Below are 103350 nucleotides of genomic sequence, written 5' to 3'. Positions count from 1 at the left end.
ACAAACCTACAATTTGGAGCTAGTTATACAACCTGGCAACCCTGCCAAGTTATTTTTTCAGAAAGACTTATATATCCTTTAAACATTGCTTTTGGTTTGATTAAAATCGGTCCAGTAGTTTCCGTGATATTCCACTTTTAAATAATCCCAATTTATCGTAGATTTTTTGAAGATGGCAACCCTGGAACTAACTGCGTTCAGCACCATCTATTGTGGACATGATTACCTTAATCGTTAACTTGGGTTCTATTAAAATCGTATCAGATATTGGGTACTTATAGCCCATGAAATATTTTCACTAATTTTGTTGCTGTATTTTATATAAGAGAAACTTGGCAACTCTGGCAAAATTAATTTTTAAAAACCTCAAATCTTGCTACTTCCCTGGATCTAAAATAAATATTTATAGGTGCAGTATTCTTGAAGTTATTACAATGTTTTGTTAAGTGTTAAAAATCTTGAATATTTTAAGTATTTATAGAACCTGGCAACCCTGCATAATAAAATTTTAAAGTTGAGCACTTTCGCTAAACATAGCCTTTGGTTCCAGCAAAATCGGTCTATTGGATCGTAAGATATTTCAGTTTAAAAAATGGTTTGTCCATCTCATGACAAACATACAATTTTGACCTATTTAGGCAACCTGGCAACCCTGCCAAATTAATTTTTCAGATAGCCTTGTAGTTCCTTTATACATAGCATTTGGTTTCATTAAAATCGGTCTACTAATTACCGAGATATTCCACTTTTTAAGAATCCCACTTTTTCTTTGATTTCTGAGAGTTGGCAACCCTGTAACGACCTGTGGTCAGCGCCATCTATTGAGCGACATGATTTTTTAATGGCAAAACAAAAATTGAGCCACCAATAGATGGCGCTAAATTTAGGCTGAAAACCAGCATTGCCAACATCAAAAAATAAGCATTTCTTTAGCAGCATTGCCAGATCAAAATTTGCTAATTTACTGCATTTATAACGACTATTTGTAATTCAAGTTGAATTTTAAAGTATTTAACTGTTATTTCAGTGATTTTAATGGGATTTTTGGGTGGTTTTGAAAGAATTTAAAGGGTATTTTGATATATTGTAGGAATTAGCTTGAAAATATCCCTATTTGTGGTATAAAATAGATAAATAAAACACTTGTTTTTAGGAATTTTAAAGTAAATTTCTATTGTATTTATTTGAATTTTACAAGATTTGCATAATTTTTAATAAGTTAATGGATATTTTTAATGTTAAATCATCTTGTGCTGCCTAGCTAGTGCTAACGATATCTTTCCGGAACATTCCAGTCCATGCAAAAGTGATCTCAACTTTGTTTAGCCAAAATAAATACGGGAAGCCTTGTAGATGTTATGGGCCAAACAACCTTCACATATTTTTAGGCCTAAATCATAAAAATCATTAGCAATCTCCCACTGGATACTGGCCGTCCGATGTTGTCTAGAAATTAAAGCATTTATACAGTAGAACTTGTAAACACTTGTTTTAATAAAAACATTTCGATTTTTTCATATTTTTATTTATTGAAACTTGAAAATATTCATACTTTTCATATATGGCAATTCATTTGAGAATAATTACAAAAATAACTAGAATTTATATGGTCATCGTTTTTAACATTTTGCATGATTTTTTTTATATATATATATTCTTTTTATATATGTAGTTACAAACTTTACAACATTTACACACACATTTTACAACAAATATAATTATTATATGAAACTAAACTTAAAAAATACAAGCAAAATTTGATGAACATTTGTTTTGTTGAAACATTGCAATGTAATTTTTTTTTTTTTATTTTTTTAATAAACTATTATAACATACTTATAGAAGATTTTATTTAAATTACAATACAAACATTTTTTTTATTATTTTTATGTGAAAATATTTCTAATAATTACATACATTTAGTAGATTTGTTATGCATGTATGTTTACTACAAATATTTAATTGTTTTTCTTTTAATTTATTTATTTAATTTTAAACATTTCCTAAATAGATGATTTAAAAATTACAATGATAGTTTTCTTATAAAGTAAAATTTGTGTTTTTTTTTATTATTTAAAACTAGAAAACAATAATGTATACATGTAGACTATTTATACACATATACGCAGAAAGTTTTAGGTTGAAATATACTGTAAAATAAAACTTGTGATCTGAGCAGGCTATTCGCTTTATAAAAATTTTTAGGTTTTATTTTTAAATGCATTTTAAAATTAATTAATAATTATGGATAATCAAGTTTAAATTTTTTTACTTTCAAAGTTTCTTTCTATTTTTAAATAATTTTTTCATGAAAAGCTTTTTAACTAAATTAAAGAGAGCTTTTTTCTAAAGCGTATTTTTTTCGAAAAATATTAGTTTGCAGAAGATTTTCTATAAAAAAGAGCTTTTCTAAAATATTTTTTTTTTAAATTAAAGATTTTTAAGTTTATTTTTTCAAAAAAGCTTTTTTAACTGATTTTTTTAAACAAACCGATTTAACTGATTTTTTTTAACATATCATTCCATAATAGTTTTTTTTTCAAACAGATTTTGCTTTTTCCAAAAAGAGCTTTTTCGAAAATGAGCTTTTTGTTAAAGATAAAATTGTTCAAAGTTTTACTCTTCTAAAACTAAAATACACAAAAAGCTTTTCTTTCCAAAGAGAAACTTTAGTTTAAACAAAAGTTTTTCTTCAAAAAAACTCCTTCTGTTTCAAAATAAGCTTTTTAAATGAAATTTGGGTTAAATTTAAAGTTGCCTTTTAAGACTATTTTAAAATTTTCGTATAATAAGAAAAAAGTTTTATAGTTTTCATTAACCAATTTAAAATTTCTAAAAGAGCTTAACAGAGAAATAAAGAATTTGTCTGCCTTAGCCTGCCAAGATCACAAACTTTTCAACGGTATATATAACAACATTATTATTATTATTATAATAAACATAATTATTATTTTGACTAAACTAAACAAACATACAATTACTCTCACAGATAACAACAATACATATATACACGTACACATACACAATTTCTATTTTACAAAAGCATACACAACATTTTTGATTATCTAACTAAACGTTATAATTCATACTTATTAAATATTATTAACAACTAACCACAATATTATAATTTTCTAACAACAATTTGTTTTTTTTTTTTTAATTGCGCGATTAATTTATATTTGTTAAAGGTTTTTTTTTTTGTCTAAAGAAAGAAAATTCTTTATAGTCAATCAAAATCATCAATTGAAAGGAATTTATATGAAAATAACAATTTAATCAATATCACTTGAAATTGATTGACTTGTTTGATGGTTTAAAAAAAAAACTTATAAGGAATTTTATTTAATTAGCTTGTTTTCTCTTATCAATTAAACACACAATCTTAAAGTTATTTATAATATGTATATAATTTATAGGTATGTACAAAGGCCTAAAAATTGTGGATTTATAATTGAAGACAAAAAAAAAAAAAAGAAATACAACTAAATAATAGTAATAAAGCTAAAATTAAAATAATTACAATTATATTAAATAAACAAGAAAAACAAAATAAAAATATTTTATCTGAATGGCTAAATTTTTACTAAAATTAAATATTTTATTGACTTGTAGTTTTTTTTTTGTTTGTTTAATGAATGTGAAGATTTAAAATTTTCTTATAATAATCAAAAAAACAATTGTTTGTTTTACAAATTGTGTATGTACGTATATTTTTTTAATTTTTATCTATAAATTAATGAAAAAATAATAAACTAAAAAATAAAGAAAATGTTATATAAAAAATACATTTATCTTTGTTTGGTGGAAAAGTCTTATAATTTCGCATTATTTGAAATATTGTTATAAACCCTTATAAACAGTTTTAAAACCAAACAAATTTTATAAAGAAAATGTTTTATAAAATTGTTTAGTTTAAAAACTGTTTATTTAAAATTAAAATAAAAATCCTAATTTTTTTTTAGAATTTTTTTACAAGTGCAATTTTAACGCTTAAATTGTAATAAAATTTAAATTTAAAATTATTTAAATTATATAGCTAAAACATTTAAAAATGTTACGCCTTATGTGTGTGCTTTTTAAATCAGTTTCTTTTTTTTTTTTTTTTTTTGGAAGGGATACTTTTTTTTGGATGATGAGGAGAAAAAAATTAGCATATAAATAATTATATTAATAAAAAAATAATAAACTAGTCTAGAGACTGTGACTAGACACAATTCTACAAAACGAAAAATGTTTCCATTCTTAAATTAAAAACAAACATACTCTTACAATACGTATTATGAATTTTGTTTCCTTTAACTAAACTATGCTCTCTCGGTCTCTTGAAGAACCGCTGATGTCACTAAAACCGGGCACCCCTCTAACAGCACTTGGTAGTATACCCACTCGTCTGAGGGAAGCTTCACTGGACTTTTTTCCATTCCCATGGAAAATACTTACTAAACGATCTAAAATTGACGATGAATTGCCAGAATCGCCGCCGCTGGTGTTATTGCGAGAAGATTTCTTGCCATGCGTTTTATTGGAACTACTGCTGGCTTGACGGCCATCAATGTCTTCAGCATAGCTGACACTGTTGCCCGCATGATGTTCTATATTCTCCAAGGAGTGCCATCGTTTGGCTTTCTCCATGCTAGTGGGTGTCGTCAGAGAAGCTTGTCGTTGCAGTAGAGGTGATTGCACGTCTTCCTCAATGGTCATGCCGCCATTACAATTGTTATTTAGGTGCTTGTAGGGCAGCATGGATACTCCAGTACCACTACTAACCCCACCTATGGAATAACCACCACCACTGCGTCGCCTGTTGAGCAGGGAGGAGCCTACCGGTACAATTGTAGCTGAACTACGCGCATTTATATCGCCATTGTCTCTTAACATCAGTAAGCCCACATCATCGCCCTCATATTCCTCTAAAGCAGGTACATTGTTCGTTTCATTTGTAGCTTCGTTGTATCTCTGATCCTGAGCCGTCTCTTCGTCCGTTTCACCGTTGGGATTATCGTTTATCAGTGAGACCCCGGTGTCCAAAGATCTCGAGTTGTTTTTGCTCAACTTTGAGGGCGGCAGTATCTTTGGCTCGTGCCGTTTGCGCAGTTGAAATGGTATGGGATCAAGGGATATGGCTTCACGTAAATTATGGTGAGCAATCACAGTACTTCCTAAAATAATACCACTTCCATACATATCCTGAGTAGAGTTGAGAGAATTGACAATTCGATGCGGGCGCACCATGGCCAAAGGTTTGTGCGAGGGACTAGATAGGCGCGATGAGCTAAAGGCCGATCCAATACCGCCATTTACACCCACGCCGTTATTATCACAGTTTATTTCGGAATGCTCCAGAGTGCTGTGCGATGCCAGTGAAGCCTCCGCTATATTATCGGAGTTAACAACACCGCCACTACCATTTAAACCTCCACTGCCGGTAGCTCCACTGCCACCGTAGCCACCCATGTATTCTGGTATGCTATTGCCTTGGAAATTCCCCACTCCATTGGCCGCTGGACGTTCGTAGCGTTTTGTAGACAAGCGCGGCGATTCCCGTGCCATCTGATACGTTGAACCCTGAAGACTATAATTGGACTCTACATCGGCACGCGGTACACTAGACTGGCGCCTTGAGCCGGCACCAGCATAATGCATACCCACTATACTGGGCTGTCGGGAGTCAGAAAATTTCGGACTCTTGCGTGGACGGCAAAACAAAGGTGGTGGCAAATCTGTCATATCGATCTCTTTCTTTTGAATGGCTTTCTCGGTGGCTCCCACTAACCAATAAGTGACTACTTCTCCCTTGCCCTTCATATTGACCAGGCCACGTTTTTCGGTAACATAACCCTCCAACTTATCTAAGGCATCTTTACACTTGCTAGATATGTGTATTTTCAAAGCCTCTCCATTTGACTCCATGCGAGAGGCGGTGTTAACCGTGTCACCAAAAAGACAGTAGCGAGGCATTGTTAGACCCACTACACCAGCCACCACCGGGCCCGTATGCATGCCAATACGAAGTTTTAAGACCTCATTTGGTCGATGGGCAATTCTATGTTGTTTCACAGCCTGTAAAAGTTCCAAAGACATGGAAGCAATTTCGCCAGCATGTCGATCGCCATTTTTAATGGGTAAACCTGATACCACCATGTAGGCGTCACCAATTGTTTCCACTTTATAGACATCGTAGCCACGTATGATACGATCGAATACCGTGTAGAGATCATTAAGAAAGTTTACCACCTGCAGAGGAGTGCTCTCGGCTGACATAGCCGTAAAGCCAACAATGTCACTGAAATAGATGGTGACCTGAAAAAATCAATTAAATGTTAAGTAAAATAGCTATGCTAATATTAAATTTAAGAAGAACCAACCAAATCATAGGATACCGGCTCCACACCCAAGCCCATGGTTAACTTTTCGGCTACAGATTGTGGCAACATACGATGCAAAAGATCTTCAGTTTTACGCTTTTCTTCACACAACAAACGCGTACGTTCGGTAACAATATCCTCCAAATTATTGGCATATTTCTCCATCATTTCCATCATTTGATCCATAATATTTTTCGTTTTACCACCACGCATTTTCTTCAGGCGGGTTCTATTTGAGAATTTTGATATACTATTGTTTTTTAGATGATTGTTGTTAAAGTTATTTACCTTATAGTGGGAAAATCAGGTCTCACATCTGGATCTTCATGCCAGCAATCTGTTATACAACTTAAAACATAATCAGGACACAGCTCACCCTCTATAATGCACTCCAATTCGGGACGAAAAGGCACATCGCCCTTAATGGGTTTCTTCTTAACCAAATCCACAATTTCCTTGGGCTCAAACAGTGTTTGACCAAAGGGACCCTTACGACTAAATATTTCATACATTATTATGGCAAAAGCATAAACATCTCCCTTTTGAGAGCCATATACATGAGGATTTCTAAGAATTTCGGGAGCTTTCCAAAATTGATCTATAGGAAAATTATGTGAATTAGCTTATTTTTAATGTTATGCTCCCTAAAGTTACACTTACTTCTATAGTGCTGATGTTCGCCTATAGACTCACTTTCGGCACAGTGTCTTAGATCATGCAAACCAAAGTCTGTCACCTGCAGCATCCATCTTGAAGTGACCACACAATTTGAAGACTTGAGATTACCATGATAAACCAAAGACGAATCATGTAAATAAATCATACCCTAAAAGGTGATTAGAAGAAGTCCATTCAGATTGATATATCTAGTTAAATGAGTGTTAAGAAATTTTACCTTAATGAGATCATGTATGAGAGAAGCTATAAACAGATCATCCAATTTGATATCTTCATTCTCGATGATGTCATACAAACTGCCCTTGGCACAATAATCAGTGACTAGTAATATACGCATGGGCTCCACACAGGCTCCAATGAAACTGTTGACGTTATCGTGTCTTAATTCACGCAACAAACGCATTTCTTTCATAATTTCCCTTGACATATCCTTTTTGCGGGGAAATTTCAGCTCTTTTATACGCACCACAGCGCCGCGCAAACGTGCCGTGGATGTAAACACTTGATTTGAGCAGCGGGAGCCAAATGATTGGGCACTAACCAAACTTAGCTAAAGTTAGTGTAAGAAATCATAATTTAAGGTTATAAAACTCAAAGAAATTTTTCATTCCTTCTTACCTTACTGGGCGATGAGACAATATCATTGCCTGAATAACCCTTTATTTCGGATATATCAATTTTCCATAGAAGACCTTCAATTTCCAATTCGATCTTCCATTTACGATAGATACTCATGGTCACAACACCGGCACAAAAGAGTAATAAACCCAAAATACCAGCTGCCACCAAAGAGGTAATATGACGATCATCCTTTTTACACAATTCATTGGCAAAACCACACATGGGTTCATCAAACGGCCGATCACCACCCGAAGGCCAATCCACACGCATAGAACCATTGATAAGTTTGTATTCCTAGACAATTATAAACAAATTTTATATTTGAAATAATTTTACAACTAAAACATTTATATATTTAATAATGTTAAGATGATTTCAACAAAAAAAAGATGAGTTTTTAAAAATATGTGAAAAAATTAAAACAAGAACAAAAAAATGACGACTCACTCACTGGAATATCAGATCCTTGTTGAAAATGTGCCACAGGTACCATATGAAAATTACATGATAGATTCTCACGATACGAATACTTAAACGGTTTATAGGCTAAGACAGAGAAATTGCCCTCGGAATCACCATTATTATCGATTTTAATGGTGGCGCCAGTAACACCTTTTTTTTTTGGAATAGTAATGGGATGTTAAGTAATTTATATATTTTAGAAAATTTCAATAAACTTACTTTTATAGGTTCCATTTTTGATAATAGTTTCAATTATTTTACTGCCATCTCTGGCTATATTATAGACTTCTTCATCCGTTAAAGTTTGCGTTTTCGAGGCATTACGCAGTAGTTCATCCAAAGCCCAGGCATACAATTTGGCAGAATCATAGAGGTAGGCGGCATATATAGAAACAAACTATGGAATTATTTTACATCCATTTTAAACAGCATTACATGCGTAATTTGCCAAGGCGAAGTAGAATATAAAGAAAAAGATTGTAATATTAATTATAAAAATATCTACATACATTTAGTTTAGAATGAAAAGATGTTAAGTTTAATTGTGAATTAATAACTAAAGTTTTTAATTCCCTTCAAAACTTATTTATTGAACTAAGAAGTTCGTTTAAAATAATTTACTTTCTTAGCTCTTTTGTAAATATTGTTAAAAAAAAGACTTAACCCTTTTGCCTTCTAAGGTCCATGATTTGCATTTCCTTGTAATGAACTACAAATAAAACTTATTTTTTCAACTCAATGTAATTGTCAGTAGAGGCAAAGATACGGAAATAAAGAAAAAGTATTATAAAACAAAAAAACACACCTTATTTTTTGCAATTAAAGAAAGAAAGACAGAGATATGAAAAAAAGTAAACTTTGAGCCATGTCTCCTTGAAAATCATAACGTTGTCTGTCTGGCATTTTACAAATAAAATATGTTCTACCTGTATTTATGGCCAGTAAGCAATTATGATATTTGCTTAAAACTGACATTTCGACAAAAAACAAAAAAAAACTTAACAATGTTTGTACAAGAAATGCAAATTCATTAACATTTACTAGCTTTCACTACTTTATCTGTTAAGCTAATATTTACCTTAAATAAATATTTTATGTTTTATTAATTAAACAGAAAATTGAAGTAATTAAAAATGTTTAGAAATATGTATGTAGTAGTTACCTTAATAAAATTATTGTTTAAAAATATGTTTGGCAATGTGAAATTAAACGGTTCCATTAAATTGTACTCTCTCACTTTGGCGGTGAAGTCCTCATAGCTGTCAGTGGGTGGGGTGGAGGCAACCACTAGAAGACTTCTGGCACGTTGTATTAGATTATCGGTTTCGCCACAACTTTTCATATGCTCGATGTGTTCCGGTTTACGCAAATATTTTTCGGCTTCTCTAATGTGAAGTGATGTTTGTATGACTAAATTACAACAATATAATTTCTTAACTTTGCAAGCAGAGCAAGGCACAGTGATCTTGCAATCAATTAAATTCAAGATAACTGGCGCTGATTTGTTTGCAAATAAAATACACACACACACTTGGTGTAATACTACTTACTTTGGTGTGTAGGTCATCATATCAACAAATATCACCATGTATTCACCTTTGGAGAAAAGATTTGCCGTGTCCATGGAGGCCATAAATTCCACTAAAGCATTAGCACTGCCCAAGAAAACATAGATGCGTGTACGATTCATGGTGTTTTGTACAATCTGCATAAAATAATGTTTTTTGAATTAAACAAATAGTATTAAAATGAAAATGTTAATACACTACCTGATACCAGAAACCCGTACGACAGCAGGCCAACATTTCCTCACAACATTTGGCCATATTATCAATAAACGATTCCTTGTGATTAATGGTCATGTTCTTTTTCTGGGCCTCTTGTTTCAGCAAATCGGCTACCATGCTCCAACTTTCCTCGTGCAATATGGAAAACTTTTTCCAGCCATAATAACGCAATAACGATATGACCGATTTAATTACCTACAAACAAACAGCATTATAAACCAAATTAAAACATTGTGTTCTTGGAGTAAAACAAAATGAAAATTAATAAACATGTTACCTGTGTATCTGGAGGTTCTGTACGTGCAAATGTGGGTATGGAGGAGGCTCGGTTTTCAGGACATTTCTGCAAAGTAAGAAAACAAAATTACTCTCACATGATTAACAATTAAAGTGAAATGTTGAAAACCAATGAATTTGTGGCAGCAATCCAGATTCCTTTGATTCATTGGTTATCAAATTGCAAAAAAAGATTAAATGCAAGCCTTACAACAAGTTGCAGTTCATTTCAAGGGATTATTTTTTTACATAAACAAGAAAATTAATTGAGTAATGAGTATGTATTTTTGCCTACAACTTATCATTTTATAAATGTTTAAAAAGAAAAGGAATTCCCATAATACATATTTGCGATAAAAAAACTAAAACAAATTTTAGGTTGGAATGATATTTTGGAATTTGTATTCTTCATCGAGTGCAATCTTTTATACATTTTGAAAACTAATGAAAAAATGTTTAAGTTCGAATTGCAATACTTAACTCAAATTAATAATGAAAGTTTTAAAAGTTTTAATATTTTTTTGAACATAACTTTAAGCTATTTTTAAGATTCCACAATATGTGCAATTTTTTTTTCCAAAATAAGCAACATTATTTCAAGTTAAATTGAAACATGACTTTGTAAAACCTAACCTTCAATTACATATGAATGCAAGAAATCTTAAGTACTTTTTCCTAAAACTCTACGTAACACTGTTCTTTATGCATTTAAAAACTATTTAACAAGTAATATTCATTCTTTCAAAAAACGTTTCCTTAAATTGTTGAGAATTTTCCAACAACATATGGAAGCTGTGACTTAATACAGCTTACTGACATGCATACATGTTCTATTCATTCTTGTTTTACTTGGAAAATGAAATAAATTCATTTTCTTTTCCCAAAGAAAATTGAAAATATTAAGATTTGTTTACATACCTACCAACACTTGCAAAAGTACCTACATATGTATATTTTTGTGAAAGAATTTGTTGATTTCATGTTTTGTTCAAGTTAACAGGACTTATGAATATACACATTTACATATGTAAATATGCATGTACACAATACATGAAAATTTTTTACACAAAATAATTGAAGCTTAAGAAAGGATTTGTCTATTGTCAAATACCACATATTTATAAACAAAATTTTAAAGCATTACTTACTTTTAAATTAAAAACTTATATAATAAATAATGTTTTTCTAAGAAAAAACTTACATAGGATATCATTGGAATGTTACGACTCTGAGTGACAATTGCTTCTACATAACAGTGACCCTCAGGACCAAATATCATGGCAATGCCGTCACAAATCATTTCCGTTATGGCTTTGGTGGCTAAAACGGTATCGCCTTTGGTATCGTTCCAGCGTAGATTTAACGAGACATTGGGCAGTAAGTTGGTATCACTATTGATCTGTTTTAGAAAAAAAAATCAAATAAAAAAACATTTTCATAAAGAAAAGTAACCATCAACTTACCTCATCCAAGGCCATGGTTAGAGCTCCGGATATAGCGAGACCCTGCTTATCTTTGAGCTCACCCGTTAAGGCGGTTAGATAGCCGACATTGATAATAGTGCGATTGTTCTCATCGCGCTCTACATTAAGACCCGGAACCAGTATTACTGCCACCGAGAGCAATTGTAAGATGATAAAGGGCCACCGCGTCATGGCCCCTTAGGCCGGGGCCGATCAGCGCGACACCTATGAGTAGCAATGTTTTTTACTGCAAATAGAAAAATAAAAAAAAAATTATTATTTGTTTAAGACGTATGAGTAATTTGTATTAAATGGTAAACAAATGTATATAAATCATACGTTCTGTTGTGCTCAAAATAAATTGTCTGTAAGCTAAAGTTGAGGGCGTATGATTAATTTTTTTGTTTTTTTAATAAGAAATAAATGTTACTCATGATACTGATTGTGTTAAGCATATGTTTAGTTTATAAAATCTAAAAAATTTTATTAATTCAGCAAAATTATTTGAAATTCAAGTTTATTATTTAAATAATTGTTTTTCACAAAAAGGATTTATTGCTATATAGGCGTTTCCAGATTTGGCGCATCAGCTCTGGTTGTAAGAAATGATATTTCATAAACCGAAGGACGACTTTTGTACACCTTCTGCAGCATGTTAACAAACCAAACACACAATTCAGGTAAATTATCTATGGAAGCTTGAGCCACCACTGCACCAGCTCTTTGACCATGTTGATGTGAATCAAAGAATGACACCATATTTTGAGGAAATTCAAATACAAATACAGTAGTACGACTGTCAGCTATTAAGGCAGCAAATAAATTTCTAGCTCGGCTATTGCTGGAAGGTTGTTTAAAGAGTTGCACGCCCAATTTTAAAACTTGAGTTATACGATTGGGCACTGAGTATTGATAGGACTCTTTTTGAGGATTTGCTGTTAGGTGAGTATAAAACCATTCACGTAAATCAAATGACATATTTCTTTGGCCGCCCAAAGCTGTTAAAGCTTCTGGTATATTAAGATTAGGAGTTTTTCTTTTGCTGCCTCCTCTACTAGTATTAAACATTCTACCATAAACTATATTACCCTCATTCATGGCATCACCAAATATTTCTATGGCACGTTTGGGTAAAGTTTTGCCAGGCTTATGAAATACCTCTTCTTTGGCCATTTTATCGGCCAATATTAGAGATATCAAGGTACAGGAATTGGTGCCACTTTCATAATATGCACCATAACGTGATTGACAAAAATCTTGTGGAAACCACCAGACATTGACGTTATGATGTTTTTCTAATACCGCCATTGGAAGTTTAAGAAACTGCACCGAATTTTCCTTGTTTACAACGGATGTAGTTAGAATTTTAAATATTTTTTTTTTTACATATTATTTAGTTTAGTTGGGAATTAACGGTTAATTTGAATGATTTTGAAACATTTGTTGGCAAGAAATTATTTATAAAACGGGAGGAAATTTTGAAAAGTTTGTAATAAATTTGTTTTGTTTTCTTTAATAATTTATTTTATTTATTCATTATAAAATGATAGTTTGGTAGGGTTGTATTACTTCAAAATTTGAGTTTGAAATTTTGAGGACAATACTCAATTTCTTGAGAGTTTTTATATATTTTAAACAAATTTTCAAAAAAATGCATTAATTTACTATTTACTTTACAGATATAATTTAAACCAATACTTTTCATTTATTTTTTTTTTATTAATTTCATTGTAAAGATTATTCACACATTCAGTGACCATTTAAATATTGTTATTTTTTTATATACATACATTTTAAATACAAATTAATTTGTTTATTTTTGTTTTTTTTTTTTTATATGGACCAGCATTTTTTTAAAATGCATGCGTTGCAGACATGTGAATTTCTATAATAAACAAACAAACACACAGCAACCATTTACATACAACAAAAACAATCATTACAAACTTTTTAAAAGACATTTACTCAGATAAATAATTGTATACACATGCATGCAAATACACACGTATGTAAGTAAAAATATATACGGACATGACAAAAAGTTACAGTTTTCACACATACAGTAAAACATACATATTTATGATACAAACAGTCAGCCATCATTCATTTGTTTCTATATTTGTATGTATGTATGTCTGCATGATTTGTATGAGTTTTCTCTCTCGTGTAGTACACGTATAACAAAAATAAACATGTGAATGAAAATTGTTTTCAATTAAAATCGAAAAAAAAACATACGCATGCATGAATATTTATTTACTCCCATACACTTCATTACACATTCTCTCACAAACATTTAAACACATACAATAAGATCAATCAAATGTCTGTTTTGTGTGTGTGTTGTGTTTTCCTGTATAAGAAAAATGTTTTGTGAAAAGATCTTGGCAATGAAATTATTTAAATTGTGTTAAAATATTTGACATACATCCTTAAGAGAAACTTTTTAAATATCATCAACTTCACATCAAAGTTGAATTATTTAAAATTGTATGTGCTAACAGTGTGAGGAATATTAAAAGATACAGAATTAATTGAATTAACACCGAAGTACGTATCTATCTAATAAGCCGAGACTTTGTTCTTACTCGCAGTGACACACTGTGGTAGCTCTGATATGAACGGAGTCTACTCTGAACATATCTGGACAAGAAAGGAAAATTCCATGGTATCAATTGTATAAGGTACCTTTCTCATTTATCCGACACACTCATAAAACAACATACCACAGACTCACTCTAGGTATACGGACGGATGAGTTCTAGAGCGCACAATGGAACAAGTACCTTTAATATCCAAAATACCCAACTTAAACACATTTTACTAAGAACTTTATATTTTGTTAGAATTTAGTTATCCCCACCGTACCACATACATACATATGTATGTATTAGAATCTTGTGAAACCAAACGGTATTTGTTTATTAATTCTTTAGAATTATTTTTAACCAAATAAGAAAATGTATGTTTTTAATAAGTTTATTTCTCTATAAATATTTAGAGTACATGTTAGCAATTCTGGGAAATTTTAAATTTCCCCCCCATTTTAATACTAAATAGACCGATTAAACATTGATTAGTTTACTGCCTTAATACATATTACAAACGATAAGACCAATGAACGATAAAGACTTAACATAGAACCAGCAGGAGAGGAAGAGGAAATGTAGAAGGGAAAATAGAAAATTAAGTAAATATTGAAACTATAAAAGGAAACCTATAATACAAATAAAATTTTAACAGTTTAGAAATAATTTTATAATAAAATTTTCATTTAATAGAATTTGATTTAAATTTCTTAAATTTATTTGTGGATGGGTGTGTATGTGTGTGTATTTATGCATATTTACTTTAGAGAGTAACTAAACTTAGCAAAAGTATTAGGTTACTCTTAGTTTAAGAGTAAAGCTTTTATATGTTACTTTTGTTATTTTCTTAGTGTTTGTTGTTGTTGTATTTCTTTTGTATTTGTATGATTATCATTACGTATTAAGAATATTGTACGTGACAAGCAATGGGACTAATAAAAACAAACATACCCTCACATTCGTACCCAGTAGTTCTGAGACACTGGTTTGAAATTAAGACAATCTCAATAAAATTATTAAATTACTGTAAAAAATTGTATAAATTGGAATCAGTGGAGTTAGACATTTAAAAAAAGTAATTATTCTTTAAAGCGGATGTAGTAGGGTGATCGACTCGATTTTTCAACCGGTCTTAAAACCGGTTTTTTCTGCTTTACCAGTGTCGGTTTTTTCTTAATGCTGATTTTTCGAATATCGAATAACCCGGTTTTTTCACTTTTTAAAAACCGGTTTCGAATACTTTTATTTGCTTTGTATTCAAAGATTATTTAAATGAAATTTTTAAGTAAATCATAATACAGCCCGTCTAAATTTTGAAAATATTCGAGTCGAGCAACTAGCGTATATTTTTCTAAAGCTCCTTTGGTTAAACTTTTTTGATTTTCCTAATTAATTAAAAAAAATTATTTGTAAAATTAATAACTGTTTGATAAAATTTTATCAATCTTAAAATTATATTCCAATTACAATAATTCATTTACGGCTGAAATTTCATGGAAGTGTTGGAATGCCTAAGCAAATTTTCTAAACAGGGCTTTTATAATAAGCTAGGATTACATAGTACCTTATGTTTAACAGAAGTGTCCCACTTTTTTCCTAATTTTTTTTATACTTTTTTTTACTGTTAAAAATCATTTCGGGCCATGTTTTATTAATCAAATTTAAACATAAACACTAATTTTTTCAAATTAAAATATATTTTTTTATTTATAATGAAAAACCGGTTAACCGGTTTTTTCTGAATTTAAAAAATATCAACCGGTTTTTTTTAAATGTCAAATATTCGAACTATTCGAAAACCGGTTTTTGGAAAATGTCGAATAATCGATCACCCTAGGATGTAGTGACTGCTGATAAAACTGCAGGGTTTGACTTAATATGTGCATAAATGCACGAGTACAATGTACATTCAACCAAGCAACTGCAGTGCAGAGCAAACAAAAAACAAAGTAATAAACAATATTAAAAGAAAAAACAAGAAAACAATAACAAAAAGAAAACATATTTTAAAATTTGAAAAAGACGTGACAAAAACCCTAAACTACACGAGGTGTTAGTGAACACTGAAGTGCTCTACAACAGCAGTAATTGTGTAAAAGAAATATTAATTAGAAAACATTTTTATGACAAATAAAAAAACTTCTATAATATTCCTTAAATAAAACGCAAAAGTAGCGCTGTACTTTTAAAAATTATGAAAAAAATCTAGGTGTGAATATTTTAAAAATAATTTCTAGCAACAAATTTAAGCTCTACTTATTTACACTTATTATTATTCTGAAAAAAAAATCTATTACTATTGCCTTTAAAAATTAGCAAATTGCAAACTTTTTCCCCCTCTTTATATACATTTTATTAAAAAATCATGCCTTTTATATATGTTTAATCAACAATTCCACGAAATCTCTAGCAACCAACATCGATAATTGATCATAATCAGTTGTCAAAAAAAAAGCAAAATAAATTTGTATAAATTATTAGCTAAAAATAAAAAAACGTTATGTACTAGTGAGTACCATATATTGAACAAATTTTTATACTGAAACTAAAAAAAAAACAAATACAAAAATCTAAGAAAAGAATCTGTAGCTGGAAAATATTTAAATAATATAACAACAACTTACAGCTATAGATACATGCATATAAAAAATACTAATAAATGTAAATTTTGTAGATACATTTGTATAAATATCTGTCTACTAAGAGTGGCATTTGTATGTGTAAATGTAAGTATTTACTATTTACTGCCATAACGTGCTTACAAAGCAATAGTTTTACTTATTTTTTTTTTTGCTGTTGTTGTTGGCACTAGTATTATTGCTGCCTTTGTTGTTGTTGTTTTTGCAGTCTATAAATAAATAACAGAAAAACCAGCTATAAAATAAAAATAAACTTCAAAATCTAAAAATAGATTTAACCAACGGAGTGCGATCGTTACAAAGTTGTGTAACTACTTCTACAATAACAGCAATAACAACAACAACGACAGCAGCAGCAACAACCATAGCTGCAGCAGCAGTAGACAACAGCAGCATAAGTACTATTAGTAGCAGCAGCAAAAACTTAACCAGCACAAATAAAGATTTTGATTTGTATTAACAAATGAAAAAAATACTACACTTAAAGAAAAAATTTGGTTGCAGCAATCATTGTTAAATTATTACTAAAAATCCAATAATATTATGGTCACAGCAAACGTAGCTGTAGTTGTCACAAACATATATTTCTTTGCTGTAATCATATTGATTATGGCAGGCAATTGAAAATCAGTTTAAGATCTCTTCATTCAGATTACTTAGAGACTTATAAGAAAACATAAACTTGTCTTAACTAACTGAGAATTATATTGATCTGTACAACCAATAAGCCTAATCTAATGCCGTTTTCCATAAAGCAATCATTGCAAAAAAAGTTTATATATGATTTATGCTAACAACTTAAATTATTATTATTACTCCTGCCGCATTGATTAAACGTCAGCTGGATAATAAATTGGCTTTATTGTAAATATTAATTTTATTGTTAAATTTATCCTTTTTTGTGTGAAGTTTGTTAAGAAAAATTCACATGAAGCATTTCCCTTGGAAAAATATATCAACATTTTTTCAGCTTCAATGATTTTTTTGTGTAACAGTTGGTTTTTTACATTTTCCCTATTTTTTTCATTTTCAAATATTGACGCATATATTTATGCAAATTAGAATAGCCTCCAAAAATTTTCTAAAAAATATTTTGAATTATTTGTGAAACTCAGAATATTTTAACTTTTCCAGAAATCTGAATAAATTCGTTTTAATGGGTATTGCTGGAAACCGTTTCAAGGGACCATTTTTAGCTCTATATAACTAAAGTCACCCTAATATATGATTGTATATAAGAAGATATAAATGTTAATCTCCGGAAAGAATTTTCAGTAGTCACGCCCTTAAAATGTTCATAGATTCGTGCCATAAACAAAATAACATGCATATCAACAGAAGCTGAAACAGTTAAAAGAAGAATTTGTTTTAAAGGATTTTTTTTTCACTTTAATAAAATCTGTATAAAATTAATGAAAAATCAAACGCTCAAACTAAAAACAGAAATTTAACTCCTTTTTAGCGGTTTTTTACGTTTTTTTTTTTTTTTTTTTTTTTTTTTTTTGAATAATATGCTAGAGGCTTTTCCAACACCATACGACAAATATATTTGCATATTTCCAATAATTTTTCTTTACGTGCACAATAAAAAAGAAATATTTTTAAAATATACTGAACTCTCCTTTTCCCCAACAGTTGTGTGCATATTGTTAAAGAACGAGCGAGTTTGAGAGTTTGTATATTTATAAATAAACATAAGAAGTCATATGAAAAATATATAATAAATAATACAGTTTAGTGAGTCGCATTTAATACACAGACTTAATGCTTATGTCTGCAAAAATATTTGAAAAAAAATTTGTTCAAATATTTCTAAAGGTGGATTTAAATTGGAGCAGAAAATTCGTTTGATTTTGATAGCAAATATGAGTAGAATGCTACGTTGTAGCTTAAAATAATAGAACCTTTCTTAACGTTTTGTTTCAGGAACCAGTTATTTTCTGTCCTTATTAATAGCAAAGTTAAGATCCCAGGAACTTTTTAGCTGAAAATAAATTCAGTTTACTTTTAGTTCAGTTAAGTTACGAGTTATTTTCTGTAGCCATTTCAAAATTCATCTATTTAACAACTTCAAATAAATGGTTTTCTCTTATACCTAAATTAAGGGACCAGTTCTTTTTCCTTTCCAGTTAAAAGTTATTAAAACATTTGTATTTATTTAAGTTTATAATGCCTTTTCATTAATGCTGTAAATATATATATATATATATATATATAATGACAGATTTATGTATAGCTGGATGCTAAAGTTATACACTTTTGTATATAAATAACTACATATAAGTTTAATATCCTTAGCCACGGCTAAAACCAGTTCATCAGCTTTTATGCAGCCACATATAAATTATATTGAATCATAAAAACTCTTCTTTTTTTTCCATTTCAATTGCCATAAAAATCAATCTATTTTTAAACATAAAAAAGTTATAAATAAAATATAACAAAAAGACTATTACTTTTTGTAAAGTCCTCTTCGGTTTGGCTGAATAATTCAGCTTCCTGTCAACTTTAGCAATGCCGTTTATGTTGCACGTTTTGTTTGTTTTTTTCGCTTTTTACAATGTAATTTTTTTGCTGTTGCTGTTGGTATCATTGATTTTCCCTACATGGTTAATCAGGACAACTTTTAATATGTTGCACATGACGATGATGATGATGATGACGATGCTGGTTGCTACAAATCGTTGATGAAATGAAAGTGAAATTGCAAAATTTCAATGCACATCGTCAATGTCTCCTTTTTTTTTTTTGTAGTAGCAGTACGTTTCAAAAGTGGAAATGTGTTATGACCAGAATAAGTATGGTCTGCTGCAACAATGGACACATGGCCATGGATATGGCAAACGAAATAAACTTGTACCATGTTTATAAGGAAACTAAACTGAAATCAACAGCTATTGCCTTTTATGGTTATTGTCATAGTAGCAAGGTTGAAAACGCAAAAAAAAAACATGTAGCAGCATTTATGTACATTTGTTGGTGCCACTTAAATAAAGGGTTAGTTAATTCAACTTTTACAAGTTAACGTGTATTAATTGTTTTGCTGGGATGCATGTTTTATATAGACGAAACTTCCGTACTACGTTTAATATATCCACATATGTATGTACATTTAGCTATGTCCGGTTTATCTTTTTTATTTTAAATTAAGTTGTATTTTAAAACTACAATCAATCCACAATAGAAGAAACATAAAGCAAACATCCTTTTTTAAAGATTCAATTAGACTTGATATAGTTTGATCCATACAATATCCAAAGCCTTTGAAAATTTGATTATTTCGATTTACAATCGTGTAACTAAGTAATTGTGGAATGGCAAACCCTTTTAAGATTTCTTTCACATTTTGCTGGGTTATTCCATACCATAGAAAAAGTTTCTGTTCTAATAATACTATGTAAATCAATTCCTTTTGTTTTTCATTAGAAAAGGAAGTCGCATTAATTATACAATCATATAATGCTAACAAAATGAAATTGTTTAAAATCTAAGAATTTTCACAAATCACACACACACTCTTGAAAAAGCTACATAAGTCTTCTTCAGACAAATGCTACAAACAACTTATGTAATGCAACTAGAGGTCCATTCATTACTTAACACATCACAAGTAATTTCATGAGTAGTCAATTGTCACTTTATTGTACACAAATGAAATAATTTCGTAATCGATGTTGACAACAAACATTTTTCATGTAAATAATGACTTTATTAATAGAGTTTAATGACTTTACAAAATGTTCTTTATAAAGAAGAAGAAGACACTTCAAATGATAAAAAAGAAATAATGCATATTTGCTGCTAATTGTTTAATATCAAAGTATTATTAATAATATTCAGCATTTAATTAAAATAAAATGCATTAGAATTCATAACATGTGAATTAATTAAAACATTTAATAAATTTTAGTTAGTTAGTACATTAAACATTAATTAAGAGGTAATTAAAAACTACATATGGTATACACCCTAGCAAGGTGAATCTTATTAGGGAAAAATTATAATTAAATTAAATCATTATTTTAAGCTATATAATAATGAATAAAAATTCAATTTAATATGCTTAGATTAACAAGCTTTATTTTTCTCCTGCATAATGGAACCACCCATAAATATGTTCCTATTTTATAGCAACTTTTCATAAACCCTTAAGGATTACTTCAAATGCTCTTAATTTATTTATTTTTGTATATGCAAGTAAGTAGTTTGTTTCAAACTGAAAATACAGTTTAACTACCGCTCTCATCTCAAGTTATTATTCTGAAAATTTAAATAGTAACAATGGTTATTGAAAAGTTTTTTTTTGAATCTTCATATATGCACTTTAAACAATATTAATTTATACAATTCTGTTTCATATTGTCTATGAATGTAAATAAAAGATTTGTTTTTGTTGTTATTCCAGCACATCCAAATGTTTACACACAACAAATGTCATACCGAGCACGTGTCTGATTAACTTTAGTGACATTATTATTGTTGTGAGTTGAGAGAGAGAGAGAAAGAGGGTCGTGCGTTCAGGCATACAAATGTCCATTTCATATTACATATTCCTCATACTTTCTGTTGGGAAAATTCAAATCGAATTTATCTCATTAAAATAAAACTTTTTACAAAGGCATGTTGACATTACGTAGTGTTTACTTGGTAGTATTATTAAATGGAAAAAAAGAAGTTACAAAGTAAATACACTAGAAAATCTGCATTTTAAGGTCATAGGAATATTTACATAGAAATAGAAATAGGTGACTGACTTATTGAAATATTTAAATACATATTCTTTTTGAGTTTTTGTAATAACTTTATTTTTGTGAGTGTAATATTCAAGAAATTGAGGAAATACCTGCAGTTTGCGGAACTACATTTTTGAATTTAACTAGAACATAAAGTAGCCAATAGAATAGTCAAATGACTAGTTCATAGACTAGTCAATAGCCCAGTCCATAGACTAGTCAAGGGATTAGTAGTCCATAAACTAGTCAATAGTCTTGACTATTTTAAAATATAGACTTGTCCATAGACTAGTCCATGGACTAGTTATAAGGCTAGTATATATACCTGTCAATATGCTATTCCATAAACTAATGGACTATAGACTTGTCCATAGACTAGTCCATGGACTAGTTATTAGGCTAGTATATATACTTGTCAATATGCTATTCCATAAACTAATGGACTAGCTATTCCATAGAGTAGTCAATTGGCTAGTCAATACAGACTATTCTAAAAGATATACTTGTCCATAGAGTCAATAGAGTCTATAGAGACTATTCCAAAGGATAGACTTGTCCATAGACTAGTCAATATGATATTCCTTAGTCTAGGCAATAGGATAGTCTATAGACTAGGCAATAGGATAGTCCATAGACTAGTCACTAAGCTAACCAGTCTAGTCAATAGACAAGTCAATAAAGACTATTGCGAAGGATATATTTATCAATAGACTACTCAATACGTTAGGCCATAGACTAGTCCATAGACTAGTCAATAGGCTAGTCTATAGACTAGGCAATAGGATAGTCAATAGACTAGGCAATAGTCTAGTCAATAGTGTAGTCCATAGACTAGGCAATAGTCTAGTCCATAGACTAGGCAATAATCTAGTCCATAGACTAGTCAGCTAGCTGGCCTATAGAGTAGTCGATAAGCTAGCCCATAGACTAGTCTAGGCAATAGGATGGTCTATAGACTAGTCAATAGTCTAGTCCATAGACTAGTCAATAGGCTAGTCCATAGACTAGTCAATAGTCTAGTTAACAGACTTGGCAATAAAATAGTCCATAGACTAGTCAGCTCGCTAGACTATAGAGCAGTCGATAAGCTAGTCTAGGCAATAGTATGGTCCATAGACTAGGCAATAGGATGGTCCATAGTCTATAGACTAGGCAATAGTATAGTCCATAGACTAGAAAACAGGACAGTCCATGGACTTGTCAGTAAGTTATCTTATAGAGTAGTATATAAGCGAGCCCATAGACTAGTCTAGGCAATTGAATAGTCCATAGACTAGTCAGTAAGCTAGCCCACAGACTAGTCTATAGACGAATCAATAGGCTAGTCCACAGACTATTCTATAGGTTATTGATTTCAGGCAGTTATATTGAAATCTAAATGGCAGGTTCGAGAACAGTCAAAAGAATTGTCGGGTATATTTGCACACTTCCTCAGACATGTGCGTGTAGGTGTAGAATAGGAAAAATAGGATTATTTTACATTTTCATTGTTGGCTTTAATAAGCAACAATAAATGTAAATATACCAAGTTTAACGTAACGTTTGAAACACTTTTTAGTTTTTGCTACTGTGATTATTTTCTAAATTTCTGGGAATATGTGGAATGAAAAATAGAACAACTAGTTTTATGAGTGTTCTCTCTTCTCCCAATTTTTTTTTTTTTTTTTTGATACGTAAACTTTTCTAGCCAAATATAAACATCATCAGGTGTGGGCTTGCTTTAGAGTTCTTAAAGTTCGTAGTTTTTTTTCACATGAATCAAAAAAAACATAATTTCTACATGTTTTAATTTTGCCACACACACACACGCACACAACAAATCTCTGTAGACAGTGACCATAATATAATCAAATGACTTGCAACATTGTAGTTTAAATTGCTTAGTGTTGAAAACTTGTGATGTGAAGAAATGTCTGACAGAAATTGTATGTGTTTGCCATTTAAAATATGTATGAATTTAACAAGCCCCAACAACTGGACAGAGAGATGTTAGTTAATTTTAGTTTAAAAACTTAAGAAAAGGAAGTACCAAGAATATACCTACATAGAATTAATTTAATAAGAAAAAAATTTAAAAATAAGAAAAAATTATAAATTTATGTAAACGTTGCAGAAAAAGGTAGACAATTAAATTTTAAAAATATTTTTTAAGAAAATTTTAATACAGGTATAGGTTTGCAAGTAAATAATTAAATTTTTCTTAGAAGCTTAAAAAAATACTAAGAAATGTTTTAAGGTCATAAATAGTTTTTAATTTTTAGTGAGGATTTATAATTTAAGACAACTGCAATTTAAAGTTAATACAATTTTTTGTTAAATTTCAATAGAAATTTAAATTTTGCATTTTGAGCATAAACTATAAAGCTATTTTCTTTAACAAAATAGAGTAAATACTAGGGTGATCGACTCGATTTTTCAACCGGTTTTAAAACCGGTTTTTTCTGCTTTACCGGTGTCGGTTTTTTCTTAATGTTGATTTTTCGAATATCGAATAGCCCGTTTTTTTCACTTTTTAAACACCGGTTTCGAATACCTTTATTTGCTTTGTATTCAAAGATTATTTAAATGAAATTTTTAAGTAAATAATAATACAGCCCGTCTAAATTTTAAAAATATTCGAGTCGAGGAACTAGCGTATATTTTTCTACAGCTCCTTTGGTTAAACTTTTTTGATTTTCCTAATTAATTAAAAAAAATTATTTGTAAAATTAATATCTATTTGATAAAATTTTATCAATTTTAAGATTATATTCCAATTACAATAATTAATTTACGGCTGAAATTTTACGGAAGTGTTGGAATGTCTATACAAATTTCCTAAACAGGGCTTTTAAAATAAGCTATGATTACATAGTACCTTATGTTTAACAGAAGTGTCCCACTTTTTTCCTAATTTTTTCATATTAAAGAAATAATGTAAATCAGACGACTAGATCTAAAGTTATAATCTTTTAAACCAGCGGTTCCCACCGTTTTTTACTTCGCGGACCCCTTGAGGAATTTATTTAGTTTCACGGACCCCCATACATATTTTGATATCTTATTGTTATAAATAATTGTTCATCCGAAAATTGTCTTAGTCCAGGTCCATAAACCCTATAAAATATTCCCGTACATTGAGAATATTTAGTATTTCGGAGATGTTTTCAATTGCATGGTTTTAAATATTGAATGACTTCTAACATGATGTTTAATTTTATGATCGTGAGAGCTTTCATGTTCATTTCTCGTCAAGGTAGCGAAAAGATTTCTTTATCAAGTATTGTCGACATGTGCTTAAAGAGTCATGTTTCTAAATTTTTTGCGATTGCATAGGAGTGAGCTGAGTATGTAAGCTAAGTTTTCGGGAAAATATGTGTAAGTTAGACTTCTTCGATGTTGTTGCGGAATGCGTTACCCACATAAAATATGACCTGAACTCTTTGCGAATGTACTATGAATTTGGATCTTAAATTTGAATTTAAAATACCTACGAATTATTTTACTGCGTGGTTTTGACTATTTACGCAAAACGCTATGAATTTTCTGATGTTGATTTAATAATATTGGACAACAAAATGAAGTTAAAATCTGTGTATCACGTCGGAATGGAATATTTATATTTAAAATTAACTTAATTAATTTATGAAAAATTTGGAGATATTTTTAATATTTTTTAATATATAGAGAATATTTTTTATTCATGATTTTTTTCGTTCGTCTTCGCGGACCCCCTAGGATTTTGCTACGGACCACTGGGGGTCCGCGGACCCCCTTTTGGGAACCGTTGTTTTAAACTGTTAAAAATCATTTCGGGCCATGTTTTATTAATCAAATTTAAACATAAACATTAAGTTTTTCAAATTAAAATATATTTTTTTATTTATAATGAAAACCCGGTTAACCGGTTTTTTCTGAATTTGAAAAATATCAACCGGTTTTTTTAAAATGTCAACTATTCGAACTATTCCAAAACCGGTCTTTGGAAAATGTCGAATAATCGATCACCCTAGTAAATACTCAAATATGATTTAATCTCTTTGTTCTTATTTGCATTATCAGTAACAGTGTTTTTTTCACAAAAAAAGTGCAAAAGAGATGTGTAAACAAAGCAAAACCAAACCCAGCAATAGAGAACAACAGCAGCAATAGCAACGACTAGTTAAGAAGTATTGCATTTTTACTACAGTTTAGTTTATTGCCAGTTTCATTTAACATGTCTGTATGTTAAAGTATGCATTTTAAAGTATGACTATATACGTATGTGAATGTCTGAGCTTATGCAAGTTTGTAACTGTGTGAATGTATAGTATAATAGTAAAAATGTTTATTTGTCTGCATGATTACTTTAAGTGTGGCGCACATGTGGGGCGCATATTCAAGTATTTCCCCACGGTCTATTTTTAGAAAATCCAGTTTTTGGCAAACAAATTAAAACAAACAACAAAAACCTTTGAACAAAATCATTGCATACAACAACGACGACAACTACACAACACACTGCATCACACTAGCGAACGAAACAATTTAAATAAAACAGCAACAACAACTGCAACTATAACAACCATAAGGAACGTATGCAATTTACTATAGCAGCAGCAGCAGCAACATTCCAACACGTTTTGTCTTCAAAATTTGTTTACGTCTGTCTTCATGCTGTAAACAAACTGTAGAAAGAAAATAAACAAAACAAACAATCTCTTGCATCTGTCTGAGTTTTTGATTTTATTTCAGTTTCAATGGGGTTTCTATGAGTAGATGAGAGAATGAGAGAGCTTTTTTTTTGGAGTAAATAGGGTAAATATAAAATTAATATTTCAATTTAAATACCACAGCTATAGTTATTTTTAAATGCAAATGCAATTTATACATTTATTTAAAGATTTAACATTTGTAAATGTTTAAATTTAAAGAAAAATCCCAAGAAATTATTAAAAATGCACTATACTACGAACAAAATAAAAAAGAAAAAAACTTTATAAATAAATATAAAACATTATGATAATAAACACCTGCAAAAAACCAGATCAACAACTTCAGTCAGCAGACATCGTTGTTTGATGACCAACCAACAAGACCATTCACATACGTACAAACACATATGGTTAATAAACACATGAGAAATTAGAGTCTTTAATTATTCGAATATGCATAAGAGCATAAAATCGTTTCATTTTAAATTTAAAATTTTAAAACTTTTTTGCCAAAAATCATTCAAATCGCCTAATCGATAATTTTGTTATAAAAAATTTGAAGAATTCGTAAATTTTCTCCTCCGTAGGTTCCCGATCACTGTGCGGGATATGTGTCATTTTCTTTATCTGAAGAGTCAAAAGAGAATTATATCCGATAAAGTTACTAGGTTTGATTAAGTTGCAACATTTGTTCGGAATTAGAGCACACAAGGGTAATAGACTAGTCCATAATTTAGCCAATAGAAGAGTTCTTGGAATTAGCATATATCCACAAATTAATCAATAGACTATTCAAAAACTAGTTAATAGATTAGACAATAAACAAATACATATACTTGTCAATAGAGTAGTCCATAGACTAGTCATTACAATTTATTACAATCATTAGTGTCACATACCTTATATAGTCTAAAATAATAAAAAATCTTGTATCCAGATATTTGAGTACATATAATGATCAAGACCCCTAAGAGTAATAATAACCACCCTCTGTAATAAACTATTTAAATATTCTACTAAATTCTATTAAATTTAAAATGAAATTGTCAGTTTAATTTCCTAAACATCCGGATATATTTAAGAGAAGAAAAAAAGTTATATGTATTAAATATCTATCACTGGTTTAATTTAATCATATATATTCATCTATGTATATTTAGCAGTTGTACATCTGTAACATCAACTGTATAGTTGGAAGCAACCAGTTTTCGTATTATTTCTCTAGTTGTATGTTTGCTGATGTTAATAATGTTGATGACGATGATGATGCTGGTGGGGTACTTTGATGGTGGCAACAAGACTTTTGCATTTTTTTTGTAAATTTTATTTTTTAAGAGAGAGACAACAAGGCGCAACCAAAACTTTATATAGTGTCAATATGACTGAAACTTGTTAGATGTTTAAATTAAACTAAAAAAAATCTACAAAAAAAATACAAATCAAAATAAAATTGATTAGATAGCCTAGCTGGTCAAACCGCTTAGAAAACCAGCTAAAGTCATTTATCTATTACATACAACATCAACTAGCTGATCACACAGCCAATCAAGCAAACAGCCAACCAAACCTAACTAAGTAAATCAACCAAGCCATTCAAGCCAAAATAATTACCCTGTCACCCGCTTAAAACACATATAAACACGTATAAATTAAATATCGTGTAATGAACACTACACAACACACCATATCTAACCATTCATACAATGAACGCTGCCCCAACTACACAGCACACAACCCCTGTTTCTGCTCCAGCTTTAGTTGCTGCTCTTTAGTTTATACTATATTAAACATTAATAAATATAAAATACCGCCTTTTTTCAAAACAGCAAATTGTTCAATCAATTAAAAATGATTCATTAACTAACAAATTGTTGCAAATGGCCTTCATATGAATTCCCAGAAATTTTGCAATTTATTTATATAGAAAAATTGCTGAGAGACCAAGAGAAAAATGTCATATAATAAAATATAAAAACATTTTAAGATGTACCAAGGGTCCTTTATTTCCTGAAGTGGAAAGCATACAAACATACATCCATAAATTTTAATTGTATAAGTAAATTGGTAACTACTATCTCTCTGACTCTGACTACTTGTACTAATACTATTTGATAAATGTTATTTTATTTAAGAAGTAATACAGTCCATGTACAAACACTTTGCTGAAGTTCTCGAGCTTTCTAATCTCTTACCATAGTAGCCCCGTTGCGGAATGACAGGCAGCATGGGATCAATCCCCATACAAACCCCGAGGAAGGGAAAAGCAATCACCGGTCTAAAGTCAATAGAAGGGGATACAATCCTTTCGGTATAACGGAAGATGACCACCCTTTTGATGTCACGAAAGATTACGTTATTTAAAATGCAATCCCCATCAACTAATGACCCATTCCAGTACATTCCTTAACCTTTTAAAGCCCACGCAACCACACTACTGAGACGGCCCTGTTGATTTGGCAACAGCACCTAGTAGTCCGAATTACATAGCCAATAAAACAGGATCCCTCTGTATGTCAGCTAATGTGCCAAAGGATGTAGGAACTTCCAAAGTCAATGGACCTCAACCATAAGTCGCGTAGTATGAAATAATATGCATCCTGTTGAGATGGCAACAGCACCGAGATATTCCCTGAAGTAAAAGGTCTACTAAATCAGTACCAATCTCCTAACGGGCAGAGGAGCCTTTCTCGACGGTTCACCAATTACATCAGTTCCATTCTCAGACTATAAAAAACGATCTACGGAATGACAGGTAACTACCAATTGTCAACCTGAGAATTTCCCAACTTTTACTGGCGCCCTACTACTCGAAGAGTAAGGAATACTCAACGGGTTCAGGAATCCAGAATATGTTGCTCTGTCACATCACTTAGTGGCATCTGTTGAGATGGCAACAGCGCAGGAGAGAGAATCCAGACATATATCAGTCCTTAAACCAACATTCTCTCCCTGCGAATTTGGGTTTAAACCACAGCCACTACGTGGATCTGGTTCGACCCCATGTGAAATCATTCTAATGAAAGGCCGAGGATACATATGATCATCACCAGTTTATAATCCCAGCAGACTAGAGGTATTGATAGCACCACTTTCCCCCGGGATATTGAAATAACACCAAGATGGTGATTTCACAGAGGTAACATGCTCCCGGGGAACTTATAGCGTAAAAAAAATTCACCTTAAAACTGTACATATAATTTCATTTGAAAAATCCTTCAAAAAATTGATTTGAAATTTTACATTTGACGCCATTGTTGTATATGTATGTCAAAATAACATCTGTCAATTGTTGACATTTCTGGGTAAAATAAATAAATATGTATTTATGGTAATTTCTAAAGGTGACTAACAACTTTTTTTTAGAATTTTTCTAAAAATTTTGTTAGAACAAATGCAAAACTGCAACAAAATTAAAATTGTTACGAAAGACTACGGAAAAGTGATTAGAAAAAATAAGAAATTTAAAAAATAAGTTCTACATAATGATTTATATATTAACTATATTAGTTGTCTAAAGACATTTTTTTCAACTACTGCCTAATAAGGCAAAATTATTTAAATGAATACATTATTTACATAGTACATGTATGTATGTATGAACATATGTATGTATGAATGTATATTAAAATATTTTGAATGCTAGTTGCTAAACAATTTAGTTTTGTATTTTTTTATTTTCTTGTCAATTGGCCATTGACTGGCGCTGAAAATTTTCTACGACATTATTTTAAATACTAAATACTACAATTTTGTACATATTTACGAAAAATAAAAAATAAAAACATTAAATGCTTAACTATTATCATCATGTTGTTTTTATTAGTATCTATGTGTATGTGTGTATCTGTGAGTATCTAAGTGTCTGTATTTTGTATTCAATTTGTCGTACTTTTAGATGGCGCTCAAGTTTTTTTTATTTTCTTCGTTTTTACAACGAAATGAAGAAAAATAACAAAACACAGACAAGATCATTGTTTGGTTATTTCAAGATTATCATTTTGGTTATTTTCAAATTCACGCTCACTCGTACACGATCCAAGGCCATTTAAAAATACGTTAAGCTAAAAATATACTTTTTTTTAGTTTTGTTTTGTTTTTTTTTTCAGCCGCGACACTGTGTGGCACATAAATAATATACATACAAATAACAAAAACATTATAAACTCATTTCTTATATGTGTAGAAGAATACAGAAACAACAGCAACAAGAAAACAAAAACTTTTGTTATTGTAGTTGTTGTGGCACCCACCAAACAACAATAATAACAACAATCTCAGGAGATTGCAGTCAACAAAACAAACAAAATATAAATACGATACAATACCTACTAGTTACCACAATTAAGGTGACCAGCGTTTGTTATAAAGTTATTTTGAAAACTACAAAATGTTTATTAAAAACTAGGAGAACCCCCGGCCGCTTTATTGGTTCTGAAATTGGCTTATAAGACGCTTATAAGGAGTAATTGAAAAATTTTTAAAATACGACGCCATCTATCGGACTAATTTTACAACTTTACAGGAGCATTGAAATATTTGAATTTATTGATTTTTTAGACAATTTTGTTTTAAAACTTTGAATAAAGTTTTGATTTCCAGTAAATACTAGTTTTGGTTTGTAGGATTTTTTTTATAAAACTTCGATATAATTTCAAATTGTACGTAAAATTAGTTTTTTACATGAATTTTCAAATAATTTCAAAGATAAATTGCTATTTAATAAAATATGTACTTAAACAGCTGGTCACCTAAAACAAAAATTTGTTATTGAATTTATAACTGTGTGTCTGCATTTACGAGTTTGCACAAAAATAAATAATTATAAAAACACTACGTAAAAATATTATATAGTCTAAGCAAATACATACATACATACACATGCATAAATAAACTTTTATATATGCATACATATGGCTGTGTGTATATGAATACTAAACAAAAAACATAGATTGCTAGATAACAAAATAATAGAAAAGAAACGAAATCATATTTATTATATTGTTTGTTCATTTGTTCAAAAATATAATAATAATAATCAAAAACAACAATAGAAGTGTTACATGGAGGAAAAAAAAAATACACAAACACCAATTCATAATTTTCACACATTTTCATACAACTGCGTGTAAAAGCAACAAATAAAATAATTAATTAATAAAAACTTTAATAAACAACAAAATATAACTTTTATAAATCTATAAATACATTTGTAACAATTATACATAACAAAGTTCTTTATAAAGGTGGGTGTGTAAACCGGAAATTTAAATTTAAATACAAATGTAAACGAATCGAAGTGAAATAGTTAAAAGAAGTTTTTTTTTACACAACAACACACTATAAACTATATTGATAAAAAATATGGCAAATAATGAAACATACACAAACATTTTACTGTGTAATAAATGTATTACTTTACATTATTTACGTACATACATACATATAAATGAAATGAAAATTTATAGCTTAATAACTGAACTTGACACCAAACAACAATAATAAAAATAACCACATGAGTGTATGTTTATAACGAGACACATACATTCATATGTATATGTATGTGTATTTTTTCTGCGTTTTTCACTAACACCAACAAATGAGCAAGAGTTTTTCCTTTTTGCTTTTCTCAAACTATACTACAATGTATAGCATTTCGTTTTGAAAAATAAACCACTAATCAACCTGGAGATTTTGCGTAGTCTACTTGTTATTGATACTTTTAATAAAAAAGATTAATTAATAAAAATATTTTATTTGTTGTTTAAAGTTAGGTGAGAATTTAATTAAATTTTAAACATCATACCAAACCAAGCATCAATCGTTGACAATTCAGGCGTAATAGTTTAATGACGTCTTTTGTTTGTTTCTTAAGCGCTTTATTTAAAAGAAATTTATCATTTACTAAGAAATTGAAAGGGGAAATTTTGTTTAAGATAAACATGATTTAATAAGAGCTTAAACTTTTTTTTAAATTTTTGATGTTAAAATACAATACAGTTTTAAAAACAGTTTGTCACTTCGACATCGTTTTGAGATTGAATTTATTAAAATGCAAAAAAAAAAAATTGTATAATTTCATAGCAATATTGTGTGTCTATAGACCAGACTAGAGTCTTGTCTATAGACCAGACTAGAGTCTTGTCTTGTCTATATAGAATAGAATTTTGCCTATAGAGCAGACTAGAGCGTTGTCTATAGACCATTCTAGAGTCTTGTCTATAGACCAGACTAGAGTATTGTCTATAAACCAAACTAAAGTTTGTCTACAGACCAGACTAGAGTATTGTCCACAAAGTCTTGTCTATAGACCAGACTAGAGTCTTGTCTATAGACCAAACTAGAGTATTGACTATAGACCAGACCAGAGTCTTGTCTATAGAGCAGGCTAGAGTCTTGTCTATAGACCAGACTAGAGTATTGTCTATAGACCAGACTAGAGTCTTGTCTATATACTAGAATAGAAACTTGTCTATAGAGCAGACTATAGACCAGGCTGTAGTCTTGTCTATAGACCAGACTGGAGTCTTGTCTATAGACCAGACTAGAGTCTTGTCTATAGACCAGACTAGAGTCTTGTCTATAGACCAGACTAGAGTATTGTCTATAGAGTCTTGTCTATAAACCAAACTAAAGTTTGTCTACAGACCAGACTAGAGTATTGTCCACAAAGTCTTGTCTATAGACCAGACTAGAGTCTTGTCTATAGACCAAACTAGAGTATTGACTATAGACCAGACCAGAGTCTTGTCTATAGACCAGGCTAGAGTCTCGTCTATAGACCAGACTAGAGTATTGTCTATAGACCAGACTAGAGTCTTGTCTATATACTAGAATAGAAACTTGTCTATAGAGCAGACTATAGACCAGACTAGAGTCTCATCTATAGACCAGAATAGAGTCTCATCTATAGACCAAGCTAGAGTCTTATCTATAGACCAGACTAGAGTCTCATCTATTGACCAGACTAGAGTCTCGTCTATAAACCAGACTAGAGTCTCGTCTACAAACCAGACTAGAGTATCGTCTATAGACCAGGCTAGAGTCTCATCTATACACCAGACTAGAGTCTCATCTATAGACCAGACTAGAGACTTGTCTATAGATCAGACTAGAGTGTCGTCTAAAGAACTAACTAGAGTCTCGTCTGTAGAGCAGACTAAAGTCTCGTTTGTATGTAAACCAGCCTTGAGTCTCGTCTAAAGTCTCGTCTTCAAGTCAGACTTAAATCTAGTCCACATACAAAACTTTAGTCTAGACTACTGTTTATTTACTATTTGATTCAAGCGAATAAACAAAATCTTTAAACTTCGACTTTATTATCAAAAGTAAATAAATAACCATAAAGTATTTGTCAACTCAAGTGTAAATTCCATTATAATTAATTTTCACATAGAAATTTATACATACAAAATATGTCATTAATTATGGCAATATGTTCTAACTAATTAAATGAACATATGTTTAATACTAATACACAGAAGAGTGATAAAATCTAAATACATACATACACACATATGTCTGAAATATGTAAATAATGTTTATCTAATAAAATCTAATGAAAACCTGTTGTAAAGGAAATTTAATCCTTTTCCTGCACGCTGTACTTAAAATATTATCATACTGAGAAATTAATTTATTTTATACCAATAAAAGGACCAAAAACCACATGTAGATATGTTTTTGTGATATATTTGTTAATAAAATTAAACATAAAACATTGGAAAATAATTTTATTTAATAAATATAAATATAATAACAAATAAATAATGTAATTGGTACAATTTGTATTAAAAACATAAATTAATTAATATTTATTAATAAAATTGTTCAACAATTAACAAAAACTGTTTAACATAACAATTATTATATTTAAAATCATAACAAATATTTAATGGTTATTTTTTTCCTTGTATGTTCATACACATATATGTATGTATGTATGTATATTTTTTTCATTTATTTGTTTATTTTTATTTATAAAAAAAAGAACTGTACAGCTGTCTATGACAAATGACTTTCAATTTGTAAAGTTAATAATAGAAAAAAATATGGCGAAAAAAAAATTTATTATTACTAATAATAAAAAAGTAATAATACACAAGTGATTGTATAATTAAAACAAAACATTTATTAATTGACCATTGAAAGCTTTAAATAATTAAAACTAACAAAATACGTGTGATAATACAAACACATTTTTTATATACAAATGTATTCAATAAAAGACATTTTAACTATTAAAAATAAAACTATTAAAATTGTCTGGTAGCGGCTTAAATGTGTAATTATGGTAATTTTTTTAAATAAATTCTATTATCAAGATAGATTACAATTTAATATGCAGATGTTATTTTTTTAAAAAAACAATTTAAATAGAATATTTAAGCTATAGTTTTACTACATTACTCTTTCAAATAGTTAGTTAAATTTATGCAAATAATACTAATTATGGAAAATGCTTTAAATTTGTCAAACTTTTAACAAGAAATATTTTATTTGATGTTCATATTAAACAAAACTTTTCTTTGGTTACGTTAAGTATATTTGTTTAAAAACAATTAATTAAAACTAATCATATCATCGATGATCAATTGTGTTTGATTAAATCATTAATAAATTAGTTTTAAACATTGTTTCGAATAAAACTAATTTCAATAACAATATCAGCGATAAACTTAAATACATAAACGATCATTAATTAACATAAACCACCGTTTTGTAAAAGTTTATTTAAACTTGTTATATGTATATTTGTTGTTTTGACATTTATAATATCTACATATTTGAGAGGAATATTTAATATATGTATGTTACACAGAGGGAAAAAAAGACATTTTAATATTATACACGCCTGGTACCAAATTGACACCAAAGTGTTTAAAATTTTTTAATAAAAATCCGTTGTAAAAGTATGTACGGATAGTTGTCAAATCAACATCAGAAAAATAAAAAATACGCGACAACAAACAAATAATAATGTGATACCAAAGTGACAACGATTCGTTGTCGAAATCACAACGATGCATTGCCGAAATGACACAAAGCGTAATCGAAATGACAACAATGCGTTGTTGCAATGACAACAATTCGTAGTTGCAATGACAACTATGCGTTGTTAAAATTATAATGGTCGTTGTCAAAATGATGTTATTTAAATTTTTTATGGCAAGCTCACTTTTGACAACGGATTTTATCAATTTCAGTACTTTTCTACCGGTTTTTTCCTCTGTGTATTTATTAACTTTAACTAGCTAATTATTTTATAACAAATTAAATAGAAGTGTTGATTTTCAAATTAAATTTTTGCGCAAATAATTTCAAATTCAGACATTTTTATTATGTATTTAAATAAATAAAATAAATAATTTTCCAAATAATAAACATTCAAATAATTTATTATTATTTGATTATATTCAAACATTTTCCTAAAATATGTATTTAAGCACAAATGTTATATTTATGCATAATTCCAATAAATTTAAATATTTTTTTAAAATTTTTTTCAATGCTTCTATCTGTGCAGTTTTTGTGCCAAAAATCAACAACAAAATCTCATTTAAATTAACAATATCAAATTTATATATATTTTCTTCTATATTGACTAAACTGTTTTTGTATATGTTAACGAAAATGACATTTTGTGTGGTAGTGATAAAAAAATTATCCTGGTTTTTATTTACTTACATGGTGTTATTGTGATGATTGAAGCGTTTGTCGTGTTTTTAATTTTGTAAAAAACCAATATACCACTACTGATTTCATTTATCCATAACTGAAAATAGACAAAAAAAAAATGAGATATATTAAATAAATATAATAAAAAAAGACAATTTTTTATAGGAAAAATTGAAAAGCTATTGTTGTCGTTAAAAAAATTGTAATTAACTTATAAAAATAAATTAATTAATATGAAATATTTGGTAAACTTATAAGTAGATTTTTAAGGGTATTCTTTGGAAACCATATAAATAAAGTTTTTATAAAAGGTTCTTTTTATGTTTATGATACTATTTTTTTAACAAATATTTTAAATCTTTGTTAAATTTATAATAGTATTTATTTAATATGAACTACTATTTTCAAAAAACGTAGTTTAATAATATTCTTATATAATTTTTAAAAATTTTAATTTTGAATAAAAGTAAATTAGATACAAAATTTTCAGAAAGTGGTGAAAGAACTCGATGATGACATTGGAGGTAAGTATTTGTCACTTTCGCTTACAAGTAGGGAGTTAGGTAAGTACTTACTGCTATTGACTGCAGATAAGAAATGAAGTAGTTTCGATGTTGAGAAAAAATAAAGTATCATACCCTTTAGCAGAATTTATTAGAATAAAATGTGATTCATTTCTTTAATTTTTGGATGAAATATGAATTTTTTGAAAGTTGCTTTATATAGAGGCTGTGGGGAAATATGGATCGATTCTTTATCTTTAATCTTTTCTTTCCAAGTAATTTCTCATCAGTAAATAAACATTAGTTTTTATAATTAAAATTTAAATTTATTCTATCATACCAAAATAAACCTACAAATGACCTTTAACACTTATATTTATGTAAATATATGCATAAAGTTTTCATTAAATTTCATTGTAAATGCCACTCATACGGAAGTTCTTCAAATAAATTTATTTAATGTTAATATTTACTATTAATTCTGATTAACTCCATATCATCAGCATTATCATAATGATCAGATTGTACAACAGAATAAGTTATTATTACAATATGATAAATTATCCTAGTATTAAACTGATTTTTGGACACAGACAGGTCATAACTTAAGATTTTGAACAAAACAGATATTCATATGTCTAGGAATTTTATGGTCTACTAACATACATATATGCAAAGAAATTCCATATAAAGTAATGTGAATCCTTAATAAATATGTGCAGTAGTATCAATGTATAAATATTTTTATACTGATAACAAAACCCAGCAGCACATGAATGTAACTCAAACCTAACACAGCAAATTGGATTTTAGATTGGAAATATATATTTGACTTAAAATTTCTCTTTAAAACTACAGGGTAACTACCACAAAATGCACAAAGCTATGGCAATCGTCATATATATTCATTTTTCATTTACTTGCTGGAACTTTTAATGACATGAAACCAAAGTCATTGTTACTCCATCAATCATTAAAAGTGAAAATGAATTTTATATAAAAGGAACAAAACATAGATTGAATATTTCCGACATACAAAAAGAGCATAATAAAAGGATTCTATAACCAGTTTAATACTGTTGAGAAAATAATTGAAATTTTCAACTAGAAAAAATCTTAAATTTGAATTGAAATCTTAATTAAATTTATTTAAATAAATCTTAAATTTCATAGAATTTTCCTTTTTCATGCAATTTGTAGGTGTAATAGTAAGATGTAGTTAGAAACAGGCATAAGTAAATATTTTAAGTGTTAATAGAATGTTCATGATTGTTATAAACACACTCTTGTCGTCCGTAGTAAGTATACTTGAGTACAATATGTATTCATATTATACATATTTATTCCATTGTTTGTATATCAGTCACAGCACACAAAAGATTATAAACTAATTCACGTAGAGCCACTAATAAAGGCATTTTGTTTTTTGTTCTAAAAATAGATTTATATTTTTTTATTATTATTTTTATTATTAAATATTTTTGTAAAATAATTTTCAAGATTATTTCATATGTTTTCTCTCTCTCTCTTTGATCCGCTCTACCTCTTTAGAGCATTTTTAATTTATAATTGTAATAAATTATAATTTAATATAGTACTGTTTAATGCAAGTAAATAATAAAATTAAATTTAATAAATTGCTTTAACATCCTGTTGAAACAATAAAAACATAATTATTATTTAAAAAGTAATGCATTCTTTCATAGGAAAATGTTAATTATGTTATTATTGTAATAATAGTTAAGTAGAGTTATTAAAATGTATCGTATTATTCAAATTCACATATTGAACATTTATATTTCGGCAATGTAATAATAGTACAAAAAATACTACTTTTTGAGAAAAGTAGTATAGTGATGACATTGGAGGCAAGTACTTACTACGATCGTTTACTAATAGGCAGTTAGACAAGTACTTATAATGATTGCCTGCAAGTAAGGTGTTAAATAGTCAGTTAATTAGTAAGTTAGTTAGTTTAGTTAGTTAGTTAGTTAGTAAGTTAGTTAGTAAGTTAGTTAGTAAGTTAGTTCGTTAGTTAGTTAGTTAGTTAGTTAGTTAGTTTGTTAGTCAGTTAGTTAGTTAGTTAGTTAGTTAGTTAGTTAGTTAGTTAGTTAGTTAGTTAGTTAGTTAGTTAGTTAGTTAGTTAGTTAGTTAGTTAGTTAGTTAGTTAGTTAGTTAGTTAGTTAGTAGTTAGTTAGTTAGTTAGTTAGTTAGTTAGTTAGTTAGTTAGTTAAGTTAGTTAGTTAGTTAGTTAGTTAGTTAGTTAGTTAGTTAGTTAGTTAGTTAGTTAGTTAGTTAGTTAGTTAGTTAGTTAGTTAGTTAGTTAGTTAGTTAGTTAGTTAGTTAGTTAGTTAGTTAGTTAGTTAGTTAGTTAGTTAGTTAGTTAGTTAGTTAGTTAGTTAGTTAGTTAGTTAGTTAGTTAGTTAGTTAGTTAGTTAGTTAGTTAGTTAGTTAGTTAGTTAGTTAGTTAGTTAGTAGTTAGTTAGTTAGTTAGTTAGTTAGTTAGTTAGTTAGTTAGTTAGTTAGTTAGTTAGTTAGTTAGTTAGTTAGTTAGTAGTTAGTTAGTTAGTTAGTTAGTTAGTTAGTTAGTTAGTTAGTTAGTTAGTTAGTTAGTTAGTTAGTTAGTTAGTTAGTTAGTTAGTTAGTTAGTTAGTTAGTTAGTTAGTTAGTTAGTTAGTTAGTTAGTTAGTTAGTTAGTTAGTTAGTTAGTTAGTTAGTTAGTTAGTTAGTTAGTTAGTTAGTTAGTTAGTTAGTTAGTTAGTTAGTTAGTTAGTTAGTTAGTTAGAAAGAAAGAAAGGAGGATGGATATACCAGTACCTCAGGTGGGAATTGAACCCTTTATCTCCGGTCTACCACACTAAAACACTAACCTATCTCAGCCCACAAGGCCTTCGCCTACGAGGATACGTTTACTACATACAAGTTTCCATAAAAAATTAAAATTTAAAATTAATGTTTCTATATAAAACAATATCCGAAACAATATACATATATGTAAGGCTAAAAGGTAAGTTTTTAAGTCATTATTACACTCCTTCTAAGTAATGCAGACGGTTTGTAGTAGTCATTGAAAAGTAGGTTTGCGAATAAGTACCTACAAGTCATTATCATGTTTTTGCTGGGTATGGCTAATACAGCTGAAAATTATAAAAGCTTTTAAATTAAAGTGAAATATTGCAAAAATTTTCAAATTTTCTTTACCACAAAAACATAAAATTTATACGCAACGTACACATTCTTAACACATTCACAAGCTAACCCCCAAAAAAGGCATAACTTCTTAATTACCATTACAATAAAATTGCGTTAAAATATGCACGTTCCCATAAATTTTCTCAACAATTAAGGCAACAACAAAACTGTTAATGGAAAATTGCAAGGTAAACAGTTTTCGAACATTAAAACAAACAACGAACTAACTGTTGTAAAATACAAAGAAAATATCGAGCAATATAAAATATATACATATATATACTTATACACACAAGGCATAAATAAACATGCTTATAAAGTCCTTTAAGTGAAAAAGAGAAAAACAAATAAATATTCAGCAAAGAATGAAAACAATTTGCTGAAAAACAATAGAATACGAAAAAAAAACGATTCATAATGTCAAGTAATAGTCTCGAGTGTTTAATATAAAGAAAATTTTTATATATAAAATACAAACATATTTCTACAACTCTAGTAGGGCCTTTAGTAAAACTTATGGCAACTAACAGGGGATAAAAGCTTTAAGGGAATACTTTCGAAATTTTTATTTACTTGACAAACAGCAGTAAACTATAAATGAAGACAAGCCCAAATTCTTACGATATCTTTTTCATTAAATACTTTACCTACAAAATAGTTTGATAATAAACTAACTAATAACAACAATTGTTATAAATTATAAGAAATGTCCCTGAAAAAAACCCAACAAATAAAGAAGTGAAATAAAAAAGTATAAAACAAAAACTTAAACCCACTTAAGAGAAAACCCTCTAATAGTTTTATAGTTCAATATCAAATAAAAATTTAGTTTTTCTTAAACACAAAAGAAAAACAATAGAATGAGAAAAAAAAATTATTATGCACAAGTTTTGAAATAAAACTTTCTTAGAATAAATTAAAATATATTTAATTTAGTTTTCAATAGACAAACATTTTGTTCAAAAATGAAAAAAAAACTCAACTTACAACTAAAACAACAATTGAATTTCTTACCAAGTAAATTTAAGACAAACATATGCATTACTACCAGTTTAAAACAGGAACATCAAAATGCGTAGCAAGATAAAGTGTATAAATTGCACAAATTAAAGTCATTTAACTTACAATACAGTCACAGTGTAAAAACTATTTCATAAACTTCCTACACTAACACATAGATACAAGCTCACAAAGAACTACACATGTGAGCTCAGAGGAAAGAGTGAGTGTTTGCAAAACTAAAAACCTGTATGCTTAACTACACTTCCGGTGTAATTCCCACTAAATATTCTAAGCAACGTTCTCAATTTTCCATTAACACTTATTTAAAGGTACACATTCATAACGAGACGAAACAGCTTATAATTTTATTAGCTAACCCAGCGAATAATTACTTAATAACATACTATGAATTCAGGCATAGAATTCCATAATTATAAACCAAAAGCTACCATAACACTGTAATGACTTTGACTTCAGTTACCCGCATACAACACTTATATAAGACATTACCTTAAAATCACTTAAATAACTAGTTACAAGTAAGGATTATCACGAAAAGTCTGATTATGGCATGTTAAAAGGCCTCAGAAGTCGAAAAAAAATGTATTCCTTAGGACATCAGTAAACTATTTATGAATTCTATTTTTAGTCGAACATTTTGTAAACCTAACATTTTGGTGTAAATAAATTCATTAACAACTAAAACTATCTGCTGGGTTACATCAGGTAATATCGACCTACATACATGTTAAACTTTTTACTATTTTCACGTTAAATTTCTTGTGGTTTCAAAGAGTAATTTTAAGTTTTTGTTTATAATAAAACAGGATAAATTACAAGTAATAAAAAGTGATTAAACATTTAATACATCAAAGTGTATACTCATCAAGAATTCAGAGTAATTCATTACGTTCACGAATGTTAATGTAATGTAAGATAGAGTAGAGTAAATACACTAATGTACTAGTCTACTGTAAGTTGGACTACAGTACATTACTCAGTAATTGAAAGAACTGATTAGAGTAAAGTAATAGAGTTTAGCGAATTCTCATCAAGAATTCAAAGGAATTCATTTCGTTCACGAACGTTACTAAAATAGAGTAGAGTAGAGTTGGACTAGAAAACATTAATCTGTAATTGGAGGAAGTGAAGAGTATTTGGAAGTAGAGAAGAGTACAGTTAGAATTCAACGAATTCTCATCAAGAATTAAAAGGAATTCATTACTTTCGCGAACGTTACTCTAATGTAAGATAGAGTAGAGTAAACAACACTAATATACTTATCTACTGTGTACAGTACATTACTCTGTAATTAAAAGAAGTGAATAAACTTGATTAGTGAAGAGCAGGCAAGAGTACAATTAGAGTTCAGCGAATTCTCCTCAAGAATTGAACGGAATTCATTACGTTCACAAAAGTTGCTGTAATGTAAGATAGAGTAGAGTAAAGTACACTTAAATACTTCTCTGCTGTAAGTTGAACTAAAGTACATTACACTGTAATTGAAATAACTGAAAAGAATAGAGTTCAGCGAATTATCATCAAGAATTCAAAGGAATTCATTATGTTCGCGAACGTTACTGTTAGAGTAAAGTACACTAATATACTTCTCTACTATAAGTTAAACTAAAGTATATTGTTCTGTAATTGAAATAACTGATTAGAATTGAGTAGTAGTAGAGAAGAGTAGAGTAGAGTTGAGTAGAGTAAAGCAGATTCCAATTGAGATGATTTTTAAGAGTACGCTAAACTAATTCTAAGTTAGTGTAAAGTTAGTTTAGAGTTCAAAAAAATAGCATATTGATCGGTTTGCTGATTTGGTAGGAAATTGTTCATGAGTATTTCCTAAGTTTTTCTTTTCATAAACTTGGCTGTCATTTCTATGCAAGTTGTCTATATAATTTTAGTTTATAAACAATATTGCATCCATAATAAGTACATTAGATGCCTTACCCGTTACTTTTTAATCCTTACAGAGTAGAAAAACTAAAACAAAACACATTTATGACAGACTGAAAAACTATCACTTAATGTAAATACGCAGTTCTGCTATAATTATGAAATCACTTTCGTTTTAATATTTAAGAGCATTTAAAATATGTTTTTAAGTTGTGTTGCATAAACAATTGTATAATGCAAATGTAACAAATCGGATTTATTTAAAAATAAATTATTGTCATTGAAGGCATTAAATTTTTTTATTTTGGAATGTATTCAAGTTTTATTTGTTTACATTTACAGATAAATAAACTAAAAAAGTAGATTTAACTTCTAGTTGCATTTTCCATGAATACTTTATTGTTTTAGATATTTACTTTAAAAATTTCAAACATGCATTTAAAAAGTTTTTCTTCCGTTCAATATAACTTAGAAAAGTTTTAGAAAATTAGTTTCAATGTAAATATTGGCAATAAAATATGTGTGTATTTTTATTAACTCAGCCATAAAGTAAATTATGTTTAAAATTACTTTTTTTCTTTTAATATTACTTATCAAGGAAATTTACATATTTATACCGGTTGTCTTAAGACTTGGTCAAAACTGCTTGACAAGCAGCTTTACTTGTGTGGGTGATATGTTGTTTGCACTTTACTTTATGAGACGTGTGTGACGCATTTATAAAAAGAATATATAGCGAGTACAGAGTACTGCCCTTCAGGGAGCTAATTTCAACTTGATATAAGGTTTGACACTAAACACCAACACCTATTTACTCAACAAAAAATTTTGCTCCAAAGAGGGCAAAAAATGCAACATTTTTGCCCTTAATGGATATTTTGCACTTTTATATGCACATTACATTTATTTGCTAAGAAAATTATGTTTCCGTTGCTCTCTCTTGCTTTGATTTTAGTCTATGGCCTTTCAAAGTTCAACACTTTTTTCTGTTTTCAAATTATGTATAATGAAAGACTGCATTATTAAAGCAAACAAATATAAAATAATAAAAATTTTCCACTCGGAATTATATAAATAAAACTTTATTTTTTGTACCGCTTAGACGCTCTATAAAACTTTTATTTTTTCGGTGTTTTTAGCAATTTGTTTATCAACTTTTTTTCTTGTGTATATTAAGGTGTAGCACTATTATATTTTTATAACTTTTGCTATTTATTGCTAAATAACATTAAGCAAAATTTAAAAAATTTAAACTGAAAACAATATTATAAAACTTGGTTAAAAATAAACTTCAATGTTATTTCGAAAAAATTTTTTTATATAAAAATTATAACGATTACGAAGTGTTTGTCTAAATTTAGACAAAGTTTAAATTTAATTTATCTAGACAGATCTTAAAAAAACACAAGTTGATACTAGCAGGTGCGTGCTGCTACATTTTAACCTGCAAAATCATTATGTTCCGATTATCTCGTTTGTTATCTCTTCTAGTACTCGGGTAGTACAAGTATTTGTGTTCAAGATAATTTTCTTATTTAATTTTTGCTTCATACTTTATAATTAAATATACTTGTTTAAATGGGGCTCTGTAATTTAATTTATGTTTTAAATTTAGTTAAAAATTTACTTTGAGGGTGTGAAGTAAATATCTAGAGGAAATAAATTTTGGCAGTTTTATAAATTTATACCTTTGGTAGAGGAGTAATTTATTTGCTGACATTGGTTGAGCTTTATCAGTATCAATAAATTGTTTTTTTTTTTTTTTGTTTTTAGGAGTCCCGCCTTTAATTGAATAACTATAATTGTATATACAAACACATACACCAAAAAATACTAACACTCAAACTGCTATAAATAATATTATGTTAATGTGTAGCTGTGTGTGAATTATTGGTTAGGAAAATGAGAAAATAATAAGCAATCTATGTACAATATGTGTATCTATCTACTCGTATGCAATATTTGTTTTTCACCAACATCATCATCGTTGTCATAAATAAATACCCACATAACGATATCTAACGCTTTAAAGAGGAAGCAACTAGGCCAGTTAAGCAAAAGGCCTTATTTCTAAAAGGTTTCTCAAAACAGCAAAAGTTAAAGTGAAAAGAAAAAAGATTAGATCTTCTTAAAAAACTCTTTCTTAAAACTACTTTAAATATATACGGCTGTATTTATAAAAACTTATTTTAGGTTTATTAAACAATTTTAGGCAAAATTCAGGAAAATCGTATTTATAAACGTGAAATAGCTTAAAACACCTTCAATAAACCATTGACAATTAGAAGAATTTTATTGTAGGCTCGACCCTTCTTTAAGCCAACAATAAGTTGATTTTTAACAATTTTTTTCTCAGATAAAGATTTTTCCGGTAATTTTAGGTTGATTGCGAAAACTAATTATGGTTTCTTTTAAAATAAAATCTAAAAATTCTAATTTTAACGTTTACAAATTTGTAAATAAAATCCCAGAAAAATTTTAAACGATTATATTTTGAGGAAAAAACTCAAATCTAGGCATTATTGGATTAATGCATGAATATTTGACAATATTCCAATTGTCCAGCACTATTTTTAGGCAATTTGGAAGTGCCCGTCTGTCAACCAAATGATGGACAAAATCATTTGATTTGGCTTTTTCAAAGTTTGTTGGTTAAATATAATGCCATAAAGTAATTAACCATGTAAATTATATTGATTAGTGTTATACTAATGCAAAATATATTCGCCGGCATTAAAATTAGTCAAATATCAAAGAAATTTATCAATATTTGCAAAAATTTATCAAAAATTACAAGGAAAATAAGTAAAAATAAGAAAATGTGTCATAGTGATGTATATTTTGTCGCAAAATATCCGTTATTCGGATACTTTTAATAATAATTAGAAATTATATGTTATATTTATACATCTGAACTAAATAGACATTTATTAAAGCCATATATATATATTTATTTTTCTTAAAAGTTTGTTTTTATTGTCAAAAATCTATTATAAACAAAAATATGAAATTAAGAAAACCGAATCAACGAATATTTTATCCTAATTGTACGCAACACTAACACATAAAATGACAGCCATATTGTACAGTGCTGCCAACTTAAACATAAATCAGCACAATAGTTAATATACGTTTATTATTTGTTTATGAATATCACAATTTTATAATTGGTTTTTAAGGCTAAAGTGTGCTTTAACTATTGAGTGCATTAAAAGCAAAAAAAGATTTTTTTATAAATACAAGCGATAAACTTTTCTTAAAAGGCCTTTAAACTCCAAGGCCTTAAAAATTCTACCTTAATTTGCAGATTCCTATATGTGTGTATAACGTCAGTAAATTATTTGATAAGTCAGAATTTATTTTATTTATGTGAAAATATACAAAAAAAGAATCCTTATCTATAACGCGAATTTAATGTGTTTTAAGATAAGAATCATTTTTGTTTTATCTTGTTTTAATACAATTCTCTTGTATCTCTACGAAACCAAAAATAAAATACAAAAAATGAACATAATACAAGAATTGACTATAGATAAATGGTTTTAGCAAATGTTTCTATATAATTATTTATGTATGAGATATTAACTACTTTAACAGTTAATTATGATTAAATGTGACTATTTCTAGTGGTATGCCATTAAAAATCTAATTGGACATTTTGTGAACTTAAGTTATGTAGATATTACTTGCGTAAGTAGTTCTTATTAGTGACGACAACAAAGTTATTTTGCACTAAATTTTATTTTTTATTGATTAAATTTTATTGTTGTGTAATTTATGTAGCAATAAACTTAACGAACAGAGTTATCTTTCAACGAGAAACTTGTTTTTAATATCCTTTTATTGAGTTCCCAGTACAGAACAAATTGTCAATTAATAGAGAATATATCCAGCACTTTCTATATGTTTTACAAATTAAACTTTTAAACAATTATGCTATAGAGTAATTACAATTTGAATATTTTTATAAGGTCGCATATTTTTCCAAATGAGTACGAAAATTTTATTCAAAATATCTCATATCTCTTTAACTAATCTTATCAGTATCATATAATCGAAATAAAATGACTTAGCAACTGTTCTAAATTTATTTTGTTACCTTGATCAGTTCTACAATCTGCTATAAAACTTCTTGAACAGAGTATTCAACATTAAACATTATTTTCTTTAACTAATATTTAGGTACAACTAGACTATAGACTAGACTATAGAGTAGACTATAGACTATACTATAGACTAGACTATAGACTAGACTATAGACTAGACTATGGACTAGACTATAGACTAGACTATAGACTAGACTATAGACTAGACTATAGACTAGACTATAGACTAGACTATAGACTAGACTATAGACTAGACTATAGACTAGACTATAGACTAGACTATAGACTAGACTATAGACTAGACTATAGACTAGACTATAGACTAGACTATAGACTAGACTATAGACTAGACTATAGACTAGACTATAGACTAGACTATAGACTAGACTATAGACTAGACTATAGACTAGACTATAGACTAGACTATAGACTAGACTATAGACTAGACTATAGACTAGACTATAGACTAGACTATAGACTAGACTATGGACTAGACTATAGACTAGACTATAGACTAGACTATAGACTAGACTATACCCTAGACTATAGACTAGACTATAGACCAGACTATAGACTAGACTATAGACTAGACTGTAGACTAAACTATAGACTAGACTAGACTAGACTATAGACTAGACTATAGACTAGACTATAGACTAGACTATAGACTAGACTATAGACTAGACTATAGGCTAGACTATAGACTAGACTATATACTAGACTATATACTAGACTAGACTATAGACTAGACTATAGACTAGACTATATACTAGACTATAGAATAGACTATATACTAGACTATAGAATAGACTATAGACTAGACTATAGACTAGACTATAGACTAGACTATAGACTAGACTATAGACTAGACTATAGACTAGACTATAGACTAGACTATAGACTAGACTATAGACTAGACTATAGACGAGACTATAGACTAGACTATAGACTAGACTATAGACTAGACTATAGACTAGACTATATACTAGACTATAGACTAGACTATATACTAGACTATAGACTAAACTATAAACCAGACTATAGACTAGACTATATACTAGACTATATACTAGACTATAGACTAAACTATAGACTAGATTATAGACTAGACTAGAGACTAGACTATAGACCAGACTATAGACTAGACTATAGACCAGACTATAGACTAGACTATAAACTAGACTATAGACTAGACTATACACTAGACTATAGACTACCCTACAGACTAGACTGGACTATATATTTGACTTTAGATTATAATAGAGACTAGGCTATACACTCGCAATTTTTTCCAGTGTAAATATCGCTGAGTATTTAATTTTAAATTCTAAATAATTGTGAAATTTAAAAATATAATTTCATGTATATAAAAATATATAAATAAACATAATTCGTAACCATGCTGCGATAACAGTTTAGTGTGTATATTTAATTATTATTTTATTTTATAATTATACATGTGTGTATGAGAATATTATTGAAATGCTATACTTAGCGCATTAAATACTACAAATGCAATTGCCACAAAATAAAGAATTATTAAACAAAAAATAAATAAATAAAAACAAACAAATCACCAGCATCACTGGTTGGCCTTTAATAAGTATCACAACAACACTAGTACCCATCGGTTTTATAAGGAGTCAAAGTATAACTACTAGGATACCATTTTTACCAAATATCGATGTATCTACATATACATATGTAGCATGTATTTATAAATGTCTTGCCATATTTGTACCCTTTGTAATTTAGAGTCCTTTCATTCATTTTCATCATTCTAGTGACCCTAAGTAATGTATAAAGTAATCAAGAGAGCAGACAATTGCAGTTTAAAGCTTTCTGTTTCTTACCATTTATCGTTTTAAGAGTCAACTGTTGACAAACCATGAATTGCAGGGCAATAATCAATAATAAGAAAAACGAACGAAAACAATAATAAATGGACAGAATAACGAGAACAGAAGCACCTTGTCGTCTGTAATCTGACATGAAGGCTAATCAAGTTCATCGTGTTTATACAACTCTTTATACTACAACTACTCATACTCGGATTGCAACTAGCCAACCAACTAACATTCAAGAGTTTCCATAAAAAAGATGATGGAGCAGCAAAAGACTTGTGTGTCTGGTAATTCAAAATTCAAAAGTTTCGAATCATAAAAGAAGTCTTTCTGTACAAATATTTCAAGGATTTTGACAATTAAATTGGAAAATTTTAATTAATCAACAAAAGTTTTCTAAAACCATTAAATAATTTTTGAAATGTCTGCTAAAGTCGCAGTAATAGAAAATGTTCTATTTTCTAGGCTTTTGCAGTAATGGAGGAATTAATAAAAATAAACGTAAAAATGTTACATTTTGTAAAGGGTTAATTGACAGTTAAGTTTAAAGCAATAAATTTAAGTTAAAGGCCTATAAATATGACACGTTTTTATGTCGTCATAAATTTGTGTTTTTATTTAAATATATATTTTTTTCAAGTCAAAACCTGTATGCTATAAAGATACTAACAATTCCTTTGAATTTTGAAATCATGTTCAACAAATCGTCATAACAGTTAATTACAATTAACAGGTGAAGGTTTTGTGGGTTAACTAAACTTTAATGAAAATCAGTTACTTCTTAAATTTATGATATTTTGTACTTTAATTATTTTGTCTTTATTTTCTTTTCAATTTTCTGTAAAATATTTATTTCATTTGATCTTTTCATTATTTTTTTTTTTTTTGTGAAATTATTTTACTTTGAAATACTGCATGTTGCAACTTGCTTGAAATTAAAAGGAATGCATTTTTCTTTTAAATAGAATCAGTAAATTGGATTTTATTACATTTATTAAATAAATTAGTTTTATTTCAATATAAATACTTATTGAATTTCGTTTGAGAAAAAAACCAAAATCTGAAAGCTTTTTAAAAAATTAAGTCTAAAGCTTTTGAAAAGTTCTCTATGGAAAACCATAGTGGACTATGTTCTTGAAAAAATTGAAGTATATATATATATATCGAATATATAAAGAATTAGTTTAAAATTGTATAGAAAATGTTTTTAGTACTTAAAAACATTTTGCAATAATTTTCCTTTAATATAATTTAAATTAGAAAAACTTCCATGCCATGGAAATTTTACTAAAATTTAAAAAATATTTACTTTTCAAATGCAGTTATTCACAAGAAAGTGTTAATTAGAAAATTTATTAAATATAGTAAATATTATTAAACTAAAATGATATATTTGTTCTTTGACCCCATTTTTTTTTGCCAACTTTAGTTAGTTATTATTTAGTAGCTAGTTATACATTTTTTCACGTTAGCTAAAATTTAAATTAGAAAAACAATGTGGCTTTTATGTTCCCATAAATATTTTAAACAAGTTATTTTAATTTTAATGCGTTTTTTTTTTCAAGAATTTCAACAAAAATTTATGGTAATTTAAAAAGTGCTATTTAAGTGCTACTGGGGTTTTAGCCATATACTTTTAGTTAAATAAGAAAATATTTGCTCAAAAGCAAACGGCAACAAAATAACAACAAAACAAACAAAAATATATAAAGAAATGTTTTTCCATTAAAAACATTTATTCATTAAAAATTACTGCAACTTTAATTAAGTATAAAAAAAAAGATACAAACTAAGTTCTTCAAAGCAAAATTTCTTCATTCTCTCTTTGGTTAATTCACAGTTCTGGGTACTTAAATTAAAGGCCAAAGATTATGGGACAGATTTCAACAGGAAACCCCAACTAAGGATAAACAGCCAGCTAATAAAAGTTAAAATAAAGATATAATATAAAGTCATTAGCTAAAAAGTTCAACTAAAGTTTTGTTAAGTAGTTATTACTAATAATGGCAACTAAGAAGTTGTATAAGGGTAAATCTACAATTAGAAATTATTGGATTATAAAGTCATCAGTTAGTGATATTTGTTACATTTTTTGTTATTATAACAAATTTTTACTTTTAGATTAACAATTCCCTAAAAGTTAATTATAAAATGAAAACACCAACTAATTAGCACCAGGCATAGGAAACTGCGTCAGCATTTAATAACACAAAAAACAGGCAAATTGAGATTAGATAAATGTTAGATATAAATACACATCCATATTTGTTCACACACACACACATAGCAAAATGCCAACATTTTATTTAACATGTCTAGGAAAAAACTAAATAAAATTCATGTTTTAAGTAGAACTTAATTTCAAATAGCCTTGATTATTGACAATTTCAACATTTATTGTTCGAAAAATACATACGATTTAGTATTACCTAAGCAACCATAAACCACAATAGACTATTAGTTTTTGTACTATTATTTGCAATTACAGCCGAAACATTTCAATTTCGTATTTTGTTGTTAAATCCTTTTTAATATCACATAAAATCATTCACATGCCCAGCACCAGCATTTAGATTTTGTTTTTCAAAAAATTTTTGTTAGTTATGCATAACTACTATCAACCACGAAATGCAATTTAAATACATTTAAAAATATAACATTTTTCATTTTTATTATCAGTTAGAAATCTTAAATGCTTGTTAAACAGTTAAAATTAAATGAATTCCATTTTTAATGCTATTTAAATACAATTTTCATTTTTAAAGTTATCATTTACTTATTTGAATAAATTTCAAAAATTTAAGCCTTATTTTTTATAACAAGCTTTATCATATCCTTTCCAAGGTCCTAACCATTATATTCACTAACCTTAAGTGTAAAAATAGTAAATCTCAAATGACAAATAATTATCGTGCATTAATTAAAAGTTAATTAAACAACTAAATTATTTTGTTTTTGAAGGTTGTTTGAAGTCGAAAGTTTCCTTTTGAAAACTTTAATCGAAAAGTTTTCTTTAAAAATCTCTAGTCCAAATGTTTCGAATGGGAAACTTTGGTTGAAAAGTATTATTTTTTTATCTTCCTTTAAAAGGCTTTAGTTGAAAAGCTTTATTTAGACAACTAATGTCCATGAAAAACTAAAGTCAAAAAGCTTTTTTTCTATTGAGAACTATAGTCGAAAAGTTTTCTGTGAAAAACTTTAGTCAAAAAGCTTTTTTTTATAAAAAGCTCTAACCGAAAATGTTGCTATTGTAAGCAGTATTAAAAACGTTTACTTTTTCCCCCGAAAAGTAACTCTAAAAGCTTTGAATAGAAAACAATTGTCTTAAAGCTTCCTATAAAAAACAATAATCAAAGTGCTTTCTATAGAGAATTTTAGATTTTCTTAAAACACAATAGAAAACTTTAGTCCAAACGTTTTTTTTTATAGCAAACAATAGTTCAAATGTTTTCTAAAGAATGTTCCAGTTCCATTTTCCTATAGAAAAGTTTTCTTTAGACTAATATAGCCTAAAGCTTTCTTTCGAAAGTTCTAGTCAAAAAACTTTCTTTCAAAAGCTCTAGTCTAAAATGTTTCATTAGAAATCTCTAGCCAAAAATTGTTTTTATAAAAAACTATAGTTAAAAAGTGTGGCCTACGGTAGGTTAGTGTTCTTGTCTGGTGGACCAAAGGTGGTGGGTTCGATTCCCACCTGGTAAAGGAGTCGAGGCGTAGGTGTATTTCCTTCTTTCAAGCTATATTTAGAAAGCTCTAGTGAAAAATATTTTTTAAAAACGCGAGACGAAAAGATTTCTATGGAAATTTCTAATTAAGAAAATTCAAGTTCAAGTCTATTGAAACTTTAAGTGAATAATTCTTATGTAAATGAGTCATTACAATCAAAACGACATAAGCACAAATCAAAAGTGCTATAAATAGCACTTATGGGATCACATTTGCCACCTTTCAAACTTAATCATCATTATACAGACATTGTTAAACCACAAAACTGACAAGACCCTTTATTCCAGTTATCAAAATTCCCATGAAGTCAAAATGTTAAGATATACCCACCCAACTATACAAAAAATTTAATTTAACTTCACACAAATTCTTTCATACAGATTTATGGTATTTTCTGATTTCTTTAGCTCATAATCCATTTAATTTGATTTGTATTGATTAGAAGCTAGATGTTAAATGGACCAAAGCAAAGCGTTATATACAATATTTTTTTTGCCCTCTAACAAACACACACACACATAAATGAAATTCACATGTTATATTTTCTTTTAATTACTCTCAAACAGTTGCTTGTAGATATATCTAGTATCTTTAGATACTGTCGTATATAAGTATTAAGTGTGCTTGTTTAAATGTCTTACTAATTAATATTTCACATTTAGTGTATTAATTATTTTTTCTAGAGACAACAAAATAAATATTTTTTCTCTCCCCCTTTTAAATGACGGTTTATTGTTTGACAGTCGAAAATCAATCATCACATGTTTCGTTTTTTTTTCTGTGAGGAATTTGTTGACAATATATTGACAGCGTAAATTTTGCAAAAAAAAAAAAAATAAAAGTAACAAAACCAAGTTTACTTTATGTTTTAGGTGTGTAAGTATATGTACTACATATACAGTTACATGTAGATACTTATATAGATAGTTAGTTTGATATTTAGCTATAGATATGTAGATTTATTTGGACTTTTATATGTGTACATTGGTGTAGTTTTTAAATGTGTACAATGTACATATTCATAGTTTGATGAAATTGTTGTCAAAAAGCAATCAAAACACGAGTTTTCTCCTTTTTAAGTAAACAATTTCACACACACACATTCTTATAGACATGTACTGTTATATTGACAGAGGTTAGCCACCTTTATGTGGATAATATTGTGTTGGTTTTAATATCCTTTTTCATATTTGTTTTGTCCTTATATTTGCAAAACATTGACTTATTAAATGTTGATTGTGTAGACAACAGTAGGTGTAAAAAGCATGTTTACAACAAATGTGTAGAAAGCAAGATACTAGCAATAATTTTTAGAAAGAAATCTAGTTTTAAGAAAAAAGAAATAGTCTATTTTATAGTCTATTCTATAGTCTAGTCTATAGTCTAGTCTATAGTCTAGTCTATAGTCTAGTCTATAGTCTAGTCTATAGCCTAGTCTATAGTCTAGTCTATAGTCTAGTCTATAGTCTAGTCTATAGTCTAGTCTATAGTCTAGTCTATAGTCTAGTCTATAGTCTAGTCTATAGTCTAGTCTATAGTCTAGTCTATAGTCTAGTCTATAGTCTAGTCTATAGTCTAGTCTATAGTCTAGTCTATAGTCTAGTCTATAGTCTAGTCTATAGTCTAGTCTATAGTCTAGTCTATATAGTCTATAGTCTAGTCTATAGTCTAGTCTATAGTCTAGTCTATAGTCTAGTCTATAGTCTAGTCTATAGTCTAGTCTATAGTCTAGTCTATAGTCTAGTCTATAGTCTAGTCTATAGTCTAGTCTATAGTCTAGTCTATAGTCTAGTCTATAGTCTAGTCTATAGTCTAGTCTATAGTCTAGTCTATAGTCTAGTCTATAGTCTAGTCTATAGTCTAGTCTATAGTCTAGTCTATAGTCTAGTCTATAGTCTAGTCTATAGTCTAGTCTATAGTCTAGTCTATAGTCTAGTCTATAGTCTAGTCTATAGTCTAGTCTATAGTCTAGTCTATAGTCTAGTCTATAGTCTAGTCTATAGTCTAGTCTATAGTCTAGTCTATAGTCTAGTCTACAGTCTAGTCTATAGTCTAGTCTATAGTCTAGTCTATAGTCTATCGTCTAGTCTATAGTCTAGTCTATAGTCTAGTCTATAGTCTAGTCTATAGTCTAGTCTATAGTCTAGTCTATAGTCTAGTCTATAGTCTAGTCTATAGTCTAGTCTATAAGTCTAGTCTATAGTCTAGTCTATAGTCTAGTCTATAGTCTAGTCTATAGTCTAGTCTATAGTCTAGTCTATAGTCTAGTCTATAGTCTAGTCTATAGTCTAGTCTATAGTCTAGTCTATAGTCTAGTCTATAGTCTAGTCTATAGTCTAGTCTATAGTCTAGTCTATAGTCTAGTCTATAGTCTAGTCTATAGTCTAGTCTATAGTCTAGTCTATAGTCTAGTCTATAGTCTAGTCTATAGTCTAGTCTATAGTCTAGTCTATAGTCTAGTCTATAGTCTAGTCTATAGTCTAGTCTATAGTCTAGTCTATAGTCTAGTCTATAGTCTAGTCTATAGTCTAGTCTATAGTCTAGTCTATAGTCTAGTCTATAGTCTAGTCTATAGTCTAGTCTATAGTCTAGTCTATAGTCTAGTCTATAGTCTGTCTATAGTCTAGTCTATAGTCTAGTCTATAATCTAGTCTATAGTCCAGTTTATAGTCTAGTCTATAGTCTAGTCTATAGTATAGTCTATAGTCTAGTCTATAGTCTAGTCTATAGTGTAGTCTATAGTCTAGTCTATAGTCTAGTCTATAGTCTAGTCTATAGTCTAGTCTATAGTTCTATAGTCTAGTCTATAGTCTAGTCTATAGTCTAGTCTATAGTCTAGTCTATAGTAGTCTATAGTCTAGTCTATAGTCTAGTCTATAGTCTAGTCTATAGTCTAGTCTATAGTCTAGTCTATAGTCTAGTCTATAGTCTAGTCTATAGTCTAGTCTATAGTCTAGTCTATAGTCTAGTCTATAGTCTAGTCTATAGTCTAGTCTATAGTCTAGTCTATAGTCTAGTCTATAGTCTAGTCTATAGTCTAGTCTATAGTCTAGTCTATAGTCTAGTCTATAGTCTAGTCTATAGTCCAGTCTATAGTCTAGTCTATAGTCTAGTCTATAGTGTAGTCTATAGTCTAGTCTATAGTCTAGTCTATAGTCTAGTCTATAGTCTAGTCTATAGTCTAGTCTATAGTCTAGTCTATAGTTTAGTCTACAGTATAGTCTATAGTCAAGTCTATGGTTTAGTCTATAGACTATTATAGTCTATAATTTATAGTCTAGTCTATAGTTTAATGGTTTTCAATATTCCAAATAAATAGTTAAAAAATATTTTGCTTTCTTACTTTTCAATTTATTTCCATTCATTCCTTTATAGATACACGTTTATTCACAGTTTAACCTCTCTATTTGAACAAAAAAAAACGCTACAGAACAGAAAAAATAATAATATGAATCTATTTGTCTGCTATAAAATCATAACAATTTACGATATTTCTTATATCTCCTGTACCATGGAAAATTTCCACAAATATTTTGTTTGCATTTATAAAAAAAAATGTGTTATTTATTATAAACACATATTAAGAAAACAAAGATTGAGAGAGCGAAAAAAAGGAACTGATTCGATCGAATTCAGTGACTGTCGTGTAAGTCTATATACAATAATTTTCGAAAAAAATATTTATAAAAAAAAACTGTAGATTTAACTTGTTATCACTATAGTGTAGAGTTTTATTAAGTTTTGAGGGATAAAATAAATAACGATGATTTGCGAAATAAATACACTCGAAAATTTTATGATCGCAATAATGATTCACAAAAAATTTTGTTTAACATATGCAAAAAATATAGTACAAAGTTTTTAAGCGATAACAAACTGAATTGGGAAGGTAATATCAGACCCAGGAATGGGGTTCCAAAAGTTAGTAAATAGCTTTTATATTTTCCTTTTTGTCATAATTTTAGTTAAACTTTTTTTAAAGATTTCTATTTTCGACTATGTAACAAATTTCTTTGAGTGTATTACAAACAAAATATTAAAAAAAACTGTTAAGCCAAAAACCAGTTAATAAAATCAAAACAAATAAATACGAACTGTATAAATTGTTAAATCTATAATATGGAACTAAGTACACCTTCGTCGCGATATGCCAAATTACGTTATCAATTAAATGAACAAATAGACAAACAAAAATTTAGTTCCCCCCAAAAAAATAAACCCATATTACAGCTTAAAAAACGTCTGCCAGAAAAAAAACTATAATGGAAAATAATTACATTAAGTTTGTTTATATTTTCAATTAAGAAATAGTTTAAATATTTAAGATCGAATACCATGACAAAGAAAACAGCAACCAAAAATACCAATTTAAACAAATATTACTAAATCTTAAAAACCCGACATTCAACACGTTTTCATTAGAAGAAAAAAAACTTTGTATTATAAAAAAACAAAATTTCCCAGTGACAAAAAAAACTATAATTTGGCGAACTAGTCGTAAACACGTTTAAAAGTAAATTTTACTTGGACTCATGCAAAAACTCTAATTAGCATTGACCAATGTGCTAAATGATCACACGATTTTTAATAATTAACATTTATTAATTTATTAAACACTGAGACATCTACTGATTTTTATTTTTTTTTTCGGTTTTGCGGCAGTAATTTCAGTGTGAGTGTGTGTGATTGTATATGGTATATAATTTATCACACTTTCCTATCTGTAGTCTATGAATAAAAATATATCCACTACTGCTGCAGATCTCTAGATCTTGAGAAAACAACAAGTGGCGTTAAAATTGAAAATAACAGCATCTTAATTAGCGCTTTTTTCAGTCGTTCATACAGCTAAAAGTGGCTTTTATAATGGTGAGACGAAATAATTGAAGATTTGCATTAAAAAGTGTGTGTTAAATAGGAATTTAAATTTATTACCAGTACCGCAAAAATATTTCAAAAATTTTAAGCCAAAGAAAGTCGATTTTCATATAAGAAACACAGATTTAGTTGACAGCTTGAGAAATTAAACAATAAATTTTAATTTCGGTTAAAAAAAACAAATGTAAAACGGGGACTGAAGGCAAATATAGCTTTAAGCTCCTAATAATATACCTAGTAGTAGAAGACTATAGACTAGACTATAGACTAGACTATAGACTAGACTATAGACTAGACTATAGACTAGACTATAGACTAGACTATAGACTAGACTATAGACTAGACTATAGACTAGACTATAGACTAGACTATAGACTAGACTATAGACTAGACTATAGACTAGACTATAGACTAGACTATAGACTAGACTATAGACTAGACTATAGACTAGACTATAGACTAGACTATAGACTAGACTATAGACTAGACTATAGACTAGACTATAGACTAGACTATAGACTAGACTATAGACTAGACTATAGACTAGACTAGACTAGACTATAGACTAGACTATAGACTAGACTATAGACTAGACTATAGACTAGACTATAGACTAGACTATAGACTAGACTATAGACTAGACTATAGACTAGACTATAGACTAGACTATAGACTAGACTATAGACTAGACTATAGACTAGACTATAGACTAGACTATAGACTAGACTATAGACTAGACTATAGACTAGACTATAGACTAGACTATAGACTAGACTATAGACTAGACTATAGACTAGACTATAGACTAGACTATAGACTAGACTATAGACTAGACTATAGACTAGACTATAGACTAGACTATAGACTAGACTATAGACTAGACTATAGACTAGACTATAGACTAGACTATAGACTAGACTATAGACTAGACTATAGACTAGACTATAGACTAGACTATAGACTAGACTATAGACTAGACTATAGACTAGACTATAGACTAGACTATAGACTAGACTATAGACTAGACTATAGACTAGACTATAGACTAGACTATAGACTAGACTATAGACTAGACTATAGACTAGACTATAGACTAGACTATAGACTAGACTATAGACTAGACTATAGACTAGACTATAGACTAGACTATAGACTAGAATAGACTAGACTATAGACTAGACTATAGACTAGACTATAGACTAGACTATAGACTAGACTATAGACTAGACTATAGACTAGACTATAGACTAGACTATAGACTAGACTATAGACTAGACTATAGACTAGACTATAGACTAGACTATAGACTAGACTATAGACTAGACTATAGACTAGACTATAGACTAGACTATAGACGACTATAGACTAGACTATAGACTAGACTATAGACTAGACTATAGACTAGACTATAGACTAGACTATAGACTAGACTATAGACTAGACTATAGACTAGACTATAGACTAGACTATAGACTAGACTATAGACTAGACTATAGACTAGACTATAGACTAGACTATAGACTAGACTATAGACTAGACTATAGACTAGACTATAGACTAGACTATAGACTAGACTATAGACTAGACTATAGACTAGACTATAGACTAGATAGACTAGACTATAGACTAGACTATAGACTAGACTATAGACTAGACTATAGACTAGACTATAGACTAGACTATAGACTAGACTATAGACTAGACTATAGACTAGACTATAGACTAGACTATAGATAGACTATAGACTAGACTATAGACTAGACTATAGACTAGACTATAGACTAGACTATAGACTAGACTATAGACTAGACTATAGACTAGACTATAGACTAGACTATAGACTAGACTATAGACTAGACTATAGACTAGGACTATAGACTAGACTATAGACTAGACTATAGACTAGACTATAGACTAGACTATAGACTAGACTATAGACTAGACTATAGACTAGACTATAGACTAGACTATAGACTAGACTATAGACTAGACTATAGACTAGACTATAGACTAGACTATAGACTAGACTATAGACTAGACTATAGACTAGACTAGGACTATAGACTAGACTATAGACTAGACTATAGACTAGACTATAGACTAGACTATAGACTAGATATAGACTAGACTATAGACTAGACTATAGACTAGACTATAGACTAGACTATAGACTAGACTATAGACTAGACTATAGACTAGACTATAGACTAGACTATAGACTAGACTATAGACTAGACTATAGACTAGACTATAGACTAGACTATAGACTAGACTATAGACTAGACTATAGACTAGACTATAGACTAGACTATAGACTAGACTATAGACTAGACTATAGACTAGACTAGACTATAGACTAGACTATAGACTAGACTATAGACTAGACTAGACTAGACTATAGACTAGACTAGACTAGACTATAGACTAGACTATAGACTAGACTATAGACTAGACTATAGACTAGACTATAGACTAGACTATAGACTAGACTATAGACTAGACTATAGACTAGACTATAGACTAGACTATAGACTAGACTATAGACTAGACTATAGACTAGACTATAGACTAGACTATAGACTAGACTATAGACTAGACTATAGACATTTTAAAATGCCGTTAACGAACAATTGAAATAGTTTTAATAACCTTGTTTAGCAAAAATAACTAAAAAACATATAAATATTAATGATTTTAAACTTTTTTCTTTAACAACATGGCCCAAAAAACACACTCAAACACTTTAATACATACATACTTGCTATATAAACATATTGAAACTGAAAATAATAATAATAAAAAACTTAATATAAATCTATTATACACCTTGCTAATTATGCAAACTACGTTTATAGTTTATAAATATTTTTTTTTGCAGAACATTTAATAAATATTCTTTGCACATCAATGAAATAATATTTTTTTATTATTTTTGGCAAAAACTGCAAAACAAACTTTTAATACTGGCAAATACAGTTTATTTATTTTACGTTTTTGGGATATTTTTAAACATTGTTTTTTTTTTTAAACAACAACTAAAATTATAATAAAAAAACGAAACAAAAATTTACAACCGGCAAAACTAGAGAAGAAAAAAAAATAAAACAAAAAGTTATAGAAATGAATTGAACTGAAATGTAAACAAATGTTTAAATCATGCCAAACAATAAGTAAAAAAATAAGTAGCGAAATAAACAAAAGAAAAATCAAAAGAAGCAAAAGTTTTTTTTTTTTTTTCTTAGTTAAATTTTTGAAAAGTGTGGATGCAGCCTCTTAATTAAATCATGAGCGCCTGTATTTTAGCTGTTATATACAAATATGTATCTATGTAGATACATATGTATATATTTATGTAGTTATACTTTGATAATTAATTAATGAAAATAAATTGCCAATTTCCTAAACAAAATCTAAAAATAACTTTATAAAAATTGTGTTGAAATAAAATTGAAAGTTTAAATTAAAAGTTTGTATTTCTTATTTAACTTATCGAGTATTACTAGCGTACTAATGAGTTTGTTTCTTTGCTGTCTCCAGGCAAAAAAAATCAAAATTCTTTAATTTCTTTCCTTAGGTTTTTATTTTTTCAGTTTTTATACTTGTGTGCCAGAGTACTAAAAGCACGTTGAAGCCATAAATAAAGTAAATAATTGTAGTTTTATCTGAAAAAAATACAAAAAAATAATGTTTGCCACATTATGAAATAAACAAAGTTATAAAATTTCAATTGTTTAAAAATTCTGCCAATAAATAGTGTCTATTTTTTTATAACTTTCTTTAAATAAAACAAGATTATTTTAAACGAAGGTCATAAGGCCGTTATTTGAGAATAATTTAATAGCTTTTCTATAGCTAAATAGGTAATATATGCAAGTTGTGCAAATATTTAAGATTTTAAAGAAAAGCATGTGATTGAAAATTATGTTTATCAAAAAAATGTTTATGTTATTTTTTTCCATTTTATTAAGTTATAAATTCTGTCTTATATTTATAAAGATAAAGTTAATTTTTTGTTAATAATTTGATCACATTTTTTCAATAAATGATAAAATTAATATTCTTAAAAATATTCCAACAATATCATAATAAAATCTGTCATTAGTTGAATTTAAACCACCAAGTTATATATCAAAGCAGATGTCTGTGAAATACCTAGACTGTAAGCTAGTCTACTGAGCAAACTATATAAAAGTCTAGCCTAGTGTTTTGATTAGTTCATAGACTAGACTATACACAGGGGGAAAAAACGTTTTAAATTTATACACGCCTGGTACCAAATTGACACCAAAGTCTTTATAATTTTTCAATAACATCCGTTGGCAAAGTATGTACGGATAGTTGTCAAACCAACAACAAAAATATAAAAAAATACACGACTTTATCAAATCAGCAAAAAAAAATAAAAATGTGTTACCAAAATGACAACTCTATGTTGTTAAACAGAATGTTGCGTTGTCGAAATGCCAACAATTCGTTGTCGAAATCACAACGATGCATTGCCGAAATGACATAAAGCATAATCAAAATGACAACAATGCGTTGTTGCAATGACAGCGTTGTCAAAATTACAACTGTGATTTTCAAAATGATAACTGGGTGTTATTACCTGCTATCCTGAATCAACCATCCGATTATATTACCCCACACACTGAATTTGATAGAGTTTTCAAAGTGAGAGTTCCTTCCAGGAGCGAGTGGTGTAGGGGTAACCTACCGAGCGAATATACCACCAGAATCTTTACAGATGGTTCTAAAATGAACTGTGGTGTGGGTTCTGGTGCCTGGGGTAAGTATATCTCACCGTCTTCCCAATATGCTGAAATATTCGCAATAATGTCATCTTGTAGGGTACTACACGACCTCAATATTCGCGGCAACATAGGAATTTTTGTCGATAGTCTAGCGACACTTCTCTCACTAAATTCTTATACTACCACTTCCCTATTAGTTAGGCAATGCAGCCTTGACAGGGTCGCCTGTCTGATATTACCCTTGTTTGGGTCCCTGCGCATAGGGACTATTATGGAAATGAACAGACAGATGAGCTTGCAGAACGGGATCTGCTCTTTACCCCGTTATGTTTTATCAAGAGTAATATCCTCAGATTCTATCTTCAAAAGCCTGAAAATAGGTGGAATAACCTAGACACATGTAAAGGGGCCAAGATGTTGTGGTCCTCCTTCAATGAGAATCGCACAAGACACCTTATAAATAGAAGTAGATGGGATATATTGAGATTAATAACAGGACACTGGGTGCTAGGCAGATATTCAAGTAGGCTTGGGCACCCCTTCAATGAACACTGTCGCAGTTGCAAAGACAGAGAAAGGAAAGAAACGGTCTTCCATCTTCTCTGAGAATGCCCTGCTCTATCCGTGAAAAGAAACTGTTTTCTTGGCAGTTACTTCATATCTAACCTTGGTGAGATACCTGGATCTAAGCTTAATGATATAATAAGATTTCTCACTGCTACAGGCTGGATCTAAAACTATAAAATACTACATCTGACGAGTGGAGTGGTACGGTCAAAACGCGGTCTTTTCGACTCTACTTGACTGAACTACGACGTTAACCAACCAACCAAACTGGGTGTTATTAAAATTTTATACACATCCGTTATCTAAATGTTAACAAACGTGGTGGTATGCTCATTTTTAACAACGAATTTCCGTACTTTTCTATCGGGTTTTCCCTATATGTATAGTTAACATGTCTATAGACATGATTACTCCATAGACCATACTATATAGTTAACATACATATCTATGGTTTAGATGATCTATGTACATGTCCATTGAATAGACTATAGAATAGTCTAATAACTGATCTATTAACTAGTCTATGGACTAATATATGAACTAGTCTAATTTAAGTACTAATTCGTTACTTAAAGTTATTTTTACTGTACAACCTTTGTTTGAATCCAAATCAAAAGTTGCCCACTAAAAAGTTATGCTTTCCTAAATGAAATCCAACACCCACTAAAAGTTATGCAAAACAAAAACAAAACACCATTTATGCAAAATTAATTATCCACAATTAGTTTTTTAATAAACCTACATAGTAAAGAGGACTTTGCGGTTGCTAGGCAAAAATGAAAATTTATATTTATTTAGCATTTAGCTGTGAATTATTATTAAGCTTATTTAGCCAACAACAAATTGATAAACAAATTTTTTTTAATGATTTTCCTTAACTAGTTATTAAAAAACTATTAAAAAACAAATTTAATTATAAATATAAAGTTTTATTAAAATGAACTTTTGTTAAAGCTGCAAATTGTTATAGAAAAAATTCATTACTAGGAAAAAAAGTAAAAATATTTAAAGGATTTTTTATATTTAAGCTTATTTTTTAATAAAAATAGGATTAATGCTACTTTATTGCTGGGGAAAGTAATGTTTTTGTTTTAATTGCAAAAAGCTATTTTATTGTTTATATTATTTTGGTTCCTTGAGTATAGAAATACGTAAATTGACCAAATAAAAACGAAAAAAACAGACCCCCATCTAATTTCTATTTAATGAAATGTTTGTTTCAAATTAATATATAAACGTACTTGTAGCTATTAGTGTCTGTGTATGTGTGTGTATTTTGACTGTAAGTGTGAGAATTTTCTTTTAAATAAAATAGATTTAATAACACTTGAATTAACATTATCATCAATTTTGTGGTTTTTTGTTTTTGTATAAACAAAAGTATATTATTATGCTTATAAATTTGTATATGCGGCTGCTGTTTCGTTTAAAAAGAAATTTCCGCAGAATTATATATGAAACAACGAAAATTAGCTTTTTGGCAAAAAAATAATAATACCGAAGTACGAAAAGCAGGCATATTTTTGAACAATCTTATAAGAAACAAAAAAAAAATTGTTTTTATAAGAAAAAAAATTTATATAAATAAATTAATGATGGCAACGTGAAAATACTTAAATCTATGTGTGTGTGTGTGTTTGTCAGAATGTTTTTTTGTGAGGGTTGTGCTGATGATGTTTATTTTATTTATTTATATTTTGTTTGTAAGTAAATTCTTCTTTTTTTTTAATTGACGGATATTTAAAAATACCGACTACTAACAAGTATATATAAACAATCATCATCATCAAGTACTACTACTTACAGTAAGTGACAAAATATTTAAGCAGATTTGTGAAATAAGAGCAATGAACTTGGAGAGCAAAGTGGCTAACTTGGCTTTTTACAATAAATCTTATTTATAAAACTATTTTCAGTATATTTTGATATCTGTAAAACTTAAAGCGCTTTTTTAGGTTTAATATGTTATAAAATATTACCAAGCTACTTATACGTAATCCAGATAGTAAGTAGTAGTTATTAAAAAGTAAGTTCTTGAGTAATATGAAAACATTACATTAAGGAGTACTTCCGCCTTATTACTCTCACTGTAACATTTTCATACACATATGTATGTATTCCTACATAAGTTTTCAACATGTATAATTTTTATTTAAATTCCCATTAAATATTAATATTTAATACACTTTTAAATGTTCTATTTAAACAACATTAATGGATAGAATTAAAAAAAAAAATAAATAAAATAAAAAGAGCGAAGCAAAAAAATCAACAGTCTACTTGTTATTTGGGTGACATAAAGACCCAGTTTCACAGAGGAGGTCCCTTAGCACACAAGTGTGTATAGAAAAGAGCATATATTAGCTTTAACATAAAAAAACATCATAAAATCTCTAAATAAACATGACATGGCATATTCTCTCAAAATTTCCTTTAAACAAAAAAACCGCATAATCTGATGTTTGTTTGGGGTTTTTTCAATAAAATAACACTTTGCTAATTTTAATTATTTGATATTTTATTGATATTATATGTACAGAGAATTAAGTAAAGAACTATTAAAAATTGATTACATTTTTAAGGACTTCTTTACAATTCAAACAAGATGTCATCTTTTAAATTTACAATAAATCATTAAAATCCTAATATACTTACTAAAGGAGTATTAGACGTGTTCATTCAATTGTGGGTGAGAACGCTTCTGGCGAAAATTTTATAAGCTTTGCCCCTTAGTCCTACAAATGTCCGCGATTTATAAGTATTATTATAATTTGTTAAAGGGAAAAGGTAGAAAAGAGAGAATATAGAGGAAAAGTAAGGAAAGTAAAGTAGTCAAGGAAAAGAACCAGTCAGGATTGCACTGCAAGGTTAAGAGACGTTACTAAAGGATTACGTCCTGTTTAGTGGGAATTCAAGATTCACACCCAATCTGATAAATTAATGAACGCAGTAAGGCGTTTCAATGTAATATTCGAAAAATCGGATAGATCGCCAAAATCGGCCGACCCAAGCGTCCGAATACCGATCTCTGCCAAGTCAGGACAAGATGAGATATAGTCTCGTCTTCCTCCTAATTCTAACAACTCCTACAAAAGTCATTGAAAGGAAGGTCAATGTGTCTAACGTGATTTCCAAATCTACAATGACCAGTAACAACCGATACCAGCTTACGTAGTTGTAGTCTATGAAGACTAAGAATATAGTAGACCTGCATGGATCCATATGGAGCCACAGCGCTCTAGCTATCGAACAAGTGTGCACACGCGACCATCGGTCTGCCTTTTAATTGCAAGAAGTGAAGCGTCAATGAACTGATCTATATCTAGTTCGCTAAGCGAGGTTCTAGCTCTTGCTAGAATGTTAGCAACAGTGTTGCCATACGTCGAATCTCGTTGAGGGTTCGTCTGTATACACACGGAAGCAATTGTTTGGCGGAAGAAGGATGTAAGTAGAGATATAATATATATCGGAATTTTCTCAATAGAAAGAGGTTGAGGGATGCAATAGTACTGATTTCTCGGTAGAAAATCCATGATGTTCACGTCACCTATGGAAAAGCTGTTTCACTTGCCTTTTAGGTCCAATCTGGATATAGCCAGTTGTTTGGCTAGAAGATCAACTGGCAACCAGTTGAGCATAGTAAACTACGCCTTTGGGTCTATTGTTCTAAGAACACCGGTAATGAGAAGAGCAGAAGATCTCATGACCTTTTCAAGCACATGCCACCAGACCACTATCCCACATATCATTGTTGGTTTAATGACAGCATCAAATAGTTAGTGAGCATTACTCGGGTTTAAACCCCAGCATGTTCCCATGGCTTTTCTGCAGACATGGCTTTTGATGCTCTAGACCCAATGTATCCGCAGCAGCTAGAAGATCAGCTTGAAGTATAGTACGTCTTTGAGGCAGAAGATTTAATGACCTTTTCAAGCTGTTGCCTGAATAACAAGGCGCCGTAATGGCTTTAGATGCTCTAGAGACACATTTTGTGCTTCAAGATAGCTTCTTGTACAAGATAACGCCCAAGTATTTGGCGCTATCCAATAACTTTAATTTCTCACCGTTAAGTCGAAGGAGATAAAACAATGGGATCTTGTATTTTCAGGGAGAAAAGCACTAGTTCCGTTTTACCAGGATTTAAACTAAGACCACATTTAGTTGGTAGTGTTGTAGTCAGTCACTGCCAAGGTCGTGGGTTTGATTCCCACCAGAGACAAAGATGTATTTCTTCGGATCTGATTTAAAATACATCCTTCTATCAAACTAACTAACTAAACCTGTTAACCTATTATTAGAAAATTTTTACTTTATAGATTTAACTACTTAAAATTTTCTTTTAATTCAACATATTTTCATACAATTTATTGTAACATTTATTTATTTATTTTTTTAAAGATTTAAAACAAACCACCTACATACGTTTAAATTTAATGAAAAATTTTATAACTATAAAACTATTTATTCATACTTATATTAGATTTAAATCAACAAGAAATTTTAGAAGTATTCAACGCTTGAATGAATTTCTTTAGGAAATAATTCAGTTATAAATGAATCACAATAATGAATGAATTATTTTTTTATTAAAAAAAACGAACTTATGAAGGAAGCTAAAGAATTGTTATTTGGAAAAAGAAATTTTAGTAACTAACTAGACTATTTTTTAAATAATTTAAAGCTCTGATCATAAAAACAATAAACAAATATTTTTTAATAAAAGATTTATTTTCATATTACCAGAGAAAACAAAAAAATGGAAAACAGTAAAATATGCCATAAAAAGTTAAATATGCAAAATATGCTTTTAAAAAATATTTGCTGTATAGCATATTTTTTATTATCCTGTACAACTCAAGACATCTCAAGTATTTATGACATTTTAACACTTTAAATAATAAAATATTAAATACTCCTATAAAAAGTATTACAAAGATATTAAAAATATTCTTTAGAAAATAATTTAGTTAAATTGAAAAAAAGCTTTTATTTTTATATAATACTCACATTAAAGTAAATTGAATTATTTTTTATTTTTACACTTAATTTTATATTTTAATGGTGCAATTATTTTTTTTTCTTATATCTTTTATCGATTGTAGTTAATGCGTAAAGCTGCAACTTGTATTACTTTTTTGTTATAACTTCTTTTTTGCTCCCTTTTGTATAATAAGATTGTAAATAGAAACTAAAGGTTTCACGTTGCTGTTAAATTCAAGGATTCAACATATTATTTTAAAATAGAAAAAAATACATAAGACAGTAGAAAAGACGACATTTAGCAAGTTATATAATTTGTTAAAAAATATATAAAAAATAGCACTGTTTAAATGTAACGTTTAAGTTGTACCAACGAGCGAATAAATAAATATTTAATATTTTTCTGTTTTTAAAATTTTAAACACAAATGTATATATTATGTTTTCTTATTTGTGGGTTTTTATGGATTTTTTTTCTTCTTCTGGTATTCTACAATCTCTTTTATTAATAATTAAAATATTAAAAAAAAAATCACTTAATTATTTACTTAAGCAACGACAGCAATGGAAAAATAAATAATTTTATTAAAAAAAATAAATAAAGAAAAATAATAATAAATTATTTACTAAAAGGAAAATCTTTTTTTTGTAAATTTCATTTAACACTCGTACAGCGATCGTTGAAAAAAAAGCAAAAAAACTTATAAAAACAAAAAGAAATTTGCAAATGCAACAAATTTAATATAGAATAAATATATAGTACATTTCTTGGTTTGTATATATTAAAGCACAATTATAAAAATATTTATTTATTTATATATTTTATTTTTACTTTTTCTGTTTCTTTTAATTTTATTCTTTATTTTTATGTATAATTTTTTTTTTTATTTAAATTTTTTTTTTAACTACTCAATTACAGCACGCGACGACGACAACGTTATGTCTTTAGTACCAGAAAATAAAGACGACTATTATCGCAGACATGTAGAATAATACTGAAATTTGCTCGCAAAGCACAAGTGCGGCGCTCTACTTTACTGACACAACAACAGCACCCGTAACAGCAACAACAATAATACAGAAAGAAAATAAAATCACACTGTGAGTTGATTGTATTTATTGAGAGTGCGTCGTGGTATCTGCCTTAAGAAGAGATGGGTAATATACTATGTATTTCTTTTTTTACATACTTTTTGCCATGAAAAATTGAACCAACCAACTCTGAGAAAATTTCGTACACACACCGCAAAAAAAAAATATTAATTTAAAAAATACACAAATATTTATGTAGTAGAGATATGGATAAAATAAAAATTAACAATCGTAATGTTTAATAACACTCTATCTGTGATAACAGGTGGAGGCAATTAAGTTTGTCAAGATGTTGGTGACATTTTTTACATAAAATTTTGGAAAAGTTAATCATAAGTTTATTGGTGAAAAATTGTTAGTGATATTTTTGGTGAAAAGTATTTGATGAGATATTTAGCGAAATTTTTATGAGTAATTTTGGTGAAAAATTTCTACTAAAATTTTTGGTGAAAAATTTTTTGTAAAATTTTTGTTGAAAAATTTCTTGTAAAATTTTTGGTGAAAATTTTCTTGTTAAATTTTTGGTGAAAAATTTCTAGTGAATTTTTGGTGAAAAATTTCTAGTGAATTTTTGGTGAAAAATTTCTAGTGAATTTTTGGTGAAAAATTTCTAGTGAATTTTTGGTGAAAACATTCTAGTTTTGATATTTATTTTTTAAAATGAATAATTTTTTTAATGAAATTTTAGGCGATAAATATTTAATGAGATTTTCTAGTGAATTTTGGGTGAAAAATTTTAGCGAATGTTATAGTAACAATTTCTAGGGAAATATTTTTAAAAATTAATAATTTTTTAGTGAAATTTTAAGTGGGAAATATTAAATGAGATTTTTTTCATGAAAAATTTCTAGTAAAATTTGTGGTGAAAAATTTCTAGTGAATTTTCGGTGAAAATGTTCTAGTAAAAGTTTGGTTAACAATTTCCAGGAAAATATTCTTAAAAATTAATCATTTTCGTCGTGAAATTTTAAGTTAAAAATATTTGAAGAGATTTTTAGTTTTTTTCTGAAAAGTTTTTAGTGAATTTTTGGTGAAAAATTTTTGGTAAAAAATTTCTGCTTAATTTTTGGTGAAAAATTTTTAATGAATTTTTTCTTGTCGATTCTTTGGTGATTTATTTTTGTAAAAAATTCTAGTGAAACATTTTTGTGTCAAAGCTATAAGTTCTATTTTATAAAATCTGGTTATAGCACCCAAAAACCTGTCACTTAAGACTTTGAGCCCGTATTCATGGTAGATTGAAATATCACCTGGAATTCGATAGGGCACAAATTCGGCCATATTTCCGAACCTACTGTTTTCAGAAAAAGTTTTATAAGACACAAATGAATAGGGTTTATTTTCTAAAAAAATTCAACACTGAGAAATTTCTTTGGGTGTACTCAAGACCTATAGAGTATAATATACGCTCTTTCTTATTTTCACAAGATCATACATACTCCTCTCAACGACTCATTACCAATAACGTGATGTCGCGTATCAACATACATTTAAATATATAAATAATATATAAACAAAAAAATAATAGTAATAATAAATTTACATACATTTTTTAAGTAAAGTACGTAAGAATAGTTCGTACATATTCATCTTCTAAAAGTACTTATACACATTTACACTATACACATGTAAACATACAGACAGACCATTCATATGTAAAGAATATAGGGAAATTATAAAGAAATATACGCATATAATTTCTATCTCAATATACGTATCGCCAGAAGCTAAACAAAAAAATATTTACGGAATTTTTACGCTACAAAATATATGCTCCAAAAAAATATGAAAGAAAAGAACAAAACAAACAGAAAAAACCGAAACATGAAAACATACACTCAGATACATTTAACAAATTTATTGGACATCCTCTTTACCGATGTCGAGGCATACGGTCAATCCACCAAACATCTGATACTATAGAGTATTTCAGAAATACAAACACACTCCGACATACACTCTCACAAGTGGCTACTATCAAGCGAAAATACCCTACACTCTTGTGCAAGCAAAATTTCATCAATTAGCAGAGCAATTCTATTTTTAAACTCGTGTTAACAATGTTCTTTTTTATTATTTTATCAGCTGCTTTTCTGTTCTGTGTACGAATACGAGAAATAAAGTGTTTGTTCACTTCACTACGACAGCAATCATCTGTACGTAATATACAAATAGGCGACCGTGCTCCTGGGTGTGTGTGCATATGTATAGGTATGTTTGAATGAGAACGGTCTTAGCGACCTCTAAAATACCTTTTTTTGGAAACAAGAACTGAATGAAATTTTTTTTCAAATATCTGTATTGTTTTGTCCATCACTGTTAAGCTGAAACACAGTAGTTTTTTGCCAAAGACTTTCTTTATTTTGTATATTTTATTTTAGTATTATTATTTCGTAGTTAATCCCTTTTAGAGCATTATTGCTCTCATTTTGTTTCTCTATATTTAAACAAGTGTTTATTTTGTATACATAATATAAATTACCGAAAGACATTTAAAGAGTCTGCTTTAAACTTTTAAGTCGACTTAATGATTTGCTACATCAAAGCCAATTTGAATCTTCTATGTGAATGCTGCTGATGTTCCATGAAAATAGAGCTGTTCAATTTTGTGCCAAGCCAAAAAATAGAAAGATCGCAATGATCTGGGGAACTGATACATCTGGTCCAAGCAGCTCTTAATAACATTTATGTTTTATAGTTGATAACTTCCTGGATATCTTCTAATTTGTAAGATAATACGTGAAAAGGATTAGCCTTTACTTGGAGAGAAAACTGAACCGATAATTTAAGATCGAACATCTGATATTCCATTCTGTGATAAACCAAAAAATGGAGAGACCTTAGTAAAAGAGGGAAATGTTCTATCTTGTTCAAGAAATCAATGAAGTAGGTGTAAAAATCGTTTATGTATTGTAATAGATAATTTCCTGGATTTATTCTTATTTGGAACATAATACCTGAAAACGATTGGAGAATGATTTGTGGAAAACTGAACCCATAACTAAAGATCGAATATCCGATATTCCTCCACAAAAGGTACGGTTCTTTGCATCGAATATCATAGGTTTCATAAGCAAAATGAAAACAAACCGTTGGACAAACTTTATTGTCTGACTGTACTATATCATAGCTTAGACTCTAGTGTAGAGGCTATGAACAAAAAAAAAGAAAAACAAAATAATAAAAACGCCTGTTAACCCGCTAGCACTAAAGCAACAAATGATCACAGCTACACTAAATCACACATATGTATGCAAATTCACACACACACACCCTCATATGATTTTGAATATAAACATGTATTTGTGGCAAATAAAATGCTTAAAAATGGGAATAAAAGTTTGATAAGCAGCACCAAGTTAATCTTTATTATATTGACTTATATTTAAATCAAATGCTCGTTTATATATATACAAAAACGTTCATTTCTCTACAATATGAACAAAAAAATACTGAAAAACAAGGAACGAATGTATAAAAATATTTATGCACAAAAAACAACAACAACAACACAGAAATATTGTAGCAAAAGACGTAATTCAATTTGAAGCGAAATTTTTGTGTTTTCAAGAAAAACAAATAAATGTTTATAAACTATTAAAATTTTGCGACTTTGAAAATAAAAACATTTAAATGAAAAAAAAAATCCTGCTATATGTATGCCGGTGGTGCCAGTATAAATTAGAGTGAATTTGTCTAAATGTATCTGTAAGCGCCACAACACAATAAACATTCTTATGCTTTACTCGTAGAAACAAAACAATGATGACATTTCCGCTTTAACACTCATTCACTCACTCATTCACATCTACACTGAATGAAATCTGTCATTTTTCACATCCAGGAGATTTTATTTCGTATGTTGATGCTTAACGGTGACAACATTGTTGTTTGTTTGTGCATTTCAGTTAGAAAACATTTGCACATAGTTTTGTATATTAAATTCTTAGTGCATCACTTACTTATTGTTTTTTGCATTGTTTAATTTATTATTTTTTTTTTCTGTGTTTAGTAGAATGAAATGAAATTTAAACTATTTTCGTTATTGTTTTATAAATCACAAACGCATATTTAAAATTTTCTTAGTTATTGATTGCATAGTTAACTGGAAAATATGTATGTACGATGATTAATACATAAAACATTTGTTGCTTTTATTATCGATCGGTTTCTTTTGATTTGTTTTTCTTATGAATTTAATTTATTTTGATTCTTTGCATGAAGATGCTAATTTAGCTTTTATATGAAGCAGAAATTGCGTTTTTAAATCTCTTCTCTACTTGATACGTAAACATGGCCTTAACCGATCAATCCAAAATTCAAAAAACATTATTGAAAACATATATCAATAATTTTTATATTAATATTTATAAGTCATTATATCCCATATCACCTTAGACTTTATATTACGCATAAAACTAGAAGTTCTAATAATAAATTTTAATATATGGCCTATTTTTGATTTTATGGCAATTTTTTTTTTTTTTTTTTTTTGCTAAAACGCGATTATTTCGAAATTTTATTGTTTTTAATTTCTTCTTATGCACCACGTATCTTTCACTTTTGTTCGAACCGATCAACTAACCCAAAGAGAGAGGGAGAAAAGATAGTGTGGCAGAGAATAAAAACAAAGTGAGAGTAAAAATGTGTGGAAGAAATGATAGTGTTGTCATTATGTTATATCAAAGTGCATTAGCTGCATAAAAAGGGAATTGAAAAATTTCAAATCTATTCTAGTCCACAGATTACCCAAAGGTGTGATATTTTCCAATGAATTGTTAAAAGATCATTGATCTTTTTTAATGTTAATAAGTCCTTAAAAAAGACTTTTGGAACTTTGCAGGTCAAAGGTCTCTTCCAAATAGTAAAATTTAAGCTCAAGTTCATATCTTAAAAAAACTAAATTTAGGTTCATTGTTCACTTTTAATCAATAATTTCACTATGAATATATAAAAATATATTGTGATATTTTTTCCAGGTCAAAGGTCACTCCTAAAAAACGCAAATTTTAAATACATACATACATATCCATTTCATAAACCCAAATTGTTGGTTGGTATTTATCATTTTCAATCGTATTAATTCTTAGAATTTCTTATTAAAATTTTATGACTAAAAATGCACTAAACACTTTTTGAATTTCTAAAATTCTTTTGGCAACCCTGCTTTTATTTAATAAGAATGTGAGAGAGTTATGAAACAAATACACACATCTTCATTTATACATAGATACAAATGAAAAACAAAAGTTGCAGGTTGTTGTTTTTCCTAAATTCCATCTTGTAAATTTCGTACTTTAAAAAAAAAAAAAACATATTATTGGACTTCGTAGAAGAAAAAAATAAAACAACAATGAAAAAAGCTCTCTGCCATATTAGTGTTATTTTTAAAAACACGAGTGCGTTTCACTAAAAAAAAGACAGAAAACAAATTAAAGCCACACAGCTAAAATGTAAACAAACAAGATCTTGTGTTGTTTGTGTTGCTTTTCTATTGATATTGTCATAGTTTTTTTTTGTTGTAGTTCACTTTTTTTTACAGATACATTAACACACCGATATGCGATTGTAGTAGAAGATGTAGCAGTGATGAGTTATATAATACTAATGGACATTTTTTGGTACTTTTTGTGGGAAATGTGTGACAAGAGTGCCTGAATTTGGGTTATTACAACGAAATCAATTTAATTTAAAGTTCTTTCTTTTACAAAATAAGCAACAATTTCGACTTTTGAGGATTGGGACTATTGTTATAAATACTGATCGGGAATTACACAGCAAATTATAGATAATATATTTCACTTAGTAAAACTATTTCTCTGTGTAATAAACACTTTATAAAACGGTTTCTAGGGCATAGAAATGTATAAATCCCATAACCTCAAATACTGCACCCTCTACCTAGCCTTCCAAAGTTGATAAACTGCTTAAGAGAGGCAAATTATCTCAGATATCTACTTTTCTTTTTGTAATCCATTTAAATAAAGTTTTTTACACAGATATTGGAACATAGGACTTACTTGGAACAAATTGTTCTTCTTTTCATCAAAAAAAGTACCCACTGACCGACTGCTTTACCCAACACTATCATTTGCAAGTGTCATAATGTACACGAATCATATTAATCAAATCATAAAGTACTTACAACATTTATCATTATTTAAAGACAGACTTTTTTCAGACAGACTCAGTCAGATAAACAATATTGAAATTGTTAAACAAGTAAGGGCCAGAGCACATTTTAAAAATATTTACATTAATGTAGAAAAAAAATCTTAAAATAAACTACATAACTTGCAGTTACAATTTATTAATCATTTACAGTTTTTTTTTTTGTACATTTTCTTTTGTTACTTACATTAAATATTTTATAAAAATACGAACGTATAAAGCGATAATGGACAATCTATTTAAACACAACTATAAATTTCTTTATTATTTTTTTTTTTTGTATTTTTTTTTCAAAAAAATTATCACTTTTTTATTGGTTTTTCTAGATTTTATCACTTGAAATAATACGAACAAATAATTAATAATTTTTTATAAATTTTTCCCGTCAACTCGCGTTGCTTATTTTACTGCGCGTGTTTTTGTTAAACTATTCATTAAATCACTCTCTTCTGTGCCAGCGACTCTCACGCTCTAGCTCTCTCACTCACTCTCGTTCTCCCTTTATCTCTTATATTTAGTCGTATTTTTTTATATTTACTATATTCTACGGGATCGTGTATGCAAGTGTAGGTGAACGAACAGAAAGAACAATATTTTTTTTTTAATTTTTTCTTATTTCTTTTGTAACTTTTCTTTTTTTTTTTTTTTTGTTAAATTAATTGATTAAACACTATTTATTTTTAATCTGTAGTATTGCATTCCGTTGTATAAAGTTTGTTAATAAAGCCGAAATCTATTTGATTTTAGTAAAATTGTATTAATTTAAACTTTATTTAGTTAAATTAATCTTTTTTGTATCTTTCAAACAACACACGGCACTAAATTTAGTGAATGCTACTAAATAAAACAAAAATACACACACTTCCGATTCGTAATGTCTCACAAACGACTGACAAAAGACAACTGAATGTAAAAGTGCAGAGCAGCAGACAACAAGTGGATAAGTGTACGGTCGTTGCTATTGTAGTGCTTTTTTCCTTAGATGTTTTAGTGCTTTTTATATAGCGCTCTTATAGAAATTTGAATTGTTTTTTTAACAATTTTTCCAGTTAGAATATTTAGAGCCCGAATTTTACAAATTACTATAATACGGCATCATAGTTTTTTCGAACTTAGAGATAAAGCTTTATGTTAAGAGCTTTTTAAGCAGCGTTTTAGTGCTTTAGAACAAATACATATATTTTTAAAAATCATCCAGCAATATTTTCTGTTTGAAACGGTTTTTTTCTAAATAAAATAACTTAGTTTTTTCTTAGATGTTTCAAACACTGCCTTATTAACAATAACTTTATTTTATATTGTTAACACTGCTTTATCAACTGTTTTATCGACATAAAATTAAAGTGCTGCCAGACAAATATTTAATACAGTTTTTTCGTTATTTTCTTAAATTTGAAATTGTTTATTTTTTGTATGTAGCGAATAAAATATATTGTTAAAAATTAATTTTTATGGCCTTGTGATAAACATCCGTAAAATTTCCAATATTTAAAAAATTGCTTAAAATAAAATTGTTAAAATTATTTTGCTATAAATACAAAGTTTTTATATACCTTTTATATTTTCCAATTCTTCACTAGACATTACGACGGGCATATGACTTTCTGTTAGTTCTTTGGTTTTGTGAACCATAGACTTTTTGAGTTCCATATATTTATCCCAGATAGTGACAGGTTCCTTTTTTGCTTTACCCATACTCATGTTAAGAGTAGCTCCCTGGTTGACATAGATCTGACGATTTAAATGTATATGTTTATTAGTAATAAATATATTATGTATTTGTTCTTCCACATCATCTGCAGCGGTTGTTTGACTCTCTACCACATTTTTCAATTTAAACTTTATTTCATTATTTTGCTTTTCCAACTTATTGATTTTCCATTTAAGACTCTCCTGTTGCTCCTGCAAATCACTGATAGTTTCCGTATCTTCTACATCAGATTCTTGCATTTTGGGTATGTAGATTTTGTGACGTATACGTTTAGCCATATACATTTCTGCTATATGGGTTATTTTGGCCAAAGCATAAATACACACAAAAATACCCAGGAAATTAACATAAAGATCGTATTTATCTTGACTTGGGGTAGTAGATTTTAAGACTTGCGGTGGAGGTTGTGCGGGCATAATGGGAATTTCTTAAAAAAATATTTTTTTAAATTTTCCATAATTTTTTAATAAAACTTACAAACCTTTAGTTAGTTCTTGAGGTATATTTGTATTAAATTGTAAAGTTTGTTCGATTTGTTGTATATAACACAATATAGCCCACGAAATAAAGCCCAATGACAAAAGAAAAAGAAAATTTATGGAAGTTATCATGATGTTTTTTATAGAAATTTTGAAATTACGATTTTTTGTGTAGTAGAAGAAAAAATAAATGAAGTTCTGAATAAAATTATTTCAACTAATGGCAAAGGTAATTTGGATTCTAAATTATTTTTTTCAAAATCTCTAGGAACACCTCACCAAACTTCTTGCAGACTTTTAAGCGATAAATTTAATAAAACACAATTTAAAATTTTCTATGTAAGGCGCATTAACTATATTTTATTTGTATAAAGTATCGTTTTAAATTCTATTATCTTTAAGATTTCCATCAAATATTTCGAATTCATAAGAACCATCATCATTCTCGAAATGTTGATCAACTTCATCGAATTCCTCATCTTCCTCTTCGGGGCAAAATTTACAACGACTTTCATTGACTCCATAATTAAGGCAAGTGGATCCCACGCATTCACAGCAGCCATCGTGAAACCATCTATAACTGCTGGCACCATAACTTCTGCAACTTTGGCGACATTTATTCCACGAAACACAATGATCGAAATACACTACAGTGCAATTTGCCAACAAATCTGTATCCAATTCATTCTCCGTTTTACCACTATAGATTTCATTCGTTTTCAAGTTTGAGCCTCTCAATGCCGCTTCATAGTTTACAGGAAATGTGAGAATACTCCAACTATATTCATCGGCAGGTGATGTGACTAAAGCTTCAAATAGTTCTGGCACTCCTTCTAAATTTTCCACATGAGATTTTTGTGATAAGGAGGTTTCCACATTGCTACTAGCCTTGGGACACAGATCCACACAACCGCAACAATTCTCAAAGTATTTTTTGCCCATGCAGCGTACACAGTCCTTAAAACACGACTCATCCTTTTGTTCGCATTTGCAACTTTGTGTTAGAATACATTTGGATACTATAGAACCGCAAACCTCTTCGTTGCAGGATTTGGCCGCATATTCGTGTACTAAGTTTAATATTAACAATATTTTCAACAAAACGAACAATTTTAAATACATCTTTATAAACTAGTAATTAGTTGTTACTCTATGGAATGTTATGTTACTACTGCTGCAAAATTTTTAGTTTTAAGGTATTTTATACCCAAAATTACAGTTGCTACCTGGAAAACCAAACTTTTGTGTTACTTACCTAAGTTTTTAAGGATACCACTTACCAATAGATATAAGCTAGTTAGAACAGCAATTAAAAATTTCATTTGTTTTTGTATATGGTTTAAGTACTTAATATTATATTAATTATAAAAAACGTTTAAAATGATAAGCAGCTAAGCTGCCAAAGATAAATATTTTCTTTGAAAATATTTGTTTATAAACTAACTTAAAAATACTTAATTCCTCCATGTTGTTAGGAAAAGTCCTTTTTAAAATGCCAGCGATTTCCGAGCCTTGAATGACGATTTTGCAGCATAGGGCGTTATGCGTGCTTGCACTCTACGTTTCTTTTTTAAATCCGTATTTTGGGAACTAGTCGAACTTGGAGTGGAGGGTACAAATGTCGAAGATTCAGCAGGATAGGGTGTTATACGTGTTTGCACTTTACGTTTCATTTTCAATTCGGAATTTTGAGCACTAGTCGAACTCGGGGTGGAGGGCGCAAATTTCGTAGATTCAGCAGGAAATGTTTTATTGTGTTCATCCTTATGGTGAGGACTGCTAAAATCGAAGTCATTTAAATTAAGCGATTTTAAATTAAAGATCAATTGTTGTGCCAAGGTAGTGTGATCCATTTTAGGTATGAATTAATTTACTAAACAAATTGCCTGTGTTAACAAACGGATGTTACTCGTAAAAACGATGTTGAGGAACTGATGTCCTTACCCTAGTTGGCAGGTCACTTATATACTACAATTTGCTAAAGATTATTCCAGCTAGATATAATAAAGGGATTATGTAGATAGGAAATTGAAAGATGCTTTCTTGTACCTGTAAGGATTTTGAATTCTTATTTGCTTACCTGCTTATTAAACTAATAGGAAATTTTATATAATTCTCACTAAATCGTTAATTTGCATATGGACAATTTGATTTTTAATTCCTAGAATTTCAATACACAAGTCATTAGTGGGACAGATGTTTCTATAAATATGATTTTTCTTATCTGGAATTATGTGCCAGATAATTTAAGTAAAGCAGATGTGCCAAAAATAATTTCTAATCTTGTTGTAACTAAAAATTCATATTTGAAAATTATTTCGCAAAGTTTTTTTTCATAAATTTGTATTCAGAAAATTATTTTTGAAAAATATTGTGCAACATTTTTATAAATATTTCGAATAATATTCGTTTTTGAAGAAAAAACTGTTTATGTTTTTGGAACCGATATAGTATTTTCTATACATTTATTGACTTAAATATCATATTTCAATATATTTTCTATTATTTCCAATAAGATAATAATAATTTTTTCAATATATAAAAGATTTTTAGTTTTGCAACAAAAACGTAATACCAATTATTTCCACTAAATTCTTATTTGAATTATAAGAAGAAAATTTTAAAATTTATTTTTATCAAAGAAAACATTTTCCCTAAAAACACAATTTTTTATTAAAAATTTTTACAAAAACGTAACATATTTTTAACAAAAACTCATTTTTAGGAAAATCTAGAATATTTACAAAAAATCGAATTTCTTGACAATATTCTTATTAAATTATTACCAAAATTCGACTAAAATATATTTCTTAATAAAGATTTTCACTAAAATTTTAACATTTTGCCTAAAAACCGGTTTTTACTAAAAATTAAATTCCAAATTTTCCCCAAAATTCCAATACTTTAGAAATTCGTTTTGCAAAAAAAAGTCCCACTTTATGGATTTTTGGAAATTCCAAAAATTTTAGGATTTTCTGTTTACCATCAAGAGTCAGCTAAGAAGTAATGAGATAGTCATAATAAAAATTTCCTAAATTTGCAAATCCACAACTTGTACAAAATGGGTCATTGGTCTACCTTTGTACTTTTGAAGTTCGAATTGTAACAAAAAAGTACATTTGTAACAATTTTACCAACCCAATGCTAAAAGTATGACCAGTTTTGTTATAATAAATTGTTAAAAAGAGCTTTTAAGCTTTTTTTAAAATAGGTATAATGTTATGTTGGAAACATAGCAGATATCTTGTAGAAATGGTAACATAAAACTCACTTACTTGGTATTAATATTACTTCCTTTTCCGCTAAATTTCCAAAAAGATTTCTATAATATGAACTTGTTTTCAACTTCAGATTAAATTTTCATTAAACTTCGTTTTTCTTTTACATTCCTCCTAAACCTCTTTTTCAAAATATATTTTCATGGCATTTCATTTCCTTTTAACACAAATAACTCAAAAGCTTATTTTTCTATTTTACATTTTACTTTAACATTACACTAACTCAAAACTAACACTGCCACACTCTGTTAACGCAACGAACGACAAAATAAAAGAAACACAACGAACGGCTAAAAAACTAATACAATTTTTTCCACAACTTTGCATTAAATTTTCTCTTATAATTTTAAACTTTGTGTAACGATTTTTATATACCGATATTAAGAAACATTTTATTAATAAATTTATGCAAAAATATTTAAATTTTAGTAACTTTTTAAAGCAAAAATATTAATTTTCTTCAGACACTCGAAATTAACAACCGAACCGTGTGAAAAATGCGCGAAAACTTAATAATTGTTGTCATTTTGGTTTAAATGTCAATATAGTATGTATTGTTGTTGTTGTTAATACATTTGGAGTAGTTTTTGAAATACTCTTGAGTGTTTTTTACTCAAACAAAAATGCAATGAGAAAAAACAAAAAATATTTTTTTGCAATGAGTGCAATTTTAAAATGCTCTTGAGTGGGTTTACAGTGCTTTTTGTTTAGTATGATTTATAAAAATAACAGAATTGTACAATGTTTAAAAGATTTTTCTGCAAAAACAGTTTAAAAATATTAACTTACTTTGTTTCCTTTTCCGCTAATGTTAATAAACATTTTAGTGAAATTTTATTTTACATTATTGGATGTTAATTAATCATTAACAAAATTTCTCTTATAAAAACTTAACTTTACATTTATAAGAAGAAAAATATCTTCCTTTTACTTTGCTTTTTCTTTACAAAAATAATTTAATTTTTTCCATAATTTTCTTTTACTTTAAGCTATTTGCTTTAATTTAAATTAACATTTTGCTATGACATCAATAAAAGACCTTTTAAATAAACACAAGCTTATTTCTTTTCTATTTTACATCTTCATTTAACATAACAACAACACTTTCACACACACACAGCCACTGTTATTAACGCAACGAACGAAACACAACGACCGGCAAAAAAAAAAAAACGAATACAATTTTTTCCACAACTTTGCACTAAATTTTCTCTTATAATTTTAAACTTTGTGAAAAGATTTTTATATACCGATATTAAGTAACACTTTATTAATAAATTTATGCAAAAATATTTAAACTTTGATAACTTTTTAATGCAAAAATATTAATTTTCCTTAGACACTAGTAATTAACAACCGAACCGTGTGAGAAATGCGCGAAAACTTAATAATTTCTGTCATTTTGGTTTAAATGTCAAAATAGTATGTATTGTTGTTGTTGTTAATACATTTGGAGTAGTTTTTGAAATGCTCTTGAGTGTTTTTTTACTATAGCAATTTATAAACAACAACAAAAGTGCAATAAGAAGATAAAAAATAGAAGTTTGTTGCAGTGGGGGCAATTTTAAAATACTCTTGAGTGGTTTTATATATAATAACAGAATTGTACAATATGAAATGTTTAAAAGATTTTTCTGCAAAATAGAGTTTAAAAAAGATTTACTTACATTATTTCCTTTTCCGCTAATGTTAATAAACATTTTGATGAAATTTTATTTTACATTATTCTCCCATAAAAATTTAACTTTATATTTATGTCAATGAAGAATATCTTACATTTTCTTTGCAAAAATAATTTAATTTCCTTTTTTTCAGATTTTTCTTTTACTTAAGCTATTTGCTTTATTTAAAATTTTTCTTTGACATCGATAAAAAACCTTTCAAACAACAACAACAAGCTTATTTCTTTTCTCTTTTATAATTTCTTTTAACATCACATCAATACTCACACACACAGCCACTTTTATTAACGCAACGAACAACAACGACCGGTTAGAAATTTTAACAATTTTTTCTACAAACTTTGCACTTAATTTTTTGCATTAATTTTAAACTTTGTGAAAAGATTTTTATATAACAACATTAAGAAACATTTTATTTAAACAATTATGCAAAAATATTTCAACTTTAACAATTATTTAATGAAAAAATAATAATTTTCTTCAGACACTTGAAATTGACAAACGAACCGTGTGAAAATGCGCGTAAACTAACTGCAGTGTTAACAGGGTGGCCAGATGTTCAACAAAAGATATGTCAAAAAGGCTTTTAAGTTAAAAATAGTTAAAGTAGTCATTAAAATTGTAAAAAATAATGTTAAATTTGTTACATAATTAACATTTTTCTAATACCAAAGCTCTATTTTAGTAGTTTTAAACACAAATAACGTGTAGGAATATATAGGCTTCGTGTCTCCACTACAAAATTTCCCTTATTAATATGTGTTGACATTTTAGTTTGAGTGTTGCTGTATTTTTGTTGTTGCGAATGCAATTTGAGTAGTTTTAAAAGTTCTTGAGTGGGATTCTGAGATTGAAATTATTTTGTAATTATAAAACGAAAATAGAATCCAATAGGATATCAAAAATATTGTTAAATTGAAATTTGTATCAGGGGTGGAAAAAAATGCACTGCAGATTTTTTTAAATAAAATATTTCCAAGCATTTTCAGCTTACTAACTGATTATAAATTATACATTCAAATAAAAAAAATTAATGAAATACTATTATTATGGTAAAAAATTGTACATTTAATAAACCTATATTTTATGAAAAGCCCAATTTAATAGTAAAATGTTGTTTTTAGAAAAAACCCATATTTAAAGAAAATCCATAAGAAAAAGTACAGTTCTTGAATCAGAAAAACTCGATTTAAAGAAAAAAAAAAAAAAAAAAAAAACATGTTAAAGAAAAATTCCGTTTAAAAATCCCTTTCAGGAAATGGTAAATTAATCTGGAAAATTTCTTTTTTTGGTAAAACCCATATTTAACGAAAATAAGTACGAAATACCCATCAAAAGAAAATAAATAAAGTTTCAGATTTAAGGAAAAAAAATACTTTTAATTAAAACTCCATTTTGAATTTAAAATGTTTAATTAATTTTAAACATAATTTTAGTTCTTAACAGTACTTAGTTCATGATGGCATATTTTTAGTTGTTTTTATTTAAAATATATATTTTTAAATGAAAAACCTACTTTTTGTTAACTTTCAAATAAATTGTTAATATTATTGGGGATTATATTATTCTAATTACAAATAAAAATGAATTTTACAAGAAAATTTTAGAATAATTCTAATTGGAATAAATTGACTGTTAAAATTTCCACTAGACCTTTTCCCTTTAAATATGTTATCATTTCTCAGTGAATAGCTGTCATTTACACAAACAGCTGTTTCAGTACTTTTGTTGTTGTTTTTCCATATGTGCAATAAGAAAAAACTCTTGAGTGATTTTTCTCCACTAGCTGTTGAGAACTACAGTGATTGCACGTTACTTTTCATATTTTTATTATAAATTACAAAGTCAAAGAAGAAGGAAAGCAAGCAATAAAATATACAGTTAGATTGATTTTTTTTTATTACAAAATTTAAAGTGAATTCAAATAATTCCAAATCAATACGAGTTAACAACAAAGGCTACAAAATTATTAGTGATATAAAAGTGAACAAATTTATAAGAATTTTTGGAAAAATAATAAGTACTATAGAGAAAGGAAAAAGTGTCCATAAAAAGTTCCTAATAGAAAAAAAAAAAACAACTATAATATAAATAAGTTATAGAAAGAAAATGTATACTGTTTCCAAAGGTCCCAGCAAAATTGTGGCCAAAACACGTAGAGGTAAGTTTAAAAATAAATAATTATTAAAAATTTCTTAAATAAAGTTAATAAAAAGGAGTTTTTTAAGGCAAAATAAATGTTATTAAAAATTGTTATGTCACAACATAAAGCAAGCAGGCACAGGCACCACCATGAAAAAACAAACCAATTACAAAGAGTAGAAATGAAAAAAAAATACTCAAATAAAGAGAGAATGTGAAATAATTTTGCTTTTACAATAAAAAAAGAGCATGCATTGGAATTGAGTAGTTTTTTCTTATTTGCTTTTGTTATTTTTGTATTGTGTGTGGTGCCGGTTTGTTTATTTTAATAATTATAGTGCAATAAAGGCGCTAAAATGTTTAAATTAAATTAAGAACAACAAATTTAATTAAAGTGTGTGTTGTTTCTATTCTATTGAAGGTTTATCACAAAATTTTGAAAAATTTGAAACCATCAAAGAAAGCAGTAAACGTAACAATGATGCAAATAGTCCGGAAAAATTAAGGTAAGTTGGTGAAAAGTTTTTCTTTAATACGCAATAAATGCAAATTCATCATCATGCCAAACATCCCGCTACCATATTCAAAACACACCGCATGTTTTATAATTATTTTAGCATAAAAAATCATTTTCACTAATTACTTAACATAACAAAAAGCAAAGCACATGCTTAAATAGTTTCTTTTTTTACTTTTGTTGTAGTTTTTCTTTTTTTTTTTACAAAATGAAAAATCAAGTGATTTAAAAAAACCATGTGTCTTATAAATAATACAAAATATATTTATTTTTGTTTGCCTGTCCGGCTGCCAGTCTGTATGTTTAAGTATTTAGAATGTGTCCCCACTTTTTGTTTCTACATGTACGTCATAGTTAAAGACTCTTGCTAGATAGAGACTCTGTTGTATACTTCTACTGAAGAAGCAGCCACTTACACAAACAGTGGGCAACAAATATAGTGTTCCTTTAAAAATGAATTTGCTTGTAAATTACAAATTGTACAATATGTTGTTCTTATAAAATTGCTTTCAAAAAACCAATTGTAATAGATTATTTATATACTTTTTTTATGTAACAGTGCCAAATGAAATTTATTAACAAAGCATTTTAAATTATTTGGTAGTTTTGTGCCCATAGATGCTATAGGAAACTATCGAGTTTGTGCTACATGATTACGTTGTAAATGTAGTCCTTTCGGGTGCCAATTTTTTGTAGATAAACTAAGACAATTAAAGAAATACATCAAGACGGTGACGGTACTTTTGCATTAACTGTATTAATAGCTTTTTAGTTACGCCAGGATAGTTCGTGAGTACCCGAAATGTACACTATCTCTATCTGAGATAACAGCTGGGTGTTTGAGCATAGTTTTCTTAACATTCGAAGTGGACAGTTGGAATTTTGACCGTCATTAGGAAATTTTCGGATTTTAGATGTTTTAAAAATGAATTTCATTGATGGAATGAATAGGCTTATACAAACACATATAATTTTGCGCTCTTTATTATGCCAAGACAGTACGTTTTTTGAAAAAACCTAACAAATAGTTCGCATGTTATGAGATGACTAAATCCTATTGGTTTTAATTGTGATTCAGTTAATATTTCTTGTGATTTATAATACAGTTCTAGTTCAATTCTAGTTCAGTTCTAGTTCAGTTCTAGTTCAGTTCTAGTTCAGTTCTAGTTCAGTTCTAGTTCAGTTCTAGTTCAGTTCTAGTTCAGTTCTAGTTCAGTTCTAGTTCAGTTCTAGTTCAGTTCTAGTTCAGTTCTAGTTCAGTTCTAGTTCAGTTCTAGTTCAGTTCTAGTTCAGTTCTAGTTCAGTTCTAGTTCAGTTCTAGTTCAGTTCTAGTTCAGTTCTAGTTCAGTTCTAGTTCAGTTCTAGTTCAGTTCTAGTTCAGTTCTAGTTCAGTTCTAGTTCAGTTCTAGTTCAGTTCTAGTTCTAGTTCAGTTCTAGTTCTAGTTCAGTTCTAGTTCAGTTCTAGTTCAGTTCTAGTTCAGTTCTAGTTCAGTTCTAGTTCAGTTCTAGTTCAGTTCTAGTTCAGTTCTAGTTCAGTTCTAGTTCAGTTCTAGTTCAGTTCTAGTTCAGTTCTAGTTCAGTTCTAGTTCAGTTCTAGTTCAGTTCTAGTTCAGTTCTAGTTCAGTTCTAGTTCAGTTCTAGTTCAGTTCTAGTTCAGATTCTAGTTCAGTTCGAGTCAGTTGCTAGTTCAGTTCTAGTTAAGTTCTAGTTCAGTTATGTTCAGTTCTAGTTCAGTTCTAGTTCAGTTCTAGTTCAGTTCTAGTTCAGTTATAGTTCAGTTTTCAGTTCAGGTTCTAGTCATTTCTAGTCAGTTCTAGTTCAGTTATAGTCGGTTATAGTTCGTTCTAGTTCAGTTCTATTCAGTTCTAGTTCAGTTCTAGTTCAGTTCTCGTTCAGTAATAGTTCAGTTCAGTTCAGTTGTAGTTCAGTTTAGTTCAGTTCTATTTCAGTTCTAGTCAGTTCTAGTTCAGTTCTATTTCAGTAGTTCTATTTCGTCTGTTCAGTTCTAGTTCAGTCTAGTTCAGTTCTAGTTCAGTTTTAGTTCAGTTCTAGTTCAGTTCTAGTTCAGTTCTAGTTCAGTTCTAGTTCAGTTCTAGTTCAGTTCAATTTAAGTATAATAAGAACAAGTTAATGCTTCTTATTCATAAGAAAATTTCTTAGTTTGTGTAAAAGAAAATGAAGGTAGAATTCTTAATACTTTTAACTTTTTCTAATTGTAGCACAACTTTTCCTGTACACTTTATTTATATATTTTTTATTTATTTATATGTACATTTATTGTTGATCTTCATATGTAGATCATCATCTTATTTGTTTGACCGTCTGTCTATCTGTTAGTCCCTGTGTCAATACTTTCGTCATATTCTTCTTACAATACTTCGATGTTATTTGTATAATTTGTTTTCAAGCAGATAAGCCATCCACAATTTATTGTAGTGGAAATTTTGTTTTTGTTGTTAAGGTTAAAATGGAAACTGGCGTGTAGTGTGTATTTATTTTTTAAAATTATTATAAGAAAAGGCAAAAGTGTTTTTTTTGTATTTAGATTTGAATTGTCAATCATGAACATTAATCATTTATTATTCAAACAAGCTACAATTTTTTTTTGAACAATAATAAAAACTGAATTTTAACGACAATAGTATAGACTCAGGCAAATAAATTTTAATAATAAATACAAATTGTTTCCAATGCTCCAGATTTTATCAATTGCTGGTTATAGACAATATAGAATGTTGTCGTTAATGTCCATGCAGAAATATGCAAAGTCATTTTAACTTTTATGATGTTGTATAGGTTCAAAAATTAAAATGATAACAGAAGACAGGCCTTTGTTTTTGTTTGGAAGTTATTTATAAACTGTTGAGAATTTTATGGTTGAGGCGATTTCTGTTAAATTTATTTGTAATTAGGTGCAACTTTGTTTTTTTATCGGTTAAGTTATATGGTTTGCTATTGTTTGCTGTGAAAATAATAATATTGAAATGAAAGTATCACGCAATGTTGCTAATTTTATTATTATTTGTATTAAAACATTTTTCAATTTTATAAAAAAATTCTAGAAATAATTTTTTTTTTGTTTTTTTTTTTTTTTTTTGTAAGATTTAGTTAATATAAATATTTCACCATAATTTGTTTTTTACCTGATTGTCTATGATTGCAAATTCTCTTAACAGTAGGTACAACAGACTTGAATTTTTATTGAACTTCAAGTTATAACTTTTCTGATTAACATTTAACGATATAAAACCCATTGCAAAATCATTATTATGCCAAACTCATACATATTTATGATGATTAAAATAAAACTCATTATAATTGTAGTCTACAAGTACTTGACAACTAGTAGAAAACGTGTAAATTCTTTAGAATGTAAGCTGAAGTGGTCTAAAAGTTAAATAGAGAAAAAAAAATCCACATTTTTTTTTAAGAATGTTTACAAAAGTTTTAAAAACTTTTAAAGAAAATCTATTAATGATTTTATTACATACAAATTTAATCAGTTAAATGTCTAGTATAGCTTTGCATTACTTTTGCTGTATCTTATCTAACAAAATTCACAATTTATCTTCATATTGCTTAACATTATCTGAAACATTTCTTATACAAATGCTCACAATTTAGATAATTTTATTTTAATTTTTAAAACATTTCCATAGATTATTTTTGCTTACATATATTTTAATAAAAAAAACGTAAATAAATTTATCTTCATGTGTGTGAAAATATAAAAAATAAACAAAAGAAAGACATCATGCCAAAAATATCTAAAACACTTTTCATTTCATAATACCAACCAGTGCATTTTATACCATATAAATACTCATAAATTGTTTGTTTGTGTTTTTCTGTTTTTAAAATAACAACAAATTTTAGCCATAAATAAAAAACGAAAGCAAAAAAAAAAAAAAAATAATTCTTTTAACTCTTTTTTTAAAAATAATTTTGTTTATCAGTGTACCACGTCCAGTTTTTCAAACAAAGAAAATTTATACGCATCCAAAGATTGTTGAAGAGGAAGTGTTGACACCTCAGCATGAGGAAATTATAAAATATATAAATGATTGTAAGTATAACAAATTTAATTTTACAAATAACAAAATATACGTTTGTTTTTTTGCACCCTAAAGCCTGGAATATAATAGTGGCTGACAATCCTTATGATCGAGCGCCCACTACTGCACCTGTGGCTGATGCTAATAACAATACTGGTAAATATTATGGAATAACTATGTTTTTGAAATGAATTTTATTTTTTTTAATTTTATTTGCTTAAAGCTACCTCCCTTATCATTAAATCAGCTAACGGTACTACGAATGGCCAGCTAGCTTCTTCTTCTACTTCCATATATTGTGTTGAACCTCCAAGTCCTGTTTTAAGTGACTTTAAACCTTTTGATCTGGAATCATGGTGGGGTCGTCGTCTATTTAACAACATCACCAAAAGTCTTTGAATCCTCAATGGCCTGTTAACCATAGCAGCCTTAACATTAAACCAAAAGTAAAGGAACCGGCTGTATTTTCTTTGCTCTTTGGCCATTGTTGATTTACAGATATAATTGTAATTTGTTTATTATTTTGTAATTTGTAATTTTAAGTTCTAAATTTAATTATAACGCTCTACTAATTAATGTTAATTTAAGCTTTATAATTCAAAACACCACACAACAAAAGAAACTACTGTGTATAGATTAAAATATCATTGTAAAAAATATTCGCCAGTCATTGTTAGTTAAAAAAAATAATGTCTTCCTTTATTCATAACTAAAAAAAAGAAAACGAAAATCGGTTTTGTAATTATTATTGTTAATTGTTTTTGTTTGTAATTCATTAAGTTTAGTTTTTAAATAAGTTTTTAGTGATTTCCTTTTTTAATGAATGTTTTTCCCATCAAAATTATTGTTTTGGATTGTAAGAAAATAAGAAAAGAAAATTAAAACAAAAGTTAAAACAAGATAAAATTAAAATTTTTGGATTATTTTAGAAAAAAGATTATTTCTGACGGAATTCTCTTTGACTCCCTTCAGAAACATTTTATTTTGCAAGATTTTTCTTTCGAAACGAAATACGCATCAAATGTTTTGTAATTCGTTTCGTATAAAACACTTGAATTTTATACAAAATTCTATTAATACCTCGTTTTCTTTTATTTAATTAACTTTTATTTGATTTTAAATGACATTTACAATGTCTCCACTCACTTAAAAGTAAACAATTAAAATATAACTGTAAATTTTGTTGAAAATCTTGTCTAAATAACCTAAAATCTTGATTAGAAGTAGCTGCCAGGGAATCTAAAATCTGTTCGGCTGTTAGTAAACAATTTGTAGCATAATTTAGGGCTTCTTCTAGATATTCTATCTAATTGGATAAAAGAGATTTTAAAGTTTATAGTTATATCACTTTTCATATTATGTATACACTTTTGCCAACCTTATGGTTTTTAATTTTCTTTGAACGTAAATAATGTTGGTAAATTCTTTCCAAACGTTTTTGCGACTGTTTGTATTCATATATGAGATTATCATAATTCGACTGCAATAATTCTAGCTCACATTTATGGACTTTTAATTCTTTGTCATATTTTAATAACTGTTTGCGGCATATATTGTAAGAGGAAATTAAATCTTCATGTCTAAGTTTAAGGAAATAGAAAGGATTTGAAAGTATGAAGAAGTTACAAATCTTAATTACTCACCTTTGTTGCATTAATAGTGGACTTATGGTTTCACAACATTCATTTATAGATTTATTTGTTATTTTGTCATCTCTTTCTTCCTCTTCCTCTGTAATACAGTTGTTTACGGTCAATATTAAATCTACCAAACGTTTATTTCTCTGCCTTTCATTTCTTAAACAGGCTTGCAGGTCCAAAACTCTTTCAGTTTGTCTGTCCAAAGCCATACGTAATTTATAATCTTGTCTATGATCTTCTATTAAATAATGTTCTAGTTGTGATATTGTCTGCCAAATTGAATCAAAATTAAGTTCCTCTTGACATGAAGTTGTTTCATCTTCTCTAGAGCTTTTGGGGGAATGGGATTTAATAGATTGTGTAGGACTTATTCTTGCTGTATGTTTACGAGACATTCTAGGTTTGTTGTGTATTCTAGCGGAGTCTTAAATTGAAAGCTACAGGGTATAAGTAAAATTGCTAAGGGAGAGTTTAAAAAGTGTGTTAAAAATAAAAATATGAAAACTAATTTAAGAAATCTGTTAGTTGTGGTTATAAAACGATAACCAAATACTAACACGATAACTCTAGTTTGCATTTTATTAGGGTTTTTGTTATTTAGAAACAAGTTGCTCCAGAAATCTAGAGATTGATGAAACGAAATCCTCTTTTGTATGCCTGTATATATTGCAGGTTGTGAAGGGTGAGGAGGAAATAGAGTTGATACCGAATATCAGACTGAAATGGGTAGGGACTAGGTTCCATGACGAAATGGGGGATATTGCGGGTATTGACCCTCGCAGTCTACAAGGTTTTATCAAGGGTTTCAGTCATTTCTTTGACTGTTATTTATAGGGGGCAAAGATTTTCTCCCTCATCTCTTTACTCTTTACTTGGTAAATATCTATCCTTTTTACCTATATTCTTCTTTCTTTCTGGTTTTTCTTTCTCTCTGTTTTTGAATCTTTACTCTTTGAAGGGAATCACAATGGACCTTATGGTCCCCGACTGGATATGCATCTTTTTATGATGCATAACCCTTCTAAACCAAAACCTAAGCCTGTATATTCGCTGACATTAATTTTTAGAGGAGTTGTCTGAAAATAATTTCAAAGTTTTTTCTTCGAATAAAATTTTGCAAAATCGTTTTATATGGAGTTGAGATAAGTTCATAAACTGAACAATTCGATCATATTATCTAATTTTGCTTTTAACAAGACAAAATATTACAAATTGTGAATATGTATTTGAAAAATATATTTGAATTAACGGATTTTTAGGTACTTTTCTAATTTGGCAATACCATGAGTCGTAAACTTGGCAGCCCATAAAAGTGGAATGCTGCCAAGTTTACTTAAAGCATAAATGAAAAATAAAATACTGTTATTTGCTTTAGGTTTTATAAAATTTTAAAATTAATTAAAAAAAATAAATAATGATTTTATAAAAATGAAAATACAATTTTATTGTAAACAAGATTTTTTTAGAAAATTTTTAAATTTTATGCCAAAAAGGGAAATTTTCTTATATAAATTTCAAACTAACGGCTTTAATAAAGCAAAGTGCTGCCAAGTCTCGGTTTAAAAAATAACGGCAAAATACTTTATGTGATAAGAACTGGCAGTGGTTTATATAACGGCTTCTCTCTCTCTCTCTCTTTCAATTATAACTCTTGTTCTTACTCAACATATTGTTTGGGTACTCATCGTACGAGTAATAATAATAAAACTAATAATAGTGCCATAAATTGTTTTTATTTTTTATGTTTATTTACTTATTGCTTTGCTGCTCATTGTTGTTGTTATTTGTCGTTGTCACTCGTTCAGTCAGTCTACATATGTATACTGATATCTCGACATTTTAGTAAATTAACATCCAACTCAATTGAAGACAAGTTCTGTTCAAATCAAAACTAAAACCAGAAAAAATAAATAAAATTTTAATTGTGTGCCAAGCAGTGGAGCAGGCAACACACATGTTAAAATTATACAGTCACCTAATCTTAATTTGATAAAGTTTTTTTTTGTTTGTTTCGTTAACATTTATAATAAGTAAAATTGTAAAGTGTTTTGTTTAAAGTATAAACAAATAAATAACTTAACGTAAAATATAACAAGAAAAAACTTTCCATTATGTCGAAAATTTTTAATGTTGTGGGTACACTATTCAAGAAACACCCCTTCCTAACCAACAGTGCAGTGTATGGCAGTTTGTATGTGGGAGCAGAATTTTCTCAACAATATTTAACCAAAAGAGTGCTGGTAAGCAGTGATAAATTTATTAATAATAAACTATAACAATAACACTTTCACAACTACACTTTTAATGTCTACACTTTAATTGTTGTAAAAAAATCTTAGGTTGACAAAGAATCTGTTAAACAGGACATCGATTATGCCACAGTGGGTCGTTATGCGGTCATGGGAACAGTTGTTTATGCTCCTACTTTATACATATGGTTTGTTTTTGTTGTGTTTATTTTTCTCATCATTTCCTTAATTTTATTTGATAGTCAACTATTTATTACAAGTCATTGCCTATTTATTCTCACATTTCTCTTTTATAACATTTCTTCTTTTTATATTCTATATAAAAAAATCATTCTATTGTTTTGTTTTTATAATGATTAAGTATAATTTTGACATTTTTATTGAAAGAAAAGCACTGCGGCAAGCACAACAACTATTTAGTTTATATAGAAAAATTTGCAAATGAAAATAATTATTAAAAAAAACAGCACTATAGTTAAGCCAAGAGGTATGTTTATGTCCCATCACTCACTCACCACTTAAACTACTACCCATTTCTAAAACACTTGCTCTCTTAAGCTTTTGTTAAAAGCTTTTAATACATTTAAATTGTTTTTGTTTACACAATAAAAACAATAACAGTAACACGTGCATTTTAAGCTGTAAATAAAACTTTTAACAATATGACGTCATTAAAAATATAGTTAAAGCTTTTTTTACATAAACAAAACAAACTTACACTTTGATAGCTTTTTTAATTTAGCTTTATCAAGCAGTCACGTTTTAAATTAAATAAAATACACTCTAACACAATTAATTAAATGCACCACTCTTCAACCACTCACATTAAATGCACCGGGCGTATGTGGCATGTCATTTAGCAACAGCAAAACATTCATCATACGTTTGTAAACAGAATTTTAAAGTTTTTCTTCCTTTACTAAAAGGTACAAATGGTTGGATCGTACTTTTCCCGGTACCGCCAAAAAGGTTATATTAAAAAAATTGTTCATAGATCAATTTGTTTTAACACCCTATTTATTAACCTTGTTTTACACTGGTAAGTTTACTTTTTTATAAATTATTGTTTTTTTATGAAAAAAATCTAACATTTTATCTTACAGGCATGTCTTGGATGGAGGGTCGTGAGGATATTACTTTGGAATTAAAACAAAAATTCTTGCCTACCTTTGAAAGATCCTGCATGTTTTGGCTGCCAGCACAAGTTTTCAATTTTGTCTTGATTCCTCCCAAATTTCGGGTTATCTATATGGGTGTCTGTGGTTTTGTTTGGGTGAATATTTTATGCTGGATTAAGAGACAACAAACTGAAACTAAAGAAGAAGAACTACCCGCCTTGACAGCAAATTGAGGAAGTGAAGAAAATTGAGGAAATAGCTAATTAATGCCTTTTAACGTGAACAAATTGATATTATAAATGCATTCCAAATATACTATGTAACAGAATTTAGTTAGTAATTTAAAGTTTCTAGTTAATAAGTGCAAAAGCTTTGTCGTTTTTGTTGTTGTTTTTCCTGAGAGGGAAAATAAAGCAGATTTTTTTCTAAGAAAAATTTACAAAACAAATGGAGTTTTTTTTTAATACAAGGATTGAGTGATTTTTTTTTTTGTTCAAAGATTGTGGTAGAAAACATTGTTTTCTACACCAAATTTGTAATATTTTAAAAGATTTGGTGAATGTGGTGAATTTTGGGTGAATTTCACTGGCAATGAGTTTTAAATGTTTTTTTAAGACACTAAAGCAAAATATTGAAAATTATAGTGAAAGCAGCAAAATTTTAAAATTTTTAGTTAAAACAGCAAATTTTTGAAAATTTTAGTAAAAACAGCAAAATTTTGAAAATTGTAGTAAAAAAGCAAAATTTTGAAAATTTTATTAAAAAAAGCAAAATTTTGAAAATTTTATTAAAAAAAGCAAAATTTTGAAAATTTTATTAAAAGAAGCTAAATTTTGAAAATTTTATTAAAAATTTTGAAAATTTTACTAAAAATAGCAAAATTTTGAAAATTGTACTAAAAATAGCAAAATTTTACGAAAAATAGCAAAATTTTGAAAATTTGCTAAAAATAGCAAAATTTTGAAAATTTTACTAAAAATAGGAAAATTTTGAAAATTTTACTAAAAATAGGAAAATTTTTAAAATTTTACAAAAAACAGCAAAATTTTGAACATTTCACTAAAAAAGAAAATTTTTTAAAAATTATACTAAAAAAACAAAATTTTTAAAAATTATACTAAAAATAGGAAATTTTTAAAAATTATACTAAAAATAGAAAATGTTGAAAATTTTACTAAAAATAGCAAAATTTTACTAATAATAGCAAAAAGGCATCTTCTCCGGTACCATAGAAGATCATGTGCCCAATTTCATCATTTCAAAATTGCGACCTGTAGTTTGATTATAAGGTTTACAAGCCCTATTCAGGGGTTCAGTTGTATGGCTTCGTCTTCGGTATCATTAGAAGATTATCTTCAAAATTGCGACCTGCAGTTTGATTAAAAGGTTTACAAGCCCTATTCAGGGGTTCAGTTGTATGGGGTCTAGGTGAAATAATGGACCGATGTTAATAATAGAAGATCATGTGCTGAATTTCACTGAATTATCTTCAAAATTGCGACCTGTAGTTTGATTAAAAGGTTTACATGGATGGACGGACAGACAGACGGACAATATTATTGGAATATTTTGGAAATTGTATTAAAAAAAATTCTAAATTAAGAAAATTGTACCGTATTTTTTTGTTATTTTTTTATTTTAAGTTTTACTATAAAAACAATAACAATTGCTTTGATAAATCAATGGTTATTGTCTCAAATAAATTTTAATTCATATACTCCTTGCATTTGGAAAAAAATTACAAAAAACAGGAATCAACCTTGACATTTGCTTTAAATAAATAAGTAAATTATTTAAAAAAAATATCTTTTCATTTCATTATAATGTTGGAACGACGAAGTACATGCTGTATAATTTATATAATTTTCTTCAGAAGAACATTTTACAAACATACAACTTCCTGTTTGTGAAAAACACAGTGAATGCAAGAGAATGAGAGAGAGTAAACTAAAATATTAATGATTTATGGCAAAGCTTAATTTGTATACAGTCAAGTTAAAGTTTGCAATGGCATGTTTAATTATGTTTCTACTCCCTGCTTTAAGGGGGGAGGAGGGATGGGTGTGAGTATGGTGTATATGTGAGTTATTTAAATTTTATATGACCCTGAAATTTTTGTTATTTAACCTAAACTGAAACAACAAAAACTAAACATATTTCTCTTAACAAACATATGTACGTATGTATATCCCCGTACATGCTCAATCATTTAATGTTTAGCAATATTCCATTAGTGGTCACCATCACTGGGGAATTTTCATTCATTCATTTATGCATGTCTTGTGTTTTTGGCAACAAATTTTGTATTTCATATGGTTAAAAATTGTGGTTGGTTTGTATGTGTATGTGTGTTTGTTTTCTAAATTACATTTTATTTGGAAATAGAAAGTTTAAGCTTTCAAACCTAAATACACACAATAAAGTTTCTTTTACAAGATTCTTATAATATGTATTTTATACTAAATAGACCAACAAGCAGCATTGTCTCTGCCATCTCTTCCTTTAGTTTAACTGTAGAACGCTGAGCTACCAGTTTGTTTTCTAATGTATGTATGTGTGTGTGTTTTTTTCTTCGTTTCGATTTTTTTTTGCTAGAAGTTGGTCTTCTTATTTACTTCCGCTTGTTTGTTCAAAGCGGAAAATTAATTCCATCTTGGCTTGTTTCCGTTTATCTTGTAAAACACATTTTTTTCTTTTGCTTCATCTTGTGTTGTGTGTATTTATTCTCCTACAATTTGACTTTACCCGGGAACTAGACAAACTGACTGACTACTAGTAAGCAGTTGTTTGTTTTTTGTTTATTTTTATTCTATATAAGTTTTTTTTGTATTTTATTTTACAACTAAAGTGTAAATAGTAGTAGATGTACAACAGCATCTTGTGTTATATGTATTTTTTTTTGGAACGGTGGTAGTGGCTGTTGTGCTGGTGGTGGTAAATGAAAGTACGAGTGGAGTTTATTATTTTGTTAGTCGTCATTTTGCTTATTTTTCTTGTATTTATTCTTTTTTTTTACGTTTCTGTGTATGTTTGAATATTTTGTACTTATTTTCTACTTTTATTTTCTTCTTTATTACTTCCATACGTTGATATATTTGGTTTTCTTTTCGGGGTCTTGTTGTTGATGTTTAGAAGAGTGGACGTTCAGAGTTAGCTGGGGTAGGGGATTCCTCCTTTTTCTTTTTTTGCTTTAAGGCTGGAGGTCATTGTAAATGAAAAAAGTGGAAAATTAAGCAAAAGTGTAATATATAAACGAATTTTTAATGCTGTACTTATTGTGAATTAAGTGAATTTTTTAGTTCGTTTTGGTATTAGTTTAGACTCAGCCTAGTCTATCGTTATAGACTATATCATATTCTTTAACCAGACTGTAGTTTAGTCTAAAGTTCAAACTTTAGTTCAGTGTTAAGTTTGGAATATAATCCTGTGTAAAGTTCAGATTATAGTCTAGCTTAAAATTCAAACTATAATCGAGACTATAGTCTAATCCATAGTTCAGACTATAGTCTAGTCTAGACTATGATCTAGTCTATAGTTCATACTATGGTCTAGTATATAGTCCATACTAGGGTATCTATTCCAGACTGTAGTCGAGTTTATAGTCTAGTATAAAGTCCCAACTATTGCCTAGTCTGTGGTCTATTCAAACTATAATCAAGACTATAATCTAATCCATAGTTCAGACAATAGTCTAGTCTAGACTATGATCTAGTATATACTTCATACTATGGTCTAGTATATAGTCCATACTAGAGTCAATATTCCAGACTGTAGTCGAGTCTATAGTCTAGTCTAAAGTCCCAACTATTGCCTAGTCTATAATCCTGACTACAGTCTAGTCTATAGTCCTGACTGCAGTCTAGTCTATAGTCCTGACTACAGTCTAGTCTAGTCTATACCGCAGACTATAGTCTAGTCTATGTAGTCTATAGCTCGAACTGTAGCCCAGACTATATCCTAGTCTAGACAATGATGTAGTCTATAGTTCATACTATGGTCTAGTATATAGTCCATACTAGGTTCTATATTCCAGACTGTAGTAGAGTCTACAGTCTAGTCTAAAGTCCTAATTATTGCCTAGTCTATAGTCCTGACTATAGTCTAGTCTGTAGTCTTGACTATAGTCTAGTCTATAGTCCTGACTATAGTCTACTCTATAGTCCAGTCTATAGTCCTGACTATAGTCTACTCTATAGTCCTGACTATAGTCTAGTCTATAGTCCTGACTATAGTCTACTCTATAGTCCCGACTATAGTCCAGGCTATAGTCCTGACCATGGTCTAGTATATAGTTCTGACTATAGTTTAATTTATAGTTCTGACTATGGTCTAGTCTATAGTGCTGACTATAGTCTATCTTTAGTCTAGTTTATACCGCAGACTATAGTCTAATCTATACCGCAGACTATAGTCTACTCTATACCGCAGACTATAGCCTACTCTATACCGCAGACTATAGTTTAGTCTATACCGTAGACTATAGTCTAGTCTATACCCCAGACTATAGTCTAGTCTATATCCCAGACTATTGCCCAGATTATAGCTTAGTCTATAGCCTAACCTATAGCCTTGTCTCTAGTCCAGTCTATAGACTAGTCTACTCTGGTCTATAGTCTTGATTATAGCCTTGACTATAGTTAAGTCTAAGTTCAAATTATTGTCTATTCGGGGCTATCAGCTATAGCGTGCCAAAAATTACTAAATATTTTTCCTATTCTTCAAGTTTTCATAACTTACCAAATATGTTCTCATAGATGTTGTTTATTTTCGAAGTATTTGTTATTGTTTGTCTTGTATATTTGTTTAAATAAAAAAAAAGATGATAAAAAAAACACAGGAAGGAAGTGACCAAGAGTTTCAGTCAGTCAGCCAGGCAGTCCATTAATAAACTGTAGTCTTCCTGTAGCTCCAATCAACACTGTTAAATATTCACATGCAAATTTCAGGACAAGTATAAAACATAAAAAATTATTATGCACCCCAAACCATACAACGACATTCAACAACATTTGAAAATTACTTAAGCTAAAAACTTGAAATATTAATTTAAAAAATTAATTTTCTTGTTGGTTGTTGTTGTCGTTTAAACACTTTTGAAAAGTGAAAAATAAAAACACAGACGCAAAAAAAAAAAAAAAACTTGACTTGTATTTTAATTATTTTTGTTGTTCCGTTTTTCATTAAAATTAAACAGTTGCCTCGCACTTCAAAGACGTTTTGGTGTTGTGTTAGTGTTAGTGCTTTTTTAATGTCTCGGCTGTTGTCTGTTTAATGCCATTTAATTGCTGTAAATTTTCTACAAAAGCTACTTGTAAAATCTTGGCACATAATCTGGAAACCAACAAACATTGAATTTAAACCAAAACGTCACTCCCCCTTAACAAACACCCGCATCTAGTGCCACCTTTAATGATAAAATGAAAAAGAAAATTCTCCCACTCTCCGTTTGTGCAGCCACCCAGTTTGCAAACAAGTTAGTAATTTGTAATTACCGCTAAAACAAATACATAATACGACTAAAACGAGATATTAATAGTAAAGAAAAGTAGCAGCAGTAACAGTAAATTCGATACCAATACAAATAAAAGAAATACAATTACATACAAATACGTAATAAGGACTTACACATACATTAGTAAAAATAGTAGATGTGTGCAGGATCATGTGTTGTAAAGTAAAGAATACATACATAGATGTTATCTATGTGTATTTGTAGTTACCCTGCAGTCCTGGATAGCTGATGATTTTTCATAACATTAAGGATGTTCTACAATATGCAATACTGAAATATAAGGATTCAAATGCAAAAAGGAAATGAAGATAAACATTCCCTTTTTGTAGTACTTAGTTACTAATTAAGTGAGAACTTACTAGCGATCAAGTATTTAAAATTTTTGTTAAACTACTGTTTTAAAAAGGATACCTTGATGTCTTTTTAAACTACTGAGTGTTGTATGTATGTACACATTTGTATATAAACATTCTTGTACTTAGTATTTATCTTATACCCTTACACGTTTACTCCTTATTTACAGGAGTTATCTGGAATCAAACGAAAAAAAAACAAACTGCTTTTAAGACATTTCACGTTTTGTTGTTGTTCTTTATTATTCTTCTTCGTCTTGTGAGAATTTCTCGTATGTTTCTGTGATATTTGTTCATGTTCTCGTAATGAAAACGACAACGAAGCAAAGAAAACGAATTAGAAATCAATTTAACAGTTGTATTTGTGTATTTATATTTGTATTTCGTTTCGTTCATTTATTCTCTGCCAATACAAACAATGTTTTACTAACTCGTACATGTACGAAAGTAGGCTGAGAAGATTTTTTTCTAATGTTTCCTTATTAAGGATGATTTCCGAAAATATGACTAACCGGAGAAGAGTTCTTGAAATGCTTTGATTGCAGACAAATCGGGAGATTTCCTCGCTTCTTATAAAACTATACATTAGACGAACTAAAGAAGCGTTCTTGAAAAAAGTCTACAACACAACCGATTGTAAACAGCTAAATTAGTCAACCTATTTTGGCTCGAAAGATATTTGGGGTCTTGGGAAACTTGATTTCATATACTGAGAGGGAGAGAAGTGTATAGAATTCAATATTTATAAATTTTCTGAAAATGTTAAATGCACTATAAAAATTAAGTAACGTATGTATGTATGTACGTTCATATGTCTGACATATTGATTTTTTGGTTCCATAAAATAAAAACAAAAATTTACAGTGAATTCCAGTTCTAACTTTATAAAATTTTATAAAAATTTTCGATTTTTCTATCCATATGCTGTAAACATTAATTAATTTGTTTATACTCTACAGAAATTTAGCAAATTTTCATTTAAAAAAAAAAATTCATTAGAAATTTGTTGTATAAATTATCTGCAGTACAGTCATAGAATTGCTTTTCAGAAGAATCCATTGTAAAGCTCTATATTTTAAAATTTATTTTGCATATCCTTTGATTTCAAACTAAAAACTTAATTTGAAATTTAAAAAAAAAATGTTTAGAAAAATATCTATAGCAAAAGTGATTTAATGCAGAATTATATACATATGTAAAGGGTTTTCCATGAAGAACAAAATGTTACTGACATTTCTTAAAAAAAGAGTTTAATCCTGGAAGGATATGCGTAGTTAGAACGTTTGTAAATTATCTAAGCAAAGTTCTCGTTACGACAATTTTTATTGACGAAATCAAAGTCAAAATGATGGATAAACGAAATCATGAAAATTGGATTGGAAGTTTGAACAATGTCGTATGTAATAAGATGTTGCTGCCTCTGGTCTATAGTCCCCAGGGGCTACTATTTTTATAAATTATAGTTTACTCTTTAGATTTCTTTATTATCATGCTATTTTTTGCTATTTTACTACTAGCTGTGTAAATTTTTAATTCAAAAACTATTTTTTTAGTATTGTTGATAATTTATATGGCTCATGAAACCCCTTATAAACTATAGCAAATAATTTTAATTTAAAGATTGTAAAATACTGACACCATGTAATTTACAGGCTTTTTATAACCTACACCACTTTAGTGGGGAGGGTATATTGGGTTTGTGCTGATGTTTGTAACGCACAATAATATTGCTTCTATACCCAACTTAAAGTATACCAATCGGCTTAGAATCTTTTTCTGAGTCGATTTAGCTTTGTCCGTTCGTCCATGTAAACCTTGTAATCAAACTACAGGTCGCAATTTTGAATTTGGTACATGATCTTCTATTGTCCCAGGGACGAAGCCAATTGAAAATGGTTAAAATCGGTCCATTACTTCACCTAGCCCCCATACAACTAAACACCTGAATAGGGCTTGTAAACCTTGCAATCAAACTACAGGTCGCAATTTTGAAGATAATTCAATGAAATTTGGCACATGATCTTCTATGGTACCGGAGACGAAGCCTATTGAATATGGTTAAGATCAGTCCATTATTTCACCTAGCCCCCATACAACTGAACCCCCGAATATGGCTAGTAAACCTTGTAATCAAACTACAGGTCGCAATTTTGAAGATAATTCATTGAAATTTGGCACATGATCTTCTATGGTACCGGAGACGAAGCCTGTTGTTAACATCGGTCCATTATTTCACCTAGATCCCATACAACTGAACCGGACCAATAGGGCTTTTAAGTTCATAATTATGTTTAATATACTCGTATCTCGACAAAAAGCTGCAAAACCAAGTTCTATACTAGCCTTGATGACTCTCATGAATTTTATAATTATAGGGTCTCATTTAACCATAGCCCCTATTCAAATCCCCCTTAAAAATTTGTCTTAAATGTCCACAATTTTATTCAACAATAAATGGCTTAAGTATATCTGAGGCAAGGTACAATTCAACTTAAATGCTTTATTATGAAAACTAAATCACATTTTTTTTGTAACAGGTGTAGGGTATTATATGGTCGGCCTCGCCCGACTATAATTTCTTACTTGTTTATTTAACGCCTATTATTTTCTGCTTTATATCATTATAAAATCAACAACTTCTGTTCGAGAACAACCTGTTAATTACACATAGTTTTTAGTTTTTTTTCTTTATTATTTTTTCAACTTCACAAATCGACTTCCATAAACTCTTTTGAAAAGATTTGATGGACTATATGGAAAAATATTTATTTTGCGGTTTCACATAATTTTGATTCAATACAGAAAAAAACACAATATTTTTCCCATTGAATGCATTTAATGACGATTAAATGGATTGACAACATAAAATTAATTGTTAATCCTTCATACGTTTTTTTTTTTCTGCGGTCATTATCTAAACCGTAGGATAATTGCGGCAGATTAGATTACAATTTTCAGGCCTAAACGGACAAATGTCAAGCATTACAAATACATAGAGAAACACAAACATATATAACCCGCTTATATAGGCACACGTGAATGATGATTACATGGACATACATTTATACATATACATTTGTATATTTGAGATTTTGATTTAAATGGTAAAATGTGAAAGTGTGGGTGGGTGTATTTTGTGTACATGTTGATAAACATGTGTTGGTTAGTATTATGACACTAATATTGCCTCATGTGTGGACAGCTATGTGTGTTTGTAAAACTGTTTGGGTGTTAGCGTCCGTTTGTATCTGTGTTTCGGTATATACATATATGTGGGTTTAGGTCACATGCATCTATGCAATACTCGTATATAATACTAAATTTTTGCATTGAAATGTTGTTGGGTTCTGCGGTTGATTTTGATTGTGAAAGAATTTTACAAATTGGCTTTCATCGACAGTAAAAATAAAAAAAAGACACACACACTAAAACTGCAAAATAAAACAACAACTATAACAACAACAATTTGAAAACGAACAAAAAAAACTGGAGCAACAAAAATAAAGTTTTTGTTTTTATAGTTGTTGGTTGCTTTTTTTGCATACTCTTACAAATACACATACTTATATGTTCATTAGGGAGGTAACAAAAATTTTACTTTAGAGTTCTAATAAAATAGTTCCCATTATTTACAAATTTTTGAGGAAAACCAATTGGTTCCTAGCCACGCAGAAACGTCGTCATAACTTTTTAATCCCTTACAAAGAGATAAGTTATGTGGACGATATCCGTTGTCTACTTATTTACATAGTTGTGCTGGAATGATTGATTCTTGCCCTAGACATGCTAGAAAACACTGGTCGTTTTTAAGTACTTAAACGTCATTTATTTCCCGGTCTCAGAACTCCTCAAAATTGTCATGATTGATTATTTGCATTACAAAACTAATTACATATTTTGAAAAAAGTCTTGGAGATTTCTCTGAGTATAATTTTTTAAGGTATCTT

At 28.6% G+C, this 103350-nt stretch overlaps 7 protein-coding genes across 11 annotated transcripts; 2 read left to right on the top strand and 5 right to left on the bottom strand.

Annotated features, from left to right (window-relative positions):
* Positions 1-4070: 4070 nt before the first annotated feature.
* On the bottom strand, positions 4071-80942 carry LOC119605139 (receptor-type guanylate cyclase Gyc76C-like). Of its 5 annotated transcripts, XM_037958105.1 has the most exons (17): positions 68237-68412; positions 67433-67630; positions 35970-36057; positions 11653-11899; positions 11391-11588; positions 10191-10256; positions 9896-10108; positions 9677-9831; positions 9289-9511; positions 8346-8523; positions 8116-8276; positions 7662-7958; positions 7261-7593; positions 7026-7191; positions 6654-6963; positions 6366-6594; positions 4071-6300 (listed from the first exon to the last, which is right to left on the bottom strand). In XM_037958105.1, the coding sequence occupies exons 4-17, from the start codon at positions 11842-11844 to the stop codon at positions 4300-4302; spliced, it is 4722 nt and encodes a 1573-aa protein (XP_037814033.1). In that variant the 5' UTR covers positions 11845-11899; positions 35970-36057; positions 67433-67630; positions 68237-68412; the 3' UTR covers positions 4071-4299. The 5 variants fall into 5 exon arrangements, with proteins under 5 accessions (XP_037814033.1, XP_037814034.1, XP_037814032.1 ...); XM_037958106.1 differs by lacking the exons at positions 67433-67630; positions 68237-68412 and adding an exon at positions 80925-80942; XM_037958104.1 differs by lacking the exons at positions 67433-67630; positions 68237-68412 and adding an exon at positions 74855-75565.
* On the bottom strand, positions 12161-13189 carry LOC119605140. Its single transcript, XM_037958109.1, has one exon. It carries the CDS (start codon positions 12958-12960, stop codon positions 12211-12213), a length of 750 nt encoding a protein of 249 aa, XP_037814037.1. The 5' UTR covers positions 12961-13189; the 3' UTR covers positions 12161-12210.
* LOC119605141 lies at positions 76017-77088 on the bottom strand. Its single transcript, XM_037958111.1, has 3 exons — positions 76860-77088; positions 76221-76805; positions 76017-76166 (listed from the first exon to the last, which is right to left on the bottom strand). The coding sequence occupies exons 1-3, from the start codon at positions 76987-76989 to the stop codon at positions 76156-76158; spliced, it is 726 nt and encodes a 241-aa protein (XP_037814039.1). The 5' UTR covers positions 76990-77088; the 3' UTR covers positions 76017-76155.
* Positions 77239-77949, bottom strand: LOC119605130 (protein twisted gastrulation-like; the record flags this gene model as incomplete). The annotated part of the gene is made up of 1 exon (XM_037958092.1): positions 77239-77949. A coding segment is annotated over one exon (711 nt), but the record flags the coding sequence as incomplete, so codon positions are not given.
* A 2661-nt stretch (positions 80943-83603) lies between the features above and the next one.
* On the top strand, positions 83604-89418 carry LOC119605134. Its single transcript, XM_037958097.1, has 5 exons — positions 83604-83978; positions 84381-84465; positions 88433-88542; positions 88607-88687; positions 88755-89418. The coding sequence occupies exons 1-5, from the start codon at positions 83927-83929 to the stop codon at positions 88928-88930; spliced, it is 504 nt and encodes a 167-aa protein (XP_037814025.1). The 5' UTR covers positions 83604-83926; the 3' UTR covers positions 88931-89418.
* Positions 89419-89630: 212 nt separating this feature from the next.
* Positions 89631-90779, bottom strand: LOC119605138. The gene is made up of 3 exons (XM_037958103.1): positions 90175-90779; positions 89910-90111; positions 89631-89837 (listed from the first exon to the last, which is right to left on the bottom strand). Exons 1-3 carry the CDS (start codon positions 90564-90566, stop codon positions 89631-89633), a joined length of 801 nt encoding a protein of 266 aa, XP_037814031.1. The 5' UTR covers positions 90567-90779.
* A 1102-nt stretch (positions 90780-91881) lies between these two features.
* On the top strand, positions 91882-93986 carry LOC119605133 (mpv17-like protein). Its single transcript, XM_037958096.1, has 4 exons — positions 91882-92411; positions 92511-92608; positions 93347-93459; positions 93524-93986. Exons 1-4 carry the CDS (start codon positions 92283-92285, stop codon positions 93769-93771), a joined length of 588 nt encoding a protein of 195 aa, XP_037814024.1. The 5' UTR covers positions 91882-92282; the 3' UTR covers positions 93772-93986.
* The last annotated feature ends 9364 nt before the right edge of the window (positions 93987-103350 follow it).

The sequence above is a fragment of the Lucilia sericata genome, unplaced genomic scaffold, assembly GCF_015586225.1.
Source record: "Lucilia sericata isolate MDLA Ls3-8-SP2 unplaced genomic scaffold, ASM1558622v1 Contig000460F_arrow, whole genome shotgun sequence".
Lineage (NCBI taxonomy): Eukaryota > Metazoa > Arthropoda > Insecta > Diptera > Calliphoridae > Lucilia > Lucilia sericata.
This window is presented reverse-complemented; position numbering and strand designations above follow the sequence as displayed.

Coding starts and splice junctions, on each gene's coding strand:
- LOC119605139 (XM_037958106.1), bottom strand. CDS start 11,844: ATGACGCGGTGGCCCTTTATCATCTTACAATTGCTCTCGGTGGCAGTA. Junction 8,524..9,288: donor TAAACAATAATTTTATTAAG/GTAACTACTACA, acceptor ATAATTCCATAG/TTTGTTTCTATATATGCCGC. Junction 8,277..8,345: donor CAAAAATGGAACCTATAAAA/GTAAGTTTATTG, acceptor CAAAAAAAAAAG/GTGTTACTGGCGCCACCATT.
- LOC119605140 (XM_037958109.1), bottom strand. CDS start 12,960: ATGGCGGTATTAGAAAAACATCATAACGTCAATGTCTGGTGGTTTCCA.
- LOC119605141 (XM_037958111.1), bottom strand. CDS start 76,989: ATGATAACTTCCATAAATTTTCTTTTTCTTTTGTCATTGGGCTTTATT. Junction 76,806..76,859: donor ACCTCAAGAACTAACTAAAG/GTTTGTAAGTTT, acceptor TATTTTTTTAAG/AAATTCCCATTATGCCCGCA.
- LOC119605134 (XM_037958097.1), top strand. CDS start 83,927: ATGTATACTGTTTCCAAAGGTCCCAGCAAAATTGTGGCCAAAACACGT. Junction 88,543..88,606: donor TATAAAATATATAAATGATT/GTAAGTATAACA, acceptor TGCACCCTAAAG/CCTGGAATATAATAGTGGCT. Junction 88,688..88,754: donor TGATGCTAATAACAATACTG/GTAAATATTATG, acceptor ATTTGCTTAAAG/CTACCTCCCTTATCATTAAA.
- LOC119605138 (XM_037958103.1), bottom strand. CDS start 90,566: ATGTCTCGTAAACATACAGCAAGAATAAGTCCTACACAATCTATTAAA. Junction 90,112..90,174: donor CCACTATTAATGCAACAAAG/GTGAGTAATTAA, acceptor CCTTAAACTTAG/ACATGAAGATTTAATTTCCT. Junction 89,838..89,909: donor AGAAAATTAAAAACCATAAG/GTTGGCAAAAGT, acceptor TTATCCAATTAG/ATAGAATATCTAGAAGAAGC.
- LOC119605133 (XM_037958096.1), top strand. CDS start 92,283: ATGTCGAAAATTTTTAATGTTGTGGGTACACTATTCAAGAAACACCCC. Junction 92,609..93,346: donor GCTCCTACTTTATACATATG/GTTTGTTTTTGT, acceptor CTTTACTAAAAG/GTACAAATGGTTGGATCGTA. Junction 93,460..93,523: donor ATTAACCTTGTTTTACACTG/GTAAGTTTACTT, acceptor TTTATCTTACAG/GCATGTCTTGGATGGAGGGT.